The sequence below is a fragment of the Hyperolius riggenbachi genome, chromosome 8 (assembly GCF_040937935.1).
Source record: "Hyperolius riggenbachi isolate aHypRig1 chromosome 8, aHypRig1.pri, whole genome shotgun sequence".
Taxonomy (NCBI): domain Eukaryota; kingdom Metazoa; phylum Chordata; class Amphibia; order Anura; family Hyperoliidae; genus Hyperolius; species Hyperolius riggenbachi.
In genome coordinates this window covers 212,412,993-212,557,171 of record NC_090653.1, presented here as the reverse complement: position 1 = coordinate 212,557,171, position 144,179 = coordinate 212,412,993, and positions in this window count along the sequence as shown.

Below are 144,179 nucleotides of genomic sequence, written 5' to 3'. Positions count from 1 at the left end.
ATGTGCAATTGACAGTCCCGTCCTCGGTGTCCTAGACACCGGAGGGGCGGTGCTGTTCGCCGCAGCTGCCATTACAAATATTACAGAAGCGCTCGCGAATAAAGGGCTGTTAAATGGTGTCAAAAGCTTGTGAAACTTGAGTGCTTTACAAAAAAAAACATCTTTCTATTGTGTGCAGTTGAACAACAGCGTTTGAAATCGTTCAGACATGATTGCTTTGCAGACGTCCATTGAACTGGCCCTAAATCTCATTGATTTCTGTATCTTATGCATCATTATACTTCATTCTCTGAGCCTTATACCCACTAATGCCTTAAAACTTTTCTTGACACACATAACCATATACTGTAACTTTCTCCCTGCTCTACCATTATATACAGTGGAGGAAATAATTATTTGACCCCTCACTGATTTTGTAAGTTTGTCCAATGACAAAGAAATGAAAAGTCTCAGAACAGTATCATTTCAATGGTAGGTTTATTTTAACAGTGGCAGATAGCACATCAAAAGGAAAATCGAAAAAATAACCTTAAATAAAAGATAGCAACTGATTTGCATTTCATTGAGTGAAATAAGTTTTTGAACCCCTACCAACCATTAAGAGTTCTGGCTCCCACAGAGTGGTTAGACACTTCTACTCAATTAGTCACCCTCATTAAGGACACCTGTCTTAACTAGTCACCTGTATAAAAGACACCTGTCCACAGAATCAATCAATCAAACAGACTCCAAACTCTCCAACATGGGAAAGACCAAAGAGCTGTCCAAGAATGTCAGAGACAAAATTGTAGACCTGCACAAGGCTGGAATGGGCTACAAAACCATTAGCAAGAAGCTGGGAGAGAAGGTGACAACTGTTGGTGCGATTGTTCGAAAATGGAAGGAGCACAAAATGACCATCAATCGACCTCGCTCTGGGGCTCCACGCAAGATCTCACCTCGTGGGGTGTCAATGGTTCTGAGAAAGGTGAAAAAGCATCCTAGAACTACACGGGAGAAGTTAGTGAATGACCTCAAATTAGCAGGGACCACAGTCACCAAGAAAACCACAATGGATTAAAATCCTGCAGGGCTCGCAAGGTCCCCCTGCTCAAGAAGGCACATGTGCAGGCCCATCTGAAGTTTGCCAATGAACACCTGAATGATTCTGTGAGTGACTGGGAGAAGGTGCTGTGGTCTGATGAGACCAAAATAGAGCTCTTTGGCATTAACACTCGCTGTGTTTGGAGGAAGAAAAATGCTGCCTATGACCCCCAAAACACCGTCCCCACCGTCAAGCATGGGGGTGGAAACATTTTGCTTTGGGGGTGTTTTTCTGCTAAGGGCACAGGACAACTTAATCGCATTAACGGGAAAATGGACGGAGCCATGTATCGTGAAATCCTGAACGACAACCTCCTTCCCTCTGCCAGGAAACTGAAAATGGGTCGTGGATGGGTGTTCCAGCATGACAATGACCCAAAACATACAGCAAAGGCAACAAAGGAGTGGCTCAAGAAGAAGCACATTAAAGTCATGGAGTGGCCTAGTCAGTCTCCGGAACTTAATCCAATAGAAAACCTATGGAGGGAGCTCAAGCTCAAAGTTGCACAGAGACAGCCTCGAAACCTTAGGGATTTAGAGATGATCTGCAAAGAGGAGTGGACCAACATTCCTCCTAAAATGTGTGCAAACTTGGTCATCAATTACAAGAAACGTTTGACCTCTGTGCTTGCAAACAAGGGTTTTTCCACTAAGTATTAAGTCTTTTATTGTTGGAGGGTTCAAAAACTTATTTCACTCAATGAAATGCAAATCAGTTGCTATCTTTTATTTAAGGTTATTTTTTCGATTTTCCTTTTGATGTGCTATCTGCCACTGTTAAAATAAACCTACCATTGAAATTATACTGTTCTGAGACTTTTCATTTCTTTGTCATTGGACAAACTTACAAAATCAGTGAGGGGTCAAATAATTATTTCCTCCACTGTATACACACCACCAGGGCCATTTTTAGGGTTGGGTGAGGCGGGTGTCCACCCAGGGTGCAGATCAAGAGGGGGGCACAGGGCAGGAGCAGCAGGTACACAGCCGCAGGGGTAGGGGGCCCCGATTCCCCCATCTCAGGCTCCCTTTCAGTTTATTTTTTCACTTCATACTCCACCAGTCTTCTCTATCCACCTCTTACCTCAACCTTGTGAATTTTCTCTGTACCTCATATATCTTCCCTCACTCACACTGTTCACCACCAGGCAGTTTTGAAAGTAATAGCAAATACATACATTAAAAATCCGTACATTTTTATATTCCATTCTGCCATTTGCCCTTGTAGCCTATGCTGAATTCTGAGCACTAAAACAGTTTGTCATGACCTATATCAGCCGAGAACTTGTCAGCCCCACTATCAGTCATTCACTGATATATTATTCCAGGCAGTACAGGCTTCTTCGTGTTGCTGTGCAACTAAACAATGTGTTCTTCTCCTGGTACTTTCTAACCCTCTCCCCGGAGTCCTGAACTGATTCTGTTCTCCTGCTTGTGAATTAGAATTGGTAACGAAGAACCAAGGGTCTGTAGAATCATGCAATTATGTCTCCCCCAAGTATCTGTCATAAATAATATGACATATTTAAATTGTTTGCTATTTGGCTAATGCTGCAGTGAAAAATAATCAGTCCCTCATGACGTGTGAGGATCCGATCTCAAATTAATATTCAGGTGGGCTTTGTAGGAGCTTCTGATAACAGACAAGTCCTTGTTTCATCTCCAAGCAAGTGCACTAAACCTCAAGTGAATAATTCTATCAGAGAATTTTTATTCATTAATAATTTCAACATGATCAGATCACAGTGAAATATGTCAGATCACAAAATGAAGAGAATGTAGATTTCAGGCACTTGAAGGTCAGTTTCATTATGAAGTGAATTACATTTGTTCTTAGTTTTTATGTGTCTGTAAAGGTTATATGGGCTCTTTGTAATTCGCCTAGCGCTTGAGGTCTAGGCAGGCGGTTCCTACAAGTAAGGAATCCACTTCCTTCACTGCTAAACAAATGGGAGGCAGCTGTTATGCAGGCTCTGTATTCATATTGGGAATTTTTCCTTTTAGGTTTGAGGCCTGTAACCAGTATGTTTTCCAGAAGCTGACCTGAGGTCCAAAGGTGTTAATGATTGCCACATTACCTAATTCTACCATCAATATGTGTATTGGAAGAAAAGAGTGTATTTCATCCTTCTAGCACAATTTACTCATACCTAGAGATGTAGCGAACGGTTCGCACTATTAGGGTCAACTTTGACCCTCTGCATCACAGTCAGCAGGCACATGTGTAACGATCGGTGTAACACAGAGAGGATCTGATTACCAGTGATCTGCAGTATCACCGAGAATGCAGATATATACCAGATTATTGATGATCTGCAGTATCACCGATAATTAGATATATCTCTAACCTCTGGACACCTGAGAGATAAGAGTGTTTTGGTGCAACAGTAATACTTTGAGGACCGCACCTGGAAGACAGGTGCAAGAGCAGATAGGAATACTGCTCGGCAACAGGTTCCTTCCGTAGTCTGGACTCTCCAAGGGGAGGAGTCAGACAGAGAATGGGAAGGACAGAACGTGAGTGACACCAATGGAGAAGTGTCACTGACAGATCAGTGAACTATCTCCTAACAGGAGAGATAGTTCTCGAGGTTGGACAAGCCAGGTCGTTAACACACGGACAGATAAAGTACAGAGACAGGAGGCAGATGCAGAATCCAGAGACTAGCCGAGTTTTGGCAACAGAGTATCAGAATGACAAAGGTACAAAATCAGAGATCAGAAGAATTGTCAGGAAAGCAGAAGGTCATAACAAATAATCAACAATGCCTAAGCTAAGGTGTGAGTTCCTTGGCCGTCAACACCTTTGGAAACTGAACTAGAGTATAATACAGATAATAACAGACTTCCTAGACTAAGGTGTGAGATCCTTGGCCATCAACACCTTGGAAACTGGTCTAATAAACACAGATACTGACAAGGTCTGAGTGCTACCACGTAGTGATCGCAACGCCAGACACCAGAGGAATGACCAGCACCCAGTATATATACACCAGCGCTTCCCCTAAGTGCTGGACCAATGAGAACAGATGGATTTGTCAGCTGACCGGCCTGGTCAGCTGACTCTCCTCTGAGTGTCATATAAGCTCTGCCTTTCAGTGCGCACGCGTCCTTCCGTCGGAAACCGAGCATGCGGCGGTTTCCCTGCACTCAGCCACTGTGTCAGTAATAGGCCTATGCGTACCGACTGCCGCGTCGGACGTGGATTCCGCCGCTGGGCATGCAGCGGTTTCTCCGCGTTCCGCCCCGCTAGTGGACGCGTGCCTAAATACTCCAGATGCCATGCTAAACGCGGAATCAGCCGCCTCACTCTGAACACTTGCGGCGGCTCTTCCGCATTTTCTCACAACATGGTAGCCATTCAGGCTACAGTAAGCCCTGGAGCCGCCCCCCCCCCCCTTATATAAGGCAGGTTTGCCGGCCATTACACCCACTCGTGTGCCTGCTAGAGACAGACTAGGGACAGCTGCAGATTAGTTAGGCTCTTGGCTTGCTCCTGGCTGATTGTTATTGCTAAAATAGCACCCCTCAACAGCTCTTTTGAGAGCTCTAATGTTTTCCAGATGTGTTTTTTTTTTGTGTGTGTTGCTCACTGAATTATACAGCCCTATCTGTTGCAGCTGGACCTTGGTAATTGTTATTACTGTGCCAGCCAGGCCCTTCCTAACTATCTATACTGGGACACCTACCTATGCCTACCTAACTACTGGGGCACCTACTTACCTATACGGGGACACCTACCTACCTACCTATACTAGGGGACCTACCTATGTCTACCTACCTATACTGGATCTCCTACCTATGCCTAGCTAACTACTGGGTCTCCTACCTATGTCTAGCTAACTACTGAGGCACCTAACTATGCCTACCTACCTATACTGGGTTTCGTACCTATGCCTAGCTAACTACTGGGACACCTTCCTATGCCTACCTACCTATACTGGGTCTCCTACCTTTGCCTAGCTAACTACTGGGACACCTACCTATGCCTACCTACCTATACTGGGTATCCTACCTATGCCTAGCTAACTACTGGGACACCTACCTATGCCTACCTACCTATACTGGGACTCCTACCTATGCCTGCCTACCTATACTGGGACTCCTACCTATGCCTACCTACATACAAGAAGATAATAAGGTCGTTGCTTCATTGTGGACAGACCAAATTTGATCAGCTGGACAGTCACTGTTGTTCTATCATTGAGCTACCACAGCCCGTCGACCATATGGGCTTGAAAACTGCCACGGCCTACACTCTCGCGATGGTGCGCACCAGTCCAGCATGGCCGTCACTACGCAAACAGCTGATTGCGACGCGTTACACAGTGAGTTTGGGGCGTCAGTGTGAAGCAGAACTCTAATTACACTCCCTGATTGATGTATACACATGCGAGTTGTTTTTAAGCACTTTAGGCCTGCAATTTAGCATTCAATGTCATTTCTGCACTTAAAACGCTGCTTTGCGTCAAATCCAGATTTTTCCCCGGGACTTTGGGCATGTATCCCACTCCGCCATGCCCCCCTCCAGGTGTTAGACCCCTTGAAACATCTTTTCCATCACTTTTGTGGCCAGCATAATTTTTTCTATTTTTCAAAGTTCGCATCCCCATTGAAGTCTATTGCGGTTCGTGAACTTTTCAGCGAACCGAACCTTCCGCGAAATCGGAGATTCGCGACATCTCTACTCATACCACCAAATCTGGGGGTCTGGACCCACAACTCAATACACCAAATCTGTTGGAGATTTCCTTTTGAGGAGGTCCAATTCACCAACAGAAATGGTTTCTCCACAGTTAAATGCAGACTTGTTTTTTACTTTCAAATAGCTTTATTGAAAAAGGAACAATACAATGACATTCAAAAATCATGCATCATCTTAAGAACATACATTTGTCATCGATGAATACAGGTAAGTTTAGGAAGATCAACATATCTTCCCCTTTTGGATAAAACATACCACCATTATAGTTTAACTACTAGGCTATCATTGTATATAAAGCACTAATTAACCAGATAAACAGCCTAAAATTGTGTTGGACCGAGTTGTCTGAGTATCAGTAATGGTGAGAGTAAGGGTAGGAGTAGCAATTAAGTGGTGGATGCCAATCTAAGGAGATATCCTTCCTGTGTTACCTAGAATAAGTGTATGTAGGTGGTTCCCATATGTCGAAGATATCCAATCTTGCCATATAGATAGGAACATAGTAGAGTCTCCTGTTGTGAGAGCCATGATGTATTCATTAAGGCATATGTAGTTTATTTTTTGTATAACTTTTTCCCAGCTCAGATCTGTTAACAGCCAAGATTGGGCAATGTGTGATCTGGCAGCTACTAACAATTTAGTAAATACAATTTTCCTTCCCCTAGGGAGGGATGGTGAGTTAAGATTAAGTAGGGCCAGTTTTGGGGATGGGTGGAGGGGAGAATTCCAAAGCTCTGTTGATAGTTCATAAACTTTTTCCCATAGGGCTTGTACCTTAGGGCACTTCCACCATGTATGCATATAGTCACCATTGTCCGAGCATCCCTTGAAGCAAGTGCTTAGGGATTGTGGTTTGTATTTGTTTATTCTGGTGGGCGTTAGATAAGTCCTGTATAAAAGTTTGAGGGAAGTTTCTGTCAGAGAAACATTGCTAGAGCATCTAGATGTGTTCTTCCATATTGATGCCCATTGGCTGTCACTTATTTCTATACCCAGGTAAATGCAGACTTGTTTTAATCAATAGACAAAAACAAAGGGGGAGCACTCCGTATAAAGTTAATAAAGTTTCACGCAAACTAAAATACACGTACTGCAGTCAGAAAGTGTGACACCTGTAGATGGGCAATACAGTTCTATGGGCCTTTTCACAGTGCTGTGTTGTAACAGATTACTTTATTCTAAATCTGTGCATGCAGGCTTTGTATTAAAGTCTAGGTCCAGTCTCCATTGCAGTTTACACTTTTTTAATGTGTGCGTTATGCAACTGACCACTGTGAACCCAGCCTAAGGCCCCTTTTACACTTGCGCACTGTGTGGCCCCACGTTATGCTTTTCCACCACAAGGCCAATGCAAGTCTATGGAAAGTTGCAGACTTCAAGTTATGCAACGCGGTGCGTCAGAAGTATCCGAACCGCTGCAATGCTGACGCAAAGGCTGCAGTGTTTTGTCACATGATTTGCACCTACCACATGGATTATGTAGCAATGCAAGTCAATGGGCGGCAAAGTAATTGTAAACCACGGGAGCGCAGTAGAACACGGAGCACATGCATGGACCGACGGGAATTCCGTGACATACTGACATACTTCCTGCCCAATGGCTCTATGCATATGACTATCGCCGCACCAAGGCGAAGGGTCATATAAATGCTTTTTTCTGTGGTCCGGTGGTGCAGCAGCAGGCTACCCTGCCACACAATCACCGTTTGGGTGTAAAAGGGGCATGCATCATAAGAGCCCTACCACAGTGCACTGCACCATTGCCTGAATTTTGTTCTCTACTGCAGACAGCAACAGTGAAAACTTCATGCCCAGCCCCTGCTCAGTGACGTACTTACTGCTGGACAGAAAGTACATCACAGCACTTCCCCCGATCTGCGTATGCGCGTCGCTAATCTAAAGATTGTTCATGGTGTTACTGACACCTATGGAGTTGTGTGCCACTCAATTCTGCACTCACTGCTCCTATTTGTGCTGCTAATCTAAAGATTGTTCATGGTGTTACTGACACCTATGGAGTTGTGTGCCACTCAATTCTGCACTCACTGCTCCTATTTGTGCTGCAGTTTCTGCGTTGACTAGACCTTTTCTGTCACACTACGCCGCACGTTAGAGATTAATTACTGCATTGGGGAAGAGTACTGTGGTCTTACTTGACACTAAGGGCCAATACTCACGGGCAACTTTTTTGGCCTGTCGCCAGCACACGTGTGCGCGACAGGCCGGCGACAGCTCCTCGCCAGGTCCCTCTGCGTACACACGCGGAAGAGGGACCAGCGGTGCGACGGAAGCTGTCGCCGACGTTCCTCCTCCCCCCACCGGAAGCTCCGTATTCTTTATGTAGGTTGCTGTTGCTAGTCCGCGTACTCACGTGGACTAGCGACAGTTGCAGCGGAGTTGCGGCGGCAACTGTCGCCAGGCGATTAGGCGGTTCAATCGCCTGGTGACATCAGCGACGAGCGACAGTTCGGGGTGCGTGCCCGTGCAACGCCGCATACTCACAGGCGACCTGTCGCCGCATCTCGCGCGCACCGCGTGTTGCGGCGACAATTGTAGCCCATGAGTATGGGCCATAAGTGTGAAAGGGAACTCAAGGAGTTTTTTTTTTCTGACTTTCAAAGAAGGCCATTCTTCCAAGCAAAGAGACACTAGCTAAGATATGCAGAGATAAGATAATTTAAAATCAATGTGAATTGACATAACTCATTCTTTTCTCATATCAATTTTATTGTAATGGTTATCTGATGGATTAGATTTTCATAGTTGAATTAAATCTGAAAAGTGGAGTAGTCGGTCTCACAAGTGGGGAATAAATAGTGTCATTTTTAATGTTAAATACATTGTAGTTAGCATAATTGACAAATGGTTTTAGCACATTTCATTCTGCCACAGAATATTGTAACTTGATTTATACACATGAAAGAGGCATAATAAGAAATTAAGATTGTTTCTTCCAACTGAGAATCAAACTGATCTTCCAGTACTTGCACATCCTTGCAAAGCAGACAGTGTTCATTGAAAGACTGGGAGGACACAGACTGGCCAAGGGATCACATGATTGGACCAATCACTGCCGCCAGAAGGGTAAAGGGATCACATGATTCCTTTGACCAATCAGTGCTGGGGTCACGTGTGGGCACACGACATGCACACGTGCATTACAGGAAGTAATAACTTTCTGTATGGACACTTTCAATGGTAGTAGTTACTCGTAACAGCGATCATTGGCGCTTGAGGGGGCACCGTTTGGGTAGCAGGACCGCATGGTCTTTTGCACCGATCGGTGCTGCAGCAGAAGCGCACATGATTGTTGGCAGTGGCCATTTGAAAGTTGGTCGTAGCTCCTATGACCAAAAGGAATAAGCGACAACCTTTCTGGACGTAGAAGCTATGTCCAGAAGGCTTACGTGGTTAAAGCAAATCAAATGCAAAAATTAGGATTGTATTCGAAGCTGTGTAGAGTGAAGGCTCTGGATACCATAGAGCATTCTGGTTTCTCGCTCCATCGCGCCATTCCTGTACCTCCTATTCATTCTTCTAGGGCAGGGGTCTGCAACCTTTAAGACATAAAGAGCCACTTGGACCCGTTTCCGAAAAGAGAAAAAAACTGGGAGCCGCAAAACCATATGCACAAATCGTTAGCAGATGTGACGCCCATATGCACAAATCGTTAGCAGATATGACCCCCATATGCACAAATCGTTAGCAGATATGACCCCCATATGCACAAATCGTTAGCAGATATGACCCCCATATTCACAAATCGTTAGCAGATATGACCCCCATATACACACATCGTTAGCAGATATGACCCCCATATGCACAAATCGTTAGCAGATATGACTCCCATATGTACAAATCGTTAGCAGATATGACCCCCATATGCACAAATCATTAGCAGATATGACTCCCATATGCACAAATCGTTAGCAGATATGACCCCCATATGCACAAATCGTTAGCAGATATGACCCCCATATGCACAAATCGTTAGCAGATATGACCCCCATATGCACAAATCATTAGCAGATATGACCCCCATATGCACAAATCGTTAGCAGATATGACTCCCATATGCACAAATCGTTAGCAGATATGACCCCCATATGCACAAATCGTTAGCAGATATGACCCCCATATTCACAAATCGTTAGCAGATATGACCCCCATATGCACAAATCGTTAACAGATATGACCCCCATATGCACAATCCTTCAGCAGATATGACCCCCATATGCATAATCCTTCAGCAGATATGACCCCCATATGCACAAATCGTTAGCAGATATGACCCCCCATATGCACAAATCGTTAGCAGATATGACTCCCATATGCACAAATCCTTAGCAGATATGACCCCCATATGCACAAATCGTTAGCAGATATGACCCCCATATGCACAAATCGTTAGCAGATATGACCCCCATATGCACAAATCGTTAGCAGATATGACCCCCATATGCACAAATCGTTAGCAGATATGACCCCCATATGCACAATCCTTCAGCAGATCTGACCACCATATGCACAATCCTTCAGCAGATCTGACCCCCATGTGCACAATCCTTCAGCAGATCTGAAAAAAAAACCCATTTACTCACCTAGTCAGAAGACCTCCTGTCACGATCTCCTCCTGTCCCGACCTCCGGTCCCGACCTTGTGGCGCGCAACTCCCACGATCCTCTTCCTACGTCACGTCCTGCCTGCAGGGCTACGGGAAAATGGCCGCCCGAAGCCCTGCACTGCACTGGTCCGGCGGCCTCTCTGATAGGCTGCCGGCCAGCGACAACAGCACACGTCACGCGCGCCGCAGCCACTGACACCGGAGCCGCCTAGGAGCCGCGGCGAAGATGAAAAAGAGCCGCATGCGGCTCCGGAGCCGCGGGTTGCCGACCCCTGGCCTAGGGTCACAAAAACCTGTTTATTTGGGCTATTTCAATGGTAGTGATGCTGATGTACATAAATCGCAGCCATGGCCGTTAGCAACGTCTGAATTTCACGAAATGTCTCATGCAGGTAGAAGACATATTGTTAGACTTGGATTCCAAAGATGGGGTCCCTACATTTCTGCAAACCAGAGTTACAGGGGTCCAAAATTGGTAAAATCCCCCATAGGCTTTCATTGCCTCCCTATTTCACTTTCCAAAATCTCACATCTTTTCAAAGGGCAATTGCTCAGCAGTGGCAAATTTTCTAGCATTGTAGGGACCCTTAGGGGGAACATGACTGGTGAGTTTCGGGCCCCTAGGCCAAAGAGGTCATAGCCTAGGGTCACAAAAACCTGTTTATTTGGGCTATTTCAATGGTAGTGATGCTGACGTACATAAATCGCAGCCATGGCCGTTAGCAACGTCTGAATTTCACGAAATGTCTCATGCAGGTAGAAGACATATTGTTAGACTTGGATTCCAAAGATGGGGTCCCTACATCTCTGCAAACCAGAGTTACAGGGGTCCAAAATTGGTAAAATCCCCCATAGGCTTTCATTGCCTCCCTATTTCACTTTCCTAAATCTCACATCTTTTCAAAGGGCAATTGCTCAGCAGTGGCAAATTTTCTAGCATTGTAGGGACCCTTAGGGGGAACATGACTGGTGAGTTTCGGGCCCCTAGGCCAAAGAGGTCATAGCCTAGGGTCACAAAAACCTGTTTATTTGGGCTATTTCAATGGTAGTGATGCTGACGTACATAAATCGCAGCCATGGCCGTTAGCAACGTCTGAATTTCACGAAATGTCTCATGCAGGTAGAAGACATATTGTTAGACTTGGATTCCAAAGATGGGGTCCCTACATCTCTGCAAACCAGCGTTACAGGGGTCCGAAATTGGCAAAATCCCCCATAGGCTTTCATTGCCTCCCTATTTCACTTTCCAAAATCTCACATCTTTTCAAAGGGCAATTGCTCAGCAGTGGCAAATTTTCTAGCATTGTAGGGACCCTTAGGGGGAACATGACTGGTGAGTTTTGGGCCCCTAGGCCAAAGAGGTCATAGCCTAGGGTCACAAAAACCTGTTTATTTGGGCTATTTCTATGGTAGTGATGCTGACGTACATAAATCACAGCCATGGCCGTTAGCAACGTCTGAATTTCACGAAATGTCTCATGCAGGTAGAAGACATATTGTTAGACTTGGATTCCAAAGATGGGGTCCCTACATCTCTGCAAACCAGAGTTACAGGGGTCCAAAATTGGCAAAATGTTTTGGGAACTGTATCCTTAGCCAAAGGGAACTGTGATTTGCTTATGCAGAGTGATGGGAAGGGAAGGGAGGTGGAAGTAAAGCTTACTAGAGTCAAATGTGATACCGTGTTTGGCAATATTGAGATAATGCAAAATGAGAATGGTAGTGTGAATTTGTTAATTGAAGATGAAGTGATTGAAAATGTTTCTTTAAATGAAAATGTGGATGTGGAAAAAAAAGAAAGTTGTGTAGAAAATGACATAAAAAGTAAAGAGAATAAACAGGAGGAGAAAGGGGCAGATGGGCAGGCTGCTGTTGATACATCTGTGGGTGCTTCAGGAGAAGGAGTGGTTGGGACCACAGAAAGTATGGAGGAGGTTGCGTTAGCTCTTGGTGCACTTGCAGATGTAGATGAAGTGCTGGGTGACTTCTATTCTGAAACTAAAAGGTATATTGTAACTGAACTTAAGCTTCTCATTCTTGATGTCCCCCAGCACCACATTTGCGATATTCGAGGTCCATGACATCAATAATGTGAGAATGGCAGCCTTTTTATTTTTCCCATACAAATCAATGAAAGAAATCTGGTTGGTTTTGGCCCCACCCACTTTTCTGAATTTTAATCCCAGTCCCCTGGTGACCAACTGTACCAAGTTTGAGGACCCTGCTATTAACTGTCTAAAAGCGGCAGCAGTTTTACATTTTCCCATTTAAATGAATGGCTGAAATTTGTCTGTGGTAGACTCTGCCCACTTTTTCTAAATTTTAAACCCAGTCACCCAGCGACCCAGTGGGCCAAGTTTGGGAACTCTGGCTTTTATACTGTGAGAATTACAGCTGTTTACATATTCTCATAGAAGTCAATAGGGAAAATCTGATTGGTTGTTTGTGGCTCCACCCACTTTTTGGGGTCCCCAAAATGTGACAGAATGTTTTAGCATCACCCCATGACTAAGTGACCCAAGTTTGGTGAGAGTAACTTCAAAGCTGTACGAGTGGCGAAAGTTTCAAGTTTTCCAACGAAAGTCTATGGGAAAAATAAGGTCTTCGGGGGTCCACCACAGGGGCACGGAGGGTGGGATTGCTTAAAAAAGCACAAGCAATCTATTCGGGTATGAGCCAAACAAGTGTGCAAAGTTTCATAATTGTACTCCTGAAACTCTGGGAGGAGTAGCGTATAGAAAATTGCTAAATGTTCATTGGCTGGTGGTAGCTCCGCCCACTTTGGGTGCCCCCAAAATACTTATTTTAATTTGGGGTGACACCAACAATATGTGGTCCGAGTTTGGGGAGTGTAGCTTCAAAATTGTACGAGTAACAGCGATTTTAAATTTTTCCCTGTCAAAGTCAATACGAAAAATGGGGGCTTCTGGGGTCTGCCGCAGGGGCGTGGAGGGTGGGATCGCTTAATAAAGCACAAGCAGCGTACTTCACTATAAGACGAATAAGTGTGGAAAGTGTGGCGCTTGAACCCCTAAAACTGTAGGAGGCGTAGCGTACAGAAAATGGGGGGCGCTAATAATAATAACTAGATGGTGTCGTTTCTGAAGAAACCACAGGATGTTGGCTATGTGTCTGATTGGCTGCATGTGGCTCCGCCCACCTTGCCAAATTTTAACCCCAGTCACCCAGTGACCCAGTGTGCCAAGTCTGGGAACTCTGGCTTTAATAATGTGAGAATTACAGCTGTTTACATTTTACCATTGAAGTCAATAGGGAAAATCTGATTGGCTGTTTTTGGCCCCGCCCACTTTCAAAATTTTAATCCCAGTCCCCCTGTGACAGACTGTGCCAAGTTTCAAGTCCCTGCCATTAACAGTAAAAGAATGACAGCAACTTATATATTGACATTGATTAGCAATAGGTAACATTTGATTGGCTGTTTTAAGCTCCGCCCATTTTTCTAAATTTTAACATTAACCACCATGTCATGGTCTGTGCCAAGTTTTGGACCTCTGGCTTTAAAACTGTGAGAGTGGCAGTTTTTGAAAGCTTTACATTGAAGTGCATTGGTTAAATTTGATTGGATGCTAGTGGCTCCGCCCACTTTTTTTATTTTTTGACCGCAATCACCCAGTGAGTAACTGAGCCAAGTTTGGGACACCTGGCATTTAAACTGTGATAATAGCAGCAGTTTATCATTTTTCATTAAGGTCAATGGCTGAAATCTGATTGGCTGTTGTTACCCCGCCCCCTTTTTTTACTAATTGCGAATCACAGTCACTCAGTCACTAACACTCCAAAGTTTATGAATGCTGGCATTTAACGTGTAAAAATGGCAGCAGTTTTATTGTTTTCTATTGAAAATCAATGAATGACATTTGATTGGTTGCTGGTGGCTCCACCCACTTTTTCAAAATTTGAAGTGTAAATCCCCAGGGACCACATTTGCGATATTCGAAGTCCCTGACATCAATATTGTGAGAATGGCAGCCTTTTTAATTTTTCCCATTTAAATCAATTAACGAAATCTGATTGGTCGGTTTTGGCTCTGCCCACTTTTATGAATTTTAATCCCAGTCCCCCAGTGACCAACTGTGCCAAGTGTCAGGACCCTACCATTAACCGTCTAAGAGCAGCAGCAATTTTTATTTTTCCCATTTAAACTAATGGCTGAAATTTGATTGGCTGTGGTTGACTCCATCCACTTTTAATACATTTTAAACCCAGTCACCCAGTGACCCACTATGCCAAGTCTGGGAACTCTGGCTTTAATACTTTGAGAATTACAGCTGTTTACATTTTCTCATTGCAGTCAATAGGGAAAATCTGATTGGTTGTTTGTGGCTCCACCCACTTTTTTGGGTCCCCAAAATGTGACAGAATGTTTCAGCTTCACTCCCTGACCAAGTGACCCAAGTTTGGTGAGTGTAACTTCAAAGCTGTACGAGTGGCAAAAGTTTCAAAATTTCCAATGAAAGTCTATGGGAAAAATGGGGTCTTTGGGGGTCCGCCACAGGGGCCCGGAGGGTGAAATTGCTTAAAAAAGCACAAGCAACCTATTCGGGTATGAGCCGAACAAGTGTGCAAAGTTTCAGAATTCTACTCCTTAAACTCTGGGAGGAGTAGCGTATGGAAATTTGCTAAATTTTCATTGGCCGCTGGTAGCTCCGCCTAATTTGGGGTGAGCCCCCAAAATACATCTTTTTATTTGGGGTGACACCAACCATATGTGGTCCGAGTTTGGGGAGTGTAGCTTCAAAATTGTACGAGTAGCAGTGATTTTAAATTTTTCCCTGTCAAAGTCAATACGAAAAAAGGGGTCTTCCGGGGTCCGCCGCAGGGGCCCGGAGGGTGCGATCGCTTAATAAAGCACAAGCAACGTACTTCGCTTGTTTGGCGCTTCTACCCCTAAAACTGTAGGAGGAGTAGCGTATAGAAAATGGGGGGGGGGGCGCCTATAATAATAAGAAGAACTAGATGGTGTCGTTTCTGAAGAAACCACAGGATGTTGGCTATGTGTCTGATTGGCTGTATGTGGCTCCGCCCACCTTGTCAAATTTTAACCCCAGTGACCCAGTGTGCCAAGTCTGGGAACTCTGGCTTTAATACAGTGAGAATTACAGCTGTTTACATTTTCCCATTGAAGTCAATAGGGAAAATCTGATTGGCTATTTTTGGCCCCACCCACTTTTCAAATTTTAATCCCAGTCCCCCTGTGACTGACTGTGCCAAGTTTGAAGTCCCTGCCAGTAACAGTAAAAGAATGACAGCAACTTATATATTGACATTGAATAGCAATAGGTAACATTTGATTGGCTGTTTTAAGCTCCGCCCATTTTTCTAAATTTTAAAATTAACCACCATGTCATGGTCTGTGCCAAGTTTTGGACCTCTGGCTTTAAAACTGTGAGAGTGGCAGTATTTGAAAGTTTTACATTGAAGTGCATAGGTGAAATTTGATTGGATGTTAGTGGCTCCACCCACTTTTCCTGTTTTTGACCGCAGTCACCCAGTGAATAACTGAGCCAAGTTTGGGACACCTAGCATTTAAACTGTGATTTTAGCAGTGGTTTATCATTTTTCATTAAGGTCAATGGCTGAAATCTGATTGGCTGTTGTTGCCCCGCCCCCTTTTTTCCTACTTGTGAACCACAGTCACCCAGTGACTAACACTCCAAAGTTTGTGAATGCTGGCATTTAACGTGTAAAAATGGCAGCAGTTTTATATTTTTCCATTGAAAATCAATGAATGAAATTTGATTGGTTGCCGGTGGCTACGCCCACTTTTTCAGAACTTGAAGTGGAAACCCCCAGGGACCACATTTGCGATATTCGAGGTCCCTGACATCAATATTGTGAGAATGGCAGCCTTTTTAATTGTTCCCATTTAAATCAAGCAAAGAAATCTGATTGGTCGGTTCTGGCTCTGCCCACTTTTATGTATTTTGAGTGTTGACGTATAACATAAAATCTGATGAAAAGTGCCGGAAAGTCCTATCTGCTTCCACCGAGCCCCTCTTGTGATGTCATAATAGCCCCATGTTTACCTCTGGTGATGTCAGGGAAGTGATGTCATAATAGCCGTGTGTGTATATAAGCAGAGGTTGAGCATTGAGAGGCTCACTTTTGTCTCCACTTGCACAAGTGAAGACGATTGATTTTGCTCTCGAGCAATTTACTCATTAGTGAGATTCTCATTGGTGAACTATGTTGCGCTGCTGTAAAAGGCACCGCAAAATGAACCTCAGGCTTGAGGTTCAGCAGCCCTCTGTACAGCCAGCTGCCAATGCTGACCCAGAGCCACAACCACCAGCTAGGGGAAGAGCCCAGGCAGCTGTGCGTTCTATCAGGGCTTTCTTGGGCAGACTGTTCTACTGCTGTAGACCTGCCCCATCTACCGGGCGTTCTGCATTAGCACTGGAATATGTGGTATCGGATGATTCCGGTCATGTGGTGGAGGGAGTAGTTGGGTACCCAGCACCGGGATATCAGATATCGGTTATTTCACCTTATGTGGAGGAAGCAGAAGAGGCTGATGATTCTGGTCATGTGGTGGAGGAAGTAGCTGGGGAACCAGCGCCAGGATATCAGCTTTCTGATGTTTTGCCTTATGTGGATGTGGAGGAGAAGAAAGAAGCTGATGATTCCGGTCATGTGGTGGAGGAAGTAGCTGGGGAACCAGCGCCGGGATATCAGTTATCGGATGTCTCCCCCTTGGATGTTGACGAAGCAGAAGAAGCTGATGATTCCGGTCATGTGGAGGAGGTAGTAGCTGGGGAACCAGCGCCGGGATATCAGTTGTCGGATGTTTCACCTTTTGTGGATGTGGACTTAGGAGCTGATGATTCTGGTCATGTGGTGGAGGAAGTAGCTGGGGAACCAGCGCCAGGGTATCAGCTTTCTGATGTTTCACCTCGTGTGGATGTGAAGGAGAAGGAAGAGGCTGATGATTCCGGTCATGTGGTGGAGGAAGTAGCTGGGAAACCAGCGCCGGGATATCAGTTATCGGATATCTCCCCCTTGGATGTTGACGAAGCAGAAGAAGCTGATGATTCCGGTCATGTGGAGGAGGAAGTAGCTGGGGAACCAGCGCCGGGATATCAGTTGTCGGATGCTTCAGCTTTTGTTGATGTGGACTTAGGAGTTGATGATTCTGGTCATGTGGTGGAGGAAGTAGCTGGGGAACCAGCGCCAGGATATCAGCTTTCTGATGTTTCACCTTGTGTGGATGTGGAGGAGAAGGAAGAGGCTGATGATTCCGGTCATGTGGTGGAGGAAGTAGCTGGGGAACCAGCGCCGGGATATCAGTTATCGGATGTCTCCCTCTTGGATGTTGACGAAGCGGAAGAAGCTGATGATTCCGGTTATGTGGTGGAGGAAGTAGCTGGGGAACCAGCGCCGGGATATCAGTTGTCGGATGCTTCAGCTTTTGTTGATGTGGACTTAGGAGCTGATGATTCCGGTCATGTGGTGGAGGAAGTAGCTGGGGAACCAGCGCCGGGATATCAGCTTTCTGATGTTTCACCTCATGTGGATGTGAAGGAGAAGGAAGAGGCTGATGAATCCGGTCATGAGGTGGAGGAAGTAGCTGGGGAACCAGCGCCGGGATATCAGTTGTCGGATGCTTCAGCTTTTGTTGATGTGGACTTAGGAGTTGATGATTCTGGTCATGTGGTGGAGGAAGTAGCTGGGGAACCAGCGCCAGGATATCAGCTTTCTGATGTTTCGCCTCGTGTGGATGTGGAGGAGAAGGAAGAGGCTGATGATTCCGGTCATGTGGTGGAGGAAGTAGCTGGGGAACCAGCGCCGGGATATCAGTTGTCGGATGCTTCAGCTTTTGTTGATGTGGACTTAGGAGCTGATGATTCCGGTCATGTGGTGGAGGAAGTAGCTGGGGAACCAGCGCCGGGATATCAGCTTTCTGATGTTTCACCTCATGTGGATGTGAAGGAGAAGGAAGAGGCTGATGATTCCGGTCATGTGGTGGAGGAAGTAGCTGGGGAACCAGCGCTGGGATATCAGTTATCGGATGTCTCCCCCTTGGATGTTGGCGAAGTGGAAGAAGCTGATGATTCCGGTCATGTGGTGGAGGAAGCAGCTGGGAAACCAGCGCCGGGATATCAGTTGTCGGATGCTTCAGCTTTTGTCGATGTGGACTTAGGAGCTGATGATTCCGGTCATGTGGAGGAGGAAGTAGCTGGAAAACCAGCGCCGGGATATCAGCTTTCTGATGTTTCACCTCGTGTGGCGAAGGAGGAAGAAGCTGGCCCGAGTGGAATCCAGACCATCAGGAAGCCACTGACTTTGGGCAGCTTCAACTTCCATAAACTTCTTGGAGAGGGGTCATTTGGCAAGGTTTACCTTGCTTCCCACCGAGCCAGAGACCAACAGCTGGCCATTAAAATGGTCAAGAAAAGGCCATTTATAAAGTATAATGACCCTGAGGAAATATTCATGGAGTGTCAGGTATTGAAGACCCTTGGGAAGGGTCCCTTTATCACTCAGCTCTACGGTACATTCCAGTCAAAGAATTACCTCTGCTTTGCCATGGAGTACCTGAGCGGGGGAGATCTGATGACACTTCTAGATGATGCTGACAAGCCATTTGACATTACGACCCTGAGACTGTTTGCTGCGCAGATGGTTATCGGCCTGGAGTACATCCACTCCAAGGGTGTCATCCACAGAGACATCAAGCCGGAAAACATCCTCCTGGACGGAGTCGGGAACATAAAGATTGCTGACTTCGGCCTGGCAGTGCAAGATGTCTTTGGGGATGACATGGTTGAAGGATGTAACGGGAGCTTGCACTATATGGCCCCGGAGGTGTTCCTAGAGATGGACTACGAACACTCAGTAGACTTCTTCTCTACGGGAATCATGCTTTTTTTGATGGCATGCCTCAAACACCCATTCATGGACAAGTGGGAGAAGGATGAGGCTGTCATCAAAAACTCCATTTATTACAATTATCCAGACTACCCGCCGGAGATGGACCCCACACTGAAAGACTTCCTGGAGAAGCTACTGTGTAAAAACCAGGAAGCGCGTAAAGATCAGATGAAAAACCTGAGGGAAGAGCCGTTCTTCATTTCCATAGACTGGAAGGCTGTGGAGTCCGGAGGGGTGCGGCCCCCATTCCGTGTGGAACCACCATAGGAAGAGCCGAGAGAGACCCCTACTCACTTGGACAACAACAACACTAGTACTATAATAGTTACATAGTTATAATAAAATGTGTAAAAATGACAGCAGTTTTATTGTTTTCTATTAAAAATCAATGAATGAAATTTGATTGGTTGCGGGTGGCTCCGCCCACTTTTTCTAAACTTGGAGTGGAAACCCCCAGCGACCACATTTGCGATATTCGAGGGCCCTGACATCAATATTGTGAGAATGGCAGCCTTGTTAATTTTTCCCATTTAAATCAATCAAAGAAATCTGATTGGTCGGTTTTGGCTCCACCCACTTTTATGATTTTTAATCCCAGTCCCCCAGTGACCAACTGTGCCAAGTGTCGGGACCCTGCCACTAACCGTCTAAGAGCAGCAGCAATTTTTTTATTTTTCCCTTTTAAACTAATGGCTGAAATTTGATTGGCTGTGGTAGACTCCGCCCACTTTTTATAAATTTTAAACCCAGTCACCCAGTGACCCACTGTGCCAAGTCTGGGAACTCTGGCTTTAATACTGTGAGAATTGCAGCGGTTTACATTTTCCCATTGAAGTCAATAGGGTAAATCTGATTGGTTGTGTGTGGCTCCGCCCACTTTTTTGGGTCCCCAAAACGTGACAGAATGTTTCAGCTTCACCCCATAACCAAGTGACCCAAGTTTGGTGAGGCGGTTGTCAGTCTGAACTGGATCACTGAGGGGAGAGCATTGACTGTTGGAGCTCTGCTCAAAGGACCTATCCGTGGTTTGCCTGTCCGACCATCAGTGCAGGAGGAGCGGAGATAGTCCGAACTTTAAGGCCCTGCTTAGGCCTTTCGTCGGCAGGAGCCTACCTTGCAGGCCGGCTGTCTCAGGATGGAGCAGGCGGCTCCAAAGCACCCTGATCCCACTGGCTTGGGAAGGGGAGGAACATTGACTGTGAAGGACACTGTAGCTTGGGTGCACGCAGTTGATGAATGCTGTTTCTTGATAAAAACTTTGAAGTTCCAGCTAAAGAATGCAATCTTTCGCTACGGAGTGAAATGGCAATCGAGCTTTCTGAATATGGACCCTGAACTGGTAAGCCTGAGACAGAGGATCCGTGAGCAGCAGGCTGTGCTTGAGGGCCTGAAAGCTTACGGGGGACCTATGAGTGAGGCCCTGGTGTGTCGTCAGAGGTTCCAAGCCATGTTAGCAAACAGTGATGATGAATATCTGAACGGAGGTGAGGGAGATTGCGTGGTTATGGAAAAAGGCAGTACGCCTGAGGAGCATTCTGGTCAGGCGTCTCTCTTACCTGCCATGCATCAACCTACTGAGCAAATTACAGCTGTGCATGTTAAACCTGAAGTTGATGAAGATACGATCTTGGAGGTGATTGTCGGGAGGGAATCTTCCAAGACAGAGGTGGATAATGTATGTAAAGATGATAAAGCTTCCCTAACAGTCAAAGATGGTGGCAAATACGTTAAAACTTTACCTGTGGGGGTGTTGCCGTTGTCAGGGGCTGTGCAGATACATGATGGTTTGGGAGGCGTTATACAAACCTCCCTGGATCCTGACCCTGAGCAGTCAGCATCTGGAGATGATGGTGTGAGCCAAGAGTCCAAAGGACTCATGCAGGTAGAAGGCATATTGCAAAAATGGTAAAATCCCCCATAGGCTTTCATTAGGCCCCTATTTCACTTTCCAAAATCTCAAATCTTTTCAAAGGGCAATGGCTCAGCAGTGGCAAATTTTCTAGCATTGTAGGAACTGTTAGGGGGATCATAACTGGTGAGTTTCGGGTCCCTAGGCCAAAGAGGTCATAGCCTAGGGCAGGGGTCTGCAACCTTTAAGACATAAAGAGCCACTTGGACCCGTTTCCGAAAAGAGAAAAAAACTGGGAGCCGCAAAACCATATGCACAAATCGTTAGCAGATGTGACGCCCATATGCACAAATCGTTAGCAGATATGACCCCCATATGCACAAAACGTTAGCAGATATGACCCCCATATTCACAAATCGTTAGCAGATATGACCCCCATATACACAAATCGTTAGCAGATATGACCCCCATATGCACAAATCGTTAGCAGATATGACCCTCATATGCACAATCCTTCAGCAGATATGACCCCCATATGCACAAATCGTTAGCAGATATGACTCCCATATGTACAAATCGTTAGCAGATATGACCCCATATGCACAAATCATTAGCAGATATGACTCCCATATGCACAAATCGTTAGCAGATATGACCCCCATATGCACAAATCGTTAGCAGATATGACCCCCATATGCACAAATCATTAGCAGATATGACCCCCATATGCACAAATCGTTAGCAGATATGACTCCCATATGCACAAATCGTTAGCAGATATGACCCCCATATGCACAAATCGTTAGCAGATATGACCCCCATATTCACAAATCGTTAGCAGATATGACCCCCATATGCACAAATCGTTAACAGATATGACCCCCATATGCACAATCCTTCAGCAGATATGACCCCCATATGCATAATCCTTCAGCAGATATAACCCCCATATGCACAAATCGTTAGCAGATATGACCCCCCATATGCACAAATCGTTAGCAGATATGACTCCCATATGCACAAATCCTTAGCAGATATGACCCCCATATGCACAAATCGTTAGCAGATATGACCCCCATATGCACAAATCGTTAGCAGATATGACCCCCATATGCACAAATCGTTAGCAGATATGACCCCCATATGCACAAATCGTTAGCAGATATGACCCCCATATGCACAATCCTTCAGCAGATCTGACCACCATATGCACAATCCTTCAGCAGATCTGACCCCCATGTGCACAATCCTTCAGCAGATCTGAAAAAAAAACCCATTTACTCACCTAGTCAGAAGACCTCCTGTCACGATCTCCTCCTGTCCCGACCTCCGGTCCCGACCTTGTGGCGCGCAACTCCCACGATCCTCTTCCTACGTCACGTCCTGCCTGCAGGGCTACGGGAAAATGGCCGCCCGAAGCCCTGCACTGCACTGGTCCGGCGGCCTCTCTGATAGGCTGCCGGCCAGCGACAACAGCACACGTCACGCGCGCCGCAGCCACTGACACCGGAGCCGCCTAGGAGCCGCGGCGAAGATGAAAAAGAGCCGCATGCGGCTCCGGAGCCGCGGGTTGCCGACCCCTGGCCTAGGGTCACAAAAACCTGTTTATTTGGGCTATTTCAATGGTAGTGATGCTGATGTACATAAATCGCAGCCATGGCCGTTAGCAACGTCTGAATTTCACGAAATGTCTCATGCAGGTAGAAGACATATTGTTAGACTTGGATTCCAAAGATGGGGTTCCTACATTTCTGCAAACCAGAGTTACAGGGGTCCAAAATTGGTAAAATCCCCCATAGGCTTTCATTGCCTCCCTATTTCACTTTCCAAAATCTCACATCTTTTCAAAGGGCAATTGCTCAGCAGTGGCAAATTTTCTAGCATTGTAGGGACCCTTAGGGGGAACATGACTGGTGGGTTTCGGGCCCCTAGGCCAAAGAGGTCATAGCCTAGGGTCACAAAAACCTGTTTATTTGGGCTATTTCAATGGTAGTGATGCTGACGTACATAAATCACAGCCATGGCCGTTAGCAACGTCTGAATTTCACGAAATGTCTCATGCAGGTAGAAGACATATTGTTAGACTTGGATTCCAAAGATGGGGTCCCTACATCTCTGCAAACCAGCGTTACAGGGGTCCGAAATTGGCAAAATCCCCCATAGGCTTTCATTGCCTCCCTATTTCACTTTCCAAAATCTCACATCTTTTCAAAGGGCAATTGCTCAGCAGTGGCAAATTTTCTAGCATTGTAGGGACCCTTAGGGGGAACATGACTGGTGAGTTTTGGTCCCCTAGGCCAAAGAGGTCATAGCCTAGGGTCACAAAAACCTGTTTATTTGGGCTATTTCTATGGTAGTGATGCTGACGTACATAAATCACAGCCATGGCCGTTAGCAACGTCTGAATTTCACGAAATGTCTCATGCAGGTAGAAGACATATTGTTAGACTTGGATTCCAAAGATGGGGTCCCTACATCTCTGCAAACCAGAGTTACAGGGGTCCAAAATTGGCAAAATGTTTTGGGAACTGTATCCTTAGCCAAAGGGAACTGTGATTTGCTTATGCAGAGTGATGGGAAGGGAAGGGAGGTGGAAGTAAAGCTTACTAGAGTCAAATGTGATACCGTGTTTGGCAATATTGAGATAATGCAAAATGAGAATGGTAGTGTGAATTTGTTAATTGAAGATGAAGTGATTGAAAATGTTTCTTTAAATGAAAATGTGGATGTGGAAAAAAAAGAAAGTTGTGTAGAAAATGACATAAAAAGTAAAGAGAATAAACAGGAGGAGAAAGGGGCAGATGGGCAGGCTGCTGTTGATACATCTGTGGGTGCTTCAGGAGAAGGAGTGGTTGGGACCACAGAAAGTATGGAGGAGGTTGCGTTAGCTCTTGGTGCACTTGCAGATGTAGATGAAGTGCTGGGTGACTTCTATTCTGAAACTAAAAGGTATATTGTAACTGAACTTAAGCTTCTCATTCTTGATGTCCCCCAGCACCACATTTGCGATATTCGAGGTCCATGACATCAATAATGTGAGAATGGCAGCCTTTTTATTTTTCCCATACAAATCAATGAAAGAAATCTGGTTGGTTTTGGCCCCACCCACTTTTCTGAATTTTAATCCCAGTCCCCTGGTGACCAACTGTACCAAGTTTGAGGACCCTGCTATTAACTGTCTAAAAGCGGCAGCAGTTTTACATTTTCCCATTTAAATGAATGGCTGAAATTTGTCTGTGGTAGACTCTGCCCATTTTTTCCAAATTTTAAACCCAGTCACCCAGCGACCCAGTGGGCCAAGTTTGGGAACTCTGGCTTTTATACTGTGAGAATTACAGCTGTTTACATATTCTCATAGAAGTCAATAGGGAAAATCTGATTGGTTGTTTGTGGCTCCACCCACTTTTTGGGGTCCCCAAAATGTGACAGAATGTTTTAGCATCACCCCATGACTAAGTGACCCAAGTTTGGTGAGAGTAACTTCAAAGCTGTACGAGTGGCGAAAGTTTCAAGTTTTCCAACGAAAGTCTATGGGAAAAATAAGGTCTTCGGGGGTCCACCACAGGGGCACGGAGGGTGGGATTGCTTAAAAAAGCACAAGCAATCTATTCGGGTATGAGCCAAACAAGTGTGCAAAGTTTCATAATTGTACTCCTGAAACTCTGGGAGGAGTAGCGTATAGAAAATTGCTAAATGTTCATTGGCTGGTGGTAGCTCCGCCCACTTTGGGTGCCCCCCAAAATACTTATTTTAATTTGGGGTGACACCAACAATATGTGGTCCGAGTTTGGGGAGTGTAGCTTCAAAATTGTACGAGTAACAGCGATTTTAAATTTTTCCCTGTCAAAGTCAATACGAAAAATGGGGGCTTCTGGGGTCTGCCGCAGGGGCGTGGAGGGTGGGATCGCTTAATAAAGCACAAGCAGCGTACTTCACTATAAGACGAATAAGTGTGGAAAGTGTGGCGCTTGAACCCCTAAAACTGTAGGAGGCGTAGCGTACAGAAAATGGGGGGCGCTAATAATAATAACTAGATGGTGTCGTTTCTGAAGAAACCACAGGATGTTGGCTATGTGTCTGATTGGCTGCATGTGGCTCCGCCCACCTTGCCAAATTTTAACCCCAGTCACCCAGTGACCCAGTGTGCCAAGTCTGGGAACTCTGGCTTTAATAATGTGAGAATTACAGCTGTTTACATTTTACCATTGAAGTCAATAGGGAAAATCTGATTGGCTGTTTTTGGCCCCGCCCACTTTCAAAATTTTAATCCCAGTCCCCCTGTGACAGACTGTGCCAAGTTTGAAGTCCCTGCCATTAACAGTAAAAGAATGACAGCAACTTATATATTGACATTGATTAGCAATAGGTAACATTTGATTGGCTGTTTTAAGCTCCGCCCATTTTTCTAAATTTTAACATTAACCACCATGTCATGGTCTGTGCCAAGTTTTGGACCTCTGGCTTTAAAACTGTGAGAGTGGCAGTTTTTGAAAGCTTTACATTGAAGTGCATTGGTTAAATTTGATTGGATGCTAGTGGCTCCGCCCACTTTTTTTATTTTTTGACCGCAATCACCCAGTGAGTAACTGAGCCAAGTTTGGGACACCTGGCATTTAAACTGTGATAATAGCAACAGTTTATCATTTTTCATTAAGGTCAATGGCTGAAATCTGATTGGCTGTTGTTACCCCGCCCCCTTTTTTTACTAATTGCGAATCACAGTCACTCAGTCACTAACACTCCAAAGTTTATGAATGCTGGCATTTAACGTGTAAAAATGGCAGCAGTTTTATTGTTTTCTATTGAAAATCAATGAATGACATTTGATTGGTTGCTGGTGGCTCCACCCACTTTTTCAAAATTTGAAGTGTAAATCCCCAGGGACCACATTTGCGATATTCGAAGTCCCTGACATCAATATTGTGAGAATGGCAGCCTTTTTAATTTTTCCCATTTAAATCAATTAACGAAATCTGATTGGTCGGTTTTGGCTCTACCCACTTTTATGAATTTTAATCCCAGTCCCCCAGTGACCAACTGTGCCAAGTGTCAGGACCCTACCATTAACCGTCTAAGAGCAGCAGCAATTTTTATTTTTCCCATTTAAACTAATGGCTGAAATTTGATTGGCTGTGGTTGACTCCATCCACTTTTAATACATTTTAAACCCAGTCACCCAGTGACCCACTATGCCAAGTCTGGGAACTCTGGCTTTAATACTTTGAGAATTACAGCTGTTTACATTTTCTCATTGCAGTCAATAGGGAAAATCTGATTGGTTGTTTGTGGCTCCACCCACTTTTTTGGGTCCCCAAAATGTGACAGAATGTTTCAGCTTCACTCCCTGACCAAGTGACCCAAGTTTGGTGAGTGTAACTTCAAAGCTGTACGAGTGGCAAAAGTTTCAAAATTTCCAATGAAAGTCTATGGGAAAAATGGGGTCTTTGGGGGTCCGCCACAGGGGCCCGGAGGGTGAAATTGCTTAAAAAAGCACAAGCAACCTATTCGGGTATGAGCCGAACAAGTGTGCAAAGTTTCAGAATTCTACTCCTTAAACTCTGGGAGGAGTAGCGTATAGAAATTTGCTAAATTTTCATTGGCCGCTGGTAGCTCCGCCTAATTTGGGGTGAGCCCCCAAAATACATCTTTTTATTTGGGGTGACACCAACCATATGTGGTCCGAGTTTGGGGAGTGTAGCTTCAAAATTGTACGAGTGGCAGTGATTTTAAATTTTTCCCTGTCAAAGTCAATACGAAAAAAGGGGTCTTCCGGGGTCCGCCGCAGGGGCCCGGAGGGTGCGATCGCTTAATAAAGCACAAGCAACGTACTTCGCTTGTTTGGCGCTTCTACCCCTAAAACTGTAGGAGGAGTAGCGTATAGAAAATGGGGGGGGCGCCTATAATAATAAGAAGAACTAGATGGTGTCGTTTCTGAAGAAACCACAGGATGTTGGCTATGTGTCTGATTGGCTGTATGTGGCTCCGCCCACCTTGTCAAATTTTAACCCCAGTGACCCAGTGTGCCAAGTCTGGGAACTCTGGCTTTAATACAGTGAGAATTACAGCTGTTTACATTTTCCCATTGAAGTCAATAGGGAAAATCTGATTGGCTATTTTTGGCCCCACCCACTTTTCAAATTTTAATCCCAGTCCCCCTGTGACTGACTGTGCCAAGTTTGAAGTCCCTGCCAGTAACAGTAAAAGAATGACAGCAACTTATATATTGACATTGAATAGCAATAGGTAACATTTGATTGGCTGTTTTAAGCTCCGCCCATTTTTCTAAATTTTAAAATTAACCACCATGTCATGGTCTGTGCCAAGTTTTGGACCTCTGGCTTTAAAACTGTGAGAGTGGCAGTATTTGAAAGTTTTACATTGAAGTGCATAAGTGAAATTTGATTGGATGTTAGTGGCTCCACCCACTTTTCCTGTTTTTGACCGCAGTCACCCAGTGAATAACTGAGCCAAGTTTGGGACACCTAGCATTTAAACTGTGATTTTAGCAGTGGTTTATCATTTTTCATTAAGGTCAATGGCTGAAATCTGATTGGCTGTTGTTGCCCCGCCCCCTTTTTTCCTACTTGTGAACCACAGTCACCCAGTGACTAACACTCCAAAGTTTGTGAATGCTGGCATTTAACGTGTAAAAATGGCAGCAGTTTTATATTTTTCCATTGAAAATCAATGAATGAAATTTGATTGGTTGCTGGTGGCTACGCCCACTTTTTCAGAACTTGAAGTGGAAACCCCCAGGGACCACATTTGCGATATTCGAGGTCCCTGACATCAATATTGTGAGAATGGCAGCCTTTTTAATTGTTCCCATTTAAATCAAGCAAAGAAATCTGATTGGTCGGTTCTGGCTCTGCCCACTTTTATGTATTTTGAGTGTTGACGTATAACATAAAATCTGATGGAAAGTGCCGGAAAGTCCTATCTGCTTCCACCGAGCCCCTCTTGTGATGTCATAATAGCCCCATGTTTACCTCTGTTGATGTCAGGGAAGTGATGTCATAATAGCCGTGTGTGTATATAAGCAGAGGTTGAGCATTGAGAGGCTCACTTTTGTCTCCACTTGCACAAGTGAAGACGATTGATTTTGCTCTCGAGCAATTTACTCATTAGTGAGATTCTCATTGGTGAACTATGTTGCGCTGCTGTAAAAGGCACCGCAAAATGAACCTCAGGCTTGAGGTTCAGCAGCCCTCTGTACAGCCAGCTGCCAATGCTGACCCAGAGCCACAACCACCAGCTAGGGGAAGAGCCCAGGCAGCTGTGCGTTCTATCAGGGCTTTCTTGGGCAGACTGTTCTACTGCTGTAGACCTGCCCCATCTACCGGGCGTTCTGCATTAGCACTGGAATATGTGGTATCGGATGATTCCGGTCATGTGGTGGAGGGAGTAGCTGGGTACCCAGCACCGGGATATCAGATATCGGTTATTTCACCTTATGTGGAGGAAGCAGAAGAGGCTGATGATTCTGGTCATGTGGTGGAGGAAGTAGCTGGGGAACCAGCGCCAGGATATCAGCTTTCTGATGTTTTGCCTTATGTGGATGTGGAGGAGAAGAAAGAAGCTGATGATTCCGGTCATGTGGTGGAGGAAGTAGCTGGGGAACCAGCGCCGGGATATCAGTTATCGGATGTCTCCCCCTTGGATGTTGACGAAGCAGAAGAAGCTGATGATTCCGGTCATGTGGAGGAGGTAGTAGCTGGGGAACCAGCGCCGGGATATCAGTTGTCGGATGTTTCACCTTTTGTGGATGTGGACTTAGGAGCTGATGATTCTGGTCATGTGGTGGAGGAAGTAGCTGGGGAACCAGCGCCAGGGTATCAGCTTTCTGATGTTTCACCTCGTGTGGATGTGAAGGAGAAGGAAGAGGCTGATGATTCCGGTCATGTGGTGGAGGAAGTAGCTGGGAAACCAGCGCCGGGATATCAGTTATCGGATATCTCCCCCTTGGATGTTGACGAAGCAGAAGAAGCTGATGATTCCGGTCATGTGGAGGAGGAAGTAGCTGGGGAACCAGCGCCGGGATATCAGTTGTCAGCCTTCAGCTTTTGTTGATGTGGACTTAGGAGTTGATGATTCTGGTCATGTGGTGGAGGAAGTAGCTGGGGAACCAGCGCCAGGATATCAGCTTTCTGATGTTTCACCTCGTGTGGATGTGGAGGAGAAGGAAGAGGCTGATGATTCCGGTCATGTGGTGGAGGAAGTAGCTGGGGAACCAGCGCCGGGATATCAGTTATCGGATGTCTCCCTCTTGGATGTTGACGAAGCGGAAGAAGCTGATGATTCCGGTTATGTGGTGGAGGAAGTAGCTGGGGAACCAGCGCCGGGATATCAGTTGTCGGATGCTTCAGCTTTTGTTGATGTGGACTTAGGAGCTGATGATTCCGGTCATGTGGTGGAGGAAGTAGCTGGGGAACCAGCGCCGGGATATCAGCTTTCTGATGTTTCACCTCATGTGGATGTGAAGGAGAAGGAAGAGGCTGATGATTCCGGTCATGAGGTGGAGGAAGTAGCTGGGGAACCAGCGCCGGGATATCAGTTGTCGGATGCTTCAGCTTTTGTTGATGTGGACTTAGGAGTTGATGATTCTGGTCATGTGGTGGAGGAAGTAGCTGGGGAACCAGCGCCAGGATATCAGCTTTCTGATGTTTCGCCTCGTGTGGATGTGGAGGAGAAGGAAGAGGCTGATGATTCCGGTCATGTGGTGGAGGAAGTAGCTGGGGAACCAGCGCCGGGATATCAGTTATCGGATGTCTCCCTCTTGGATGTTGACGAAGCGGAAGAAGCTGATGATTCCGGTTATGTGGTGGAGGAAGTAGCTGGGGAACCAGCGCCGGGATATCAGTTGTCGGATGCTTCAGCTTTTGTTGATGTGGACTTAGGAGCTGATGATTCCGGTCATGTGGTGGAGGAAGTAGCTGGGGAACCAGCGCCGGGATATCAGCTTTCTGATGTTTCACCTCATGTGGATGTGAAGGAGAAGGAAGAGGCTGATGATTCCGGTCATGTGGTGGAGGAAGTAGCTGGGGAACCAGCGCCGGGATATCAGTTATCGGATGTCTCCCTCTTGGATGTTGACGAAGCGGAAGAAGCTGATGATTCCGGTTATGTGGTGGAGGAAGTAGCTGGGGAACCAGCGCCGGGATATCAGTTGTCGGATGCTTCAGCTTTTGTCGATGTGGACTTAGGAGCTGATGATTCCGGTCATGTGGAGGAAGAAGTAGCTGGGAAACCAGCGCCGGGATATCAGCTTTCTGATGTTTCACCTCGTGTGGCGAAGGAGGAAGAAGCTGGCCCGAGTGGAATCCAGACCATCAGGAAGCCACTGACTTTGGGCAGCTTCAACTTCCATAAACTTCTTGGAGAGGGGTCATTTGGCAAGGTTTACCTTGCTTCCCACCGAGCCAGAGACCAACAGCTGGCCATTAAAATGGTCAAGAAAAGGCCATTTATAAAGTATAATGACCCTGAGGAAATATTCATGGAGTGTCAGGTATTGAAGACCCTTGGGAAGGGTCCCTTTATCACTCAGCTCTACGGTACATTCCAGTCAAAGAATTACCTCTGCTTTGCCATGGAGTACCTGAGCGGGGGAGATCTGATGACACTTCTAGATGATGCTGACAAGCCATTTGACATTACGACCCTGAGATTGTTTGCTGCGCAGATGGTTATCGGCCTGGAGTACATCCACTCCAAGGGTGTCATCCACAGAGACATCAAGCCGGAAAACATCCTCCTGGACGGAGTCGGGAACATAAAGATTGCTGACTTCGGCCTGGCAGTGCAAGATGTCTTTGGGGATGACATGGTTGAAGGATGTAACGGGAGCTTGCACTATATGGCCCCGGAGGTGTTCCTAGAGATGGACTACGAACACTCAGTAGACTTCTTCTCTACGGGAATCATGCTTTTTTGGATGGCATGCCTCAAACACCCATTCATGGACAAGTGGGAGAAGGATGAGGCTGTCATCAAAAACTCCATTTATTACAATTATCCAGACTACCCGCCGGAGATGGACCCCACACTGAAAGACTTCCTGGAGAAGCTACTGTGTAAAAACCAGGAAGCGCGTAAAGATCAGATGAAAAACCTGAGGGAAGAGCCGTTCTTCATTTCCATAGACTGGAAGGCTGTGGAGTCCGGAGGGGTGCGGCCCCCATTCCGTGTGGAACCACCATAGGAAGAGCCGAGAGAGACCCCTACTCACTTGGACAACAACAACACTAGTACTATAATAGTTACATAGTTATAATAAAATGTGTAAAAATGACAGCAGTTTTATTGTTTTCTATTAAAAATCAATGAATGAAATTTGATTGGTTGCGGGTGGCTCCGCCCACTTTTTCTAAACTTGGAGTGGAAACCCCCAGCGACCACATTTGCGATATTCGAGGGCCCTGACATCAATATTGTGAGAATGGCAGCCTTGTTAATTTTTCCCATTTAAATCAATCAAAGAAATCTGATTGGTCGGTTTTGGCTCCACCCACTTTTATGAATTTTAATCCCAGTCCCCCAGTGACCAACTGTGCCAAGTGTCAGGACCCTGCCACTAACCGTCTAAGAGCAGCAGCAATTTTTTTATTTTTCCCTTTTAAACTAATGGCTGAAATTTGATTGGCTGTGGTAGACTCCGCCCACTTTTTATAAATTTTAAACCCAGTCACCCAGTGACCCACTGTGCCAAGTCTGGGAACTCTGGCTTTAATACTGTGAGAATTGCAGCGGTTTACATTTTCCCATTGAAGTCAATAGGGTAAATCTGATTGGTTGTGTGTGGCTCCGCCCACTTTTTTGGGTCCCCAAAACGTGACAGAATGTTTCAGCTTCACCCCATAACCAAGTGACCCAAGTTTGGTGAGGCGGTTGTCAGTCTGAACTGGATCACTGAGGGGAGAGCATTGACTGTTGGAGCTCTGCTCAAAGGACCTATCCGTGGTTTGCCTGTCCGACCATCAGTGCAGGAGGAGCGGAGATAGTCCGAACTTTAAGGCCCTGCTTAGGCCTTTCGTCGGCAGGAGCCTACCTTGCAGGCCGGCTGTCTCAGGATGGAGCAGGCGGCTCCAAAGCACCCTGATCCCACTGGCTTGGGAAGGGGAGGAACATTGACTGTGAAGGACACTGTAGCTTGGGTGCACGCAGTTGATGAATGCTGTTTCTTGATAAAAACTTTGAAGTTCCAGCTAAAGAATGCAATCTTTCGCTACGGAGTGAAATGGCAATCGAGCTTTCTGAATATGGACCCTGAACTGGTAAGCCTGAGACAGAGGATCCGTGAGCAGCAGGCTGTGCTTGAGGGCCTGAAAGCTTACGGGGGACCTATGAGTGAGGCCCTGGTGTGTCGTCAGAGGTTCCAAGCCATGTTAGCAAACAGTGATGATGAATATCTGAACGGAGGTGAGGGAGATTGCGTGGTTATGGAAAAAGGCAGTACGCCTGAGGAGCATTCTGGTCAGGCGTCTCTCTTACCTGCCATGCATCAACCTACTGAGCAAATTACAGCTGTGCATGTTAAACCTGAAGTTGATGAAGATACGATCTTGGAGGTGATTGTCGGGAGGGAATCTTCCAAGACAGAGGTGGATAATGTATGTAAAGATGATAAAGCTTCCCTAACAGTCAAAGATGGTGGCAAATACGTTAAAACTTTACCTGTGGGGGTGTTGCCGTTGTCAGGGGCTGTGCAGATACATGATGGTTTGGGAGGCGTTATACAAACCTCCCTGGATCCTGACCCTGAGCAGTCAGCATCTGGAGATGATGGTGTGAGCCAAGAGTCCAAAGGACTCATGCAGGTAGAAGGCATATTGCAAAAATGGTAAAATCCCCCATAGGCTTTCATTAGGCCCCTATTTCACTTTCCAAAATCTCAAATCTTTTCAAAGGGCAATGGCTCAGCAGTGGCAAATTTTCTAGCATTGTAGGAACTGTTAGGGGGATCATAACTGGTGAGTTTCGGGTCCCTAGGCCAAAGAGGTCATAGCCTAGGGTCACAAAAACCTGTTTATTTGGGCTATTTCAATGGTAGTGATGCTGATGTACATAAATCGCAGCCATGGCCGTTAGCAACGTCTGAATTTCACGAAATGTCTCATGCAGGTAGAAGACATATTGTTAGACTTGGATTCCAAAGATGGGGTCCCTACATTTCTGCAAACCAGAGTTACAGGGGTCCAAAATTGGTAAAATCCCCCATAGGCTTTCATTGCCTCCCTATTTCACTTTCCAAAATCTCACATCTTTTCAAAGGGCAATTGCTCAGCAGTGGCAAATTTTCTAGCATTGTAGGGACCCTTAGGGGGAACATGACTGGTGAGTTTCGGGCCCCTAGGCCAAAGAGGTCATAGCCTAGGGTCACAAAAACCTGTTTATTTGGGCTATTTCAATGGTAGTGATGCTGACGTACATAAATCACAGCCATGGCCGTTAGCAACGTCTGAATTTCACGAAATGTCTCATGCAGGTAGAAGACATATTGTTAGACTTGGATTCCAAAGATGGGGTCCCTACATCTCTGCAAACCAGAGTTACAGGGGTCCAAAATTGGTAAAATCCCCCATAGGCTTTCATTGCCTCCCTATTTCACTTTCCAAAATCTCACATCTTTTCAAAGGGCAATTGCTCAGCAGTGGCAAATTTTCTAGCATTGTAGGGACCCTTAGGGGGAACATGACTGGTGAGTTTTGGGCCCCTAGGCCAAAGAGGTCATAGCCTAGGGTCACAAAAACCTGTTTATTTGGGCTATTTCTATGGTAGTGATGCTGACGTACATAAATCACAGCCATGGCCGTTAGCAACGTCTGAATTTCACGAAATGTCTCATGCAGGTAGAAGACATATTGTTAGACTTGGATTCCAAAGATGGGGTCCCTACATCTCTGCAAACCAGAGTTACAGGGGTCCAAAATTGGCAAAATGTTTTGGGAACTGTATCCTTAGCCAAAGGGAACTGTGATTTGCTTATGCAGAGTGATGGGAAGGGAAGGGAGGTGGAAGTAAAGCTTACTAGAGTCAAATGTGATACCGTGTTTGGCAATATTGAGATAATGCAAAATGAGAATGGTAGTGTGAATTTGTTAATTGAAGATGAAGTGATTGAAAATGTTTCTTTAAATGAAAATGTGGATGTGGAAAAAAAAGAAAGTTGTGTAGAAAATGACATAAAAAGTAAAGAGAATAAACAGGAGGAGAAAGGGGCAGATGGGCAGGCTGCTGTTGATACATCTGTGGGTGCTTCAGGAGAAGGAGTGGTTGGGACCACAGAAAGTATGGAGGAGGTTGCGTTAGCTCTTGGTGCACTTGCAGATGTAGATGAAGTGCTGGGTGACTTCTATTCTGAAACTAAAAGGTATATTGTAACTGAACTTAAGCTTCTCATTCTTGATGTCCCCCAGCACCACATTTGCGATATTCGAGGTCCATGACATCAATAATGTGAGAATGGCAGCCTTTTTATTTTTCCCATACAAATCAATGAAAGAAATCTGGTTGGTTTTGGCCCCACCCACTTTTCTGAATTTTAATCCCAGTCCCCTGGTGACCAACTGTACCAAGTTTGAGGACCCTGCTATTAACTGTCTAAAAGCGGCAGCAGTTTTACATTTTCCCATTTAAATGAATGGCTGAAATTTGTCTGTGGTAGACTCTGCCCACTTTTTCCAAATTTTAAACCCAGTCACCCAGCGACCCAGTGGGCCAAGTTTGGGAACTCTGGCTTTTATACTGTGAGAATTACAGCTGTTTACATATTCTCATAGAAGTCAATAGGGAAAATCTGATTGGTTGTTTGTGGCTCCACCCACTTTTTGGGGTCCCCAAAATGTGACAGAATGTTTTAGCATCACCCCATGACTAAGTGACCCAAGTTTGGTGAGAGTAACTTCAAAGCTGTACGAGTGGCGAAAGTTTCAAGTTTTCCAACGAAAGTCTATGGGAAAAATAAGGTCTTCGGGGGTCCACCACAGGGGCACGGAGGGTGGGATTGCTTAAAAAAGCACAAGCAATCTATTCGGGTATGAGCCAAACAAGTGTGCAAAGTTTCATAATTGTACTCCTGAAACTCTGGGAGGAGTAGCGTATAGAAAATTGCTAAATGTTCATTGGCTGGTGGTAGCTCCGCCCACTTTGGGTGCCCCCCAAAATACTTATTTTAATTTGGGGTGACACCAACAATATGTGGTCCGAGTTTGGGGAGTGTAGCTTCAAAATTGTACGAGTAACAGCGATTTTAAATTTTTCCCTGTCAAAGTCAATACGAAAAATGGGGGCTTCTGGGGTCTGCCGCAGGGGCGTGGAGGGTGGGATCGCTTAATAAAGCACAAGCAGCGTACTTCACTATAAGACGAATAAGTGTGGAAAGTGTGGCGCTTGAACCCCTAAAACTGTAGGAGGCGTAGCGTACAGAAAATGGGGGGCGCTAATAATAATAACTAGATGGTGTCGTTTCTGAAGAAACCACAGGATGTTGGCTATGTGTCTGATTGGCTGCATGTGGCTCCGCCCACCTTGCCAAATTTTAACCCCAGTCACCCAGTGACCCAGTGTGCCAAGTCTGGGAACTCTGGCTTTAATAATGTGAGAATTACAGCTGTTTACATTTTACCATTGAAGTCAATAGGGAAAATCTGATTGGCTGTTTTTGGCCCCGCCCACTTTCAAAATTTTAATCCCAGTCCCCCTGTGACAGACTGTGCCAAGTTTGAAGTCCCTGCCATTAACAGTAAAAGAATGACAGCAACTTATATATTGACATTGATTAGCAATAGGTAACATTTGATTGGCTGTTTTAAGCTCCGCCCATTTTTCTAAATTTTAACATTAACCACCATGTCATGGTCTGTGCCAAGTTTTGGACCTCTGGCTTTAAAACTGTGAGAGTGGCAGTTTTTGAAAGCTTTACATTGAAGTGCATTGGTTAAATTTGATTGGATGCTAGTGGCTCCGCCCACTTTTTTATTTTTTGACCGCAATCACCCAGTGAGTAACTGAGCCAAGTTTGGGACACCTGGCATTTAAACTGTGATAATAGCAGCAGTTTATCATTTTTCATTAAGGTCAATGGCTGAAATCTGATTGGCTGTTGTTACCCCGCCCCCTTTTTTTACTAATTGCGAATCACAGTCACTCAGTCACTAACACTCCAAAGTTTATGAATGCTGGCATTTAACGTGTAAAAATGGCAGCAGTTTTATTGTTTTCTATTGAAAATCAATGAATGACATTTGATTGGTTGCTGGTGGCTCCACCCACTTTTTCAAAATTTGAAGTGTAAATCCCCAGGGACCACATTTGCGATATTCGAAGTCCCTGACATCAATATTGTGAGAATGGCAGCCTTTTTAATTTTTCCCATTTAAATCAATTAACGAAATCTGATTGGTCGGTTTTGGCTCTGCCCACTTTTATGAATTTTAATCCCAGTCCCCCAGTGACCAACTGTGCCAAGTGTCAGGACCCTACCATTAACCGTCTAAGAGCAGCAGCAATTTTTATTTTTCCCATTTAAACTAATGGCTGAAATTTGATTGGCTGTGGTTGACTCCATCCACTTTTAATACATTTTAAACCCAGTCACCCAGTGACCCACTATGCCAAGTCTGGGAACTCTGGCTTTAATACTTTGAGAATTACAGCTGTTTACATTTTCTCATTGCAGTCAATAGGGAAAATCTGATTGGTTGTTTGTGGCTCCACCCACTTTTTTGGGTCCCCAAAATGTGACAGAATGTTTCAGCTTCACTCCCTGACCAAGTGACCCAAGTTTGGTGAGTGTAACTTCAAAGCTGTACGAGTGGCAAAAGTTTCAAAATTTCCAATGAAAGTCTATGGGAAAAATGGGGTCTTTGGGGGTCCGCCACAGGGGCCCGGAGGGTGAAATTGCTTAAAAAAGCACAAGCAACCTATTCGGGTATGAGCCGAACAAGTGTGCAAAGTTTCAGAATTCTACTCCTTAAACTCTGGGAGGAGTAGCGTATAGAAATTTGCTAAATTTTCATTGGCCGCTGGTAGCTCCGCCTAATTTGGGGTGAGCCCCCAAAATACATCTTTTTATTTGGGGTGACACCAACCATATGTGGTCCGAGTTTGGGGAGTGTAGCTTCAAAATTGTACGAGTAGCAGTGATTTTAAATTTTTCCCTGTCAAAGTCAATACGAAAAAAGGGGTCTTCCGGGGTCCGCCGCAGGGGCCCGGAGGGTGCGATCGCTTAATAAAGCACAAGCAACGTACTTCGCTTGTTTGGCGCTTCTACCCCTAAAACTGTAGGAGGAGTAGCGTATAGAAAATGGGGGGGGGCGCCTATAATAATAATAAGAACTAGATGGTGTCGTTTCTGAAGAAACCACAGGATGTTGGCTATGTGTCTGATTGGCTGTATGTGGCTCCGCCCACCTTGTCAAATTTTAACCCCAGTGACCCAGTGTGCCAAGTCTGGGAACTCTGGCTTTAATACAGTGAGAATTACAGCTGTTTACATTTTCCCATTGAAGTCAATAGGGAAAATCTGATTGGCTATTTTTGGCCCCACCCACTTTTCAAATTTTAATCCCAGTCCCCCTGTGACTGACTGTGCCAAGTTTGAAGTCCCTGCCAGTAACAGTAAAAGAATGACAGCAACTTATATATTGACATTGAATAGCAATAGGTAACATTTGATTGGCTGTTTTAAGCTCCGCCCATTTTTCTAAATTTTAAAATTAACCACCATGTCATGGTCTGTGCCAAGTTTTGGACCTCTGGCTTTAAAACTGTGAGAGTGGCAGTATTTGAAAGTTTTACATTGAAGTGCATAGGTGAAATTTGATTGGATGTTAGTGGCTCCACCCACTTTTCCTGTTTTTGACCGCAGTCACCCAGTGAATAACTGAGCCAAGTTTGGGACACCTAGCATTTAAACTGTGATTTTAGCAGTGGTTTATCATTTTTCATTAAGGTCAATGGCTGAAATCTGATTGGCTGTTGTTGCCCCGCCCCCTTTTTTCCTACTTGTGAACCACAGTCACCCAGTGACTAACACTCCAAAGTTTGTGAATGCTGGCATTTAACGTGTAAAAATGGCAGCAGTTTTATATTTTTCCATTGAAAATCAATGAATGAAATTTGATTGGTTGCTGGTGGCTACGCCCACTTTTTCAGAACTTGAAGTGGAAACCCCCAGGGACCACATTTGCGATATTCGAGGTCCCTGACATCAATATTGTGAGAATGGCAGCCTTTTTAATTGTTCCCATTTAAATCAAGCAAAGAAATCTGATTGGTCGGTTCTGGCTCTGCCCACTTTTATGTATTTTGAGTGTTGACGTATAACATAAAATCTGATGGAAAGTGCCGGAAAGTCCTATCTGCTTCCACCGAGCCCCTCTTGTGATGTCATAATAGCCCCATGTTTACCTCTGTTGATGTCAGGGAAGTGATGTCATAATAGCCGTGTGTGTATATAAGCAGAGGTTGAGCATTGAGAGGCTCACTTTTGTCTCCACTTGCACAAGTGAAGACGATTGATTTTGCTCTCGAGCAATTTACTCATTAGTGAGATTCTCATTGGTGAACTATGTTGCGCTGCTGTAAAAGGCACCGCAAAATGAACCTCAGGCTTGAGGTTCAGCAGCCCTCTGTACAGCCAGCTGCCAATGCTGACCCAGAGCCACAACCACCAGCTAGGGGAAGAGCCCAGGCAGCTGTGCGTTCTATCAGGGCTTTCTTGGGCAGACTGTTCTACTGCTGTAGACCTGCCCCATCTACCGGGCGTTCTGCATTAGCACTGGAATATGTGGTATCGGATGATTCCGGTCATGTGGTGGAGGGAGTAGCTGGGTACCCAGCACCGGGATATCAGATATCGGTTATTTCACCTTATGTGGAGGAAGCAGAAGAGGCTGATGATTCTGGTCATGTGGTGGAGGAAGTAGCTGGGGAACCAGCGCCAGGATATCAGCTTTCTGATGTTTTGCCTTATGTGGATGTGGAGGAGAAGAAAGAAGCTGATGATTCCGGTCATGTGGTGGAGGAAGTAGCTGGGGAACCAGCGCCGGGATATCAGTTATCGGATGTCTCCCCCTTGGATGTTGACGAAGCAGAAGAAGCTGATGATTCCGGTCATGTGGAGGAGGTAGTAGCTGGGGAACCAGCGCCGGGATATCAGTTGTCGGATGTTTCACCTTTTGTGGATGTGGACTTAGGAGCTGATGATTCTGGTCATGTGGTGGAGGAAGTAGCTGGGGAACCAGCGCCAGGGTATCAGCTTTCTGATGTTTCACCTCGTGTGGATGTGAAGGAGAAGGAAGAGGCTGATGATTCCGGTCATGTGGTGGAGGAAGTAGCTGGGAAACCAGCGCCGGGATATCAGTTATCGGATATCTCCCCCTTGGATGTTGACGAAGCAGAAGAAGCTGATGATTCCGGTCATGTGGAGGAGGAAGTAGCTGGGGAACCAGCGCCGGGATATCAGTTGTCGGATGTTTCACCTTTTGTGGATGTGGACTTAGGAGCTGATGATTCTGGTCATGTGGTGGAGGAAGTAGCTGGGGAACCAGCGCCGGGATATCAGCTTTCTGATGTTTCACCTCGTGTGGATGTGAAGGAGAAGGAAGAGGCTGATGATTCCGGTCATGTGGTGGAGGAAGTAGCTGGGAAACCAACGCCGGGATATCAGTTATCGGATATCTCCCCCTTGGATGTTGACGAAGCAGAAGAAGCTGATGATTCCGGTCATGTGGTGGAGGAAGTAGCTGGGGAACCAGCGCCGGGATATCAGTTGTCGGATGCTTCAGCTTTTGTTGATGTGGACTTAGGAGTTGATGATTCTGGTCATGTGGTGGAGGAAGTAGCTGGGGAACCAGCGCCAGGATATCAGCTTTCTGATGTTTCACCTCGTGTGGATGTGGAGGAGAAGGAAGAGGCTGATGATTCCGGTCATGTGGTGGAGGAAGTAGCTGGGGAACCAGCGCCGGGATATCAGTTATCGGATGTCTCCCTCTTGGATGTTGACGAAGCGGAAGAAGCTGATGATTCCGGTTATGTGGTGGAGGAAGTAGCTGGGGAACCAGCGCCGGGATATCAGTTGTCGGATGCTTCAGCTTTTGTTGATGTGGACTTAGGAGCTGATGATTCCGGTCATGTGGTGGAGGAAGTAGCTGGGGAACCAGCGCCGGGATATCAGCTTTCTGATGTTTCACCTCATGTGGATGTGAAGGAGAAGGAAGAGGCTGATGATTCCGGTCATGAGGTGGAGGAAGTAGCTGGGGAACCAGCGCCGGGATATCAGTTGTCGGATGCTTCAGCTTTTGTTGATGTGGACTTAGGAGCTGATGATTCTGGTCATGTGGTGGAGGAAGTAGCTGGGGAACCAGCGCCAGGATATCAGCTTTCTAATGTTTCACCTCGTGTGGATGTGAAGGAGAAGGAAGAAGCTGATGATTCCGGTCATGTGGTGGAGGAAGTAGCTGGGGAACCAGCGTCGGGATATCAGTTGTCGGATATCTCCCTCTTGGATGTTGACGAAGCAGAAGAAGCTGATGATTTCGGTTATGTGGTGGAGGAAGTAGCTGGGGAACCAGCGCCGGGATATCAGTTGTCGGATGTTTCACCTTTTGTGGATGTGGACTTAGGAGCTGATGATTCTGGTCATGTGGTGGAGGAAGCAGCTGGGGAACCAGCGCCAGGATATCAGCTTTCTGATGTTTCACCTCGTGTGGATGTGGAGGAGAAGGAAGAGGCTGATGATTCCGGTCATGTGGTGGAGGAAGTAGCTGGGGAACCAGCGCTGGGATATCAGTTATCGGATGTCTCCCCCTTGGATGTTGGCGAAGTGGAAGAAGCTGATGATTCCGGTCATGTGGTGGAGGAAGCAGCTGGGGGACCAGCGCCGGGATATCAGTTGTCGGATGCTTCAGCTTTTGTCGATGTGGACTCAGGAGCTGATGATTCCAGTCATGTGGAGGAGGAAGTAGCTGGGAAACCAGCGCCGGGATATCAGCTTTCTGATGTTTCACCTCGTGTGGCGAAGGAGGAAGAAGCTGGCCCGAGTGGAATCCAGACCATCAGGAAGCCACTGACTTTGGGCAGCTTCAACTTCCATAAACTTCTTGGAGAGGGGTCATTTGGCAAGGTTTACCTTGCTTCCCACCGAGCCAGAGACCAACAGCTGGCCATTAAAATGGTCAAGAAAGGGCCATTTATAAAGTATAATGACCCTGAGGAAATATTCATGGAGTGTCAGGTATTGAAGACCCTTGGGAAGGGTCCCTTTATCACTCAGCTCTACGGTACATTCCAGTCAAAGAATTACCTCTGCTTTGCCATGGAGTACCTGAGCGGGGGAGATCTGATGACACTTCTAGATGATGCTGACAAGCCATTTGACATTACGACCCTGAGACTGTTTGCTGCGCAGATGGTTATCGGCCTGGAGTACATCCACTCCAAGGGTGTCATCCACAGAGACATCAAGCCGGAAAACATCCTTCTGGACGGAGTCGGGAACATAAAGATTGCTGACTTCGGCCTGGCAGTGCAAGATGTCTTTGGGGATGACATGGTTGAAGGATGTAACGGGAGCTTGCACTATATGGCCCCGGAGGTGTTCCTAGAGATGGACTACGAACACTCAGTAGACTTCTTCTCTACGGGAATCATGCTTTTTTTGATGGCATGCCTCAAACACCCATTCATGGACAAGTGGGAGAAGGATGAGGCTGTCATCAAAAACTCCATTTATTACAATTATCCAGACTACCCGCCGGAGATGGACCCCACACTGAAAGACTTCCTGGAGAAGCTACTGTGTAAAAACCAGGAAGCGCGTAAAGATCAGATGAAAAACCTGAGGGAAGAGCCGTTCTTCATTTCCATAGACTGGAAGGCTGTGGAGTCCGGAGGGGTGCGGCCCCCATTCCGTGTGGAACCACCATAGGAAGAGCTGAGAGAGACCCCTACTCACTTGGACAACAACAACACTAGTACTATAATAGTTACATAGCTATAATAAAATGTGTAAAAATGACAGCAGTTTTATTGTTTTCTATTAAAAATCAATGAATGAAATTTGATTGGTTGCGGGTGGCTCCGCCCACTTTTTCTAAACTTGGAGTGGAAACCCCCAGCAACCACATTTGCGATATTCGAGGGCCCTGACATCAATATTGTGAGAATGGCAGCCTTGTTAATTTTTCCCATTTAAATCAATCAAAGAAATCTGATTGGTCGGTTTTGGCTCCGCCCACTTTTATGAATTTTAATCCCAGTCCCCCAGTGACCAACTGTGCCAAGTGTCAGGACCCTGCCACTAACCGTCTAAGAGCAGCAGCAATTTTTTTTATTTTTCCCTTTTAAACTAATGGCTGAAATTTGATTGGCTGTGGTAGACTCCGCCCACTTTTTATAAATTTTAAACCCAGTCACCCAGTGACCCACTGTGCCAAGTCTGGGAACTCTGGCTTTAATACTGTGAGAATTGCAGCGGTTTACATTTTCCCATTGAAGTCAATAGGGTAAATCTGATTGGTTGTGTGTGGCTCCGCCCACTTTTTTGGGTCCCCAAAATGTGACAGAATGTTTCAGCTTCACCCCATAACCAAGTGACCCAAGTTTGGTGAGGCGGTTGTCAGTCTGAACTGGATCACTGAGGGGAGAGCATTGACTGTTGGAGCTCTGCTCAAAGGACCTATCCGTGGTGTGCCTGTCCGACCATCAGTGCAGGAGGAGCGGAGATAGTCCGAACTTTAAGGCCCTGCTTAGGCCTTTCGTCGGCAGGAGCCTACCTTGCAGGCCGGCTGTCTCAGAATGGAGCAGGCGGCTCCAAAGCACCCTGATCCCACTGGCTTGGGAAGGGGAGGAACATTGACTGTGAAGGACACTGTAGCTTGGGTGCACGCAGTTGATGAATGCTGTTTCTTGATAAAAACTTTGAAGTTCCAGCTAAAGAATGCAATCTTTCGCTACGGAGTGAAATGGCAATCGAGCTTTCTGAATATGGACCCTGAACTGGTAAGCCTGAGACAGAGGATCCGTGAGCAGCAGGCTGTGCTTGAGGGCCTGAAAGCTTACGGGGGACCTATGAGTGAGGCCCTGGTGTGTCGTCAGAGGTTCCAAGCCATGTTAGCAAACAGTGATGATGAATATCTGAACGGAGGTGAGGGAGATTGCGTGGTTATGGAGAAAGGCAGTACGCCTGAGGAGCCTTCTGGTCAGGCGTCTCTCTTACCTGCCATGCATCAACCTACTGAGCAAATTACAGCTGTGCATGTTAAACCTGAAGTTGATGAAGATACGATCTTGGAGGTGATTGTCGGGAGGGAATCTTCCAAGACAGAGGTGGATAATGTATGTAAAGATGATAAAGCTTCCCTAACAGTCAAAGATGGTGGCAAATACGTTAAAACTTTACCTGTGGGGGTGTTGCCGTTGTCAGGGGCTGTGCAGATACATGATGGTTTGGGAGGCGTTATACAAACCTCCCTGGATCCTGACCCTGAGCAGTCAGCATCTGGAGATGATGGTGTGAGCCAAGAGTCCAAAGGACTCATGCAGGTAGACGGCATATTGCAAAAATGGTAAAATCCCCCATAGGCTTTCATTAGGCCCCTATTTCACTTTCCAAAATCTCAAATCTTTTCAAACGGCAATGGCTCAGCAGTGGCAAATTTTCTAGCATTGTAGGAACTGTTAGGGGGATCATAACTGGTGAGTTTCGGGTCCCTAGGCCAAAGAGGTCATAGCCTAGGGTCACAAAAACCTGTTTATTTGGGCTATTTCAATGGTAGTGATGCTGATGTACATAAATCGCAGCCATGGCCGTTAGCAACGTCTGAATTTCACGAAATGTCTCATGCAGGTAGAAGACATATTGTTAGACTTGGATTCCAAAGATGGGGTCCCTACATTTCTGCAAACCAGAGTTACAGGGGTCCAAAATTGGTAAAATCCCCCATAGGCTTTCATTGCCTCCCTATTTCACTTTCCAAAATCTCACATCTTTTCAAAGGGCAATTGCTCAGCAGTGGCAAATTTTCTAGCATTGTAGGGACCCTTAGGGGGAACATGACTGGTGAGTTTCGGGCCCCTAGGCCAAAGAGGTCATAGCCTAGGGTCACAAAAACCTGTTTATTTGGGCTATTTCAATGGTAGTGATGCTGACGTACATAAATCGCAGCCATGGCCGTTAGCAACGTCTGAATTTCACGAAATGTCTCATGCAGGTAGAAGACATATTGTTAGACTTGGATTCCAAAGATGGGGTCCCTACATCTCTGCAAACCAGAGTTACAGGGGTCCAAAATTGGTAAAATCCCCCATAGGCTTTCATTGCCTCCCTATTTCACTTTCCAAAATCTCACATCTTTTCAAAGGGGAATTGCTCAGCAGTGGCAAATTATCTAGCATTGTAGGGACCCTTAGGGGGAACATGACTGGTGAGTTTCGGGCCCCTAGGCCAAAGAGGTCATAGCCTAGGGTCACAAAAACCTGTTTATTTGGGCTATTTCTATGGTAGTGATGCTGACGTACATAAATCACAGCCATGGCCGTTAGCCACGTCTGAATTTCACGAAATGTCTCATGCAGGTAGAAGACATATTGTTAGACTTGGATTCCAAAGATGGGGTCCCTACATCTCTGCAAACCAGAGTTACAGGGGTCCAAAATTGGCAAAATCCCCCATAGGCTTTTATTGCCTCCCTATTTCACTTTCCAAAATCTCACATCTTTTCAAAGGGCAATTGCTTAGCAGTGGCAAATTTTCTAGCATTGTAGGGACCCTTAGGGGGAACATGACTGGTGAGTTTCGGGCCCCTAGGCCAAAGAGGTCATAGCCTAGGGTCACAAAAACCTGTTTATTTGGGCTATTTCTATGGTAGTGATGCTGACGTACATAAATCACAGCCATGGCCGTTAGCAACGTCTGAATTTCACGAAATGTCTCATGCAGGTAGAAGACATATTGTTAGACTTGGATTCCAAAGATGGGGTCCCTACATCTCTGCAAACCAGAGTTACAGGGGTCCAAAATTGGTAAAATGTTTTGGGAACTGTATCCTTAGCCAAAGGGAACTGTGATTTGCTTATGCAGAGTGATGGGAAGGGAAGGGAGGTGGAAGTAAAGCTTACTAGAGTCAAATGTGATACCGTGTTTGGCAATATTGAGATAATGCAAAATGAGAATGGTAGTGTGAATTTGTTAATTGAAGATGAAGTGATTGAAAATGTTTCTTTAAATGAAAATGTGGATGTGGAAAAAAAAAGAAAGTTGTGTAGAAAATGACATAAAAAGTAAAGAGAATAAACAGGAGGAGAAAGGGGCAGATGGGCAGGCTGCTGTTGATACATCTGTGGGTGCTTCAGGAGAAGTAGTGGTTGGGACCACAGAAAGTATGGAGGAGGTTGTGTTAGCTCTTGGTGCACTTGCAGATGTAGATGAAGTGCTGGGTGACTTCTATTCTGAAACTAAAAGGTATATTGTAACTGAACTTAAGCTTCTCATTCTTGATGTTCCCTTGCACCACATTTGCGATATTCGAGGTCCATGACATCAATAATGTGAGAATGGCAGCCTTTTTATTTTTCCCATACAAATCAATGAAAGAAATCTGGTTGGTTTTGGCCCCACCCACTTTTCTGAATTTTAATCCCAGTCCCCTGGTGACCAACTGTACCAAGTTTGAGGACCCTGCTATTAACTGTCTAAAAGCGGCAGCAGTTTTACATTTTCCCATTTAAATGAATGGCTGAAATTTGTCTGTGGTAGACTCTGCCCACTTTTTCTAAATTTTAAACCCAGTCACCCAGCGACCCAGTGGGCCAAGTTTGGGAACTCTGGCTTTTATACTGTGAGAATTACAGCTGTTTACATATTCTCATTGAAGTCAATAGGGAAAATCTGATTGGTTGTTTGTGGCTCCACCCACTTTTTGGGGTCCCCAAAATGTGACAGAATGTTTTAGCATCACCCCATGACTAAGTGACCCAAGTTTGGTGAGAGTAACTTCAAAGCTGTACGAGTGGCGAAAGTTTCAAGTTTTCCAACGAAAGTCTATGGGAAAAATAAGGTCTTCGGGGGTCCACCACAGGGGCACGGAGGGTGGGATTGCTTAAAAAAGCACAAGCAATCTATTCGGGTATGAGCCAAACAAGTGTGCAAAGTTTCATAATTGTACTCCTGAAACTCTGGGAGGAGTAGCGTATAGAAAATTGCTAAATGTTCATTGGCTGGTGGTAGCTCCGCCCACTTTGGGTGCCCCCCAAAATACTTATTTTAATTTGGGGTGACACCAACAATATGTGGTCCGAGTTTGGGGAGTGTAGCTTCAAAATTGTACGAGTAACAGCGATTTTAAATTTTTCCCTGTCAAAGTCAATACGAAAAATGGGGGCTTCTGGGGTCTGCCGCAGGGGCGCGGAGGGTGGGATCGCTTAATAAAGCACAAGCAGCGTACTTCACTATAAGACGAATAAGTGTGGAAAGTGTGGCGCTTGAACCCCTAAAACTGTAGGAGGCGTAGCGTACAGAAAATGGGGGGCGCTAAAAATAATAACTAGATGGTGTCGTTTCTGAAGAAACCACAGGATGTTGGCTATGTGTCTGATTGGCTGCATGTGGCTCCGCCCACCTTGCCAAATTTTAACCCCAGTCACCCAGTGACCCAGTGTGCCAAGTCTGGGAACTCTGGCTTTAATAATGTGAGAATTACAGCTGTTTACATTTTACCATTGAAGTCAATAGGGAAAATCTGATTGGCTGTTTTTGGCCCCGCCCACTTTCAAAATTTTAATCCCAGTCCCCCTGTGACCGACTGTGCCAAGTTTGAAGTCCCTGCCATTAACAGTAAAAGAATGACAGCAACTTATATATTGACATTGATTAGCAATAGGTAACATTTGATTGGCTGTTTTAAGCTCCGCCCATTTTTCTAAATTTTAACATTAACCACCATGTCATGGTCTGTGCCAAGTTTTGGACCTCTGGCTTTAAAACTGTGAGAGTGGCAGTATTTGAAAGCTTTACATTGAAGTGCATTGGTTAAATTTGATTGGATGCTAGTGGCTCCGCCCACTTTTTTTTATTTTTTTGACCGCAATCACCCAGTGAGTAACTGAGCCAAGTTTGGGACACCTGGCATTTAAACTGTGATAATAGCAGCAGTTTATCATTTTTCATTAAGGTCAATGGCTGAAATCTGATTGGCTGTTGTTACCCCGCCCCCTTTTTTTACTAATTGCGAATCACAGTCACTCAGTCACTAACACTCCAAAGTTTATGAATGCTGGCATTTAACGTGTAAAAATGGCAGCAGTTTTATTGTTTTCTATTGAAAATCAATGAATGACATTTGATTGGTTGCTGGTGGCTCCACCCACTTTTTAAAAATTTGAAGTGTAAATCCCCAGGGACCACATTTGCGATATTCGAAGTCCCTGACATCAATATTGTGAGAATGGCAGCCTTTTTAATTTTTCCCATTTAAATCAATTAACGAAATCTGATTGGTCGGTTTTGGCTCTGCCCACTTTTATGAATTTTAATCCCAGTCCCCCAGTGACCAACTGTGCCAAGTGTCAGGACCCTACCATTAACCGTCTAAGAGCAGCAGCAATTTTTATTTTTCCCATTTAAACTAATGGCTGAAATTTGATTGGCTGTGGTAGACTCCATCCACTTTTAATACATTTTAAACACAGTCACCCAGTGACCCACTATGCCAAGTCTGGGAACTCTGGTTTTAATACTTTGAGAATTACAGCTGTTTACATTTTCTCATTGCAGTCAATAGGGAAAATCTGATTGGTTGTTTGTGGCTCCACCCACTTTTTTGGGTCCCCAAAATGTGACAGAATGTTTCAGCTTCACTCCCTGACCAAGTGACCCAAGTTTGGTGAGTGTAACTTCAAAGCTGTACGAGTGGCAAAAGTTTCAAAATTTCCAATGAAAGTCTATGGGAAAAATGGGGTCTTTGGGGGTCCGCCACAGGGGCCCGGAGGGTGAAATTGCTTAAAAAAGCACAAGCAACCTATTCGGGTATGAGCCGAACAAGTGTGCAAAGTTTCAGAATTCTACTCCTTAAACTCTGGGAGGAGTAGCGTATAGAAATTTGCTAAATTTTCATTGGCCGCTGGTAGCTCCGCCTAATTTGGGGTGAGCCCCCAAAATACATCTTTTTATTTGGGGTGACACCAACCATATGTGGTCCGAGTTTGGGGAGTGTAGCTTCAAAATTGTACGAGTGGCAGTGATTTTAAATTTTTCCCTGTCAAAGTCAATACGAAAAAAGGGGTCTTCCGGGGTCCGCCGCAGGGGCCCGGAGGGTGCGATCGCTTAATAAAGCACAAGCAACGTACTTCGCTTGTTTGGCGCTTCTACCCCTAAAACTGTAGGAGGAGTAGCGTATAGAAAATGGGGGGGGGGGCGCCTATAATAATAAGAAGAACTAGATGGTGTCGTTTCTGAAGAAACCACAGGATGTTGGCTATGTGTCTGATTGGCTGTATGTGGCTCCGCCCACCTTGTCAAATTTTAACCCCAGTGACCCAGTGTGCCAAGTCTGGGAACTCTGGCTTTAATACAGTGAGAATTACAGCTGTTTACATTTTCCCATTGAAGTCAATAGGGAAAATCTGATTGGCTATTTTTGGCCCCACCCACTTTTCAAATTTTAATCCCAGTCCCCCTGTGACTGACTGTGCCAAGTTTGAAGTCCCTGCCAGTAACAGTAAAAGAATGACAGCAACTTATATATTGACATTGAATAGCAATAGGTAACATTTGATTGGCTGTTTTAAGCTCCGCCCATTTTTCTAAATTTTAAAATTAACCACCATGTCATGGTCTGTGCCAAGTTTTGGACCTCTGGCTTTAAAACTGTGAGAGTGGCAGTATTTGAAAGTTTTACATTGAAGTGCATAGGTGAAATTTGATTGGATGTTAGTGGCTCCACCCACTTTTCCTGTTTTTGACCGCAGTCACCCAGTGAATAACTGAGCCAAGTTTGGGACACCTAGCATTTAAACTGTGATTTTAGCAGTGGTTTATCATTTTTCATTAAGGTCAATGGCTGAAATCTGATTGGCTGTTGTTGCCCCGCCCCCTTTTTTCCTACTTGTGAACCACAGTCACCCAGTGACTAACACTCCAAAGTTTGTGAATGCTGGCATTTAACGTGTAAAAATGGCAGCAGTTTTATATTTTTCCATTGAAAATCAATGAATGAAATTTGATTGGTTGCTGGTGGCTACGCCCACTTTTTCAGAACTTGAAGTGGAAACCCCCAGGGACCACATTTGCGATATTCGAGGTCCCTGACATCAATATTGTGAGAATGGCAGCCTTTTTAATTGTTCCCATTTAAATCAAGCAAAGAAATCTGATTGGTCGGTTCTGGCTCTGCCCACTTTTATGTATTTTGAGTGTTGACGTATAACATAAAATCTGATGGAAAGTGCCGGAAAGTCCTATCTGCTTCCACCGAGCCCCTCTTGTGATGTCATAATAGCCCCATGTTTACCTCTGTTGATGTCAGGGAAGTGATGTCATAATAGCCGTGTGTGTGTATATAAGCAGAGGTTGAGCATTGAGAGGCTCACTTTTGTCTCCACTTGCACAAGTGAAGACGATTGATTTTGCTCTCGAGCAATTTACTCATTAGTGAGATTCTCATTGGTGAACTATGTTGCGCTGCTGTAAAAGGCACCGCAAAATGAACCTCAGGCTTGAGGTTCAGCAGCCCTCTGTACAGCCAGCTGCCAATGCTGACCCAGAGCCACAACCACCAGCTAGGGGAAGAGCCCAGGCAGCTGTGCGTTCTATCAGGGCTTTCTTGGGCAGACTGTTCTACTGCTGTAGACCTGCCCCATCTACCGGGCGTTCTGCATTAGCACTGGAATATGTGGTATCGGATGATTCCGGTCATGTGGTGGAGGGAGTAGCTGGGTACCCAGCACCGGGATATCAGATATCGGTTATTTCACCTTATGTGGAGGAAGCAGAAGAGGCTGATGATTCTGGTCATGTGGTGGAGGAAGTAGCTGGGGAACCAGCGCCAGGATATCAGCTTTCTGATGTTTTGCCTTATGTGGATGTGGAGGAGAAGAAAGAAGCTGATGATTCCGGTCATGTGGTGGAGGAAGTAGCTGGGGAACCAGTGCCGGGATATCAGTTATCGGATGTCTCCCCCTTGGATGTTGACGAAGCAGAAGAAGCTGATGATTCCGGTCATGTGGAGGAGGTAGTAGCTGGGGAACCAGCGCCGGGATATCAGTTGTCGGATGTTTCACCTTTTGTGGATGTGGACTTAGGAGCTGATGATTCTGGTCATGTGGTGGAGGAAGTAGCTGGGGAACCAGCGCCAGGGTATCAGCTTTCTGATGTTTCACCTCGTGTGGATGTGAAGGAGAAGGAAGAGGCTGATGATTCCGGTCATGTGGTGGAGGAAGTAGCTGGGAAACCAGCGCCGGGATATCAGTTATCGGATATCTCCCCCTTGGATGTTGACGAAGCAGAGGAAGCTGATGATTCCGGTCATGTGGAGGAGGAAGTAGCTGGGGAACCAGCGCCGGGATATCAGTTGTCGGATGTTTCACCTTTTGTGGATGTGGACTTAGGAGCTGATGATTCTGGTCATGTGGTGGAGAAAGTGGCTGGGGAACCAGCGCCGGGATATCAGCTTTCTGATGTTTCACCTCGTGTGGATGTGAAGGAGAAGGAAGAGGCTGATGATTCCGGTCATGTGGTGGAGGAAGTAGCTGGGAAACCAACGCCGGGATATCAGTTATCGGATATCTCCCCCTTGGATGTTGACGAAGCAGAAGAAGCTGATGATTCCGGTCATGTGGTGGAGGAAGTAGCTGGGGAACCAGCGCCGGGATATCAGTTGTCGGATGCTTCAGCTTTTGTTGATGTGGACTTAGGAGCTGATGATTCCGGTCATGTGGTGGAGGAAGTAGCTGGGGAACCAGCGCCGGGATATCAGCTTTCTGATGTTTCACCTCATGTGGATGTGAAGGAGAAGGAAGAGGCTGATGATTCTGGTCATGAGGTGGAGGAAGTAGCTGGGGAACCAGCGCCGGGATATCAGTTGTCGGATGCTTCAGCTTTTGTTGATGTGGACTTAGGAGCTGATGATTCCGGTCATGTGGTGGAGGAAGTAGCTGGGGAACCAGCGCCGGGATATCAGCTTTCTGATGTTTCACCTCATGTGGATGTAAAGGAGAAGGAAGAGGCTGATGATTCTGGTCATGTGGTGGAGGAAGTAGCTGGGGAACCAGCGCCAGGATATCAGCTTTCTGATGTTTCACCTCGTGTGGATGTGAAGGAGAAGGAAGAAGCTGATGATTCCGGTCATGTGGTGGAGGAAGTAGCTGGGGAACCAGCGTCGGGATATCAGTTGTCGGATATCTCCCTCTTGGATGTTGACGAAGCAGAAGAAGCTGATGATTTCGGTCATGTGGTGGAGGAAGTAGCTGGGGAACCAGCGCCGGGATATCAGTTGTCGGATGTTTCACCTTTTGTGGATGTGGACTTAGGAGCTGATGATTCTGGTCATGTGGTGGAGGAAGTAGCTGGGGAACCAGCGCCAGGATATCAGCTTTCTGATGTTTCACCTCGTGTGGATGTGGAGGAGAAGGAAGAGGCTGATGATTCCGGTCATGTGGTGGAGGAAGTAGCTGGGGAACCAGCGCTGGGATATCAGTTATCGGATGTCTCCCCCTTGGATGTTGGCGAAGTGGAAGAAGCTGATGATTCCGGTCATGTGGTGGAGGAAGCAGCTGGGGAACCAGCGCCGGGATATCAGTTGTCGGATGCTTCAGCTTTTGTCGATGTGGACTTAGGAGCTGATGATTCCGGTCATGTGGAGGAGGAAGTAGCTGGGAAACCAGCGCCGGGATATCAGCTTTCTGATGTTTCACCTCGTGTGGCGAAGGAGGAAGAAGCTGGCCCGAGTGGAATCCAGACCATCAGGAAGCCACTGACTTTGGGCAGCTTCAACTTCCATAAACTTCTTGGAGAGGGGTCATTTGGCAAGGTTTACCTTGCTTCCCACCGAGCCAGAGACCAACAGCTGGCCATTAAAATGGTCAAGAAAAGGCCATTTATAAAGTATAATGACCCTGAGGAAATATTCATGGAGTGTCAGGTATTGAAGACCCTTGGGAAGGGTCCCTTTATCACTCAGCTCTACGGTACATTCCAGTCAAAGAATTACCTCTGCTTTGCCATGGAGTACCTGAGCGGGGGAGATCTGATGACACTTCTAGATGATGCTGATAAGCCATTTGACATTACGACCCTGAGACTGTTTGCTGCGCAGATGGTTATCGGCCTGGAGTACATCCACTCCAAGGGTGTCATCCACAGAGACATCAAGCCGGAAAACATCCTCCTGGACGGAGTCGGGAACATAAAGATTGCTGACTTCGGCCTGGCAGTGCAAGATGTCTTTGGGGATGACATGGTTGAAGTATGTAACGGGAGCTTGCACTATATGGCCCCGGAGGTGTTCCTAGAGATGGACTACGAACACTCAGTAGACTTCTTCTCTACGGGAATCATGCTTTTTTTGATGGCATGCCTCAAACACCCATTCATGGACAAGTGGGAGAAGGATGAGGCTGTCATCAAAAACTCCATTTATTACAATTATCCAGACTACCCGCCGGAGATGGACCCCACACTGAAAGACTTCCTGGAGAAGCTACTGTGTAAAAACCAGGAAGCGCGTAAAGATCAGATGAAAAACCTGAGGGAAGAGCCGTTCTTCATTTCCATAGACTGGAAGGCTGTGGAGTCCGGAGGGGTGCGGCCCCCATTCCGTGTGGAACCACCATAGGAAGAGCCGAGAGAGACCCCTACTCACTTGGACAACAACAACACTAGTACTATAATAGTTACATAGCTATAATAAAATGTGTAAAAATGACAGCAGTTTTATTGTTTTCTATTAAAAATCAATGAATGAAATTTGATTGGTTGCGGGTGGCTCCGCCCACTTTTTCTAAACTTGGAGTGGAAACCCCCAGCGACCACATTTGCGATATTCGAGGGCCCTGACATCAATATTGTGAGAATGGCAGCCTTGTTAATTTTTCCCATTTAAATCAATCAAAGAAATCTGATTGGTCGGTTTTGGCTCCGCCCACTTTTATGAATTTTAATCCCAGTCCCCCAGTGACCAACTGTGCCAAGTGTCAGGACCCTGCCACTAACCGTCTAAGAGCAGCAGCAATTTTTTTTATTTTTCCCTTTTAAACTAATGGCTGAAATTTGATTGGCTGTGGTAGACTCCGCCCACTTTTTATAAATTTTAAACCCAGTCACCCAGTGACCCACTGTGCCAAGTCTGGGAACTCTGGCTTTAATACTGTGAGAATTGCAGCGGTTTACATTTTCCCATTGAAGTCAATAGGGTAAATCTGATTGGTTGTGTGTGGCTCCGCCCACTTTTTTGGGTCCCCAAAATGTGACAGAATGTTTCAGCTTCACCCCATGACCAAGTGACCCAAGTTTGGTGAGGCGGTTGTCAGTCTGAACTGGATCACTGAGGGGAGAGCATTGACTGTTGGAGCTCTGCTCAAAGGACCTATCCGTGGTGTGCCTGTCCGACCATCAGTGCAGGAGGAGCGGAGATAGTCCGAACTTTAAGGCCCTGCTTAGGCCTTTCGTCGGCAGGAGCCTACCTTGCAGGCCGGCTGTCTCAGGATGGAGCAGGCGGCTCCAAAGCACCCTGATCCCACTGGCTTGGGAAGGGGAGGAACATTGACTGTGAAGGACACTGTAGCTTGGGTGCACGCAGTTGATGAATGCTGTTTCTTGATAAAAACTTTGAAGTTCCAGCTAAAGAATGCAATCTTTCGCTACGGAGTGAAATGGCAATCGAGCTTTCTGAATATGGACCCTGAACTGGTAAGCCTGAGACAGAGGATCCGTGAGCAGCAGGCTGTGCTTGAGGGCCTGAAAGCTTACGGGGGACCTATGAGTGAGGCCCTGGTGTGTCGTCAGAGGTTCCAAGCCATGTTAGCAAACAGTGATGATGAATATCTGAACGGAGGTGAGGGAGATTGCGTGGTTATGGAGAAAGGCAGTACGCCTGAGGAGCCTTCTGGTCAGGCGTCTCTCTTACCTGCCATGCATCAACCTACTGAGCAAATTACAGCTGTGCATGTTAAACCTGAAGTTGATGAAGATACGATCTTGGAGGTGATTGTCGGGAGGGAATCTTCCAAGACAGAGGTGGATAATGTATGTAAAGATGATAAAGCTTCCCTAACAGTCAAAGATGGTGGCAAATACGTTAAAACTTTACTTGTGGGGGTGTTGCCGTTGTCAGGGGCTGTGCAGATACATGATGGTTTGGGAGGCGTTATACAAACCTCCCTGGATCCTGACCCTGAGCAGTCAGCATCTGGAGATGATGGTGTGAGCCAAGAGTCCAAAGGACTCATGCAGGTAGAAGGCATATTGCAAAAATGGTAAAATCCCCCATAGGCTTTCATTAGGCCCCTATTTCACTTTCCAAAATCTCAAATCTTTTCAAAGGACAATGGCTCAGCAGTGGCAAATTTTCTAGCATTGTAGGAACTGTTAGGGGGATCATAACTGGTGAGTTTCGGGTCCCTAGGCCAAAGAGGTCATAGCCTAGGGTCACAAAAACCTGTTTATTTGGGCTATTTCAATGGTAGTGATGCTGACGTACATAAATCGCAGCCATGGCCGTTAGCAACGTCTGAATTTCACGAAATGTCTCATGCAGGTAGAAGACATATTGTTAGACTTGGATTCCAAAGATGGGGTCCCTACATTTCTGCAAACCAGAGTTACAGGGGTCCAAAATTGGTAAAATCCCCCATAGGCTTTCATTGCCTCCCTATTTCACTTTCCAAAATCTCACATCTTTTCAAAGGGCAATTGCTCAGCAGTGGCAAATTTTCTAGCATTGTAGGGACCCTTAGGGGGGACATGACTGGTGAGTTTCGGGCCCCTAGGCCAAAGAGGTCATAGCCTAGGGTCACAAAAACCTGTTTATTTGGGCTATTTCAATGGTAGTGATGCTGACGTACATAAATCACAGCCATGGCCATTAGCAACGTCTGAATTTCACGAAATGTCTCATGCAGGTAGAAGACATATTGTTAGACTTGGATTCCAAAGATGGGGTCCCTACATCTCTGCAAACCAGAGTTACAGGGGTCCAAAATTGATAAAATCCCCCATAGGCTTTCATTGCCTCCCTATTTCACTTTCCAAAATCTCACATCTTTTCAAAGGGCAATTGCTCAGCAGTGGCAAATTTTCTAGCATTGTAGGGACCCTTAGGGGGAACATGACTGGTGAGTTTCGGGCCCCTAGGCCAAAGAGGTCATAGCCTAGGGTCACAAAAACCTGTTTATTTGGGCTATTTCAATGGTAGTGATGCTGACGTACATAAATCGCAGCCATGGCCGTTAGCAACGTCTGAATTTCACGAAATGTCTCATGCAGGTAGAAGACATATTGTTAGACTTGGATTCCAAAGATGGGGTCCCTACATCTCTGCAAACCAGCGTTACAGGGGTCCGAAATTGGCAAAATCCCCCATAGGCTTTCATTGCATCCCTATTTCACTTTCCAAAATCTCACATCTTTTCAAAGGGCAATTGCTCAGCAGTGGCAAATTTTCTAGCATTGTAGGGACCCTTAGGGGGAACATGACTGGTGAGTTTCGGGCCCCTAGGCCAAAGAGGTCATAGCCTAGGGTCACAAAAACCTGTTTATTTGGGCTATTTCTATGGTAGTGATGCTGACGTACATAAATCACAGCCATGGCCGTTAGCAACGTCTGAATTTCACGAAATGTCTCATGCAGGTAGAAGACATATTGTTAGACTTGGATTCCAAAGATGGGGTCCCTACATCTCTGCAAACCAGAGTTACAGGGGTCCAAAATTGGCAAAATCCCCCATAGGCTTTTATTGCCTCCCTATTTCACTTTCCAAAATCTCACATCTTTTCAAAGGGCAATTGCTCAGCAGTGGCAAATTTTCTATCATTGTAGGGACCCTTAGGGGGAACATGACTGGTGAGTTTCGGGCCCCTAGGCCAAAGAGGTCATAGCCTAGGGTCACAAAAACCTGTTTATTTGGGCTATTTCAATGGTAGTGATGCTGACGTACATAAATCACAGCCATGGCCGTTAGCAACATCTGAATTTCACGAAATGTCTCATGCAGGTAGAAGACATATTGTTAGACTTGGATTCCAAAGATGGGGTCCCTACATCTCTGCAAACCAGAGTTACAGGGGTCCAAAATTGGTAAAATGTTTTGGGAACTGTATCCTTAGCCAAAGGGAACTGTGATTTGCTTATGCAGAGTGATGGGAAGGGAAGGGAGGTGGAAGTAAAGCTTACTAGAGTCAAATGTGATACCGTGTTTGGCAATATTGAGATAATGCAAAATGAGAATGGTAGTGTGAATTTGTTAATTGAAGATGAAGTGATTGAAAATGTTTCTTTAAATGAAAATGTGGATGTGGAAAAAAAAGAAAGTTGTGTAGAAAATGACATAAAAAGTAAAGAGAATAAACAGGAGGAGAAAGGGGCAGATGGGCAGGCTGCTGTTGATACATCTGTGGGTGCTTCAGGAGAAGGAGTGGTTGGGACCACAGAAAGTATGGAGGAGGTTGCGTTAGCTCTTGGTGCACTTGCAGATGTAGATGAAGTGCTGGGTGACTTCTATTCTGAAACTAAAAGGTATATTGTAACTGAACTTAAGCTTCTCATTCTTGATGTCCCCCAGCACCACATTTGCGATATTCGAGGTCCATGACATCAATAATGTGAGAATGGCAGCCTTTTTATTTTTCCCATACAAATCAATGAAAGAAATCTGGTTGGTTTTGGCCCCACCCACTTTTCTGAATTTTAATCCCAGTCCCCTGGTGACCAACTGTACCAAGTTTGAGGACCCTGCTATTAACTGTCTAAAAGCGGCAGCAGTTTTACATTTTCCCATTTAAATGAATGGCTGAAATTTGTCTGTGGTAGACTCTGCCCACTTTTTCTAAATTTTAAACCCAGTCACCCAGCGACCCAGTGGGCCAAGTTTGGGAACTCTGGCTTTTATACTGTGAGAATTACAGCTGTTTACATATTCTCATTGAAGTCAATAGGGAAAATCTGATTGGTTGTTTGTGGCTCCACCCACTTTTTGGGGTCCCCAAAATGTGACAGAATGTTTTAGCATCACCCCATGACTAAGTGACCCAAGTTTGGTGAGAGTAACTTCAAAGCTGTACGAGTGGCGAAAGTTTCAAGTTTTCCAACGAAAGTCTATGGGAAAAATAAGGTCTTCGGGGGTCCACCACAGGGGCACGGAGGGTGGGATTGCTTAAAAAAGCACAAGCAATCTATTCGGGTATGAGCCAAACAAGTGTGCAAAGTTTCATAATTGTACTCCTGAAACTCTGGGAGGAGTAGCGTATAGAAAATTGCTAAATGTTCATTGGCTGGTGGTAGCTCCGCCCACTTTGGGTGCCCCCCAAAATACTTATTTTAATTTGGGGTGACACCAACAATATGTGGTCCGAGTTTGGGGAGTGTAGCTTCAAAATTGTACGAGTAACAGCTATTTTAAATTTTTCCCTGTCAAAGTCAATACGAAAAATGGGGGCTTCTGGGGTCTGCCGCAGGGGTGCGGAGGGTGGGATCGCTTAATAAAGCACAAGCAGCGTACTTCACTATAAGACGAATAAGTGTGGAAAGTGTGGCGCTTGAACCCCTAAAACTGTAGGAGGCGTAGCGTACAGAAAATGGGGGGCGCTAATAATAATAACTAGATGGTGTCGTTTCTGAAGAAACCACAGGATGTTGGCTATGTGTCTGATTGGCTGCATGTGGCTCCGCCCACCTTGCCAAATTTTAACCCCAGTCACCCAGTGACCCAGTGTGCCAAGTCTGGGAACTCTGGCTTTAATAATGTGAGAATTACAGCTGTTTACATTTTACCATTGAAGTCAATAGGGAAAATCTGATTGGCTGTTTTTGGCCCCGCCCACTTTCAAAATTTTAATCCCAGTCCCCCTGTGACCGACTGTTCCAAGTTTGAAGTCCCTGCCATTAACAGTAAAAGAATGACAGCAACTTATATATTGACATTGATTAGCAATAGGTAAAATTTGATTGGCTGTTTTAAGCTCCGCCCATTTTTCTAAATTTTAACATTAACCACCATGTCATGGTCTGTGCCAAGTTTTGGACCTCTGGCTTTAAAACTGTGAGAGTGGCAGTATTTGAAAGCTTTACATTGAAGTGCATTGGTTAAATTTGATTGGATGCTAGTGGCTCCGCCCACTTTTTTATTTTTTGACCGCAATCACCCAGTGAGTAACTGAGCCAAGTTTGGGACACCTGGCATTTAAACTGTGATAATAGCAGCAGTTTATCATTTTTCATTAAGGTCAATGGCTGAAATCTGATTGGCTGTTGTTACCCCGCCCCCTTTTTTTACTAATTGCGAATCACAGTCACTCAGTCACTAACACTCCAAAGTTTATGAATGCTGGCATTTAACGTGTAAAAATGGCAGCAGTTTTATTGTTTTCTATTGAAAATCAATGAATGACATTTGATTGGTTGCTGGTGGCTCCACCCACTTTTTCAAAATTTGAAGTGTAAATCCCCAGGGACCACATTTGCGATATTCGAAGTCCCTGACATCAATATTGTGAGAATGGCAGCCTTTTTAATTTTTCCCATTTAAATCAATTAACGAAATCTGATTGGTCGGTTTTGGCTCTGCCCACTTTTATGAATTTTAATCCCAGTCCCCCAGTGACCAACTGTGCCAAGTGTCAGGACCCTACCATTAACCGTCTAAGAGCAGCAGCAATTTTTATTTTTCCCATTTAAACTAATGGCTGAAATTTGATTGGCTGTGGTAGACTCCATCCACTTTTAATACATTTTAAACACAGTCACCCAGTGACCCACTATGCCAAGTCTGGGAACTCTGGCTTTAATACTTTGAGAATTACAGCTGTTTACATTTTCTCATTGCAGTCAATAGGGAAAATCTGATTGGTTGTTTGTGGCTCCACCCACTTTTTTGGGTCCCCAAAATGTGACAGAATGTTTCAGCTTCACTCCCTGACCAAGTGACCCAAGTTTGGTGAGTGTAACTTCAAAGCTGTACGAGTGGCAAAAGTTTCAAAATTTCCAATGAAAGTCTATGGGAAAAATGGGGTCTTTGGGGGTCCGCCACAGGGGCCCGGAGGGTGAAATTGCTTAAAAAAGCACAAGCAACCTATTCGGGTATGAGCCGAACAAGTGTGCAAAGTTTCAGAATTCTACTCCTTAAACTCTGGGAGGAGTAGCGTATAGAAATTTGCTAAATTTTCATTGGCCGCTGGTAGCTCCGCCTAATTTGGGGTGAGCCCCCAAAATACATCTTTTTATTTGGGGTGACACCAACCATATGTGGTCCGAGTTTGGGGAGTGTAGCTTCAAAATTGTACGAGTGGCAGTGATTTTAAATTTTTCCCTGTCAAAGTCAATACGAAAAAAGGGGTCTTCCGGGGTCCGCCGCAGGGGCCCGGAGGGTGCGATCGCTTAATAAAGCACAAGCAACGTACTTCGCTTGTTTGGCGCTTCTACCCCTAAAACTGTAGGAGGAGTAGCGTATAGAAAATGGGGGGGGGGCGCCTATAATAATAAGAAGAACTAGATGGTGTCGTTTCTGAAGAAACCACAGGATGTTGGCTATGTGTCTGATTGGCTGTATGTGGCTCCGCCCACCTTGTCAAATTTTAACCCCAGTGACCCAGTGTGCCAAGTCTGGGAACTCTGGCTTTAATACAGTGAGAATTACAGCTGTTTACATTTTCCCATTGAAGTCAATAGGGAATATCTGATTGGCTATTTTTGGCCCCACCCACTTTTCAAATTTTAACCCCAGTCCCCCTGTGACTGACTGTGCCAAGTTTGAAGTCCCTGCCAGTAACAGTAAAAGAATGACAGCAACTTATATATTGACATTGAATAGCAATAGGTAACATTTGATTGGCTGTTTTAAGCTCCGCCCATTTTTCTAAATTTTAAAATTAACCACCATGTCATGGTCTGTGCCAAGTTTTGGACCTCTGGCTTTAAAACTGTGAGAGTGGCAGTATTTGAAAGTTTTACATTGAAGTGCATAGGTGAAATTTGATTGGATGTTAGTGGCTCCACCCACTTTTCCTGTTTTTGACCGCAGTCACCCAGTGAATAACTGAGCCAAGTTTGGGACACCTAGCATTTAAACTGTGATTTTAGCAGTGGTTTATCATTTTTCATTAAGGTCAATGGCTGAAATCTGATTGGCTGTTGTTGCCCCGCCCCCTTTTTTCCTACTTGTGAACCACAGTCACCCAGTGACTAACACTCCAAAGTTTGTGAATGCTGGCATTTAACGTGTAAAAATGGCAGCAGTTTTATATTTTTCCATTGAAAATCAATGAATGAAATTTGATTGGTTGCTGGTGGCTACGCCCACTTTTTCAGAACTTGAAGTGGAAACCCCCAGGGACCACATTTGCGATATTCGAGGTCCCTGACATCAATATTGTGAGAATGGCAGCCTTTTTAATTGTTCCCATTTAAATCAAGCAAAGAAATCTGATTGGTCGGTTCTGGCTCTGCCCACTTTTATGTATTTTGAGTGTTGACGTATAACATAAAATCTGATGGAAAGTGCCGGAAAGTCCTATCTGCTTCCACCGAGCCCCTCTTGTGATGTCATAATAGCCCCATGTTTACCTCTGGTGATGTCAGGGAAGTGATGTCATAATAGCCGTGTGTGTATATAAGCAGAGGTTGAGCATTGAGAGGCTCACTTTTGTCTCCACTTGCACAAGTGAAGACGATTGATTTTGCTCTCGAGCAATTTACTCATTAGTGAGATTCTCATTGGTGAACTATGTTGCGCTGCTGTAAAAGGCACCGCAAAATGAACCTCAGGCTTGAGGTTCAGCAGCCCTCTGTACAGCCAGCTGCCAATGCTGACCCAGAGCCACAACCACCAGCTAGGGCAGGGGTCAGCAACCCGCGGCTCCAGAGCCGTATGCGGCTCTTTTTCACCTTTGCCGCGGCTCCGTTACTGTGTGTCAGTGGCTGCGGCGCGCGTGTGACGTGTGCTGCTGCTGGCCGGCAGATTATCAGAGAGGCCGCCGGACCGATGCAGTGCAGGGCTTCAGGCAGCCATTTTCCCGTAGCCCTGCAGTGTAACGCAGGCAGGACATGACGTCGGGAAGGAAGAGGATTGTGGGAGTTGCGCGCCACAAGGTCGGGACCGGAGGTCGGGACAGGAGGAGATCGGGACAGGAGGTCTTCTGACTAGGTGAGTAAATGGGTTTTTCTTTTCATATCTGCTGAAGGATTGTGCACATTGGGGTCAGATCTGCTGAAGGATTGTGCATATTGGGGTCAGATCTGCTGAAGGATTGTGCATATTGGGGTCAGATCTGCTGAAGGATTGTGCATATTGGGGTCAGATCTGCTGAAGGATTGTGCATATTGGGGTCAGATCTGCTGAAGGACTGTGCATATTGGGGTCAGATCTGCTGAAGGATTGTGCATATTGGGGTCAGATCTGCTGAAGGATTGTGCATATTGGGGTCAGATCTGCTGAAGGATTGTGCATATTGGGGTCAGATCTGCTGAAGGATTGTGCATATTGGGGCCAGATCTGCTGAAGGATTGTGCATATTGGGGTCAGATCTGCTGAAGGATTGTGCATATTGGGGTCAGATCTGCTGAAGGATTGTGCATATTGGGGTCAGATCTGCTGAAGGATTTGTGCATATTGGGGTCAGATCTGCTGAAGGATTTGTGCATATTGGGGTCAGATCTGCTGAAGGATTTGTGCATATTGGGGTCAGATCTGCTGAAGGATTGTGCATATTGGGGTCAGATCTGCTGAAGGATTTGTGCATATTGGGGTCAGATCTGCTGAAGGATTTGTGCATATTGGGGTCATATCTGCTAACAATTTGTGAATATTGGGGTCATATCTGCTAACGATTTGTGCATATTGGGGTCATATCTGCTAACGATTTGTGCATATTGGGGTCATATCTGCTAACGATTTGTGCATATTGGGGTCATATCTGCTAACAATGTGTGCATATTGGGGTCATATCTGCTAACGATTTGTGCATATTGGGGTCATATCTGCTTAGGATTTGTGCATATTGGGGTCATATCTGCTAACGATTTGTGCATATTGGGGTCATATCTGATCCTGTATATAGCATTAAGGTAAGAAACAATATATGCAGCGTTAGATTTGTTTTATAATGGTTTTGCGGCTCCCATATTCTTTCTCTTTTTGGAAACGGGTCCAAGTGGCTCTTTAAGTCTTAAAGGTTGCAGACCCCTGAGCTAGGGGAAGAGCCCAGGCAGCTGTGCGTTCTATCAGGGCTTTCTTGGGCAGACTGTTCTACTGCTGTAGACCTGCCCCATCTACCGGGCGTTCTGCATTAGCACTGGAATATGTGGTATCGGATGATTCCGGTCATGTGGTGGAGGGAGTAGCTGGGTACCCAGCACCGGGATATCAGATATCGGTTATTTCACCTTATGTGGAGGAAGCAGAAGAGGCTGATGATTCTGGTCATGTGGTGGAGGAAGTAGCTGGGGAACCAGCGCCAGGATATCAGCTTTCTGATGTTTTGCCTTATGTGGATGTGGAGGAGAAGAAAGAAGCTGATGATTCCGGTCATGTGGTGGAGGAAGTAGCTGGGGACCCAGCGCCGGGATATCAGTTATCGGATGTCTCCCCCTTGGATGTTGACGAAGCAGAAGAAGCTGATGATTCCGGTCATGTGGAGGAGGTAGTAGCTGGGGAACCAGCGCCGGGATATCAGTTGTCGGATGTTTCACCTTTTGTGGATGTGGACTTAGGAGCTGATGATTCTGGTCATGTGGTGGAGGAAGTAGCTGGGGAACCAGCGCCAGGGTATCAGCTTTCTGATGTTTCACCTCGTGTGGATGTGAAGGAGAAGGAAGAGGCTGATGATTCCGGTCATGTGGTGGAGGAAGTAGCTGGGAAACCAGCGCCGGGATATCAGTTATCGGATATCTCCCCCTTGGATGTTGACGAAGCAGAAGAAGCTGATGATTCCGGTCATGTGGAGGAGGAAGTAGCTGGGGAACCAGCGCCGGGATATCAGTTGTCGGATGTTTCACCTTTTGTGGATGTGGACTTAGGAGCTGATGATTCTGGTCATGTGGTGGAGGAAGTAGCTGGGGAACCAGCGCCGGGATATCAGCTTTCTGATGTTTCACCTCGTGTGGATGTGGAGGAGAAGGAAGAGGCTGATGATTCCGGTCATGTGGTGGAGGAAGTAGCTGGGGAACCAGCGCCGGGATATCAGTTATCGGATGTCTCCCTCTTGGATGTTGACGAAGCGGAAGAAGCTGATGATTCCGGTTATGTGGTGGAGGAAGTAGCTGGGGAACCAGCGCCGGGATATCAGTTGTCGGATGCTTCAGCTTTTGTTGATGTGGACTTAGGAGCTGATGATTCCGGTCATGTGGTGGAGGAAGTAGCTGGGGAACCAGCGCCGGGATATCAGCTTTCTGATGTTTCACCTCATGTGGATGTGAAGGAGAAGGAAGAGGCTGATGATTCCGGTCATGAGGTGGAGGAAGTAGCTGGGGAACCAGCGCCGGGATATCAGTTGTCGGATGCTTCAGCTTTTGTTGATGTGGACTTAGGAGCTGATGATTCTGGTCATGTGGTGGAGGAAGTAGCTGGGGAACCAGCGCCAGGATATCAGCTTTCTGATGTTTCACCTCGTGTGGATGTGAAGGAGAAGGAAGAAGCTGATGATTCCGGTCATGTGGTGGAGGAAGTAGCTGGGGAACCAGCGTCGGGATATCAGTTGTCGGATATCTCCCTCTTGGATGTTGACGAAGCAGAAGAAGCTGATGATTTCGGTCATGTGGTGGAGGAAGTAGCTGGGGAACCAGCGCCGGGATATCAGTTGTCGGATGTTTCACCTTTTGTGGATGTGGACTTAGGAGCTGATGATTCTGGTCATGTGGTGGAGGAAGTAGCTGGGGAACCAGCGCCAGGATATCAGCTTTCTGATGTTTCACCTCGTGTGGATGTGGAGGAGAAGGAAGAGGCTGATGATTCCGGTCATGTGGTGGAGGAAGTAGCTGGGGAACCAGCGCTGGGATATCAGTTATCGGATGTCTCCCCCTTGGATGTTGGCGAAGTGGAAGAAGCTGATGATTCCGGTCATGTGGTGGAGGAAGCAGCTGGGGAACCAGCGCCGGGATATCAGTTGTCGGATGCTTCAGCTTTTGTGGATGTGGACTTTGGAGCTGATGATTCCGGTCATGTGGAGGAGGAAGTAGCTGGGAAACCAGCGCCGGGATATCAGCTTTCTGATGTTTCACCTCGTGTGGCGAAGGAGGAAGAAGCTGGCCCGAGTGGAATCCAGACCATCAGGAAGCCACTGACTTTGGGCAGCTTCAACTTCCATAAACTTCTTGGAGAGGGGTCATTTGGCAAGGTTTACCTTGCTTCCCACCGAGCCAGAGACCAACAGCTGGCCATTAAAATGGTCAAGAAAAGGCCATTTATAAAGTATAATGACCCTGAGGAAATATTCATGGAGTGTCAGGTATTGAAGACCCTTGGGAAGGGTCCCTTTATCACTCAGCTCTACGGTACATTCCAGTCAAAGAATTACCTCTGCTTTGCCATGGAGTACCTGAGCGGGGGAGATCTGATGACACTTCTAGATGATGCTGACAAGCCATTTGACATTACGACCCTGAGACTGTTTGCTGCGCAGATGGTTATCGGCCTGGAGTACATCCACTCCAAGGGTGTCATCCACAGAGACATCAAGCCGGAAAACATCCTCCTGGACGGAGTCGGGAACATAAAGATTGCTGACTTCGGCCTGGCAGTGCAAGATGTCTTTGGGGATGACATGGTTGAAGGATGTAACGGGAGCTTGCACTATATGGCCCCGGAGGTGTTCCTAGAGATGGACTACGAACACTCAGTAGACTTCTTCTCTACGGGAATCATGCTTTTTTTGATGGCATGCCTCAAACACCCATTCATGGACAAGTGGGAGAAGGATGAGGCTGTCATCAAAAACTCCATTTATTACAATTATCCAGACTACCCGCCGGAGATGGACCCCACACTGAAAGACTTCCTGGAGAAGCTACTGTGTAAAAACCAGGAAGCGCGTAAAGATCAGATGAAAAACCTGAGGGAAGAGCCGTTCTTCATTTCCATAGACTGGAAGGCTGTGGAGTCCGGAGGGGTGCGGCCCCCATTCCGTGTGGAACCACCATAGGAAGAGCCGAGAGAGACCCCTACTCACTTGGACAACAACAACACTAGTACTATAATAGTTACATAGCTATAATAAAATGTGTAAAAATGACAGCAGTTTTATTGTTTTCTATTAAAAATCAATGAATGAAATTTGATTGGTTGCGGGTGGCTCCGCCCACTTTTTCTAAACTTGGAGTGGAAACCCCCAGCGACCACATTTGCGATATTCGAGGGCCCTGACATCAATATTGTGAGAATGGCAGCCTTGTTAATTTTTCCCATTTAAATCAATCAAAGAAATCTGATTGGTCGGTTTTGGCTCCGCCCACTTTTATGAATTTTAATCCCAGTCCCCCAGTGACCAACTGTGCCAAGTGTCAGGACCCTGCCACTAACCGTCTAAGAGCAGCAGCAATTTTTTTTATTTTTCCCTTTTAAACTAATGGCTGAAATTTGATTGGCTGTGGTAGACTCCGCCCACTTTTTATAAATTTTAAACCCAGTCACCCAGTGACCCACTGTGCCAAGTCTGGGAACTCTGGCTTTAATACTGTGAGAATTGCAGCGGTTTACATTTTCCCATTGAAGTCAATAGGGTAAATCTGATTGGTTGTGTGTGGCTCCGCCCACTTTTTTGGGTCCCCAAAATGTGACAGAATGTTTCAGCTTCACCCCATAACCAAGTGACCCAAGTTTGGTGAGGCGGTTGTCAGTCTGAACTGGATCACTGAGGGGAGAGCATTGACTGTTGGAGCTCTGCTCAAAGGACCTATCCGTGGTGTGCCTGTCCGACCATCAGTGCAGGAGGAGCGGAGATAGTCCGAACTTTAAGGCCCTGCTTAGGCCTTTCGTCGGCAGGAGCCTACCTTGCAGGCCGGCTGTCTCAGGATGGAGCAGGCGGCTCCAAAGCACCCTGATCCTACTGGCTTGGGAAGGGGAGGAACATTGACTGTGAAGGACACTGTAGCTTGGGTGCACGCAGTTGATGAATGCTGTTTCTTGATAAAAACTTTGAAGTTCCAGCTAAAGAATGCAATCTTTCGCTACGGAGTGAAATGGCAATCGAGCTTTCTGAATATGGACCCTGAACTGGTAAGCCTGAGACAGAGGATCCGTGAGCAGCAGGCTGTGCTTGAGGGCCTGAAAGCTTACGGGGGACCTATGAGTGAGGCCCTGGTGTGTCGTCAGAGGTTCCAAGCCATGTTAGCAAACAGTGATGATGAATATCTGAACGGAGGTGAGGGAGATTGCGTGGTTATGGAGAAAGGCAGTACGCCTGAGGAGCCTTCTGGTCAGGCGTCTCTCTTACCTGCCATGCATCAACCTACTGAGCAAATTACAGCTGTGCATGTTAAACCTGAAGTTGATGAAGATACGATCTTGGAGGTGATTGTCGGGAGGGAATCTTCCAAGACAGAGGTGGATAATGTATGTAAAGATGATAAAGCTTCCCTAACAGTCAAAGATGGTGGCAAATACGTTAAAACTTTACCTGTGGGGGTGTTGCCGTTGTCAGGGGCTGTGCAGATACATGATGGTTTGGGAGGCGTTATACAAACCTCCCTGGATCCTGACCCTGAGCAGTCAGCATCTGGAGATGATGGTGTGAGCCAAGAGTCCAAAGGACTCATGCAGGTAGAAGGCATATTGCAAAAATGGTAAAATCCCCCATAGGCTTTCATTAGGCCCCTATTTCACTTTCCAAAATCTCAAATCTTTTCAAAGGGCAATGGCTCAGCAGTGGCAAATTTTCTAGCATTGTAGGGACCCTTAGGGGGAACATGACTGGTGAGTTTCGGGCCCCTAGGCCAAAGAGGTCATAGCCTAGGGTCACAAAAACCTGTTTATTTGGGCTATTTCAATGGTAGTGATGCTGACGTACATAAATCTCAGCCATGGCCGTTAGCAACGTCTGAATTTCACGAAATGTCTCATGCAGGTAGAAGACATATTGTTAGACTTGGATTCCAAAGATGGGGTCCCTACATCTCTGCAAACCAGAGTTACAGGGGTCCAAAATTGGTAAAATCCCCCATAGGCTTTCATTGCCTCCCTATTTCACTTTCCAAAATCTCACATCTTTTCAAAGGGCAATTGCTCAGCAGTGGCAAATTTTCTAGCATTGTAGGGACCCTTAGGGGGAACATGACTGGTGAGTTTCGGGCCCCTAGGCCAAAGAGGTCATAGCCTAGGGTCACAAAAACCTGTTTATTTGGGCTATTTCAATGGTAGTGATGCTGACGTACATAAATCGCAGCCATGGCCGTTAGCAACGTCTGAATTTCACGAAATGTCTCATGCAGGTAGAAGACATATTGTTAGACTTGGATTCCAAAGATGGGGTCCCTACATCTCTGCAAACCAGCATTACAGGGGTCCGAAATTGGCAAAATCCCCCATAGGCTTTCATTGCCTCCCTATTTCACTTTCCAAAATCTCACATCTTTTCAAAGGGCAATTGCTCAGCAGTGGCAAATTTTCTAGCATTGTAGGGACCCTTAGGGGGAACATGACTGGTGAGTTTCGGGCCCCTAGGCCAAAGAGGTCATAGCCTAGGGTCACAAAAACCTGTTTATTTGGGCTATTTCTATGGTAGTGATGCTGACGTACATAAATCACAGCCATGGCCGTTAGCAACGTCTGAATTTCACGAAATGTCTCATGTAGGTAGAAGACATATTGTTAGACTTGGATTCCAAAGATGGGGTCCCTACATCTCTGCAAACCAGAGTTACAGGGGTCCAACATTGGCAAAATCCCCCATAGGCTTTTATTGCCTCCCTATTTCACTTTCCAAAATCTCACATCTTTTCAAAGGGCAATTGCTCAGCAGTGGCAAATTTTCTAGCATTGTAGGGACCCTTAGGGGGAACATGACTGGTGAGTTTCGGGCCCCTAGGCCAAAGAGGTCATAGCCTAGGGTCACAAAAACCTGTTTATTTGGGCTATTTCTATGGTAGTGATGCTGACGTACATAAATCACAGCCATGGCCGTTAGCAACGTCTGAATTTCACGAAATGTCTCATGCAGGTAGAAGACATATTGTTAGACTTGGATTCCAAAGATGGGGTCCCTACATCTCTGCAAACCAGAGTTACAGGGGTCCAACATTGGCAAAATCCCCCATAGGCTTTTATTGCCTCCCTATTTCACTTTCCAAAATCTCACATCTTTTCAAAGGGCAATTGCTCAGCAGTGGCAAATTTTCTAGCATTGTAGGGACCCTTAGGGGGAACATGACTGGTGAGTTTCGGGCCCCTAGGCCAAAGAGGTCATAGCCTAGGGTCACAAAAACCTGTTTATTTGGGCTATTTCTATGGTAGTGATGCTGACGTACATAAATCACAGCCATGGCCGTTAGCAACGTCTGAATTTCACGAAATGTCTCATGCAGGTAGAAGACATATTGTTAGACTTGGATTCCAAAGATGGGGTCCCTACATCTCTGCAAACCAGAGTTACAGGGGTCCAAAATTGGTAAAATGTTTTGGGAACTGTATCCTTAGCCAAAGGGAACTGTGATTTGCTTATGCAGAGTGATGGGAAGGGAAGGGAGGTGGAAGTAAAGCTTACTAGAGTCAAATGTGATACCGTGTTTGGCAATATTGAGATAATGCAAAATGAGAATGGTAGTGTGAATTTGTTAATTGAAGATGAAGTGATTGAAAATGTTTCTTTAAATGAAAATGTGGATGTGGAAAAAAAAGAAAGTTGTGTAGAAAATGACATAAAAAGTAAAGAGAATAAACAGGAGGAGAAAGGGGCAGATGGGCAGGCTGCTGTTGATACATCTGTGGGTGCTTCAGGAGAAGGAGTGGTTGGGACCACAGAAAGTATGGAGGAGGTTGCGTTAGCTCTTGGTGCACTTGCAGATGTAGATGAAGTGCTGGGTGACTTCTATTCTGAAACTAAAAGGTATATTGTAACTGAACTTAAGCTTCTCATTCTTGATGTCCCCCAGCACCACATTTGCGATATTCGAGGTCCATGACATCAATAATGTGAGAATGGCAGCCTTTTTATTTTTCCCATACAAATCAATGAAAGAAATCTGGTTGGTTTTGGCCCCACCCACTTTTCTGAATTTTAATCCCAGTCCCCTGGTGACCAACTGTACCAAGTTTGAGGACCCTGCTATTCACTGTCTAAAAGCGGCAGCAGTTTTACATTTTCCCATTTAAATGAATGGCTGAAATTTGTCTGTGGTAGACTCTGCCCACTTTTTCTAAATTTTAAACCCAGTCACCCAGCGACCCAGTGGGCCAAGTTTGGGAACTCTGGCTTTTATACTGTGAGAATTACAGCTGTTTACATATTCTCATTGAAGTCAATAGGGAAAATCTGATTGGTTGTTTGTGGCTCCACCCACTTTTTGGGGTCCCCAAAATGTGACAGAATGTTTTAGCATCACCCCATGACTAAGTGACCCAAGTTTGGTGAGAGTAACTTCAAAGCTGTACGAGTGGCGAAAGTTTCAAGTTTTCCAACGAAAGTCTATGGGAAAAATAAGGTCTTCGGGGGTCCACCACAGGGGCACGGAGGGTGGGATTGCTTAAAAAAGCACAAGCAATCTATTCGGGTATGAGCCAAACAAGTGTGCAAAGTTTCATAATTGTACTCCTGAAACTCTGGGAGGAGTAGCGTATAGAAAATTGCTAAATGTTCATTGGCTGGTGGTAGCTCCGCCCACTTTGGGGGCCCCCCAAAATACTTATTTTAATTTTGGGTGACACCAACAATATGTGGTCCGAGTTTGGGGAGTGTAGCTTCAAAATTGTACGAGTAACAGCGATTTTAAATTTTTCCCTGTCAAAGTCAATACGAAAAATGGGGGCTTCTGGGGTCTGCCGCAGGGGCGCGGAGGGTGGGATCGCTTAATAAAGCACAAGCAGCGTACTTCACTATAAGACGAATAAGTGTGGAAAGTGTGGCGCTTGAACCCCTAAAACTGTAGGAGGCGTAGCGTACAGAAAATGGGGGGCGCTAATAATAATAACTAGATGGTGTCGTTTCTGAAGAAACCACAGGATGTTGGCTATGTGTCTGATTGGCTGCATGTGGCTCCGCCCACCTTGCCAAATTTTAACCCCAGTCACCCAGTGACCCAGTGTGCCAAGTCTGGGAACTCTGGCTTTAATAATGTGAGAATTACAGCTGTTTACATTTTACCATTGAAGTCAATAGGGAAAATCTGATTGGCTGTTTTTGGCCCCGCCCACTTTCAAAATTTTAATCCCAGTCCCCCTGTGACCAACTGTGCCAAGTTTGAAGTCCCTGCCATTAACAGTAAAAGAATGACAGCAACTTATATATTGACATTGATTAGCAATAGGTAACATTTGATTGGCTGTTTTAAGCTCCGCCCATTTTTCTAAATTTTAACATTAACCACCATGTCATGGTCTGTGCCAAGTTTTGGACCTCTGGCTTTAAAACTGTGAGAGTGGCAGTATTTGAAAGCTTTACATTGAAGTGCATTGGTTAAATTTGATTGGATGCTAGTGGCTCCGCCCACTTTTTTTATTTTTTGACCGCAATCACCCAGTGAGTAACTGAGACAAGTTTGGGACACCTGGCATTTAAACTGTGATAATAGCAGCAGTTTATCATTTTTCATTAAGGTCAATGGCTGAAATCTGATTGGCTGTTGTTACCCCGCCCCCTTTTTTTTACTAATTGCGAATCACAGTCACTCAGTCACTAACACTCCAAAGTTTATGAATGCTGGCATTTAACGTGTAAAAATGGCAGCAGTTTTATTGTTTTCTATTGAAAATCAATGAATGACATTTGATTGGTTGCTGGTGGCTCCACCCACTTTTTAAAAATTTGAAGTGTAAATCCCCAGGGACCACATTTGCGATATTCGAAGTCCCTGACATCAATATTGTGAGGATGGCAGCCTTTTTAATTTTTCCCATTTAAATCAATTAACGAAATCTGATTGGTCGGTTTTGGCTCTGCCCACTTTTATGAATTTTAATCCCAGTCCCCCAGTGACCAACTGTGCCAAGTGTCAGGACCCTACCATTAACCGTCTAAGAGCAGCAGCAATTTTTATTTTTCCCATTTAAACTAATGGCTGAAATTTGATTGGCTGTGGTAGACTCCATCCACTTTTAATACATTTTAAACCCAGTCACCCAGTGACCCACTATGCCAAGTCTGGGAACTCTGGCTTTAATACTTTGAGAATTACAGCTGTTTACATTTTCTCATTGCAGTCAATAGGGAAAATCTGATTGGTTGTTTGTGGCTCCACCCACTTTTCTGGGTCCCCAAAATGTGACAGAATGTTTCAGCTTCACTCCCTGACCAAGTGACCCAAGTTTGGTGAGTGTAACTTCAAAGCTGTACGAGTGGCAAAAGTTTCAAAATTTCCAATGAAAGTCTATGGGAAAAATGGGGTCTTTGGGGGTCCGCCACAGGGGCCCGGAGGGTGAAATTGCTTAAAAAAGCACAAGCAACCTATTCGGGTATGAGCCGAACAAGTGTGCAAAGTTTCAGAATTCTACTCCTTAAACTCTGGGAGGAGTAGCGTATAGAAATTTGCTAAATTTTCATTGGCCGCTGGTAGCTCCGCCTAATTTGGGGTGAGCCCCCAAAATACATCTTTTTATTTGGGGTGACACCAACCATATGTGGTCCGAGTTTGGGGAGTGTAGCTTCAAAATTGTACGAGTGGCAGTGATTTTAAATTTTTCCCTGTCAAAGTCAATACGAAAAAAGGGGTCTTCCGGGGTCCGCCGCAGGGGCCCGGAGGGTGCGATCGCTTAATAAAGCACAAGCAACGTACTTCGCTTGTTTGGCGCTTCTACCCCTAAAACTGTAGGAGGAGTAGCGTATAGAAAATGGGGGGGGGGCGCCTATAATAAGAAGAAGAACTAGATGGTGTCGTTTCTGAAGAAACCACAGGATGTTGGCTATGTGTCTGATTGGCTGTATGTGGCTCCGCCCACCTTGTCAAATTTTAACCCCAGTGACCCAGTGTGCCAAGTCTGGGAACTCTGGCTTTAATACAGTGAGAATTACAGCTGTTTACATTTTCCCATTGAAGTCAATAGGGAAAATCTGATTGGCTATTTTTGGCCCCACCCACTTTTCAAATTTTAACCCCAGTCCCCCTGTGACTGACTGTGCCAAGTTTGAAGTCCCTGCCAGTAACAGTAAAAGAATGACAGCAACTTATATATTGACATTGAATAGCAATAGGTAACATTTGATTGGCTGTTTTAAGCTCCGCCCATTTTTCTAAATTTTAAAATTAACCACCATGTCATGGTCTGTGCCAAGTTTTGGACCTCTGGCTTTAAAACTGTGAGAGTGGCAGTATTTGAAAGTTTTACATTGAAGTGCATAGGTGAAATTTGATTGGATGTTAGTGGCTCCACCCACTTTTCCTGTTTTTGACCGCAGTCACCCAGTGAATAACTGAGCCAAGTTTGGGACACCTAGCATTTAAACTGTGATTTTAGCAGTGGTTTATCATTTTTCATTAAGGTCAATGGCTGAAATCTGATTGGCTGTTGTTGCCCCGCCCCCTTTTTTCCTACTTGTGAACCACAGTCACCCAGTGACTAACACTCCAAAGTTTGTGAATGCTGGCATTTAACGTGTAAAAATGGCAGCAGTTTTATATTTTTCCATTGAAAATCAATGAATGAAATTTGATTGGTTGCTGGTGGCTACGCCCACTTTTTCAGAACTTGAAGTGGAAACCCCCAGGGACCACATTTGCGATATTCGAGGTCCCTGACATCAATATTGTGAGAATGGCAGCCTTTTTAATTGTTCCCATTTAAATCAAGCAAAGAAATCTGATTGGTCGGTTCTGGCTCTGCCCACTTTTATGTATTTTGAGTGTTGACGTATAACATAAAATCTGATGGAAAGTGCCGGAAAGTCCTATCTGCTTCCACCGAGCCCCTCTTGTGATGTCATAATAGCCCCATGTTTACCTCTGGTGATGTCAGGGAAGTGATGTCATAATAGCCGTGTGTGTATATAAGCAGAGGTTGAGCATTGAGAGGCTCACTTTTGTCTCCACTTGCACAAGTGAAGACGATTGATTTTGCTCTCGAGCAATTTACTCATTAGTGAGATTCTCATTGGTGAACTATGTTGCGCTGCTGTAAAAGGCACCGCAAAATGAACCTCAGGCTTGAGGTTCAGCAGCCCTCTGTACAGCCAGCTGCCAATGCTGACCCAGAGCCACAACCACCAGCTAGGGGAAGAGCCCAGGCAGCTGTGCGTTCTATCAGGGCTTTCTTGGGCAGACTGTTCTACTGCTGTAGACCTGCCCCATCTACCGGGCGTTCTGCATTAGCACTGGAATATGTGGTATCGGATGATTCCGGTCATGTGGTGGAGAGAGTAGCTGGGTACCCAGCACCGGGATATCAGATATCGGTTATTTCACCTTATGTGGAGGAAGCAGAAGAGGCTGATGATTCTGGTCATGTGGTGGAGGAAGTAGCTGGGGAACCAGCGCCAGGATATCAGCTTTCTGATGTTTTGCCTTATGTGGATGTGGAGGAGAAGAAAGAAGCTGATGATTCCGGTCATGTGGTGGAGGAAGTAGCTGGGGACCCAGCGCCGGGATATCAGTTATCGGATGTCTCCCCCTTGGATGTTGACGAAGCAGAAGAAGCTGATGATTCCGGTCATGTGGAGGAGGTAGTAGCTGGGGAACCAGCGCCGGGATATCAGTTGTCGGATGTTTCACCTTTTGTGGATGTGGACTTAGGAGCTGATGATTCTGGTCATGTGGTGGAGGAAGTAGCTGGGGAACCAGCGCCAGGGTATCAGCTTTCTGATGTTTCACCTCGTGTGGATGTGAAGGAGAAGGAAGAGGCTGATGATTCCGGTCATGTGGTGGAGGAAGTAGCTGGGAAACCAGCGCCGGGATATCAGTTATCGGATATCTCCCCCTTGGATGTTGACGAAGCAGAAGAAGCTGATGATTCCGGTCATGTGGAGGAGGAAGTAGCTGGGGAACCAGCGCCGGGATATCAGTTGTCGGATGTTTCACCTTTTGTGGATGTGGACTTAGGAGCTGATGATTCTGGTCATGTGGTGGAGGAAGTAGCTGGGGAACCAGCGCCGGGATATCAGCTTTCTGATGTTTCACCTCGTGTGGATGTGGAGGAGAAGGAAGAGGCTGATGATTCCGGTCATGTGGTGGAGGAAGTAGCTGGGGAACCAGCGCCGGGATATCAGTTATCGGATGTCTCCCTCTTGGATGTTGACGAAGCGGAAGAAGCTGATGATTCCGGTTATGTGGTGGAGGAAGTAGCTGGGGAACCAGCGCCGGGATATCAGTTGTCGGATGCTTCAGCTTTTGTTGATGTGGACTTAGGAGCTGATGATTCCGGTCATGTGGTGGAGGAAGTAGCTGGGGAACCAGCGCCGGGATATCAGCTTTCTGATGTTTCACCTCATGTGGATGTGAAGGAGAAGGAAGAGGCTGATGATTCCGGTCATGAGGTGGAGGAAGTAGCTGGGGAACCAGCGCCGGGATATCAGTTGTCGGATGCTTCAGCTTTTGTTGATGTGGACTTAGGAGCTGATGATTCTGGTCATGTGGTGGAGGAAGTAGCTGGGGAACCAGCGCCAGGATATCAGCTTTCTGATGTTTCACCTCGTGTGGATGTGAAGGAGAAGGAAGAAGCTGATGATTCCGGTCATGTGGTGGAGGAAGTAGCTGGGGAACCAGCGTCGGGATATCAGTTGTCGGATATCTCCCTCTTGGATGTTGACGAAGCAGAAGAAGCTGATGATTTCGGTCATGTGGTGGAGGAAGTAGCTGGGGAACCAGCGCCGGGATATCAGTTGTCGGATGTTTCACCTTTTGTGGATGTGGACTTAGGAGCTGATGATTCTGGTCATGTGGTGGAGGAAGTAGCTGGGGAACCAGCGCCAGGATATCAGCTTTCTGATGTTTCACCTCGTGTGGATGTGGAGGAGAAGGAAGAGGCTGATGATTCCGGTCATGTGGTGGAGGAAGTAGCTGGGGAACCAGCGCTGGGATATCAGTTATCGGATGTCTCCCCCTTGGATGTTGGCGAAGTGGAAGAAGCTGATGATTCCGGTCATGTGGTGGAGGAAGCAGCTGGGGAACCAGCGCCGGGATATCAGTTGTCGGATGCTTCAGCTTTTGTGGATGTGGACTTTGGAGCTGATGATTCCGGTCATGTGGAGGAGGAAGTAGCTGGGAAACCAGCGCCGGGATATCAGCTTTCTGATGTTTCACCTCGTGTGGCGAAGGAGGAAGAAGCTGGCCCGAGTGGAATCCAGACCATCAGGAAGCCACTGACTTTGGGCAGCTTCAACTTCCATAAACTTCTTGGAGAGGGGTCATTTGGCAAGGTTTACCTTGCTTCCCACCGAGCCAGAGACCAACAGCTGGCCATTAAAATGGTCAAGAAAAGGCCATTTATAAAGTATAATGACCCTGAGGAAATATTCATGGAGTGTCAGGTATTGAAGACCCTTGGGAAGGGTCCCTTTATCACTCAGCTCTACGGTACATTCCAGTCAAAGAATTACCTCTGCTTTGCCATGGAGTACCTGAGCGGGGGAGATCTGATGACACTTCTAGATGATGCTGACAAGCCATTTGACATTACGACCCTGAGACTGTTTGCTGCGCAGATGGTTATCGGCCTGGAGTACATCCACTCCAAGGGTGTCATCCACAGAGACATCAAGCCGGAAAACATCCTCCTGGACGGAGTCGGGAACATAAAGATTGCTGACTTCGGCCTGGCAGTGCAAGATGTCTTTGGGGATGACATGGTTGAAGGATGTAACGGGAGCTTGCACTATATGGCCCCGGAGGTGTTCCTAGAGATGGACTACGAACACTCAGTAGACTTCTTCTCTACGGGAATCATGCTTTTTTTGATGGCATGCCTCAAACACCCATTCATGGACAAGTGGGAGAAGGATGAGGCTGTCATCAAAAACTCCATTTATTACAATTATCCAGACTACCCGCCGGAGATGGACCCCACACTGAAAGACTTCCTGGAGAAGCTACTGTGTAAAAACCAGGAAGCGCGTAAAGATCAGATGAAAAACCTGAGGGAAGAGCCGTTCTTCATTTCCATAGACTGGAAGGCTGTGGAGTCCGGAGGGGTGCGGCCCCCATTCCGTGTGGAACCACCATAGGAAGAGCCGAGAGAGACCCCTACTCACTTGGACAACAACAACACTAGTACTATAATAGTTACATAGCTATAATAAAATGTGTAAAAATGACAGCAGTTTTATTGTTTTCTATTAAAAATCAATGAATGAAATTTGATTGGTTGCGGGTGGCTCCGCCCACTTTTTCTAAACTTGGAGTGGAAACCCCCAGCGACCACATTTGCGATATTCGAGGGCCCTGACATCAATATTGTGAGAATGGCAGCCTTGTTAATTTTTCCCATTTAAATCAATCAAAGAAATCTGATTGGTCGGTTTTGGCTCCGCCCACTTTTATGAATTTTAATCCCAGTCCCGCAGTGACCAACTGTGCCAAGTGTCAGGACCCTGCCACTAACCGTCTAAGAGCAGCAGCAATTTTTTTTATTTTTCCCTTTTAAACTAATGGCTGAAATTTGATTGGCTGTGGTAGACTCCGCCCACTTTTTATAAATTTTAAACCCAGTCACCCAGTGACCCACTGTGCCAAGTCTGGGAACTCTGGCTTTAATACTGTGAGAATTGCAGCGGTTTACATTTTCCCATTGAAGTCAATAGGGTAAATCTGATTGGTTGTGTGTGGCTCCGCCCACTTTTTTGGGTCCCCAAAATGTGACACGATGTTTCAGCTTCACCCCATAACCAAGTGACCCAAGTTTGGTGAGGCGGTTGTCAGTCTGAACTGGATCACTGAGGGGAGAGCATTGACTGTTGGAGCTCTGCTCAAAGGACCTATCCGTGGTGTGCCTGTCCGACCATCAGTGCAGGAGGAGCGGAGATAGTCCGAACTTTAAGGCCCTGCTTAGGCCTTTCGTCGGCAGGAGCCTACCTTGCAGGCCGGCTGTCTCAGGATGGAGCAGGCGGCTCCAAAGCACCCTGATCCTACTGGCTTGGGAAGGGGAGGAACATTGACTGTGAAGGACACTGTAGCTTGGGTGCACGCAGTTGATGAATGCTGTTTCTTGATAAAAACTTTGAAGTTCCAGCTAAAGAATGCAATCTTTCGCTACGGAGTGAAATGGCAATCGAGCTTTCTGAATATGGACCCTGAACTGGTAAGCCTGAGACAGAGGATCCGTGAGCAGCAGGCTGTGCTTGAGGGCCTGAAAGCTTACGGGGGACCTATGAGTGAGGCCCTGGTGTGTCGTCAGAGGTTCCAAGCCATGTTAGCAAACAGTGATGATGAATATCTGAACGGAGGTGAGGGAGATTGCGTGGTTATGGAGAAAGGCAGTACGCCTGAGGAGCCTTCTGGTCAGGCGTCTCTCTTACCTGCCATGCATCAACCTACTGAGCAAATTACAGCTGTGCATGTTAAACCTGAAGTTGATGAAGATACGATCTTGGAGGTGATTGTCGGGAGGGAATCTTCCAAGACAGAGGTGGATAATGTATGTAAAGATGATAAAGCTTCCCTAACAGTCAAAGATGGTGGCAAATACGTTAAAACTTTACCTGTGGGGGTGTTGCCGTTGTCAGGGGCTGTGCAGATACATGATGGTTTGGGAGGCGTTATACAAACCTCCCTGGATCCTGACCCTGAGCAGTCAGCATCTGGAGATGATGGTGTGAGCCAAGAGTCCAAAGGACTCATGCAGGTAGAAGGCATATTGCAAAAATGGTAAAATCCCCCATAGGCTTTCATTAGGCCCCTATTTCACTTTCCAAAATCTCAAATCTTTTCAAAGGGCAATGGCTCAGCAGTGGCAAATTTTCTAGCATTGTAGGGACCCTTAGGGGGAACATGACTGGTGAGTTTCGGGCCCCTAGGCCAAAGAGGTCATAGCCTAGGGTCACAAAAACCTGTTTATTTGGGCTATTTCAATGGTAGTGATGCTGACGTACATAAATCGCAGCCATGGCCGTTAGCAACGTCTGAATTTCACGAAATGTCTCATGCAGGTAGAAGACATATTGTTAGACTTGGATTCCAAAGATGGGGTCCCTACATCTCTGCAAACCAGAGTTACAGGGGTCCAAAATTGGTAAAATCCCCCATAGGCTTTCATTGCCTCCCTATTTCACTTTCCAAAATCTCACATCTTTTCAAAGGGCAATTGCTCAGCAGTGGCAAATTTTCTAGCATTGTAGGGACCCTTAGGGGGAACATGACTGGTGAGTTTCGGGCCCCTAGGCCAAAGAGGTCATAGCCTAGGGTCACAAAAACCTGTTTATTTGGGCTATTTCAATGGTAGTGATGCTGACGTACATAAATCGCAGCCATGGCCGTTAGCAACGTCTGAATTTCACGAAATGTCTCATGCAGGTAGAAGACATATTGTTAGACTTGGATTCCAAAGATGGGGTCCCTACATCTCTGCAAACCAGCATTACAGGGGTCCGAAATTGGCAAAATCCCCCATAGGCTTTCATTGCCTCCCTATTTCACTTTCCAAAATCTCACATCTTTTCAAAGGGCAATTGCTCAGCAGTGGCAAATTTTCTAGCATTGTAGGGACCCTTAGGGGGAACATGACTGGTGAGTTTCGGGCCCCTAGGCCAAAGAGGTCATAGCCTAGGGTCACAAAAACCTGTTTATTTGGGCTATTTCTATGGTAGTGATGCTGACGTACATAAATCACAGCCATGGCCGTTAGCAACGTCTGAATTTCACGAAATGTCTCATGCAGGTAGAAGACATATTGTTAGACTTGGATTCCAAAGATGGGGTCCCTACATCTCTGCAAACCAGAGTTACAGGTGTCCAACATTGGCAAAATCCCCCATAGGCTTTTATTGCCTCCCTATTTCACTTTCCAAAATCTCACATCTTTTCAAAGGGCAATTGCTCAGCAGTGGCAAATTTTCTAGCATTGTAGGGACCCTTAGGGGGAACATGACTGGTGAGTTTCGGGCCCCTAGGCCAAAGAGGTCATAGCCTAGGGTCACAAAAACCTGTTTATTTGGGCTATTTCTATGGTAGTGATGCTGACGTACATAAATCACAGCCATGGCCGTTAACAACGTCTGAATTTCACGAAATGTCTCATGCAGGTAGAAGACATATTGTTAGACTTGGATTCCAAAGATGGGGTCCCTACATCTCTGCAAACCAGAGTTACAGGGGTCCAAAATTGGCAAAATCCCCCATAGGCTTTTATTGCCTCCCTATTTCACTTTCCAAAATCTCACATCTTTTCAAAGGGCAATTGCTCAGCAGTGGCAAATTTTCTAGCATTGTAGGGACCCTTAGGGGGAACATGACTGGTGAGTTTCGGGCCCCTAGGCCAAAGAGGTCATAGCCTAGGGTCACAAAAACCTGTTTATTTGGGCTATTTCAATGGTAGTGATGCTGACGTACATAAATCACAGCCATGGCCGTTAGCAACATCTGAATTTCACGAAATGTCTCATGCAGGTAGAAGACATATTGTTAGACTTGGATTCCAAAGATGGGGTCCCTACATCTCTGCAAACCAGAGTTACAGGGGTCCAAAATTGGTAAAATGTTTTGGGAACTGTATCCTTAGCCAAAGGGAACTGTGATTTGCTTATGCAGAGTGATGGGAAGGGAAGGGAGGTGGAAGTAAAGCTTACTAGAGTCAAATGTGATACCGTGTTTGGCAATATTGAGATAATGCAAAATGAGAATGGTAGTGTGAATTTGTTAATTGAAGATGAAGTGATTGAAAATGTTTCTTTAAATGAAAATGTGGATGTGGAAAAAAAAGAAAGTTGTGTAGAAAATGACATAAAAAGTAAAGAGAATAAACAGGAGGAGAAAGGGGCAGATGGGCAGGCTGCTGTTGATACATCTGTGGGTGCTTCAGGAGAAGGAGTGGTTGGGACCACAGAAAGTATGGAGGAGGTTGCGTTAGCTCTTGGTGCACTTGCAGATGTAGATGAAGTGCTGGGTGACTTCTATTCTGAAACTAAAAGGTATATTGTAACTGAACTTAAGCTTCTCATTCTTGATGTCCCCCAGCACCACATTTGCGATATTCGAGGTCCATGACATCAATAATGTGAGAATGGCAGCCTTTTTATTTTTCCCATACAAATCAATGAAAGAAATCTGGTTGGTTTTGGCCCCACCCACTTTTCTGAATTTTAATCCCAGTCCCCTGGTGACCAACTGTACCAAGTTTGAGGACCCTGCTATTCACTGTCTAAAAGCGGCAGCAGTTTTACATTTTCCCATTTAAATGAATGGCTGAAATTTGTCTGTGGTAGACTCTGCCCACTTTTTCTAAATTTTAAACCCAGTCACCCAGCGACCCAGTGGGCAAAGTTTGGGAACTCTGGCTTTTATACTGTGAGAATTACAGCTGTTTACATATTCTCATTGAAGTCAATAGGGAAAATCTGATTGGTTGTTTGTGGCTCCACCCACTTTTTGGGGTCCCCAAAATGTGACAGAATGTTTTAGCATCACCCCATGACTAAGTGACCCAAGTTTGGTGAGAGTAACTTCAAAGCTGTACGAGTGGCGAAAGTTTCAAGTTTTCCAACGAAAGTCTATGGGAAAAATAAGGTCTTCGGGGGTCCACCACAGGGGCACGGAGGGTGGGATTGCTTAAAAAAGCACAAGCAATCTATTCGGGTATGAGCCAAACAAGTGTGCAAAGTTTCATAATTGTACTCCTGAAACTCTGGGAGGAGTAGCGTATAGAAAATTGCTAAATGTTCATTGGCTGGTGGTAGCTCCGCCCACTTTGGGGGCCCCCCAAAATACTTATTTTAATTTGGGGTGACACCAACAATATGTGGTCCGAGTTTGGGGAGTGTAGCTTCAAAATTGTACGAGTAACAGCGATTTTAAATTTTTCCCTGTCAAAGTCAATACGAAAAATGGGGGCTTCTGGGGTCTGCCGCAGGGGCGCGGAGGGTGGGATCGCTTAATAAAGCACAAGCAGCGTACTTCACTATAAGACGAATAAGTGTGGAAAGTGTGGCGCTTGAACCCCTAAAACTCTAGGAGGCGTAGCGTACAGAAAATGGGGGGCGCTAATAATAATAACTAGATGGTGTCGTTTCTGAAGAAACCACAGGATGTTGGCTATGTGTCTGATTGGCTGCATGTGGCTCCGCCCACCTTGCCAAATTTTAACCCCAGTCACCCAGTGACCCAGTGTGCCAAGTCTGGGAACTCTGGCTTTAATAATGTGAGAATTACAGCTGTTTACATTTTACCATTGAAGTCAATAGGGAAAATCTGATTGGCTGTTTTTGGCCCCGCCCACTTTCAAAATTTTAATCCCAGTCCCCCTGTGACCGACTGTGCCAAGTTTGAAGTCCCTGCCATTAACAGTAAAAGAATGACAGCAACTTATATATTGACATTGATTAGCAATAGGTAACATTTGATTGGCTGTTTTAAGCTCCGCCCATTTTTCTAAATTTTAACATTAACCACCATGTCATGGTCTGTGCCAAGTTTTGGACCTCTGGCTTTAAAACTGTGAAAGTGGCAGTATTTGAAAGCTTTACATTGAAGTGCATTGGTTAAATTTGATTGGATGCTAGTGGCTCCGCCCACTTTTTTTTATTTTTTGACCGCAATCACCCAGTGAGTAACTGAGCCAAGTTTGGGACACCTGGCATTTAAACTGTGATAATAGCAGCAGTTTATCATTTTTCATTAAGGTCAATGGCTGAAATCTGATTGGCTGTTGTTACCCCGCCCCCTTTTTTTACTAATTGCGAATCACAGTCACTCAGTCACTAACACTCCAAAGTTTATGAATGCTGGCATTTAACGTGTAAAAATGGCAGCAGTTTTATTGTTTTCTATTGAAAATCAATGAATGACATTTGATTGGTTGCTGGTGGCTCCACCCACTTTTTCAAAATTTGAAGTGTAAATCCCCAGGGACCACATTTGCGATATTCGAAGTCCCTGACATCAATATTGTGAGGATGGCAGCCTTTTTAATTTTTCCCATTTAAATCAATTAACGAAATCTGATTGGTCGGTTTTGGCTCTGCCCACTTTTATGAATTTTAATCCCAGTCCCCCAGTGACCAACTGTGCCAAGTGTCAGGACCCTACCATTAACCGTCTAAGAGCAGCAGCAATTTTTATTTTTCCCATTTAAACTAATGGCTGAAATTTGATTGGCTGTGGTAGACTCCATCCACTTTTAATACATTTTAAACCCAGTCACCCAGTGACCCACTATGCCAAGTCTGGGAACTCTGGCTTTAATACTTTGAGAATTACAGCTGTTTACATTTTCTCATTGCAGTCAATAGGGAAAATCTGATTGGTTGTTTGTGGCTCCACCCACTTTTCTGGGTCCCCAAAATGTGACAGAATGTTTCAGCTTCACTCCCTGACCAAGTGACCCACGTTTGGTGAGTGTAACTCAGTCTGTTTTGGATCACTGAGAGGAGAACATCAATTGTTGGAGCTCCGCTCTAGGACCTTTTCGTGGTGAGCCTGTCCGTGTATCAGTACAGGAGGTGCGGAGAGAGTCCTAAATCCAGGGCCCTGCTTAGGCCTGTTGCCGGCAGGAGCCTATCTTGCAGGCTGGCTGTCTCAAAATGGAGCAGCCGGCCCCAAAACCCCCTGATCTCAGGGGAGGAACAATGACGGTAGAAGATACTGTAGCGTGGGTGCACGCTGTCGATGGATGTTGTTTTCTGATAAAGACCCTGAAGTTTCAGCTGAAGAACGCAGTTTTCCGATATGGTGTGAAATGGCAACCAAATTTTCTGTATACAGACCCAGATCTGGTGGACCTGAGGCAGAGAATCCGGGAGCAACAAGCTGTGCTGGAAAACCTGAAAGCCTGTGGGGGTCCAATGAGTGAGGCGCTAGTGTGTCGGCAAAGGTTCCAGGCTATGTTATCGAATAGTGATGAAGAACGTCTATATGGAAGTGAGGAAGACTGCATGATTGTAGAGGAGGGCAGTACACCTGGGATGTCAAATAGTCAGACGTCTAGTATGGTGGAAGAACGCTTTCCCTCACCTATGTCCTGTGAGTCAAACCCGCTTCTTGAACAAACTGCTGATATATCTGTCAAAACAGAGGGTGAAGACGACACAATAATACAAGTGATTGTTGGCAAGGAATCCTTTGAAGGAAAGGTGCCTGAAATGAATGAAAGTAAACCTCTCTTACCTGTTGAGAGTGGAAGACAGGTTAAAGTCCTACCTGTAAGTGTATTGCCAGTGACTGGAGCCGTACAGGTGCATGATGGTGTGGGAGGTGCTGCACATGCCTCCCTGGATCCTGAGCCTGTAGAGGAAATTCAAGTTGGAATCCAAAATGCAGGTACTGTTCTTTCCTGCAAAAATGATGGAGGAATGGTGGAGGGTGTCCCAGGTGTAACTGAAGGAGCTAATGCCGCCTGTTCTGATGGAGCTGTGATGCCTGGGAGAGATGGTGAACCGAGGAGGAGAAGCCAGTGTGAGGCTGCTGGTGTGCTCAGAGTCCCCGTGAGTAATAAGAATGGAGAGTTCGTTGGAAAGGAAGCAAGCAGTGACGCGCTGGCCGCGACCGGAAGTGACGTCACGGCCACTTCCGGTTTCGCCGCGACCACTTCCGGTTTCGCCGTGACCACTTCCGGTTTCGCCGTGACCACTTCCGGTTTGGCGGCGGCCGCTGCCGGTGGTGTCGCTCCATGCGGTGATGGTGGAGGGGCTCATGCGGCACAAGGAGAGGGAGCAGATGAGCCTGGGGGCACAGAAAAAAGGAAGCCAGAAAAAAAATTAACAAAGGCTGAGAAGAAAGCTGCAAAAAAAGAGCGTGACAGGGAACTGGCTCAGGCAGCTCTTAAAGCAAAAGGTGGTGTTACGACCAGGGGAAATGCTAGAAGACAAAGGAAGGAACCCAGTGAGGAAATTAAAATGGATGAAGGTGAAAAAAAAAAATCTGCTGGAAGTAAGGAGGTGGTGAACGATGATCAAAAAGATGGACAACCAGAGGGTGAGAAATTTAAATCAAATACTGATGTTGTAGGAGCTGAAGCTTTAACTAAAAGAGATGTTGTTTTTTCTATGCAAAGTAATGATAAAGGGAGGGAGGGGGAAGTTAAACTCACTAGAATCAAATGTGACACTGTGTTTGGCAATGTTGAAATAATACAGAGTGAGGATGGGAATGTTAACTTGCTTGTTGAAGATGATGTAATTGAAGATGCTTCTCCGGTACAAATTGCATTAGAAAGTGATGTAAACATTAAAAGCAGTAAACAGGTGGTAGAAGGGACAGGGGGGCAGGCCGCAGTTGATACATCCGTGGGTGCTTCCAGAGAGGGGTTGGTTGTGACCACAGGAAGTATAGAGGAGGATCCTTTGGCTCTGGATGCACTCACGGATGTGGATGGGGTGCTGGGTGACTTCCATTCCAAAACGAAAAGGTACATTGTAACTGAACTAAAGCTTATTATTTTGGATGTTAAGACAGGAGTAGAACTAGAGTCTGGTTCTTTGAAATGTAACCCAATTCTAAAAAAAATTTCCACAGTTGGTTTAGGCAGCGATAAAGATCTTCAAGCGAGTTTCATGGTGGGTAGTAACACCTTTAACTTTTACTCAGATTGCTTATTTAGGTACAATATTGATGGTGATGAAATATGCAGAGATAACATAATAGGCATTGGTGGGGGTCATCCGTCGCTTCGTCCGCGGCCTGCCCTTCTGCCCCTAGCCGTGACTGAGGTGATCCCAATGCGGGATTTACCTGAGCCTCAACCAATCGAAGCCTCAAAAAAGAAAGAGGTGCCGTCCTCTGCCTCACGACCAGGTGTGTCATATGCCCAGGTGGCCAGGAGTCAATCAGCCAGGGGTCAACCAATTGGTGGGAAGAGAGTTCCTGCTTCCCTGGAGCCGGGGGCTGGTGGGCCCGGGTTTGGGAGGAGGAACGCAGTGAGATTAAAGTGGATGGGGGAGGGTGCAGTCCCTAACAAAAAGGAGTTTGTGGGTCTCCTCCTGGACCTGGGTGTGAAGGCCCAGGATATTTTTGCCATCTTGGCTTCAGGTGAGCCCCCCAGTTACTATGATGTGAGCTTTGTGACAGCAGGGGGCCTGGAGCACTTTCTCGAGGAAAAAAATAAAACGAGTACTCCATCTTGGAAAAATTTTACAGCAACACCTCTATCCAGGCAATCTTTAACTAAGAAAGCTCACATCATAGTAACCAATGAGTCCATACCGGTGAGAGATCTTCTCCTCTGGATCGGTCATTTTGCTGAAGTGATGTCCCCTATCCACAAAGTCCTTGGTGACCTGGATATTTGGTGGGGGGGATATGAGGTGACAGTTAAGATCCGCCAAAAGGATGGCGTAGTCACCCATATCCCCCGATCAGCCCTCATTGGTAGGGATTTAATTAAAGTCTTTTATCCAGGTCAACCAAGGGTGTGTAATAAATGTGGTAGTAGGGGACATCTCAGCTACAGCTGCCAGACACCGCGGTGTCACTTGTGTCAAGAGAGTGGACATTTGGCGAAGGAGTGTAATAAGATCAAATGCAACTTGTGCTTTAAATTTGGACACCCTTATAGCGAATGTCCGCTCTCTGATGCAGGTGTGCCGCGGGAAGTGGAGGAGGACATGAGACATCCTATGCATGAGGAGGATCTGGTGTTTAATCCTAGCCCCCCTATTGTGTCTAGTCAGTCTATCCCTCCTGATGTGTCTGCTCCAGAGTTTGTTCAAAATGTTGTCCTTTCTTCTGTGTCCCCTTCCACTGATCTTTCCTCATGCAAGTCCTCTAAGGAAGCTGTAGAAAAGTCTGGCAGATCCAGGGGAGAATACTCCACCCGGGATGCAGCGGGGGGTGCAGGGCTCTCTGCAGAGACCTCTGAGCCGCCTGGGCATAGGAGAGACGGTGGGAGAAGAGGACCTTCCAGGTCCATCTCCCGCAGTCCTCCTGCAAAAAATCCTAAAACCTCTTTATCCCCCTCCCTTTTCCCCTCTGACATTCCTTCCTATACTCCTCCCCAACCTCAAACCCCTCAAGACCCTTCCCTGCAACCCTCTCCTTCCCTTCCTCCTTGTCCCTCACAGTCAGCGTCCTGTAAACCTGAGTCCTCTGGAGGTGCCTCAAGAAACCGAGGAGAGGTTAAGCCTCCCTTGGAGGATGAGGAACTTTCGGAGGGCAAGTGGGAGGATGTCAAAAAGAAGACAAAAAAAGGTTCTTCAAAAGAAAAGAGAGTCAGAGAAAAATTAGTAGAAACAAACCAAAAAAGGCAGGATATTCTCCTCTCTTATAGGTATAAAGCTATAGGGGAAGGAGATTCCTCTGTAGAAAAGATGGAAGTTTCGACACCCTGTCAGGGGGATACCTCTTAGCTTGTTTATGTGTATAATGTCAGTGTTTGTGTTTTTTCTTTTTCTTTTTTGTGCTTGTGTGCAGTTAATTGAAAGAAAAACTTCAAATATTCTAATGGCGGTTCCCCCTCCACTAAGACTGGCAACAATCAATGTTGCCAGCATAAAAACAACCAGAGCTCGAGAATTGGCCTTTGATTATCTCAGTCGTTTTGACGCTGATGTGTTATTTTTGCAGGAGACCAGGCTCACGTCCTTGGCCGATATCCATCTGGCCAAGCGGGATTGGAGACCTGGGCCCAGTTACTGGTCTCTTGCAGCCGAGCCTGGTAGTGGAGTGGCAGTTCTATTTAGGACTGGAATGGTAACCTGCCGGCGAATAGTTGAAGTCGAGATGGGGAGATGTCTGGTCTTGGACGTCATTCTGAAGGGACAAAACCTCAGGCTGATTAACATCTACGGTCCACACTCCATCTGGGGGAGGAAGAATCTCTTTAGAATGATCAAGCCTTTCCTTTTTACTGCTCAGCCTGTAGTTTTCGGTGGTGACTTTAACACCGTGGTTAGGCTTATGGACAGGGCAGGTACCGTAACTCGGTTGAGCAGCGATAGCAATTTTCTAGTTAGCGCAGTTAATGATGCTGGTTTGGTAGATGTGCACGTTCGACACTCTCCAAACCTCACTGGGTTCACTTTTTATAGTGGTAGTCATAGGAGTAGAATAGATAGGATTTTTGTTAAGGAGAATTGTGTCACTTCAACCCCACGGTTGCAGGCGGTAGAATTCTCCGATCACTGTATTCTGTCGGTAGATTTGAATGTCTCTGATGCTCCTCCCAGGGGTAAGGGAATTTGGAGGTTAAATTCGTCCCTACTGTTGGAAGAAACAATAAGACAATCTGTTGAGGAGTTTTTTCAGGCACAGGTTACCATCCTGGACTGTTTTAGCAACAAGTCTGAGTGGTGGGAAGTGGTCAAAAAGCGTTTGGTTGGACTTTTCAAGAGTCTAGCAAGAAAGAAACAAATTAGTAAACATGTTGCTTACCAGCGACTGAGAAAGAGGCTTGAAGTCCTTGTTTCGGAAGGCGGAGATCAGGGGGAGATTTCCGAGGTCAAATCTCAGCTTAAGCAGCAGCAATATGACCGGTTGTCTTCTTTGGTTCTAGAAAGGGATCATGGGAAGTACCACTCGCCTGACCCTTATCAGAATTGCAAACAAAGCGCAACGCTTAAGACGGTCAGTGGTTTCAGAGATGCCTCGGGGTCTGTGGCAAAGTCCAGGTCGCAGATCCTGAACATCGCTAGAAGTTTTTACGCTGATCTGCTTGGGAAGAGGCCACTTGATCAAACAAGGATGGAAAGTTTCTTGGCTTCTGTACCAGGTTTGGAAAATGAAAATGTTTTTGGTATAGATTTGACAAATGATATTACTGCTGATGAAGTAGCAAATGCCATTGATGGCATGGCACCTAAAAAGACCCCTGGCCCAGATGGTTTGACGGCTGAATTTTATAAGGCGTTTAAATCATTTTTGGCGCCACAATTGGCAGATGTTTTCAATAGTTGTCTTGCTGAGGGTAAATTACCACCTTCCATGAGACAGTCGGCAGTGATTCTTTTGTCAAAAGGTAAGGACCCAGAGATGATTGAGAATTGGCGTCCCATCAGCCTTCTCAATATCGACAGAAAGATTCTGGCTAAGATTTTATTCTGGCGTTTATCCCAGGTAACATGTCTGCTTTCTCGCCATCAGCACTGCTCTGTCCAGAGTAAAGGCACATTCTCAGCAGTGTTAGCTGTTCGGGAGGTCCTGGAGCGGTGCAGGGCTGAAGGTTGGGGAAAGTATTTACTGGCGCTGGATCAGTCAAAAGCTTTTGATCGAGTCGATCATGAGTACCTGTGGCGGTTACTCAGTGTATATGGTCTACAGGATGGTTTCATCAATTGGCTCCGTGTATTATACAAAGGGGCTGAAAGTTTCATGCTTGTCAATGGTTGGGTAGGTCAGCCTTTTGAGGTGAGCTCGGGGGTCCGGCAGGGTTGCCCCTTAAGCTCATTGCTGTACGTGTTCGCGATCGACCCCTTCGTGAGAAGGCTAGATGGCAGTTCACTCAGTGGTGTTCCTGTGGGCATCCCTGGTGTCTCATCCTTGAAAGTGGTGGCCTATGCCGATGATGTTACTGTTGTAGTCTCTGAGCCAGAAGAGGCGGAGGTAGTGGTTGCGGAGATTGCGGAGTACTCATTGGCATCCAATTCCAAAGTCAATCATGACAAAAGTGAAATTTTCTGGATGGGGAATAATGGAGAGAGCTTTGTACTTCCCGACTCCTTTCCTGTGCCCCAGGACAAAATCAAAGTACTCGGCATCACATTTGGCCCAGGCGATTATGGCCTGCAAAATTGGGAATGTAGACTTGAAGATGTCAGCACGAAGGTAACTCGCTGGAAGGGTTGGAATTTAACCCTGAGGGAAAGGATAGACTTGATCAAAACTTATCTGATTCCGGCAATGTTATATGTCAGTTATGTTGCAATCTTGCCAGAGTCTCTGTATACGAAGATCCTCTCTTTGTTCTTTCAGATGCTCTGGAAGAATAAATTGAACCCTGTGCGCAGAAACATAACTTACAAAATCAGGCAGGAGGGTGGCTTAGGAATGGTCAACCCGGTTGTTTTCTTCACTCTGATTTTTATTAAATATAATATTGGTAGTATGCTTTCAGAGGACCCGCCTGATTGGGTAAGCCTTTTCCGTATCTGGTATGAACCTTTTCTCACGAGATGGGAGAGCGGTGGCTCAGTGAAAAGTCGGGCAGTTCGCAGTGGCTATCTTCCGGCTTACGTTGCTCCGTGTCTGAAGAAACTAAGGCAGTGGGGATTGAGTGTGGAGGATATCAGGTCGGTTGAGAGGCGAGTCCTTGAAGACCGGGTGATTGATTCCTACTTTCATGACTCATTGTCCTTAAGAGATTGCCCAAGCACAATGATGGAGGAGGGTCTGCGTTTAATTAACTCACCGCGTATTCCAAACAAATTGAGGGACATTGCTTGGCTTTCTTTCCACGGCAAACTCTATGTTAGAGGAAACATGAAATTTATGAGAGTGGCGGATCGTGTGTGTCCTCGGGAGGAGTGTAATGGCGTTGAGGAGACCATGGACCACTTTCTGATGGAGTGTCCCTTTAACCTAGATGTGTACAAAGAGGTGGGCAGGGCTCTGAAAATCCCTTTCCTGAGGCGTCTGAGTTACGCAGAGTGGGCATATGGAGCATTCACATCACGCCGGGGTTTTAATTTGTGCACCTTATATATAGTTAGCTTAGTGGTTAGGCAGCACACTTGGCTTGCACGTTGTGACGTAGCAATTAGGCAGAAAATCCTGCCTGTCCGTTTGGTAGCACAGAATATTCTGGGTGAGGTTGGGAAAATTCGGTGCTTGGAGAGGAACAAACTGGGAAGAGGACCTTGGGTTCTAGCATGGCAGAACATCAAGCCTCCTTGAACCAGGGAAAGCCTCTTCGTTGGGTGAGCTCGCTGTCTCTCAACTTTCACTATTAGTTTTTGATATTTTTCATCATACTTTTTGAAGATTGGCTGCAGGCATAACAGGAGTTTCTTTCAGTTAACTTGTATGTGGGTGTTTTTTTTTTTTTTTTTTTTTTTTTTTTTTTTTTTTTTTTTTTTTTTTTTTTTGTCTTGTTTTTGATGAGTTTTGTATCGTGGAGTTTTGTACTATATGTTGTTCCAGTGTTTAGGGTTTGTATGAATGCGGTATAGACGTTAATGTTGGTGTTTTTTTTTTTTTTTTTTTTTTTTTTTTTTTTTTTTTTTTTTTGCGAGTATGTTGTATTGTAGGTGTTGTTCTTGCACAGTGTCTTGGTGACAGTTTATGGTGTCATGTCTCGTTGTTATGAATGGTAGTATGTTTGGGTATCCCCCTGGCTGCTTCAGGTTATTTTGTACATTAAGATTTATTGTATAGATCCATATATTATACTTTGATGATTTTGGTTATTATGAAGAGACATATAGTCTCATGATTTTCTTTGACAATTTGATTGGCATGTTGTATTATTTGTTCGGAACATGCATACTTTATTTATTTATTATGTTTTTATGTATGTATGTTTAAGATTAAGAAAACTTTTATAATAAAAATCAAAAGTTTCAAAATTTCCAATGAAAGTCTATGGGAAAAATGGGGTCTTTGGGGGTCCGCCACAGGGGCCCGGAGGGTGAAATTGCTTAAAAAAGCACAAGCAACCTATTCGGGTATGAGCCGAACAAGTGTGCAAAGTTTCAGAATTCTACTCCTTAAACTCTGGGAGGAGTAGCGTATAGAAATTTGCTAAATTTTCATTGGCCGCTGGTAGCTCCGCCTAATTTGGGGTGAGCCCCCAAAATACATCTTTTTATTTGGGGTGACACCAACCATATGTGGTCCGAGTTTGGGGAGTGTAGCTTCAAAATTGTACGAGTGGCAGTGATTTTAAATTTTTCCCTGTCAAAGTCAATACGAAAAAAGGGGTCTTCCGGGGTCCGCCGCAGGGGCCCGGAGGGTGCGATCGCTTAATAAAGCACAAGCAACGTACTTCGCTTGTTTGGCGCTTCTACCCCTAAAACTGTAGGAGGAGTAGCGTATAGAAAATGGGGGGGGCGCCTATAATAATAAGAAGAACTAGATGGTGTCGTTTCTGAAGAAACCACAGGATGTTGGCTATGTGTCTGATTGGCTGTATGTGGCTCCGCCCACCTTGTCAAATTTTAACCCCAGTGACCCAGTGTGCCAAGTCTGGGAACTCTGGCTTTAATACAGTGAGAATTACAGCTGTTTACATTTTCCCATTGAAGTCAATAGGGAAAATCTGATTGGCTATTTTTGGCCCCACCCACTTTTCAAATTTTAATCCCAGTCCCCCTGTGACTGACTGTGCCAAGTTTGAAGTCCCTGCCAGTAACAGTAAAAGAATGACAGCAACTTATATATTGACATTGAATAGCAATAGGTAACATTTGATTGGCTGTTTTAAGCTCCGCCCATTTTTCTAAATTTTAAAATTAACCACCATGTCATGGTCTGTGCCAAGTTTTGGACCTCTGGCTTTAAAACTGTGAGAGTGGCAGTATTTGAAAGTTTTACATTGAAGTGCATAGGTGAAATTTGATTGGATGTTAGTGGCTCCACCCACTTTTCCTGTTTTTGACCGCAGTCACCCAGTGAATAACTGAGCCAAGTTTGGGACACCTAGCATTTAAACTGTGATTTTAGCAGTGGTTTATCATTTTTCATTAAGGTCAATGGCTGAAATCTGATTGGCTGTTGTTGCCCCGCCCCCTTTTTTCCTACTTGTGAACCACAGTCACCCAGTGACTAACACTCCAAAGTTTGTGAATGCTGGCATTTAACGTGTAAAAATGGCAGCAGTTTTATATTTTTCCATTGAAAATCAATGAATGAAATTTGATTGGTTGCTGGTGGCTACGCCCACTTTTTCAGAACTTGAAGTGGAAACCCCCAGGGACCACATTTGCGATATTCGAGGTCCCTGACATCAATATTGTGAGAATGGCAGCCTTTTTAATTGTTCCCATTTAAATCAAGCAAAGAAATCTGATTGGTCGGTTCTGGCTCTGCCCACTTTTATGTATTTTGAGTGTTGACGTATAACATAAAATCTGATGGAAAGTGCCGGAAAGTCCTATCTGCTTCCACCGAGCCCCTCTTGTGATGTCATAATAGCCCCATGTTTACCTCTGGTGATGTCAGGGAAGTGATGTCATAATAGCCGTGTGTGTATATAAGCAGAGGTTGAGCATTGAGAGGCTCACTTTTGTCTCCACTTGCACAAGTGAAGACGATTGATTTTGCTCTCGAGCAATTTACTCATTAGTGAGATTCTCATTGGTGAACTATGTTGCGCTGCTGTAAAAGGCACCGCAAAATGAACCTCAGGCTTGAGGTTCAGCAGCCCTCTGTACAGCCAGCTGCCAATGCTGACCCAGAGCCACAACCAACAGCTAGGGGAAGAGCCCAGGCAGCTGTGCGTTCTATCAGGGCTTTCTTGGGCAGACTGTTCTACTGCTGTAGACCTGCCCCATCTACCGGGCGTTCTGCATTAGCACTGCAATATGTGGTATCGGATGATTCCGGTCATGTGGTGGAGGGAGTAGCTGGGTACCCAGCACCGGGATATCAGATATCGGTTATTTCACCTTATGTGGAGGAAGCAGAAGAGGCTGATGATTCTGGTCATGTGGTGGAGGAAGTAGCTGGGGAACCAGCGCCAGGATATCAGCTTTCTGATGTTTTGCCTTATGTGGATGTGGAGGAGAAGAAAGAAGCTGATGATTCCGGTCATGTGGTGGAGGAAGTAGCTGGGGAACCAGCGCCGGGATATCAGTTATCGGATGTCTCCCCCTTGGATGTTGACGAAGCAGAAGAAGCTGATGATTCCGGTCATGTGGAGGAGGTAGTAGCTGGGGAACCAGCACCGGGATATCAGTTGTCGGATGTTTCACCTTTTGTGGATGTGGACTTAGGAGCTGATGATTCTGGTCATGTGGTGGAGGAAGTAGCTGGGGAACCAGCGCCAGGGTATCAGCTTTCTGATGTTTCACCTCGTGTGGATGTGAAGGAGAAGGAAGAGGCTGATGATTCCGGTCATGTGGTGGAGGAAGTAGCTGGGAAACCAGCGCCGGGATATCAGTTATCGGATATCTCCCCCTTGGATGTTGACGAAGCAGAAGAAGCTGATGATTCCGGTCATGTGGAGGAGGAAGTAGCTGGGGAACCAGCGCCGGGATATCAGTTGTCGGATGTTTCACCTTTTGTGGATGTGGACTTAGGAGTTGATGATTCTGGTCATGTGGTGGAGGAAGTAGCTGGGGAACCAGCGCCAGGATATCAGCTTTCTGATGTTTCACCTCGTGTGGATGTGGAGGAGAAGGAAGAGGCTGATGATTCCGGTCATGTGGTGGAGGAAGTAGCTGGGGAACCAGCGCCGGGATATCAGTTATCGGATGTCTCCCTCTTGGATGTTGACGAAGCGGAAGAAGCTGATGATTCCGGTTATGTGGTGGAGGAAGTAGCTGGGGAACCAGCGCCGGGATATCAGTTGTCGGATGCTTCAGCTTTTGTTGATGTGGACTTAGGAGCTGATGATTCCGGTCATGTGGTGGAGGAAGTAGCTGGGGAACCAGCGCCGGGATATCAGCTTTCTGATGTTTCACCTCATGTGGATGTGAAGGAGAAGGAAGAGGCCGATGATTCCGGTCATGAGGTAGAGGAAGTAGCTGGGGAACCAGCGCCGGGATATCAGTTGTCGGATGCTTCAGCTTTTGTTGATGTGGACTTAGGAGCTGATGATTCTGGTCATGTGGTGGAGGAAGTAGCTGGGGAACCAGCGCCAGGATATCAGCTTTCTGATGTTTCACCTCGTGTGGATGTGAAGGAGAAGGAAGAAGCTGATGATTCCGGTCATGTGGTGGAGGAAGTAGCTGGGGAACCAGCGTCGGGATATCAGTTGTCGGATATCTCCCTCTTGGATGTTGACGAAGCAGAAGAAGCTGATGATTTCGGTCATGTGGTGGAGGAAGTAGCTGGGGAACCAGCGCCGGGATATCAGTTGTCGGATGTTTCACCTTTTGTGGATGTGGACTTAGGAGCTGATGATTCTGGTCATGTGGTGGAGGAAGTAGCTGGGGAACCAGCGCCAGGATATCAGCTTTCTGATGTTTCACCTCGTGTGGATGTGGAGGAGAAGGAAGAGGCTGATGATTCCGGTCATGTGGTGGAGGAAGTAGCTGGGGAACCAGCGCTGGGATATCAGTTATCGGATGTCTCCCCCTTGGATGTTGGCGAAGTGGAAGAAGCTGATGATTCCGGTCATGTGGTGGAGGAAGCAGCTGGGGAACCAGCGCCGGGATATCAGTTGTCGGATGCTTCAGCTTTTGTCGATGTGGACTTAGGAGCTGATGATTCCGGTCATGTGGAGGAGGAAGTAGCTGGGAAACCAGCGCCGGGATATCAGCTTTCTGATGTTTCACCTCGTGTGGCGAAGGAGGAAGAAGCTGGCCCGAGTGGAATCCAGACCATCAGGAAGCCACTGACTTTGGGCAGCTTCAAATTCCATAAACTTCTTGGAGAGGGGTCATTTGGCAAGGTTTACCTTGCTTCCCACCGAGCCAGAGACCAACAGCTGGCCATTAAAATGGTCAAGAAAAGGCCATTTATAAAGTATAATGACCCTGAGGAAATATTCATGGAGTGTCAGGTATTGAAGACCCTTGGGAAGGGTCCCTTTATCACTCAGCTCTATGGTACATTCCAGTCAAAGAATTACCTCTGCTTTGCCATGGAGTACCTGAGCGGGGGAGATCTGATGACACTTCTAGATGATGCTGACAAGCCATTTGACATTACGACCCTGAGACTGTTTGCTGCGCAGATGGTTATCGGCCTGGAGTACATCCACTCCAAGGGTGTCATCCACAGAGACATCAAGCCGGAAAACATCCTCCTGGACGGAGTCGGGAACATAAAGATTGCTGACTTCGGCCTGGCAGTGCAAGATGTCTTTGGGGATGACATGGTTGAAGGATGTAACGGGAGCTTGCACTATATGGCCCCGGAGGTGTTCCTAGAGATGGACTACGAACACTCAGTAGACTTCTTCTCTACGGGAATCATGCTTTTTTTGATGGCATGCCTCAAACACCCATTCATGGACAAGTGGGAGAAGGATGAGGCTGTCATCAAAAACTCCATTTATTACAATTATCCAGACTACCCGCCGGAGATGGACCCCACACTGAAAGACTTCCTGGAGAAGCTACTGTGTAAAAACCAGGAAGCGCGTAAAGATCAGATGAAAAACCTGAGGGAAGAGCCGTTCTTCATTTCCATAGACTGGAAGGCTGTGGAGTCCGGAGGGGTGCGGCCCCCATTCCGTGTGGAACCACCATAGGAAGAGCCGAGAGAGACCCCTACTCACTTGGACAACAACAACACTAGTACTATAATAGTTACATAGTTATAATAAAATGTGTAAAAATGACAGCAGTTTTATTGTTTTCTATTAAAAATCAATGAATGAAATTTGATTGGTTGCGGGTGGCTCCGCCCACTTTTTCTAAACTTGGAGTGGAAACCCCCAGCGACCACATTTGCGATATTCGAGGGCCCTGACATCAATATTGTGAGAATGGCAGCCTTGTTAATTTTTCCCATTTAAATCAATCAAAGAAATCTGATTGGTCGGTTTTGGCTCCGCCCACTTTTATGAATTTTAATCCCAGTCCCCCAGTGACCAACTGTGCCAAGTGTCAGGACCCTGCCACTAACCGTCTAAGAGCAGCAGCAATTTTTTTATTTTTCCCTTTTAAACTAATGGCTGAAATTTGATTGGCTGTGGTAGACTCCGCCCACTTTTTATAAATTTTAAACCCAGTCACCCAGTGACCCACTGTGCCAAGTCTGGGAACTCTGGCTTTAATACTGTGAGAATTGCAGCGGTTTACATTTTCCCATTGAAGTCAATAGGGTAAATCTGATTGGTTGTGTGTGGCTCCGCCCACTTTTTTGGGTCCCCAAAACGTGACAGAATGTTTCAGCTTCACCCCATAACCAAGTGACCCAAGTTTGGTGAGGCGGTTGTCAGTCTGAACTGGATCACTGAGGGGAGAGCATTGACTGTTGGAACTCTGCTCAAAGGACCTATCCGTGGTGTGCCTGTCCGACCATCAGTGCAGGAGGAGCGGAGATAGTCCGAACTTTAAGGCCCTGCTTAGGCCTTTCGTCGGCAGGAGCCTACCTTGCAGGCCGGCTGTCTCAGGATGGAGCAGGCGGCTCCAAAGCACCCTGATCCCACTGGCTTGGGAAGGGGAGGAACATTGACTGTGAAGGACACTGTAGCTTGGGTGCACGCAGTTGATGAATGCTGTTTCTTGATAAAAACTTTGAAGTTCCAGCTAAAGAATGCAATCTTTCGCTACGGAGTGAAATGGCAATCGAGCTTTCTGAATATGGACCCTGAACTGGTAAGCCTGAGACAGAGGATCCGTGAGCAGCAGGCTGTGCTTGAGGGCCTGAAAGCTTACGGGGGACCTATGAGTGAGGCCCTGGTGTGTCGTCAGAGGTTCCAAGCCATGTTAGCAAACAGTGATGATGAATATCTGAACGGAGGTGAGGGAGATTGCGTGGTTATGGAAAAAGGCAGTACGCCTGAGGAGCATTCTGGTCAGGCGTCTCTCTTACCTGCCATGCATCAACCTACTGAGCAAATTACAGCTGTGCATGTTAAACCTGAAGTTGATGAAGATACAATCTTGGAGGTGATTGTCGGGAGGGAATCTTCCAAGACAGAGGTGGATAATGTATGTAAAGATGATAAAGCTTCCCTAACAGTCAAAGATGGTGGCAAATACGTTAAAACTTTACCTGTGGAGGTGTTGCCGTTGTCAGGGGCTGTGCAGATACATGATGGTTTGGGAGGCGTTATACAAACCTCCCTGGATCCTGACCCTGAGCAGTCAGCATCTGGAGATGATGGTGTGAGCCAAGAGTCCAAAGGACTCATGCAGGTAGAAGGCATATTGCAAAAATGGTAAAATCCCCCATAGGCTTTCATTAGGCCCCTATTTCACTTTCCAAAATCTCAAATCTTTTCAAAGGGCAATGGCTCAGCAGTGGCAAATTTTCTAGCATTGTAGGAACTGTTAGGGGGATCATAACTGGTGAGTTTCGGGTCCCTAGGCCAAAGAGGTCATAGCCTAGGGCAGGGGTCTGCAACCTTTAAGACATAAAGAGCCACTTGGACCCGTTTCCGAAAAGAGAAAAAAACTGGGAGCCGCAAAACCATATGCACAAATCGTTAGCAGATGTGACGCCCATATGCACAAATCGTTAGCAGATATGACCCCCATATTCACAAATCGTTAGCAGATATGACCCCCATATACACAAATCGTTAGCAGATATGACCCCCATATGCACAAATCGTTAGCAGATATGACCCTCATATGCACAATCCTTCAGCAGATATGACCCCCATATGCACAAATCGTTAGCAGATATGACTCCCATATGTACAAATCGTTAGCAGATATGACCCCCATATGCACAAATCATTAGCAGATATGACTCCCATATGCACAAATCGTTAGCAGATATGACCCCCATATGCACAAATCGTTAGCAGATATGACCCCCATATGCACAAATCATTAGCAGATATGACCCCCATATGCACAAATCGTTAGCAGATATGACTCCCATATGCACAAATCGTTAGCAGATATGACCCCCATATGCACAAATCGTTAGCAGATATGACCCCCATATTCACAAATCGTTAGCAGATATGACCCCCATATGCACAAATCGTTAACAGATATGACCCCCATATGCACAATCCTTCAGCAGATATGACCCCCATATGCATAATCCTTCAGCAGATATGACCCCCATATGCACAAATCGTTAGCAGATATGACCCCCCATATGCACAAATCGTTAGCAGATATGACTCCCATATGCACAAATCCTTAGCAGATATGACCCCCATATGCACAAATCGTTAGCAGATATGACCCCCATATTCACAAATCGTTAGCAGATATGACCCCCATATGCACAAATCGTTAACAGATATGACCCCCATATGCACAATCCTTCAGCAGATATGACCCCCATATGCATAATCCTTCAGCAGATATGACCCCCATATGCACAAATCGTTAGCAGATATGACCCCCCATATGCACAAATCGTTAGCAGATATGACTCCCATATGCACAAATCCTTAGCAGATATGACCCCCATATGCACAAATCGTTAGCAGATATGACCCCCATATGCACAAATCGTTAGCAGATATGACCCCCATATGCACAAATCGTTAGCAGATATGACCCCCATATGCACAAATCGTTAGCAGATATGACCCCCATATGCACAATCCTTCAGCAGATCTGACCACCATATGCACAATCCTTCAGCAGATCTGACCCCCATGTGCACAATCCTTCAGCAGATCTGAAAAAAAAACCCATTTACTCACCTAGTCAGAAGACCTCCTGTCACGATCTCCTCCTGTCCCGACCTCCGGTCCCGACCTTGTGGCGCGCAACTCCCACGATCCTCTTCCTACGTCATGTCCTGCCTGCAGGGCTACGGGAAAATGGCCGCCCGAAGCCCTGCACTGCACTGGTCCGGCGGCCTCTCTGATAGGCTGCCGGCCAGCGACAACAGCACACGTCACGCGCGCCGCAGCCACTGACACCGGAGCCGCCTAGGAGCCGCGGCGAAGATGAAAAAGAGCCGCATGCGGCTCCGGAGCCGCGGGTTGCCGACCCCTGTTCTAGGGTCTTTGCAACTGCTTGTGCAGCCTTTGGAAGTACTCGCATGCCTGAGTACTTCTGAAGATGAGCGCATCCACACTGCATATCTGTGAGCCCAGACTCAAGCTATGACTAAGGACCTGCGTGTCTGAAAAGCATCAGTTGCCTTTCTGTCTGTCGGATGTGCTGAATAAAAGTTCCTAGATTTTACTCAATGTTCTTTGGTGAATCTGTCTCTTTGAAAGTACTTAGGGATGGGAGTACTTATGAAATCTGCACAAGCCATGCTGAAGAGTTAGTCAACTTAGCTGGATGATCGCTTCCATTGGGGATGACACAGAAACAAAGGAATGGGGAGAGGACCAGGAAGGCTCTTTGGTATGCAGAGCCATCTCTTGACATGTATAAAATTGTTATTTTATATTTTGTTTCAGGTCTCATGTAAGAAAATTCACTTGTAAATTGAATATCTGTATGACCACCCAGTCATAAAAGCTGACCATATTTTCAGCAAAGCACGGTGTATGCAATATGCAAGGGCATCAGAAGTGCATTGACTATCAACCATGCGTTACGCTTCATCACAGTAATGCAATGCATGGTTGCATTCATTTTTTGCAAACGCAGTGCACTTCCATTCATTATAAAGGAATAGTATCTGCACCACATCAAAGAGAATCACAGAGCAACGCAAGTGTGATGTGTTGCTACGGCCACTTGCGTTGCACCCAGCATGCAAGTGGTGAAGGGAGCTAAAGTGCACCTTAAATGAAATTAAAATAGGTCATTTAAATAGGCCGAGGGGGCAGGGGGTTACACAAAGCATAATTTCATTGAGAAATGCCATCCTGTTTTGCCAGTAGCCCACTATAAAAATGGGCATCGAACCAAACTGCAAGGAGGAATTTCAGCTGCAGTCCAAATGCTGCTCAACCATACCATTCTCTCTCAGTGAAGGTGGGTAGGGAGGCAGCTATGTTGCTTTTAGGGGCAGTAGTGGGAGGAGCAACATTCTGCTTCATGGGACAGCCCAACTTCCTCCCTACAGTCGAGTCGGATGTCGACCTAGCAAATTAGAGCAATGTTACTGTATATCATGCCAGTTGAAAGATGCCACTGTAAAAATATAATCAATGTTATTCACTGATTTTAATATTGCGACTGATGAAGACTGCTGTATTTCATTAGATACTTGTCACAGCTAGGCGTGAAAATAAAGTCTATATAAAGTCATAAGCACTGAAAGTCCTCTGTCCACTACCCTACAAATTATGTCCCCTCCCTTCCTTTTCTTTATTTCTTAACTCTTGTCCATTGAGAGGAGGAGGCTGCAGGAATCCAGGGAGGTGCAGCTGGCTCATCATCACTCCACAATCATCAGCAGCTGCAGAGCAAGAAAGCCATCTTGTGTTCAACAAGCAGCTCAGAGAATCAGCTCCCCACCTGAGCCTCATCATCCAACCTCATCATCCAGCATGCAGAGATCTCCAGTGTCCAGCCTGCTGCTGCAGCTCCTGTGCCTGCTATGCCTGGGAGGAGAAAAAGTCCAGAAGGAGATTGATAGCGTTATCGGCACAGCTCCGCCTCAGCCAGAGCACAGGAAGGGGATGCCGTATACTGATGCAGTCATCCACGAGATACAACGGTTTGGTAGTATTGCACCTAATGGTGTTCCACATGCAACTAAAGATCTCACGTTCAAAGGATATTTTATCCCAAAGGGCATGACTATCTTCCCAGTACTGTACTCTGTGCTCATAGATGAAGCCTATTTTGAGAAACCTCGAATTCTACCCGGAACATTTTCTGGATGCAGAAGGGAAGTTTAAAAAGAACGAGGCCTTCATCCCATTTTCAATAGGTAAAAGAAGTTGTGCTGGAGAAACTTTGGCCAAAATGGAGCTGTTCCTCTTCTTCACCTCCTTACTGCAGAACTTCACCTTCCAGGCTCCTCCTGGTGCTGAACTCGACCTAAATCCTGCAAGGAAAGGAACCTGCAGTCCACAAACTCATATGGTTTGTGCCATACCTAGAAACTAGCAGAAAGGACAGAAATAAGATGTGTGAAAACTCAATACTATTGGGAACAACACAACAAAAATAACAAATCATGGGCAGCACGGTGGCGTAGTGGTTAGCTCTCTCGCCTTGCAGCACTGGGTCCCTGGTTCGAATCCCAGCCAGGGCACTATCTGCAAAGAGTTTGTATGTTCTCTCCGTGTCTGCGTGGGTTTCCTCCGGGCACTCCGGTTTCCTCCCACATTCCAAAAACATACGGATAAGTTAATTGGCTCCCCCTAAAATTGGCCCTAGACTACAGTACTTACACTACATAATATAGACATATGGCAATGGTAGGGATTAGATTGTGAGCTCCTTTGAGGGACAGTTAGTGACAAGATATATATATACACTGTACAGCGCTGCGTAATATGTCGGCGCTATATAAATACTAAATAATAATAATAATAGTTCCCGCTGAAGAACAAGATTTATTTTACTTTACTTGCTCTGTTTAAAGGCTATTTATAGCCCATGAACCAGTTCATAAGGAGCCATCTGTCACATGGTTCTCTAATCTTCTGGTGCAGCTTGAAGCACAGAAGGTGAATTATGCTAGAACACTTAAACGTATATAAAAATCATCCAAGAATAAATGCAAAGAAAAGGATGTAAAGGGCATAACTTTGTGACCATCATATTAAGCATACAAATTAAAATTATTATGAAATTCATAAGTTAAATGACCTTTATAATAGGTTTCAATATTCAATCACACGTTTTAAACTAGTGTGAGAAGACTGGGTAGGCCATTACACACACACATACATATAATATATATATATATATATATATATATATATATATATATATATATATATATATATATATATATATATATATGTATATATATATATACACACACACACACACACACACCCATACATACTTTCCTATATTTAACCTCTGCCCCAATGATAGACAGAACATACTGTATTATAAAATAAAATCAGTTTTAATACTTTATCTGAGCCCAAAATTGCCATTATGCTATCTCAGCAGAGTTCAGCAATCATACTATTTAGAATCAGTTCTCTCCAGCAGGGCCGGGTTGAGGCGAGAGACTCGAGGCTCCAGCCTCAGGGCGCAGTGTAGGACGGGGGCACACAACTCACTTAGCTATCATTCCCTTATTGTGTTTGAAGCAGAGAAAAATAAGAAAAGGGGGTACATGGCAGTGACTGCAAGCCAGATATTTAGAGATTAAGGTGTTGGGGGAGGTTGGGGGCCCTGGAACGCCTCTTAGTCTAATAGCAATCATTGTGTGATGGCTGGGGTGGAAAGGATGGAGGGGCGTACTTTGGTGTCTCAGCCTTGTATGCTGGAGGACCTTGACCTGACCTGCTCTCCAGTGTTCCAGAATTCCATGCCCTCCCTACACTGTTCACCACAGCAATGTCCAATCCTATTCCCAAGGAAATATGTAAACAAACACAGAGGTTATATGGAGTATAAAAGAGTTCCTCTGACTCCTCCTGCTCAGAGAACAATTGAGGACAACAAATGCAGGTTTTAATGAAAAATAAAGATAGTATTTAGTTGATTACAGCCTAGCAAGAGTAATACCAGTACAGTCTAATTTCCTTGACAGAAATTCAAATGCAACCCCTTTATGACAGGTGGTTTTTCATCCCAACAAAGACCAATTTGCCATGCCTAGACGCAATTGCAATATGGTTTAACTACTCTGTGCACTTATGCAAAAGTTTCACTGTTTAGGTGGGAAAGATGAACTTTTTGGTCACATTTGAAACACAATTATTTTAAATGATCTTTATTGTAAAGGGAAAAATGGCAAAAAAATGCAGCTTGCTTTACTTACTCCTATAACATTTTGCCAGCAGCACTACAGTCTATGAAGCCCAAGTATAAAGAGCAGTATCTCTAGTTTTGGTGTTTAAATTCGGCACTACGTGGTACGGGACCCACGCACATGCATTCAGCACCACTTCAACATGGAACACCAGGACAGGATACATTTCATACTTCCTTCTTCCAAGCTGGGAGGAGCAGGTATTGGAGTTAATGTTATGTAACACACCCTTGTCCTGCTGTTCCCTGCTGAATACGTGTGTTCAAGCCCCGAACCACATGATGCAGAATTCTAGCTCCAACACTAATTCACTCCCCATTTCTGTGATATTAAACATGAAGCTGCATAGTATAGGTTAATAATTTTGTTCCTGAATAAGCACAGGTGTATCTGTATCTAAAACTAATTACCAGTAATTTGTATTGTAAATACTATTACATGTGTTTCATTTGCTTAACAATTGCATTTATCTGTATATGGTTTTAAAGTGTACCCGAGGCGACATGTGACATGATGAGATAAACATGTGTATGCTGTGCCCCTACTGGGCCACATTAGTACAGTTTTTTTCCCTTGGTGGGCCCCACCCAGTAGGACCCGCCCCCTTCACCTAGGGCCCCCTCTTTCGCGCTCCCCCTCCAGAATTGCAGCCAGCCAGGGGCAGCAGCAGGGAATGGCTTACCAAGAGCGATAGCTCTGCGTGCCTCTGGTCTGGTCTTCTTCACTGACACTGTCCAATCATGCTCTCACTGTACTTCCTGTGACAGCGTGATTGGACAGTGCAGTGCAGAAGACCAGCAGCGGCACGCAGAGCTCTCTGCCACGCTGGCTGCAATTTTGGAGGGGGAAGCATGGAAGGGGGGCTCCAGGTGAGGGGGGAAAGCTTCCAACCCTCCCCGCCATTCTGTGCCCACTGCCCCCCCTTCTAGGCTGGGGGCACCATTACTGGGACACTTATAGACCTGCCTACCTAAAAGGGGGACACTTATATACTTTCCTACCTATACTGGGGACACCTATAGACCTGGTTACCTATACTGAGGATACCTATATACCTGCCTACCTAAACTGGGAACACCTATAGACCTGGCTACCTATACTGGGGACACTTATAGACCTGCCTACCTAAACTGGAGACACCTATAGACCTGCCCACCAGGCCCTCTCTTTTTTGGGTTATCTGCTGCCAATCTGATTGCATTTTGTGGGGAAATCTGCTGACATTCTGATTGCATTTTGTGGGGAAATATGCTGCAAATCTGATTGCATGTTGTGGGGATATATGCTGCCAATTTGATTGCATTTTGTGGGGAAATCTGCTGCCAATCTGGTTGCATTTTGTGGGGAAATCTGCTGCCAATCCGGTTGCATTTTGTGGGGAAATCTGCTGCCAATCTGGTTGCATTTTGTGGGGAAATCTGCTGCCAATCTGGTTGCATTTTGTGGGGAAATCTGCTGCAAATCTGGTTGCATTTTGTGGGGACATATGCTGCCAATCTGATTGCATTTCGTGGGGAATCTGCTGCCAATCTGATTGCATTTTGTGGGGAAATCTGCTGCTAGATTTCTTGGGGGGGGGGGGGGGGGGGTTAGCCCTCCACCATGTAGCTTGGAAAAAAATGGCACTCCATGCCCGCGAGGTTGGACAGCACTGGACTACTTAATATTTTTATTTTGCGGCATTTGACTACTTGATGAATTATCATGATTTATCTAAAATGTATCTGGTCGGACCCAATCTCTGAATAACACCGCTACTTATTTTGTGTATTTTTTTTGTTATTTTGTGCTTTTTTAAGCCTGCCCATGACCCATCATGACCACGCCCATGTTCCAGTGCATGGTGACACCCATTTATTTTTGTTGCATGCGCCGCATGTGGACATCTCACTGTTGGGGACTGTCCTCAGAAGTGCTCACAATCTATTCTCTACCATAATCTAATATCCTACTAAATTATGTATGTATGTATGTATGTATATATATATATATATATATATATATATATATATATATATATATATATATATATATATATATATATATATATATAGTGCAACATTTCTAGAGTACATGCGCATGTGAGCCCAAAATGAGGAGGTGGGGGGGGATTGAGGGGGAGTGGAGGGGGCAGGCTAAAGCTTTCCTGGTGGGCCCTTAGTGTCCCAGTCCGACCCTGTGTGTATGTACAGTACTAAACATTAATAACCAGGGTGTTTTACTTGTTTTATTTTGCTGCATGAAAGAGTTAATTTTTTAATTTTAAGGATGGAAGTGACAGCTTTTGTCTTGTCAGTACCTTGTCAGGATAATACTAAACATCACTGATAAATTACGGCCATAAACGTTTTCCTGGCAGAATACATTTTTTCTACATATTTCTGAGAGCAGAGGGAGAGAGAAAGGGTCAATATAGTTTATATATTTTCATTTAGGGATACTTAATAGACTGCAACTGAGCCGAGACAACAAAACATTCAATCTACTTTCTAAGTGTTTAACCACTTCCCAACTGAGGGGTTTTACCCCTTGACCACCAGAGCAATTTTCACCTTTCAGCGCTCCTTCCATTCATTCGTCTATAACTTTATCATTACTTATCGCAATGAAATGTACTATAGCTTGTTTTTTTCGCCACCAATTAGGCTTTCTTTAGGTGGGACATTATGCCAAGAATTTTATTCTAAATGTGTTTTAATGGGAAAATAGGAAAAAATGTGGGAAAAAATTTATTATTTTTCAGTTTTCGGCCTTTATAGTTTTTAACCACTTAAGCCCGAAGGGTTGAAATTTTTTTACATCCGAGAAACTTTCACCCCCCATTCATTTGCCAATAACTTTATCACTACTCATCACAATTAATTGATCTATATCTTGTTTTTTCCGCCACCAATTAGGCTTTCTGTGGGTGGTATATTTTGCTAAGAGCCACTTTACTGTAAATGCATTTTAACAGGAAGAATAAGAAAAAAATGGAAAAAATTCATTATTTCTCAGTTTTCAGCCATTATAGTTTTAAAATAATACATGCCTCCATAATTAAAACTCACGTATTGTATTTGCCCATATGCCCCGGGTATTTCACCGTTAAAATTATGTCCCTATCACAATGTATGGTGACAATATTTTATTTGGAAATAAAGGTGCATTTTTTCCATTTTGCGTCCATCACTGTTTAGAAGCCCATAATTTATTAAATCATATTGATATACTCCTTTGACATGCATATTTAAAAAGTTCAGACCCTTAGGTAACTATTTATGTTTTAGTTTTTTTTTTATTATTGTAATTTTTTTTTTTTTATTTAAACTTGTATGTGGGTATTTTTTGGTGTGGGAGGTAAACAGGGTTTTTTTTTAATATATTTATATGTTTATTTTTAAAACTTTTTTTTTAGGTGTAATTTGCTATTTGGCCACAAGATGGCCAGAATCAAAAAGTCCTGGGAGCGATCGATCTCGCTCCCAGGCAGAAGAAAGGAGACCAGAGCTCAGAAAAGCCGCAGCGTCTGAAGAGACGCTGTCGGCTTTTCTCCGGGGGGGGGGTCCGATCAGCGAAAGGGATTTATAATCCCTTTTACTGATCGGTGGGCTAGCGGCCAGCAGCGGGGGGCGCGCACGGGGGGGCCCGCGGGAGGGCTAGCGGCCAGCAGCGGGGGCGCGCACGTGGGGGCCCGCGGGAGCGCGCGTGACCCGCGGGAGTGCGCGCAGCCCAACTGGACGAGAAATCTCGTCCAGTTGGGCTTAAGTGGTTAAATAATGCATGCTACTGTAATTAAAACCCATTAAATTTATTTGCCTATTTGTCCCGGTTATAAAACCGTTTAATTTATGTCCCTATCACAATGTTTGGCGCCAATATTTTAATTGGAAATAAAGGTGCATTTTTTTTCAGTTTTGCGTCCATCCCTAAATACAAGCCCATAGTTTATAAAGTAACAGATTATACCCTCTTGACATAAATATTTAAAAAGTTCAGTCCCTAAGGTAACTATTTATGTATTTTTTTTAATTGTAATTTTTTTTACACTAATTTATTTCTATGTAAAAAATACTTTAGGATGTAACTTACTATTTGGCAACAAGATGGCAACAGTAACTTTTTGTTTAATACAACCTGCAAGCGTCCTTCCGGACCCTTGCAGGAAGTACTAGGAGGCTGAGAGTTTTTTTTTTTCACAATGATTGCGCGGCTTATCGGATAAGCAGCGGATCATTGCGGGGCTTAGATCAACGAATAGGAATGGATTTTCCTGTTCATTGATCTCCGGGCCAGCGGCGGGCGGCGTGTTTACCGGCAGGAGTACGCAGTAGAGCGAGCGGGAGCGCGGGCAGCGACGGGAGCGCGGAAAGTACGGATTTCTCCGTCCCTGGGGGTTAAAGGATGGAATAAGGGATGGAGAAATTCGTACTCGTGGGGGTAAAGTGGTTAAATATAAAAAAATCCTGGGATGTCTAAAAAAAGTCATTTTTAGGAGTAGGAGGAAAAATATAATTGTTTCTTTCATCGGTTTATTTCCACCTCGGGTTTACTTTAAAGGGGCTACCATTTTCATTTTTCATCTTATAGATATTTTTTAAACGATTACTGATCACTATTTACATCAGTTTATTTATTAAATTACAGCATAACAAATAAAGAGACGCATAAATCACTGTGTCACATTCAAACATAAGGTGGAATGACGAGGATTACGATGCTGGGCTGTATGAATCAAGTTAAAATAAACATAGAATATGAGTAAGCTAAAATATAGTAAAATAAAGATGCAAATAAAAGTAAAACTAGTAGTACTGGCATCCTGGATGTTGCACAATCGCAGTTATTGCAGATACTGTAATTCAACAAACTAGGGCCCATATGCAATTCACTTTTTCACTTGAGTTTTCTCCTATGTGATATTTTTTACGTAAATAAAATGCCCTTTATACCACCAGCAAGCAAGCAAATACTCAAAATAAATTTGCCAGTACTTTTTCATCTACTTTTTGATACTTTTTTTCCCATTGCAAAGTGCTAAAAAGTTAATTTAAATGATGAAAAATTATCTCCTAGGCGAAAACTCAGGAGAAAAAGTGAATTGCATATGGCCCTAGGAGTTCTAATTGAGTAGTTAAAGGGAACCTTCTGAGAGAGATATGGATTTTTCCTTTTAAACCATACCAGTTGCTTGTCCGTCCTGCTTATCTCTTTGGCGACAGTAGTGGCCAAATCACACACCTGAAACAAGCAGGCAGCTAATTCAGGCTGACTTTAGTCAGAGCACCTGATCTGCATGCTTGTTGAGGGGCTGTGGCTAAAAGTATTAGAGACACAGGATCAGCAGGAGAGTCAGGCAACTGGTATTATTTTTAAAGGAAAAATCCATATCGTTCTCAGTTTAGGTTCCCTTTAAAGGTCAACGTATGGGACTACTGAACCAGAAGCAAAAAGGTGCAGACAAAGATACAACAGCAGCATCACACTGACTAAGCCTACATCACCAGTAGGCGTCGCACATGTGGGCGTGGTGACATACTCTGGACTGAAGGAGTGATTCCCTGGCGTGAAACGTGGGATACCGATGGCGTTAGTCCGTTGTGAGCTTTGCTCTGGGCTCAGTCAGCAATTCAGTAGCAGGTACCTGTGAACTGTAGGACACCGCAGCCTGTGTAATTCATCAGTGCCTGGATCCCCACTAGGGAGAAGTCCTTGCTGGAGTGGTGAGTGATCTACAAGGGGTAAGCTGTTTACAGGTGTGAACTACAACTGTCCCTTCTGGGAAACTGACAGCTAGTGCTGTAAACAAGACGTGGAAGATCGTGCAGTGCAGTGCTGCAAGAATGGTGTTTGGCAGCCTGGTGTTGTGAATCAGGCAGTACTTAAAGGGACTTTGTTTACCAACTTGTTGCAATTAAACTAAACAGAAGGACACCTCAAGCAGTGGCTTCCTGCTTACCACTAAGGGCCAATGCACACCAAAAAGCGCTCAGCATCAAGCCTAGCGATTTTTGGAGCGTTTTTTTATTTTTTGTTACAGTAGAGCTGTACCTGAACAGCTTCTCTAACTAAAACGCGTGGAAATTGTTCTGATCTCGCGCTTTTCAGAGCGATTTTACACTTTCCTATACTTAACATGGATTCTGAATCGCTTAAGAAATTCGCAAAAATGCTGCAGGACCCGCATTTGCAAAAAAAAAGCACATCACTCTGGTGTGACCCATCCCATTCAAATACATTAGCCAGCGCTTTTCAAAGCGCTAGCATTTTTTACAATGCTCAGAAAAGCTCTTGGTGTGCACCAGCCCTAAGTGGCATGCTATACTATTAGATCGATTTATCTGAGGTGTGTCTGGCATGGTGATTGAGAGCCAGTATTGACTGCTAGGAGCACTCCTCGGTTCTGTCCAGCGTATTGGTTTTAGGGGTTTGGGGTCTTTAAGGGGAAATTACCTTATGACCATGTTGATCTAAATGAAGTTTTGTATTTGGTTTGTATTGAAATTTTTATAATACACAAATCTGTTTTATTAACGTATTTAGCTCGCGACAGCTGATAAATAAGGCCATATTTGCCATTAGGATGCAATTAAGAAGAAAACACCACAATAAGTATAACAAGGCAAACATGTCAAAATTAGGATTATTAACAATTAGGATCAAACATGGAGCCATGTGAAATAAGGATGAAGCACCCAATTACTGGCTGAACATTACAAAGGGACTAATAGAAATGAGGGTCTGAGATCGGATGGCCCTCAAGTCTGATTTAATATAAACTGATTTGTAGCTGCTTACATACTTCTTTCTGCTATGATGCACTGTCACAAATCCGTGTTTACATGAACTCGTCACAGAATATGCCCATCACCTGATAACCTGCAAAAGTGCTGTATTTTCAGGAGCTGCTGTAATTGGCTATTAGTGGTTTGGCACTCTTGCTGCTTATCATTTAATGAATACAATTGCTTATTTTTACAATATTCATTTATAAGTCATTAAAGGGACACTTAAGTCAAACAAAAAAAATGAGTTTTACTCACCTGGGGCTTCCAATAGCCCCCTGCAGCTGTCCGGTGCCCTCACCGTCTCCCTCCGATCCTCATGGCCCCGCCGGCAGCCACTTCCTGTTTCGGTGACAGGAGCTGACAGGCTGGGGACGCGAGTGATTCTTCGCGTTCCTGGCCACAATAGCGCCATCTATGCTGCTATAGCATATATCATATACCATATAGCAGCATAGAGGGTGCTAATGTGTCTGGGAACGCGAAGAATCACTCGCGTCCCCAGCCTGTCAGCTCCTGTCACCGAAACAGGAAGTGGCTGCTGGTGGGGCCAGGAGGATCGGAGGGAGACGGCGAAGGTACCGGACAGCTGCAGGGGGCTATTGGAAGCCCTGGGTGAGTAAAACTCATTTTTTTTGTTTGACTTAAGTGTCCCTTTAAGTCAATGTTTGCCTATTGTAAAATTTTACCTCACCCTGATATAATAAAAAGATTTAAAAACAAACAAACATTCTAAACTTTAGCAGGGTGCAGACATAGCAGAAATGCTAGCGTTGCATGAAACGCTGCGTTTTTACTGCTAATGGAAATCTATGGGTCGCAGGAAAAAACACATATAAAAACGGATATGCGTTTTATAACCTGCATTTTTTTTAAACGCTGGTTTTGTTGAACATTATGCAGGAAAGCTGCCAAAACGCACTTAATGAAAGTCAATGGAAACGCAATGGTATACATTTATGTGTTTTCCATTCATTGTTATATGCCTTTTTCCCCCAAAAAAGTTTTTGCTGTATTTTTGCTTCCTGTTGTCTTCCAAGTGATTTGCATAAATGGAGATATAAAACTGCATGGAAAACGCATACAAAACGCACATGCGTTCTGTATATACAAACCCCAAATGCATTAAAACGCACGCAAAACATGAAAAACGCATCGCAAATGCACAAAAAAAAACCCGCACACAACATTAACATAAAACATGACGTAAAACGCAGCCTTTCATGCTATGTCATATGTGAACTCAGCCTCAGTGATGCTGGCATCTTTACTGCCAAGCAAGATGAATCACTGGAATTTTTTTCCCCTCTGTAACCAGGAACATCACTTGATCTCCCAGAGTGCTCTGAGGAAGAACACTCCATCACATCGTAGCCTAGGGCTAAACATCACTGAAATGGCAGAGCTACATGCCAACATACAGCAATATAGATTAAAAAAGTATATCTGACGCAGAAAACAGGATCATTAAGGTAAAAATGGGTATTCTGAAAAAATGTTTATGTTCTGCTACTACCGTAATTATTATATGTCCTCTTTAAGGCTTCTTTCCCACTAAGACGTTGCGTTAGATGCCACATTAAGGTCGCATAACGTGCCCCTAATGCAACGCATAGTGGGGTTGAAGTTGGACGTCAGATTGAGCCGCGTTATGCGGCACTTCATGCGTCCGTGATGCCGTGATGCGTACTTTTGGACGCATGCGGCATCACGTGGTCCCGCCAGCCAATCGCCGCACAAAGCGGCCGCTCCAGGAAGTAAACACTGCACGTCACACAGTGCAGTGAATAGTAATTAGCCATGTGGCTGGCCATGGAGGAGGAGGGGAGACCTCGGTCACGGACGGTTGCGGGGCCGCAGACGCGTCCTAGAACCACCCGTGAAGAAAATGCGATCGCACTCTATTCTCTGCATCGATTGCGGTTCAGATCAATAGAATCTGGATTGGTTGTGTAGGAACTACCTGTAGCAACCTAGAATTTCCCTTTCTCCCAGCTGTCACGGAACAGCCGGGAGGAACGTAGGCGAATCTGGAAGATTCGCCGTCGGTTTCTCCGATTTCTTGGTCAGACCTGCTGGTCATTGCAGCGAACAGAACTGACATTTTCTGGGGGTTTTTTCTTTTTTTTCTCTTTCTCTCCTTCAACCAAAAGGCACTAGCCTGCTGCAGAGTGTCCCTGGCTTCAAGCTGTGCTGATGGCCCATCCATCAGATATAGTTGATAAGCACGATGGCAGAAACAATTTAGTTGGGGAAAAGTCAGACATTCTGGCTCCCTCCCAGCAGGGGAGCTGACACGTAGCTTGCTGCCCCAAACTTCAAAGAGCCTTTGCCTGGGAATGACCTGCTGTAAATCCCAGATGTATCTCATATTCCATAACCTGCTAAATGTGTCATATGTTCTGTGTTGCCAGGCTGGCAGACTCTCCAAACGAACAGAGCATGCTTGGCCCTATCTGGCGCTGGTTCTGAGGAAGTTTCAGAACATTCTGAGGTAAAGACAGCCAGTTAGGCAGTTTGAAAATGCCCTGATGATACCACAGGGGTCCCACCCCTCATGTTTGGTATCAGGCTGCTGGGTAAATCGAGACAGACCTGAAAATGTTAGTAAATCTGCCCTGACCTGTATGGTTCTGTGAGATAGAGCCCATATATGGTTAAATATGATTTCTGGTCCCCAGGACAAGGGGAGGACTCATCTCATATTCTAAGGGGTGTGTGGCTCCCGCCCTCACTCCCTCCTACTGGATCAGGGGCATAAGAATGGCAAAAGGAGGCAAACTCAGTGTCCTCCACCCTGAAACATCATCTTGATCTCATCTGTGCCAGCTTGAGGATATGCTGGCATCCACCTGGTCTGAACTCTGAATTTTGATCTGAAACAAAGGATTTTACCAAGGACTTTATGATTCTTCCCACAAAAGGACATCTTTCCATGCAACTAAGCATTTTTTCTCCCTTTCTTTAATTTTTCATACTGGCTATTACTGTTTTAATAATTGTTGATTTTAATAATTGTCTGTATATATTAATTATTTATATTGCCAGTGAATAAAAGACTTTATCAAAGTCATTCACTGTTCCGCTACCCTATTATTCAGCATACACAGAAACTGAACTCAGGTCTCTGAAGAGACGCTACTATTGTTGATATCTAGACAGAATAGAGTGTGTTTAACCGTTTTTATTCGCAGGACCAGTCAGTCAGTCGGGTCCACTGGCCCATACCAGTGGTGGTGGCAGATACCCTGAAATAGTGTGTAAGTTGTAATTACCGTACCTCACAGGCTTCCTTCTGGTCGGGTTGCTGCCCAAATTTCTGTCGGTTTTTGCGCAAAGATCGCGACCACAGCTTGCATGATCCGTGTGCTGAAACTGACTGGAAGGCAAATTGCGTTCTGACCACTAGGGCTCCTGCGACAACCTCCTCCTCCAACATTACTGAGCATGTGCAAACAGTCTAACGAAGCTTAGCCGCGGATAACGTACAGCATGCAGCACTTTGTTTAAACGTATTGCGTTACAATGTAACGCAACGTGGGCACTGTGAACAGCCCATTTAGTTTTCATTGCTGTGAGTTAGGCTGCGTTACAGGCTGCACTAACGTGCGCCTGTAACATCTTACTGTGAAAGCAGCCTAAAAGTGCAAAGTCGTAGATATGTCAATTTTTTTTTACACAAAGAAATATATAATTAAAAAAGTGTTGCAGTACTCAGCAGGCAAAACCACAATACTTTTTGAACTAGGAAGAAAAACAAACCAAAAACGATAGATGTATATGTGGAGGCATCACTATATACTTAATCAGAAACTTCTACAGTGCATTACTTGGCTGAACTTGGCTGTATTAGGTAATCTGTGGTTACAATAGCCATAAATTACAGTTCAGAGATTTCAGTCTACATGGTTCTGATCGCCACTTTCTGGCATAATTTGATATGCATGAAATATTCATTGGTGATTGAGGAATATAAGAACAACAACTACCGGTCAATACACTTCATATGAATAGAACAAACTGCATTCTCTTTAGGTTTCCCATGATTTTTTGTTGTTTATTTCTTCTCCTGTACCTACTGAATACAGGAAACATAGCATACATGAATGGTTTAGATCCTCAGTCTAAATCTCCAGATGTCCGTGTCCTCTTCCCTACTGGTGGTTTGCTTTTCAGTACATCCTATTCACCAGGTAATTATGTAAATTAACTCATAGGAGATGTGACACTCACAGCAGATAATATTCTTAGCGTGACTTTTCTCAGAACTTCTCCATAGAGCATGCATACGTGAATCAAGATCCTAAATGGATTCAATGGTTTATGAGCTATAACTATTAGAACATAAAATAGGATTTTAGTACGGCCATGCTGAAAATGTTATTGTCCGTTTCCTGCGACTGCACATCACCCACATTAACCATATTCATACTTTTGATTGTTTGAGAACAAACAATTCTGAAAACCTAAAAGAAAGTGAGAGGATTAGAAAAGTTCAGAGCAAGGTGGCTGGAGAAAAATTAACACCAGAAAATTGGGTGTCAAAGATCTAAATGATGAAACCTGAAAACAAATAAACTGACTAACTCACATAAGTACTTGACTTATATTATGCCAGTTTTCTAGGAGCATCCTTGGTGGTTTGTTTGATAGGATATTTTTGTCTCTACCAGTGCTGGGCCGAAATTACGCATGAGCGTAATTACGCATCGTAATTCAATGTAAATTTACGCGTAACTTACGGTCTTACGCGTAATTATTTACGCGTAAGACCGTAAGTGGTATCGTAATTACACTGTCTACCGTAATTGCTAGGCATGCGTAATTTTACGAACACTTACGCGTAATTTTACGTGTAATTACTAACGTAAAATCTCCCATTTTCTAAGAGTAGCCAATCAGTCAACATCCTAAGCAACCAATAGTATCTTCTCCCGCCCTTCAGTATAAGCGTACGTTTTGACGCATACGAATGATATGTACGCAATAACGGTCACATTGACGGCTATTGCGTACATATCATCCGCATGCGTCAAAAAATACGCATTAATGGGTATTACGGCACTACGCGTAACATCGTAGTGTAAGCGCCTTGATTACGGTATCCTTACGCGTAATTGCGTAAGTTTACGCGTAATTACAGTGATGTACCGTAGATAATTTCCTACGCCGTAACCGTAATTGCGTAATGCGTAATAGCGTAAAATTACGCGTAATGATCCGTAAGCGTAGATTTTTCCATTACGAGCAGCACTGGTCTCTACATGAGAAGCTTTGCGATGCTTAGCAAGGCTCCTATGTTTCACTGCATCTAAGTCACTCTGTTTCCTTTTTCACCAGTGGCTGGATAGTGTACTTGTTAAGGGCTCTGCCTCTGACACAGGAGACCTGGGTTTGAATCTTGGCTCTGCCTGTTCAGTAAGCCAGCACCTATTCAGTAGGAGACCTTGGGTAAGACTCCCTAACACTGCTACTGCCTATAGAGCGCGTCCTAGTGGCTGCAGCTCTGGCGCTTTGAGTCCGCCAGGAGAAAAGCGCGATATAAATGTGTCTTGTCATAATCGTTAGTAATTACCAAAAGATTTGGGTGATATCACACAAAAGGTGACTACTAATGCATATTCTAGAGATGAGACTCCTATTTCAGTACTGGTAAAAATATAACATAGGTGCAGGGGGTAATAAAAACAAGTAGTAGAAATAATAGTTATGGCAGCAAATGCAAACCTAGACCAAAAAATAAAAATCATGCTAAGGAGGTGGACCAAGAGTCACTGGTTGCTGCTGGAAACTGCATTGATCAGACCCCTGTACTGTAACCCATTGGGCCTGATCCAATTCACCTTTTCTCCTAAGTTTTCTTCTAGGAGATAATTTTTTATCTTCTGTTTAAAATAGCTTTTGCACTCCGAAATTGAAAGTACCAAAAATCTCCTAGGAGAGAACTCAGGTGAAAAAGTGAATTGCAGACGGGCCAATATAATTATTACATTGGGCTATAGCATTTTGTGCGAGTATACCCATCCAGTTTGCTATTATGATTCTGCCTATATTTTGTCTTATTTTGTTTGTGCTTCTGTATGCTATATTTTACTCTGAATAAAATGATTGTTAAAAAAAAGGCTAAAAAGTGTCAACACCCCCCCCCCCCCCCAAAAAAAAAACTTTTCAGTTCCTCAGGTCTTGAAGTATAACAGAGTTATTGAACTGTCTCCATGATAGTATAGTGGTTGCATCTCTGCATCATTCTGTCAGGAGTAAGGATCTGACATTGCTTAAAGGATTCATCAGGCAAATTAAATGAAAGCCCATTTACTTGCCTGGGGCTTCCTCCTGCCCCTTGCAGCTGAATGTGCCATGCTGACAGCTCAGTTCGCAGGACGCCGGCCTGGGGTCCCCGTAGGGTGAAGGACAACTTCTAGGTCGTCCTTACTGTGCCTGCGTGAAACACCCCTGCCAATCAATACTTTGCTGGTGAATAGGGATGAACCACCTTGTGAAAATGTCCTTGACCTTCTGATCGCTTGACAAATTTAAAAGCAATGGGCCGATTTAAACATTAATAGCAAATCATAAAACAAGGTACGGGATATCAACCTTATAATACCTCGTCTCACCTATGGAGGGTGCTTACAGGTACAAAAAATATATAGGGAGCTCAGAGCTATCAATAATCATCAACTTACATGGTGGAAATACATATGAATATAAACTACAAATACCGTACATGTCTTTATACACAGAGGCGGGCTATTATATATGCACACTGGGTGACTAAAATCGCAGAAGTTTTCCTACTTCCCTACATGGTTTGTCACACATAGGAAGTCATATTTGTGAAGTGGGCCCGAACAAAACAATTCATTTTCAAGTCCTCCAAGCACTCCACTAGGACTTGTGGCTTTATTTCAACTGCCTAATGTTTTTAGTGGGGTTATTTTTGCATGATTGGTATTTGTAGTTTGTATTCATATGTATTTTCGCCATTAAAGTGGACCTGAACTCAGACCTTGTATCTGTAGTGTGTTTAGGGATAATACTGAGAGAGAGGCTTTACCATATCGTAGATTGTGCTGAAATTGCACAAAAGTTTCAGGTCACATTGTTTGTAGAGTGCCTAAATACACACACTTGTCAGGCAGGTGAGAGGTGTCATTTGTTATCACCATGTGTTCCATATATATATAGAAGCATGATCTACGGGTGCCATTTGCCTCCGGCAGCTGGTCTAATTTGCTGTGATGTCTACTCATGGCAAAAAATGAACCATGCCTGGTGACCCTTCCTAGTACAGGGCAAGCTTTGCAGAATTGATGAAAGTACAGGAAAACAATGGCCTGAACTTCCAAATTGGCATCAGGACCTTGTGACCTACTTCTCATTTTATATTGGGAGGAAGCAATTTACTTTTAAGACAAGCTGTAAGCACCTTTAGCAATGCAGACAGATGAAGGGCACACTGTAAAGAAAAAAATATCTTCAAATAGATCTTTTTTTTTACATTTCTGTCAAATGTACACTATAACCTTTTAAAAGACACCTGAAATGAGGGACATATGGAAGGAGCTGCTAGTGACCTACTTTAATAGAACCACTGAATCAGAATGTGTGTGGAGATCAGATAATCAGACTCCAGTCTAAACAAACATGAATTGCCAATTACACTGGTTAAACTGGTCATTTATTAACACTGGTTAAAGGACAGCCGTGGGTAAAATAAACGAATGAGATGAACAATTGTATTACCGTATATACTCGAGTATAAGCCGACCCCCCAACGTTTACCCCTAAACACCGAAAAAATGGTTGACCCGAGTATAAGCCGAGGGTAGGAAATTTGATGAAGGTCTCTTATAAGAGATGATTAACTGAAGCTATGCCGGCTGGAGAAGGTGACCTATTGGCTTATTGTAACGATTGGTGTAGCAAAACAGAAGTCTGGTTATTGTGTGATCTGCAGTATCACCAATAAATCAGACACTATACCTGATTATATGGTGATCTGCAGAATCACCAATAATGCAAGTATAGCTAACAAGGTAATAGCAAGTGTACAGTGCTTGGTGCAACAGTAATACTGATTAGTTTTGACAGAACCTCACCAGAGGAGCTGGTGGGTACATTCAGTAAGAAACCTCACCAGTGACAAGGGCTCACTGGTGAGTAGAGAGGTCAGACAGATCGGTACGGCAACAGACAGGAGGATACAGTACAAAATCGGCAGACAGAAGGATAGAGGTATTTCAGGCAGAGTCAGGAACAGGATCAGATGGGCAAAAGTACAGAATCTTATAGCCTAAGAATAGTCAGAAGAGAGCCAGAGTCATACACAGATAATCAAGCAATAATAACAATAGTAATAACAATTCCTAGTCTTGTGTGAAATCCCTGGTTTCCTCCCAGATCAAAGCACACTGGAACTATCTAAGATCTGAGTGCTCACATGAAGCATTCGCAACAGCAGACAGTTTGCAAGTGAATCTCGTAGGCTTAAGAAGCGGAGGAGACCCCTCGGCCACGCCCACACCCACACCCATCAGCCAATCCGAGCTGCAGAGAGTCTCCTCTGACATCAGCCGACCGGCAGGTCAGCTGGCGCGCCTCCTCCCCACATAAAGGTCCTGTCTGTGCGCGCGCGACAAAGCCACCCTATGAGCCACTGACAATCCCCTCGGCGTGCTAGACGCAGAGGAGACAGGAGAAACGCCCGATAGGGAAACTGAACCAGCTGTGGGCAGTCAGGAAGCAGCTGCATCTCCACAGAATGTTACAGTACCGCCCCCCCCCCCCCCCTTTGAGGCGTGGACTCCGGAAACGGTCTACCTGGCTTCTCAGGATGCAATTCATGAAACTTTTCCTTAAAGGGGAACTGAAGAGAGAGGTATATGGAGGCTGTCCTGTTTATTTCCTTTTAGACAATACCAGTTGCCTGGCAGCCCTGCTGATCCTCTGCCTCTAATACTATTAGCTATAGCCCCTGAACAAGCATGCAGCAGATCAGGTGTTTCAGTGGTTCAGACTTATAAGTCTGATCTGACAAGACTAGCTGCATGCTTGTTTCTGGTTTTAATCAGATACTAGTGCAGAGAAATAGACCAGCAGGGCCGCCAAGTAACTGGTATTGATTAAAAGGAAATAAACATGACAGCCTCCATATACCTCTCTCTTCAGTTCCCCTTTAAGTTCCTCCGCATGCATACAATGCCATGGTACCCAAGATCTCTCCTCAGGCCCATCTGCAGTATCACAAATAATACTAGTATAGCTAGCTGAGAGTAAGGTGTGGTGTTTGGTGCAACAGTAGAATAAATGGATAGATCTCACCATAGGAGCTGGTGCGTACTTTCTGCAACAACAGTGCTAGACCTCACCAGCTGAGCTGGTGGGTACTAGCTGCGAGAACAGTGCTAGACCTCACCACAGGAGCTGGTGGGTACTAGCTGCAACAGTATAGACTTCTCCAGATAAGCTGGAGGGTCTATCAACATAATTAACAATACCCTTACCAGAGGAGCTGGGAAAGTACTAATAATGAAGGAACTAAAGAAGTTTGGCTAAACCTTACCAGAGGAGCTGGTAAGGTACTGACAGTACATATGACTGAATAGTTAAACTAGACCTTTCCAGGGGAACTGGGAAGGTAATAACAGCACAAGTGACTGAATTAGTTTAGCAAGACCTTGTCAGAGGAGCTGGCAAGGTACTAACAGTCACTGGAGCTTATACAAGTGAGTCTGAACCTCACCAGAGAGGCTGATGGGTTCTAATGGCCAGAGCACCTCACCAGTGGCTAGGGCCCACTGGTTAGTAGAGTAGTCAGACAGGCAAAGTACGATAACAGGCAGGCAGAGACAGTACCAAAACGGCAGGCAAGAGAGTAGTTAATATCAGGCAGAGGTTCAGCAAATAAAGTCAGAAAGGCAGAGGTACAGAATAGTTAGCAATAGCAAGGTCAGAGAGTAGCCAGAATCATACACAGGTTATCAGAATACAATGTAATAATAACTAACTATAGATAGATGTATATTGCAAACACTGCATATCAGGGCCGGGCCGAGGCATAGGCTGGAGAGGCTCCAGCCTCAGGGCGCAGTGTAGGAGGGGGCGCACAATTCATTCAGCTGTCATTCCTAATTGTGTTTGAAGCAGAAAGAAATAAGAAAAGGGGATACATAGCAGTGACTGCAAGCCAGATAACTAGATATTAAGGTGTTGGGGAGGTTGTGGGCCCTGTGGCCCTCTTAGTCTAATAACAATCAGTGTGTGACAGCTGGGGTGGGAGGGATGGAGGGGCGCACTTTGGTGTCTCAGCCTTGGGTGCTGGAGGACCTTGTCCCAGCTCTGCTGCATATACATCTATCATCAACAGGAACCTCACTAGGTCTGAGCGCTAACATGAGTGTATTCGCAACAGCAGACCAGTTGCCAATGAACAGTAAAGGCTTAAGAAGCCGAGGAGAGCCCAGCGCCACGCCCCCTACCAATCAGCAAATCCTAGCGGCGCGAGTCACTCTTGACGTCAGCCGACCGGCAGGTCAGCTGACGCGCCCTCTTCCAGCATAAAGGTCTTGTCTCCACGCGCGCCCGCGCGACACAGGGACCCTATGAGCCAGAGACAATGCAGTTCCCGGCGTGCTGGACGCCACCAGGACGGATAAGGCCTGTGAACAAGGAACAAAGGCGGCTGCAGATCTATCCTGCGCATCCGCAGCCGCCACAGTTTCAGACGTTACAACTCCCCTGTCTGACACCACATTCTCCGGGATACCATGCAGCCGGAAAATGTGGTGAATAAAGAGTTCTGCCAGTTCCTGAGCAGAGGGGAGTCCGTCCAGCGGGAATTAAATGCGCCATCTTACTGAACCTATCGACTACCGCCCAGATGACTGTTTACCCCTCAGAACTGGGCAGCTCACCCACAAAATCCATAGACCGATGGGTCCATGGTTGTTCAGGCACTGGTAGCGACTGTAGAGTACCCACAGGAGCACGCCTGGACGGCTTACTCCTGGCACACACAGAGCACTCTTCGACAAACTCTTTACAATCAGACACAATGGATGGCCACCAAACACATCTGTCTAGCAGCTCCTGCGTTCTGGCAACCCCTGGATGCCCTGCATTCTTATGAAAATGGAAAACATGGAGAATTTTTAATCGGAACTGTAGTGGTACAAAGAACTCCATCAGGTTTTCCTTCTGTAACCTCCAGCTGATAAGGTTTCAGAGTAGATGCCCAATCCTCCCAAGTCTCAGTAGCAGCCAGAACCACTTTCTAGGGGAGGATGCTTTCAGGAGTTAAGGGCTGTATTGTCTCATCTGGATAATGCATCAGCCTTGACGTTCTTACTACCAGGCTTGTAGGTAACAATGAATCTGAATCTCGTGAAAAACAGGGTCCAGCGGGCTTGTCTGGGACTGAGGCGTTTAGCCCCTTCAATATACTCTAAGTTCTTGTGATCGGTATAGACTGTGATAGTACGTTCAGCCCCCTCGAGCCAATGTCGCCATTCCTCAAACGCAAGTTTGATGGCCAAAAGTTCTCGATTCCCAATATCATAATTTCTCTCAGCGGGGGAAAACTTCCTAGAGAAAAAAGCACAAGGGTGCAACCTTCCCTGCAGGCCGGAGTGCTGAGACAATACAGCCCCAACCCCGATCTCTGAAGCATCCACCTCAACAGTGAATGGGAGAGTAATGTCCACATGTCTTAAAATGGGGGCGGAGCAGAACAATTTTTTAAGTGATGAAAATGCTGACTGAACTTCTGCTGACCAATTGTATGTATCTGCCCCCGTTTTGGTAAGCTCAGTGAGAGGTGAGACCACAGAAGAAAATCCTTTGATAAACTTCCTGTAATAGTTCGCGAAACCAAGAAATCGCTGGAGTGCCTTCAACCCTAAAGGCTGGGGCCACTCCAGGACAGCAGAAACCTTCCTGGGGTCCATAGAGAGTCCTGCGGTGGAGATTATGTACCCCAGGAAGGGAACTTCAGAAACTTCGAACAGACTCTTCTCGAGTTTAGCATACAAGGAATTTTGTCGTAGTTTCCTTAAAACATACTTCACATGTTCCCTGTATTCAGCAATATTAGATGAGAAAATGAGTATGTAATCTAAGTAGATTAGAACGAACCGCCCCAGAACCTCCCTAAAGACTTCGTTAATCAACTCCTGGAAGACGGTGGGTGCGTTGCACAACCCGAAGGGCATCACAAGGTACTCGTAGTGCCCATCGGGTGTGTTGAACGCCGTCTTCCACTAGTCACCCTCTCTTATGCAAATCAGGTTGTATGCCCCTCTGAGATCGAGTTTAGTGAAGACACCTGCATCAGTAATCTGAGCGAACAAGTCATCAATCAGAGGAAGAGGGTAACGATGTTTTACAGTAATTTTATTCAACTCTCTTTAATTGATGCATGGCCGAAGGCCACCGTCTTTCTTTTGTACAAAAAAGAAACCTGCCCCGGCCGGGGACCTAGATAGACGGATGAAACCTTTGGCTAAATTTTCTTTAATATACTCCTGCATGGCAAGCTTTTCAGGCCCCGAAAGGTTATATAAATGGCCTCTAGGGGGCATACAACCTGATCTCAAATCAATGGGGCAGTCAAAACTTTGATAAGGAGGAAGTTTGTCTGCCGCCTTGGGACAAAAGACAAAATCAGAATACTGAATAGGCAACCCTTCCACTTGAACCTTGGTAGCACACACCGTGACTTTTTCCATACAATGATGATGGCAGTAGGAGGACCAGCTCAACAATTGCCTGGAACTCCAGTCGATCTGAGGGGAATGTTTTTGAAGCCACGGCATACCAAGGTTACCAGTGGACGTAGCCATCTTGTGTACAAAGAACTGTATCTGTTCTTTATGCAAAGCCCCTACTTGACACAACAGTACAGGAGTTTGAGAAAGAGGTTGTTTGCCCTGCAGTGGTTAATCATCCACTGCAGTAACAACAATCTGACGCCCTAAAGAGAGAAGAGGAAAACCAAACTTAACAGCAAAATCATAATCCATAAAATGTGCTGCGGAACCAGAGTCTATAAAAGCCTGGGTAGACTGGACTTGATACTCCCAGGTGATAGAACACGGGAGAAGTAAGCGACTATTCTTTAGAAGTAACACAGAATCGCCTAGGTTGGTACCTCCAGCTACACCTAGGCGATAGAGTTTTCCGCCTTCCTGGGACAGGTTTGTACCACATGACCCTTCTCTGCACAGTACAGGCAGAGTCTCTCAGTACGTCTCCTATTTTTCTCAACCTCAGAGAGCTTGGACTGTCCGATTTGCATCGGTTCGTCCTGAGGAGGAGAAGAAAGGGTAGGAGCAGAAAAAGGAACAGAGGAAGGCCTTCCTGACGCTTTACCTCGAGTTTGCCTTTCGACGGTCAATCTTGACAGTTAAAGAGATTGCCTCGTCTACTGTTTTAGGTTCTGGGTGGCTTAACATCAGATCAGCGACAGCATCAGATAACCCCGATAAAAAAAACAATCTAGTAAAGCATACTGCCCCCATCTGGCTGACACCGCCCACTTTCTAAACTCAGCAGCGTAAGTTTCAACAGTGTTATGCCCTTGTCGGAGAGTTTTGAGTCTCCTCTCTGACGTCATAGCTAAATCTGGATCATCATATATAATAGCCATTGCTTTAAAAAACTCTTGAACTGATGTTAATGCCTCATGACCAGTGGGGAGACTGTAAGCCCAAGTCTGCGAGTCACCAGATAATAAAGTTTTTATAAAGGTAACTCGCTGGCTCTCAGAACCCGAAGATACCAGGCCTAACTCAAAAGTATGATAGGCAACGATGCTTAAAGTTCCGAAAATCAGACCGGTGCCCTGAAAATCTTACAGGATGAGGCATCCTGGGCTCACTAACTACAGGGGATGACACTGATGCATTGGTCTTTTGAAGTCGGGTCACTACCTCAGACAATAAATTAATTTGTGTCTGTTGTGTGTTGACCGTATTGGTAAGATCGTTAACGGCCGTGGCATAGTGTCTCCATAGACATTTTTGGTCTGCTGTTCTGGAACGACTGGTGTAGCAAACAGAAGTCTAGTTATTGTGTGATCTGCAGTATCGCCAATAAATCAGACACTATACCTGATTATATGGTGATCTGCAGAATCACCAATAATGCAAGTATAGCTAACAAGGTAATAGCAAGTGTACAGTGCATGGTGCAACAGTGCATGGTGCAACAGTGCATGGTGCAACAGTAATACTGATTAGTTTTGACAGAACCTCACCAGAGGAGCTGGTGGGTACATTCAGTAAGAAACCTAACCAGTGACAAGGGCTCACTGGTGAGTAGAGAGGTCAGACAGAGCGTACGAGAGAGAACGGCGCCGGAGACTTGGGCGCAGGACACAGCCAGTATATGACTGATCCTGCTGCCGCACAAGTCCAGGCCGTGTTAATTACTATTCCCCCTCCAGGCCGACATGGATAGTGGGGGAATGAAATAATTCGGCTTCCAGCAATTGCTGGAAGCCGAATTATTGTTTTAAAAGCAACTTCAGGTCCGTCTTCTGACGGCGCTGAAGTTACTCCCTGTGCCTGCGATAGCCGTAGTTCCTATTACGGCCTATGGTGGCGCCGGCTGCGCCCACGTCTCCTGCGCTGCTGCGCCCAAGTCTCCAGCGCTGGATTTACCGTGTTCGCAGACAGATCGGTTCGGCAACAGACAGGAGGATACAGTACAAAATCGGCAGACAGAAGGATAGAGTTATTTCAGGCAGAGTCAGCAACAGGATCAGATGGGCAAAAGTACAGAATCTTATAGCCTACGAATAGTCAGAAGAGAGCCAGAGTCATACACAGATAATCAAGCAATAATAACAATAGTAATAACAATTCCTAGTCTTGTGTGAAGTCCCTGGTTTCCCCCCAGATCAAAGCACACCGGAACTATCTAAGGTCTGAGTCAGTGTTGCCAACCTTTCACGTTATTTTTTACTGACAAATACCTAAAAATGTACTGACAAAAGATTTTTTTTCTGACAAAATCTGCGCCGGAAAATGGGCGTGGTCACGCAACAGAATGTGGGCGTGGTCATGGGTGGGGCCAAATAAACATGATTTTAGTATTGCTGTAAAAGGTCTGCCAGGGAAGTTTGAGCTCTGCCATAGTGTTTTCCCCCCTTCCCCCAAAATACATGTAATCTTACAGCATTTCACCAAAAATCCACGTAATCTGGCAGAGGTTCTTCCAAAATACAGACACTATGGCAGTGGTTCCCAAAAAATAGATGTCATCTGGCAGCAGCGATTCCCCCAACATACACATAATCTGGCAGCAGTTCCCCAAAATACATTTAATCTGACAGCAGTGGTTCCCCAAAAATAGGTAGCCCCAGGTCTATAGGTGTCCCCAGAATAGGTGGCCAGGGGTATAGATGTCCCCAGAACAGGTAGCCAGGGGTATATGTGCCCAGTATATGTAGGCAGGGGTAAAGGGCCGGTTCTAGACTGGCATATATGAGGGGGCTGTCAAATGGGTAGGGGGCAACATGTACGAGGAAATTTGCGGCAGCGACGAAAGTGGGTGGCAAGTAAATGCACATAATGAGAGACAGCATTTCACCAGTAAATGCACATTAGAGACAGCTTTTCACCAGTAAATGCACATAATGAGAGACAGCTTTTCACCAGTAAATGCACGTAATGAGAGACAGCTTTTCACCAGTAAATGCACGTAATGAGAGACAGCTTTTCACCAGTAAATGCATGTAATGAGAGACAGCTTTTCCCCAGTAAATGCACATAATAAGAGACAGCTTTTCACCAGTAAATGCACATAATGGCAAACAGCCAGCGTCCTCAGTTTATGTAGCCAGGGATATATGTGCGCAGTATAAGTAGCCAGAGGTATATGTCCCCAGTATATGTAGCCAGGGGTATATGTGCCCAGTATATGTAGCCACAGGTATATGTCCCAGTATATGTAGTCAGGGTTATATGTGCCCAGTATATGCAGCCAGAGGTATATGTGCCCACAATAGGTAGCCAGGGGGTATATGTGCCCAGTATATGTAGCCAGGGGTATATGTGCCCAGTATATGTAGGCAGGGTATATGTGCCCAGTATATGTAGCCACAGGTATATGTGCCCAGTATATGTAGCCAGGGTTATATGTGCCCAGTATATGTAGCCAGGGGTATATGTGAACAGTATATGTAGGAAGGGCGTATGTGCCCAGTATATGTAGCCACAGGTATATGTCCCAGTATATGTAGTCAGGGTTATATGTGCCCAGTATAGGTAGCCAGGGGGTATATGTGCCCAGTATATGTAGCCAGGGTTATATGTCCCCAGTATATGTAGGCAGGGTATATGTGCCCAGTATATGTAGCCACAGGTATATGTCCCAGTATATGTAGTCAGGGTTATATGTGCCCAGTATATGTACCCAGGGGTATATGTGCCCAGTATATGTAGGCAGGGTACATGTGCCCAGTATATGTAGGCAGAGTATATGTGCCCAGTATATGTAGCCACAGGTATATGTATCCAGGGTTATATGTGCCCAGTATATGTAGCTAGGGTTATATGTGCCCAGTATATGTAGCCAGGGGTATATGTGCCCAGTATATGTAGGCAGGGTATATCTCACAGTATATGTAGTCAGGGTTATATGTGCCAAGTATATGTAGCCAGAGGTATATGTGCCCACAATAGGTAGCCAGGTGCCCCCCCCCCCCACAGCAGGAGGACAGCAGCACAGCATCAGCGGTGGAGAAGGGGGGCAATCTACCCCCCTTCTCTCAACTTCGTGCTCTCCCTCCCTCGCTGACTGTCCCCTCCTGATCTAAGTGCTGAGTGGCTGGCAGGCGGCAGCGAGCGGAACTTACCTGCGTCTCGTCGCTGGCGCGGGATGATTTGTTGCTACTCTGGTCTGGTCCAGACCAGAGCAGCAGAACTTCCGGCGCAGGAGCGAGACGGAAGGTAAGTCCCGCCAGCTGCCAAACGCCACTCAGCACAGTTAGATCAGGAGGGGACAGTCAGCGAGGGAGGGAGAGCACTAAGGTGATAGAAAGGGGGGGGGGGAGATTGCCCCCCTTCTCCACCGCTGCCCACAGCTCCTCCTCCACTGCGCTGCTGTCCTCCTGCAACAGGGCGGGCGGCCGGGCAGAGGCCCTTACGGAGGCTGCTGAATTCCTTACGGAATTCACGGGCAGCTCATTTTGTATCAAAATTTACGGGCTGCCCGTAAATTTAGCTGTTGGCAACACTGGTCTGAGTGCTCACACGAAGCATTCGCAAACAGCAGACAGTTTGCAAGTGAATCTTGGAGGCTTAAAGGGGAACTGAAGTAAGAGGTATACGGAGGCTGCCATATTTATTTCCTTTTAATCAATACCAGTTGCCTGGCACCCCTGCTGGTCTATTTCTCTGCAGTAGTATCTGAATAACACCAGAAACAAGCATGCAGCTAGTCTTGTCAGATCTGACCTTTAAGTCTGAAACACCTGATTTGCTGCATGCTTGTTCAGGGGCTATGGCTAATAGTATTAGAGGCAGAGGATCGGCAGGGCTGCCAGGAAACTGGTATTTATTAAAAGGAAAAATATGGCAGCCCCCGTATACCTCTTACTTCAGTTCCCTTTAAGAAGCGGAGGAGACCCCTGAGCCATGCCCACACCTATCAGCCAATCCGAGCTGCCGAGAGTCTCCTCTGAGGTCAGCCGACCGGCAGGTCAGCCGACGCGCCTCCTCCCCGCATAAAGGTCCTGTCTGTGCGCGCGCGACAAAGCCACCCTATGAGCCACTGACAATCCCCTCGGCATGCTAGGCGCCGAGGAGACAGGAGAAACGCCACACAGGGAAACTGAAGCCGCTGCGGGGGCATCCTGACTGCCCGCAGCTGCATCTCCACAGAATGTTACACTTATGCTGATTGAGTGCATTGCCAGGAAATCCCATTATTTGTACTTTCCTGCCACTCTGGGACAATGCTGCTTAGGGGCTGTGTTCCCCACTCTGGATGTCCTGTGCTCAGCACTACTATCCCAGCAGGAGCTCCCAGAGTGTGTCCCTCTGACATGTAGAATCAGCACCAGACTTGTTAGACATGGGAAATTCACAGTCGTTAGATGTCTGTGTGCCGCTGCGCTGCCCCCCACCAGAGTAACAGATTGGCTGGGGGGCAGCCGTTTCTTTTCCCTGTCCTGAGTGAGAGACTGACAACTGAGGGCAAGGAGAGAAAAAACACTTTCTGCTCTCTGAATCTGCTATGCCTATTTCTTGTTCTTTTTCCTAAGTTTAGGTATGCTGCTAGATAGTCAAGCTCTGGATATTGGTTGAAGGAAATTTAACAAGCGCATGGGTTAAGGCCAGGGGTCCTCAAACTTTTTCAGTCAAGGGCCAGGTCAACATACTTTAGACTGCTGGGGGGCCGGAACATACATAAAATGATGCTTAAAAACATTACATTGAATCTAGGTATTGATTCCCCCAACTCCCAGCAGCAGCCGTGCACTCAAGCGGCGCTCCAAGAACGTTTTTTTTTACCAGAGAGTGAAGCATACCCAGGTGGCAACCTGCCGTCCAATTGGACAGCAGTGTCACCTGATGCAGAATTGGTTTGGAAGCCAGCGAATGACTGCTCGCTGGCTTCTACAGTTTGTGGATGGGTGGTGCCAGCACTGCTATTCTATATATGGGGCGTCAACATTAGTGATGTCGCGAACCTCCAAATTTTCGGTTTGCGAACACCGTTTGCGAACTTCCACGGAAGGTTCGGTTCGCGGAAAAGTTCGCGACCCGCAATAGACTTCAATGGGGAGGCGAACTTTGAAAAATAGAACAAATTATGCTGGTCACAAAAGTGATGGACAACATGTTTCAAGGGGTCTAACACCTGGAGGGGGGCATGGCGGAGTGGGATACATGCCCAAAGTTGCGGGGAAAAATCTGGATTTGACGCAAAGCAGCGTTTTAAGGGCAGAAATCACATTGAATGTTAAATTCAGTGTTCTCCCCAGAATTTTTTTCCAGCCGGGTGGCATGACATAGTAGCCGGGTGGCATGAAAAAGTAGCCGGGTGGGGCGAGTTGAAAATGCAGGGCAACTGTGCTTACAGCATAGGAGGAGGTAAGGAGGTGAGCTGATGACAGCCGGGTGGTCACCAAATCTAGCTGGGTGGAGCACCCGGCTAAAAGAGCCTGGGGAGAACACTGAAATTGCTGGCGTAAAGTGCTTTCAAACATCTTGCATGTGTATCCATCAATCAGGGAGTGTAATTAGAGTACTGCTTCACACTGACACACCAAACTCTGTGTAACGCACCGCAAACAGCTATTTGCGTAGTGACGGCCGTGCTGGACTGGTGCGGACCATGGCGAGAGTGTAGGCCGTGGCGGTTTTCAAGCCCATATGGATTGCCCAATTGAATTAATAACATTCCATGACACAAAAGGGTGAGAGCCCTGCCCTTGCGAGCTTACAATCTAAAGGAATGGGGTGGAAACAAGAGGTGGGGGAAGTATACAGTATATGTACAGGCAGTGCGTAATTAGGTTATTTAGTGGGTGCATGGCCTAAGCTAGAGAATATGCTTGTCGGAAAAGGTGGGTTTTGAGGGAGCGTTTAAAGATTTCAAAAGGTGGGAGAGTGGCGGATGTGTTGTGGAAGGGCATTCCAGAGGAGGGGTGAGGCACGTGAGAAGTCTTGTACACGTGAATGTGAGGAGGTAATTGTAGAAGAGGATAGAAGAAGCTCGTGTGCAGATCTGAGATTGCGGTTGGGTTGGTATCTGGAGACTAGTGAGGAGATGTACAGGAGAGAGAGATTGTGGAGAGCTTTGTAGGTTATGGTTAAGAGTTTGAACTGAATCCTCTCATTAATTGGTAGCCAGTGAAGAGCTTGACAGAGAGGGTCAGCAGAGGAAGAGCGAGAGGAGAGATGAATGAGTCGAGCAGCAGAGTTCAGTACAGAATTGAGCGGTGTTAGTCGGTTAGTTGGAAGTCCACCAAGCAATATATTGCAATAGTCCAATCGAGATATAATAAGAGCATGTACTAACATTTTGGTTGTGTCATGGGAGAGAAAAGGTCGGATACGTGCTATGTTTTTCAGTTGGAAATGGCAGGAGCTGGTTAGGGAGTTAATGTGAGGAGTAAATGAGAGAGAAGAATCAAATATTACCCCCAGGCACCGTGCTTTGGGAACTGATGTTATAGACGTGTTAACATTTATTGTAATATCAGGCAAAGGGGTGGACATGTACAATCCTTTTGTTTTTTTGTTGCAGCCGCCCGCAGTGCAGCCAGAAAAATTAGGCAGGCATGTACACGCACCAGAAAAATTAGTATAGCGGCCGCTGCTAGCAGCGGCCTTAAAAATTCAGGAATCCGCCTAGAGTCCTGGACCCTGTTGGAGGTGACGGAGAAGGCAGTCAAGTGGCCTGCAGTCAGAGATGCTGTGTGTGGGGACTGACTTAGTCTTCGGTCGTGCAGCAGCCCTCCGGGATCCATGCCTCATTCATTTTGATAAAGGTCAGGTACTGAACAAGGTGGCTTCTCTTCTCAGTGACAATGCCTCCAGCTGCACTGAAGGTCCTTTCTGACAGGACGCTTGCGGCAGGGCAAGAGAGTTGTATGGCAAATTGGGACAGCTCTGGCCACAGGTCAAGCCTGCAAAACCAGTAGTCCAAGGGTTCATCGTCGATGCTCGCAGTGTCTACATCCACACTCAAGGCCAGGTAGTCGGCTACCTGCCGGTCCAGGCGTTGGTGGAGGGTGGATCAGGAAAGGACTATGGCGAGGCATTGGACTAAAGAATGTCCGCATGTCTGACATCACCCTGAGATCGCTGGGGCGTCCTGTCCTTGCCTGCGTGGACTTGGGAGGAGGAGGATTACTGCCAGTGGTACCTTGATTGCGTTGTGCTGTCACATCACCCTTAAACGCATTGTAAAGCATCATTGCCAGCTTGTTCTGCAAGTGCTGCATCCTTTCCGCCTTCTGTTGAGTTGTTAACAGGTCCGCCACTTTGTGCCTGTACCGAGGGTCTAGTAGCGTGGCCACCCAGTACAGGTCATTCGCCTTGAGTTTTTTTGATACGGGGGTCCCTCAACAGGCTGGACAACATGAAAGAGGCCATCTGCACAAAGTTGCATGCAGACGTACTCTCCATCTCCTCTTGCTCTTCCTCAGTGACGGCACGCAACTCCTCTTCCTCCCCCCAGCCACGAACAATACCACGGGAACGTGGAGCAGCAGAAGCTCCCTATGACGGCTGCTGCGGTTGTTCTTCCGCCGCCTCTTCCTCCTCCACAGAAACACTTTCCTCACCATCATCATCATCTGAGTCTGACTCCTCTCCTTCCCCACACAACTCCTTTTTTTCCTCCTCCTCCCCTTTCTGTGCTGCCGCAGGTGTTGAGGAAACATCTGGTTCGGATGAAAATTGCTCCCACGACTCCTCCTGCAGTAATTGTTCTCGTTCACGCTCCTCCACAGCTGTATCCACCACTCTACGCATGGCACGCTCCAGGAAGTAAGCGTAGGGGATCAAGTCGCTGACGGTACCCTCAGCGCGACTCACCAGTTTGGTCACCTCCTCAAAGGGCTGCATGATCCTGCATGCATTTCGCATCAATGTCCAGTTGTTGGGCCACAACATCCCCATCTTCCCAGATTGTGTCCTTCTACTGTAATTATACAGGTACTGGGTGACGGCTTTCTCCTGGTCTAGCAGGCGAGAGAACATAAGTAGGGTGGAATTCCAGCGAGTCGGGCTATCGCAAATCAAGCGTCTCACCAGCAAGTTGTTTCTACGCTGAATGTCCGCAAAGCGTGCCATGGCCGTGTAAGACCGCCTGAAATGCCCACATAACTTCCTGGCCTGCTTCAGGACGTCCTCTAAGCCTGGGTACTTGGACAAAAACTTTGCACAACCAGATTCAGCACATGTGCCATGCAGGGTACATGTGTCAGCTTTCCCAAATTCAATGCAGAAATGAGATTGCTGCCGTTGTCGCACACCACGTTTCCGATCTCCAGCTTGTGCGGGGTCAGCCATTGCTCCACCTGTTTGTTAAGCTGCTCCAGTGTGACTCTCCGCTTTGAGGCAAGACATGTTTAAGACGGCGTGACACTGTCGTACCTGGCATGCAGCATAGGCCCTGGGGTGCGGGGGCTGTGTAGCTGGAGAGGAGATCGCGGCACCAGCCAAGGAGGAGGAGGATGATGACGACAGCGAAGAGGATGTAGCAGGCGTAGAGGAGGTGGCAGGAGGCCTGCCTGCAAGCCAAGGAGGTGTCACAAGTTGGTCCGCTGTGCAGCCTCGTACTCCCTGCCAGTTTGACCCAATGGGCTGTGTACGTAATGTAGCGGCCCTGCCAGTGCTTGGCAGACCAGGCATTCGTGGTCAGGTGGACCCTTGACCCAATTCTCTTTGCAATAGATGACACCACTTGCCTCTCAACTGCATGGTACAGTTTGGGTATGGCCTTTTGTGAAAAATAATTGCGGCCTGGTATCTTCCACTGTGGTGTCCCAATGGCCACAAATTTACGGAAAGCCTCTGACTACACCAGCTTGTATGGTAATAGCAGGCGAGCTAATAGTTCCGCCACGCCAGCTATCAGACGCCGGGAAAGAGGGTGACTGGCAGACATTTTCTTCTTCCGCTCAAATACTTCCTCTACGGATAGCTGGCTACTGCTGTGGGCAGAGGAGAAGGAACCGCTCAAGGGCAGAGTCAGTGTGGGGAAGGGTAGCTGTGAATATGCAAGGGAGAAAGCGGATGAAGACGATGCACCTGAAGGAGGAAGAGGAGAAGGAGGGTGGCTTGTCTTTTGGGTGCTGCTTTTCCTCAGGTGTTCTTGCCATAGCTTTTCTCCAGGTGCCTTCGTAAGGCACTTGTCCCTACGTGAGAGTTGGCCTTTCCACGGCTCAATTTTTGCTGGCAGAGACAACAGATGGCTTTGCTCCAATCTGAGACACACGTTAAAAAATTTCCAAACCGCTGAGCCCCCCTGGTGGCTCTACGGTGGCATCAGCAGCTGACGTTGAAGGGCATGTTGGCTGGGTGTCCATAGCTGGCGATACATGGCGCCGGACACTGCCCCCAGCTGTTTCTGAGGATGAGCTCCCTCTGCTTCTATCATGGAATTGTCTCCTCCTACTCCTCTCTGACTCCCCCTCTGAACTGTCCCCCTGGTCATCACCTCTATTGGGAACATTCGTCGCATCCGTATAATCGTCATCATAATCCTCCTGCCCAGCTTCGCTTTCCTCAGACACCTCCACAACTGCACCAACATCAGGTGGTTCATTATACTTCTCCTCACACGTTACGTCTATACTATCGCCACCTAACTCAGACGTATGAGGTGGGGTACCTGCGCCTTCTTCTTGCTGTTGCAGTAGTGGCTGTGAATCAGTGATTTCACCACCACCACCACGAAATAACTCCTGCGAAGTGTCAAATGTAGCGCATGTGGTGCGTGTACTTGCGCTGGTGGCACTGGCTGCGGGAGATGAGGTGTTCTGTGTTAAATACTCAACCACGTCCTCACAATTTTGGGAAGTGATGGCACGTGCCTTCTTCTGAGCACTGTACTTTGGGCCAGGTCCGCACAAAATCACAGCAACACCACCTCGCAAAGACCTGCCCGTGCCAGGTGGCCTTCCTCTGGGTCTGCCTCTACCTCTTCCTCTACCTGGTTTGTCCATTTTGTATATGCAGTGAGGTGAGTTCACTTAACACAAAGGTAGTTATATGCAGTGAGGTGGGTTCACTGAACTGTAAAGGTAGTTATATGCAGTGAGGTGGGTTCACTGAACAATAAAGGTAGTTAGATGCAGTGAGGTGGGTTCACTGAACAGTAAAGGTAGTTAGATGCAGTGAGGTGGGTTGACTGAACAGTAAAGGTAGTTAGAAGCAGTGAGGTGGGTTCACTCAACAATAAAGGTATTTATATGCAGTGAGCTGGGTTCACTCAACACAACAGGTAGTTAGATGCAGTGAGCTGGGTTCACTGAACAATAAAGGTAGTTAGCTGCAGGGAGGTGGGTACACTGAACAATAAAGGTAGTTATATGCAGTAAGTTGGGTTTACTGAACAATAAAGGTAGTTAGATGCAGTGAGCTGGGTTCACTCAACACAAAGCTAGCTATATGCAGTGAGCTGGGTTCACTCAACACAACAGGTAGTTAGATGCAGTGACCTGGGTTCACTCAACAGAAAGCTAGGTATATGCAGTGATGAGGTGGGTTAAGTAAACACAACAGGTACTGGGTATATGCAGTACTGGGTAGTACAATGTGCAGCTCCCTGTCACAAACACAGGTAGTCACTGAATGTGCTGGGCTGCTGGCAGTGGCACACACACTATGAATTAGCAAGGCTGTGCATGCAACAAAAGTGTCAGTTTGACACACAGAAGAAAAAAAATTACAGGATTAGCTCTGAAAAGAGCTGTTGAGGGGTGCTATAAAAGCAATAATAATCAGCCAGGAGCAAGCTAAGCAGCCAAGAACCTAACTAATCTTTCCCTAGGAGAACAATCTGCAGCAGCTCTCCCTAGTCTGTCTATTTGCAGCAGGCACGAGTGAGTGTAATGGGCGCCGGAGGCTGCCTTATATAAGGGAGGGTGGGGCTCCAGGGCTTAGTGTAGCCTGATTGGCTACAATGTGCCTGCTGACTGTGATGCAGAGGGTCAAAGTTGACCCTCATAGAGCATTATGGAGTGAATCGAACTTCCGCAAAAGTTCGCCTGGTGTAGGCGAACGCGAACCACCAAAGTTCGCCTGGAACCGTTCGCTACATCTCTAGTCAACATGTGAAGGTGCAGTGGGCCACATTATGTGTTTGGGGGGCCAGTGAAAAAGCCTCGGAGGGCCGCATTTGGCCCGTGGGCCACAGTTTGAGGACCAATGGGTTAAGCTATTGCATAGCCAGGCTGTGGATTTCAGTGCCAACAGTGCGATGGGGATATACGCTAAAATTAAGATTAGTGATGAGCGGGACAAATTTAGGGGATTGGTTATTGTGAAGGATAGAATGAATAGGCAGGGGGAGTAGATTAAGAGTTAGGTGTTTTGAAAGGTGGTTGCTTTGGGAGAGAGTTAGCGTTAGGCATACACAAAGGTTTGCTTTGAAAGGGGGGGGGGAGGGGGTTTTAAGGGCTCTGTCACACTAGAGGCTGCAGTAGAAAAGGCTAAAAGGCTGTCTTTTGCTGTTAGCGTTTTTGTAGCCTTTCCATAGCGTTTTCAAAGCTTTTTCATAGCGTTTTACAGCTCATATGAAAACGTCCTTTTTTTTTTCTTTTAAAAAGAAGTCAATAAGTCAGCTGTGAGACGCTTTGAAAAAGCTGTAAACAAGCTGTAAAAAAGCTGTAAAAAAGCTGTAGTTTGCCTTTTCCATTGACTATCATTAAAACGCGAAAAGCCGACGTCGGCTGTAAAAAGCTCCGGGGAGCTTCAAACAGCAACGCCCAAAAAAGCTGCTTTAGGTGTGAAAGGTAAAATGAAAGTCTATGGACTTTTATTTTACCTTGGAAAATGCAAACTATGGTCTTGGCTGTAAAACGCCGAAACTAGCCTCTAGTGTGAAAGAGCCCTAAAGCTAGGTGTCAGGTAAGCCGCTACCAGAACATTGGTAATAGAACATTACTGCTTTTCTAACTAACGGTAACACTCAGCCCCATTTTAACAAGTGGCGGCTTTAGATGTATGAAGTGCAGAAAGGTCAATCTGAGCATGGCTGTGGCCAAAACTCAGATGTGACAACATGAGGCAGTTTCCTGCTGCCAGGCAGCCGCACCGGGCCCATATTCACTTTTTCCCCTATGTTTTCTGCTAGGTAATATTTTCACGTTATCAATAAAATGCCTTTTAAAACCAACAGCAAGTAAGAAAACACTTTGACAGCACTTTTTTACCTACTTGTTTTAATTGCAGAGTGCTGAAAAGCTATTTTACCTACTCAATGACCGCCTAAAGCCGATCGGCGGCCGCAGAGTGACTCCCCCAGGAACGCCCAACACCAAAAGGCGTCAAGTCTTGGAGGAGGAATCTTTGCCGGCAGACTGTTACATGGCAAAAACATGTACAAAAAAAATTGTACAGCGCTGCGATCTAGCCTGCCACTTGGCTGTCCCCTGGAGCAGCTCTCCATGCGATCCCCTCTCATAGACTGATGCCTATGACGCCTATGAGAGAGGATCGCTCCGATTGGTCCTTGGGGGTTGGGAAGGAGGGGGGAGAAAAAAATAAAAAAAACTAGACATTTTTATTTACAAATTAAATACAACTAAATTAATTTAAAAAAGAGAAGCTGCAGCAGTGAGCAGAGCCCACCAACAGAATGCTCTGTTGGTGGGCAGAAAAGGGGGGTTAATTTGGGTGCTAAGTTGTGTGGCTCTGCAACGAGCTGTTAAAGCTGCAGAGCACTGAATTGTAAAAAAAATAGCCTGTCACTAGGGGTGTGTAAGCCTGGGGTCCTTAAAGAGGAACTTCAGCCTAAACAAACATGCTGTCATTACGTTACATTAGTTATGTTAAACTAGTAGGAGAGCTTGCAGGCACTCGGACTATGCTGTATTTCACTAGCCAACAAAAATATGTCACCCAGTTAAAACTATGTGCTCAAGAGGAGAAGGCAGAGTCTGTGCGAAATATCCATGAGACAAGAAAAGTCTGGCACTATAGTTTAATCGTAGCAAAAAGGAGTAAAAAAAAAATGCAACAGTGCAGTGTTAAAACATTGCGTGGAGATCATTACATTGCATATGATCAAGGTCTGTATAAAGTACGGTAACCATACGTCCCGCTTTACCCGGGACGTGTCCCGCCTTCGGGGGGCGCTGTCCCAGGCTGCATGAGGTCCCGGGAAACGTCCCGCTTTTAGCAGCGGGAAGTCCCGGCCTCGGGACTCTGGCCACCGTACTGAATGAACTAGCCGCAGCGTCTCATAGACTCCAGCAGCCTGCATTGTCCTCCGGCAGGCACAGGCAGAGCAGGGCTACGGGAAGATGGCGCCCGGAGGCGGAGCCGTGTACTGGAGACTATTTGTGTCTTGCCGTAGCCCTGCTCTGCCTGTGAGCGTGGAAGATTGGAGGAGGATCGTCCGGGGGAGCTGCACACACACCAGAGGCCACTGCGTGAGGGTACTTCAGTCAGGTGAGTAAATGCTTTTTTTCCAGGTGAAATGTGCCCCCATTGCGTTTATTTTGTGCTAACATGTTGCCCGCAATGCGTTTATTTTGTGCTGACATGTTGCCCGCAATGCGTTTATTTTGTGCTAAAATGTTACCCGTAATGCATTTATTTTGTGCTGAAATGTTGCCTGCAATGCATTTATTTTGTGCTGACATGTTTGCGCCCATTGCGTTTATTTTGTGCTGAAATGTTACCCGCATTGCGTTTATTTTGTGCTGACATGTTGCCCGCAATGCGTTTATTTTGTGCTGACATGTTGCCCGCAATGCGTTCATTTTGTGCAAAAATGTTGCCTGCAATGCGTTCATTTTGTGCCGACATGTTTGACCCCATTGCGTTTATTTTATACTGACATGTTTGCCCCCAAAGCGTTTATTTTGTGCTGACATGTTTGCGCCCATTGCGTTTATTTTGTGCTGACATGTTGCCCGCAATGCATTTATTTTGTGCTGACATGTTGCCCACAATGTGTTTATTTTGTGCTGACATGTTGCCCGCAATGTGTTTATTTTGTGCTGACATGTTGCCCGCAATGCGTTTATTTTGTACTGACATGTTACCCGCAATTCGTTTATTTTGTACTGATATGTTGGCCACAATACGTTTATTTTGTGCTGAAATGTTGCCCACATTGCGTTTTTGTGCTGACATGTTGCCCACATTGCGTTTATTTTCTGGTGTCTGGGATAACTGTTGCTGCATTTATTAGTTAATGGTCATAGTTGGCTAGGTTTGCTGTTTTGGGGTTACGGAATACTATTAAATAGCATCACACAGTTTCTGCACACCCATGATGCGAATCCTCGTTTGACCACATCATGGCGTAAACACTGCCTTCTTATGCCTCGTTGTTACATCATTATGTTAGCTCCGCCCATACAATGTCATGGCCACGCCCACTTTTTGGCGCCCCCCCCCCACACACACACACACACTTGCGCCAGCCCCCCCCCCCCTTCCCAGGTTGAACTGACAAAAATCTGGTCACTCTATATAAAGTGCATATCTTGTGTAGCTGTACCTGGGTGAGAAGGTGGGGAGGAGGCAGCTGTGAGCACCAATTAGTGCACGGCCTTACAACCGTTTCGCGGGGCAGATGTCAAGCTTCTTCTGAGGTGTGCACGGTGTCGGGAACCAGCAACAGGGATAAATGCATCTTTGGATAGTGACACACGTCCGGGTCGCTGCTTTAGGCACACCCTAGTATTCTGATTGGTCCACAACAATTCGTCCGGAAGGAGGGGCAGTGGAAGGGCCACTCTTTTGTGCACATCATTAATGATGTCGCAGCAGTAAAGCCAATGGCTATGCCGGAAACCACACGCTAAACCAAAACATTGTAACAGTGTGAAAACACGCTTTGTGTTGCCATGGTTATCAGCCATAAGACCCTACCCCAGATATACACCGGCAGCAGAATATAGCTTAAATACGGCCACACTAGAAAATGTACAATTAGGACATAATCAGGACCAATGTATAATTGGCTGGTTGATAGAGGGAGGCTTTAAACCATATAAAAGGAGTGGGGACGGTGGAAAAAAAGGGGTGTACCAAGTGTGGATGTGAAATGGTGACAGTGTGAAAAAGAGAGAGAGAAAGGAAAAGAGGTGGTGAGAAAAGTGTGAAAAAAATAAGAAATAAAGAAAGAGAAGAAAAAAGAATACATGGTACACCAGGGAGAGAACTCAAGAGAAGAGATGGGGACAGTGGCTGCTATCCATAGGAAAGAGATTACATAGATGTGGAGAAGTATAGACTTGGCATACAATACCATGGGAAAAAAATGTAACTAATAACTTTATTTTGAAGAATTAATTAAAGCAAAAAAAGCGACCAAAATAGATAGGTCCCTATGGAAAAATTGCAAAATTAAATATTTAAAAACATGTTAATTAAAATAGAAGGGTAATTTATAAGCTCTTACCCACCCTATTTTAAAAGGCAAATGTTTGTGATATCATGAGGAAAGCCATCTTTTTTGGTTGAAAGGAGGTGACAGGGAGCATGAGACAGTTCCAACTGTCCTTTGTCCTGATCACCCCTCCCAGTTACTAGGCAACAACATCATCATCATCATAAGAAATCCCATCATGCTTTGCACAGCAGCGGGGAAAAATGCCCTGGCAGGTTTTTTTGATGGAGCTGAGCTTAGCTTCTGTGCAGCTAAAAGTGAGGCTTTGGTGAGAAAAACAAAGTCCTGATTCTGTGAAACTGTTAAAGAAACGCCAAGCCTTTTCAGTGCTGCTTAGTAGATTTTTAGTCTGGAGGGTCACTTTAAGTGGTTAAAGGATACATGAAGTTAATGGTGCGATAAAGCATTACTTACCTGGGGATTCTTCCAGCCCCTAGAAGTGTCTGTGTCACTTGCCATAGCAACGCTGTGCTTCACTCTCCAGTGCTACTGAGCATGTGCAGAATGCTCCCATCGACGAGAGCACAATCACAGGAAGCACCCGCATGTTCCCGCGCACACACAGAAGACACCTTACAGAGCGAACAGCTGGAGAGTGAAATACTTCAGGGCTGAGGTGAGAGATAGACACTTCTAGGGGTTGGAAGAAGACAAAGTAATGCTTTATTGGCACCATTCACCTCAAGTATCCTTTAAACAGAAGATGAAAACTTATCTCCTTGGAGAAAAACGTGAATTATATAAATTCTGAGTGTCAAAACGCCAATATGTGCGGGCTGCCATTCAGCTGCATTAAGTTGCAGCCACAAGATTTGATTGCCTGGCAGATGAAAAGCTGAACTGCTCAACAAGTGCTTATTTCAGCCACTTGTGTGAGAGAGACCTTATTGCACTTAGATTTATTACCCACAGGGCCGGTTTAAGCAACAATGGGGCCCCAGGGCAAAATAAACCTGGGGGGGGCCCTCAACATATACCCCGGAACAAAAATCGGCATTAGGGGACCTTTTTTGCAGCTGGTATAGTCAGGGTGTGAAGTCCCAATCGGTCAGAGCTCCACATTCTGGCTATCCCAGCCTGCATGGGGGACAAGGGGTTAAAAAGTTTCAGGAGGGGGGACGCCACATAATTATTTTTTTTTAAATTCCCACACTCTAAACATTAAAAAAAATTCGGAAAATAGGAAAAAATGCCAGGGATCTTCATACAGCCATATTGCGGCTGTATAGCGATCCCTGGCCAAAGCGCTGCGGCTGCGTATAGACCCCCTGGAAACCCCGTCAGGAAATTTATTGCGCTTTCGTTTGATACATGTAAAATTACACTACCGTTAGGTTTGCTACTAAAAAGTGACATTTACCGCATTTAAAACTATACTTTTTTCCTTCTAAACTTTAAAATCGATTTTCTCAAAAACTATAAGGTCTTTTTGAAAAATTGTTTTTTCCTCTTATCCCTAATGATCTCCTTAACATATCCTGCAAATTTAGGATTTCTAGCATTTAAGGTGGATTTGCTATTAACCATTAAAGTTGGCAGGTTTTTAAATGTGTTTTTTTTTTCCTTTGAAACTTTAAAATCGATTTTCTCAAAAACTATAAGGCCGAAAAAAATGTTTTCCTCTTGTAGCCACTGGGGGCCCCTACAAGCTCTGGGGCCCTGGGGCAGCTGCCTCCTTTGCCTTAATGGTAGCGCCGGCCCTGATTACCCAACTTGTATGATGAAGCAAAAATTCCAAAATAATAATAGATTAAAGAGTAACTGTTAGGCATAAAATACAAAATCAATTCTTACTTTGTACAGCGCCACGGAATATGTTGGCGCTTTATAAATCAATAATAATAATAATAATTCTCTATTGCAGGCTGTTACAAGGGTGAAAAGGAAGCTAACCGGGCAATTCAAAACTTTAAAATCAATCTTACTTTTTTTCCAATTAGGTTTTCTCTCCCCATGCCTCCAGGCTCTATATTTGTACACTGACGCAAAAGAGAAGTGACATGGCATGCTGAATCAGCCTGATTGGCTGAGGCCTCTGTCGCTCACCTCTCTCCTCTGTGTTTGGCCGCCTGGTCAACCCTTCACTGCGGTGGTCACAGCCACTGTTCGGGCACAGGGAGTCACTGTCCTCGGCACTCCTCCTCCAGTGTCATGCCCGCCCCTTCTCTGCATGCCTGCCGCATCTGCTGCTGCCGCATTCCCCCTCTTCCCTACGCTGAACATTGGGGAAGGATAAAGGCAGCGCACACAGACTCACCTAATAATGGTCCCAGGCGCAGCAGTTCCCTTCTATACTCTCTGCACTACCGCCGGTGGTAGTTCAGAGAATAGATGGGAACGGCAGCGCTTGGATCCATTAGTAGTTACATAGGTATTTTTTTGTGGGGGGGCATATTATTGCTAACAGTTGTTCTTTAATAATCATGTAAAAAATAAATAAAATTATTTTGGCTGAGTGACAGCATCACTTTTTCAAAGGTGCAAGTTCTGAGGCTGTCATCTTAATCCTGGCTTCCCTACCATGTAAGTCCACGATTTGGAACAACCATGCTAGATAATTGTTCAAACTTTTAAAAACTTTAACTGCGTGCCTGTTCTGAGCCCTTTCCTCGCTATGTAGTGAAGCCAGGATCAGGAGCATGGACCAGTCTCTAGGAACTTTAAAAATAAACAATTACCTCTGACAGGTCTCATATTTCTTTTCTCATGGATTTACTTTATGAGAAGGCTCTTGTACTGCATGAAGACGTGATTGTGGACAGGTCAGGTATGAAGATAATGATTAATGTTGTATCACCTTTAGAGAAAAGGGATCCAAAATGTCATTATTTTATAACACCCAAGGAAGACAAGTAATATAACAAAATAGAGTGGAAAATCACCAGGATTGCTTGGTGTGGGATCAGGCGGTGGACGAACCACTGCCAATACGGCACTGTGTTCGATTTTAAAATGAATAACTTTCCTTTGAAAAAAAATAGTCAGCACAGCTATGGATTTTATTCTCATCCAGTCACTGAAAGAGAGAGATAGATATTTTGCTGGTCCTGGAGGAAATTACTATTGCAATTGAAATCTTGACACCAATACAGCATTGACTTGTCATCTGTGAAAATTCCGGTTATATACCGGAAAAGTGTTAGCTTTGCTTTGAGGCAAAGCGCTCTACATAAATCTATACACATATGATGGCCAGCCCACCCTGTAGCCTAGGAGACATGGTACTTCCTTACCACTCGGAGGTATCCTTCTGGGAAGAACAACCCACACTACTGCTTTACAGAATGACTATAACCTAATTATTTTACAGAGCTGTATTAATCCAACTTGCAGACAGCTGTTTCTGCCTGAATTGGCCTTCATAAGTGCAAGGTAGGGATTAAAATGATTTTATGTGAATGACTTGGAAAATAAGAGATGCATAGTTTAGTTAGTCAGGGTTTGCCTGAACCACTAGGATTTTGTAAGAGACTAATAAGCCCCAGCGCTTAAAAAAATATGCTAAAGAGGAACTTTACTGAAAGATATTAGTGTGTGTGTGTGGGGGGGGGGGGAATCAATACATTGCAAAGTGCCAAGTTAAAAAATAAAAGATAGATCAAGAAATGATTTATACTCTCGTGTAATTTGTTCATGTTTGAGTCTAAAGGTCATCATCTTTACTGCTGGCACACAAGAAAACAAAAAAAAAACAGCACCAGCTGTGATAGGCTAAAAGGTTAATTGTGTATACATACACACATTTGTGCTCATAAATGTATTTACACTGGCAAAATGTATGATTTCTTAACCACTTTTTTTAGATCAACACCACAAAAATATTTCTTTCACTCATGGTTACTGGATGGCTGGAGCCGTTGATTGTCATACAATTCTGTTTATTCTCTTTAAAATCATAATCACTACACAAACTAACCAAATGATCCTGCTCAAAAATTAACATACCCTGGTGATTTGGCCTGATAACATGCACACCACTTGACGCAAACTTTTTTAATGGCTATTAAAAGGTAACCAGCTTTACCTGCGATCTGTTTGCTTGTAATTAGTGGGTGTGTATAAAAGGTCAATGAGTTTCTGGACTCCCGATGACCCGTTCATACAGTGTTGCACTAAGGTTTTTTGGATTTTTAAGTCATAAGGAAAGCAAAAGAAATGTCAAAGGATCTGTGGGAAAAGGTAGCGGAACTCTAATAAACAGGAAAGGGATATAAGAAAATATCCAAGAAATTGAGAATGCCAATCATCAGTGTTCAAACTCTAAATAAAAAGTGGAAAATTATGAAACCAAACCACAGCCAGGTGAAATTTCAGCCACAACGTTCAGAAAAATGTTCGGGATGCAACGAAAAAAAACCTACAAATAACTTCATGTGAAATACAGGACTCTTTAAAAAACGTAGTGTGGCAGTTTTAAGATGCACAATAAGGAGGCACTTGAAGAAAGGTGGGCTGCATGGTTGAGTTGCATGAAGAAAGCCATTTCGACCCAATGCCATGAAGTGTCCCGCTTCCAATATCCCAAACAGCACAGAGACAAGCCTCAAACCTGGCACAAAGGGCTCTATTCACAAAACTCACAAATGACAAAAATAACACCTCAGCACATTTACAAGCAAAATAATCACTCAAAGTAAGTTGTTGCTGATTAACTTAATTTCAATATTACTTTTATCTTAATTATATTTTTTGCTCTTTGGGAGTGTGAGAATCTGCTCAGCTGCCTGTGCCGACAGGCAGCGTTTTGATCACTGTTCACGCCTGCATTCTGCAGGTCTCTTTAACCACTTGAGGACCCACCCTTTACCCCCCCTTAAGGACCAGTGCTGTTTTAGCTGATCTGTGCTGGGTGGGCTTTGCAGCCCCCAGCACAGATCAGGGTGCAGGCAGAGCGACCAGATCGCCCCCCTTTTTTCCCCACTAGGGGGATGATGTGCTGGGGGGGGTCTGATCGCTCCTGCCTGCCGGGTGTTGCGGGGGGGGGGGGGCACCTCAAAGCCCCCCTCCGCGGCAAAATCCTCCCCCTCCCTCTCCTACCTGGCCCCCCCTGGTGACCGGGCTGCACAGGACGCTATCCGTCCTGTGCAGCCAGTGACAGGCTGTCCCCTGTCACATGGCGGCGATCGCCGATCTGCCTTACGGCGCAGCAGCGCCGTACAATGTAAACAAAGCGGATTATTTCCGCTTGTGTTTACATTTAGCCTGCGAGCCGCCATCG